The following is a 130872-nucleotide window of genomic DNA, read 5'->3' on the forward strand; positions in this document are numbered from 1 at the left end:
TGGCAAGAGGTAAGAGCTTGACATGTAGTAGACTGGACTGCAAGCAGATGTTGTACTATGGCTGATAGGTGCAGATGGAAATCGTGTGTAATTATTGCGTCGGAGTTTGCTGTTACAATTTTTTTTTTATTCTGGCTTAGATTGCTTTTGGGAAACGTGATTTTCCGGATTTACATGCGCGGAGTAATTTATCGGATTTACTAGTATTATTCTATCAGAAAGCTTTTAAACTATCGAACGAAATGCACTGCAGAACTTGCACCAGTCTAGATATGCATGAATATTACTCATTAAATTCAAATATTGCTCGAAAGTTAATAAAAAATATTCTTTTTCAGCAAATTGATAAAAACGGTAACTCCATTATAGCCATAATACAATTAGAACCCTCCCAACAACAAAATACTCATCGAAAATTCACTTGGTCCTCCTTTCAATCAAGACATAAATAATTGAAGCGTCCCGATGTAAGCGCCTGTGCGCAATCCAAGTGCGACAATCGATGTAAAACAATGGGCAGCCTGACTCCAATCCACAAAACGAGCAGCCGAACGTAAAAACTCAACAGTCTCTCGTCGTTGCCCAGCACACAGTGCTGGATCGTCACGGCCCATTATACATGAAAGCCTTATGTAAAAACATTTACGCGGAAAAAGCGCAATTACACACACACACCCGCTCGAGTCAAATAAGACGTAGTGGCACACGCGGTCTTGCACTTAATTAGCCAATCGAGCCGGAGATGGGTAGCAGCCGATAGACGTATACGCAGAGACACAGACACACGCACATGGCTGACCACCTTGGCCCCGTCAATGGTCACAGAAGAAGAAGAAGAAGAAGAAGCAGCAGCAGCAGCAGCTCATTGCCGAGTCGATTTCGAGTCCTGCTGCGGCGACGATTTAATTATACGCAGCGAGCCGGCCGTCGTTATACGATATAATTAATCAGTCTCGCCTAATTAATTGATCGCTTAATTAATTAGCTGGATTAATCGGAGGCTACAGTCACGCGTCCTTGAAGGATACCCTGCTATGTATACATATGAACGACGTGCGCGGACTCGCATGACTCCTCGTATGTAAGTATGTATCCTGCGCCGTGAGGATGGATATCGAGATGTGAGATCGCGCGCGTGCTGCGCCTGGCGAGATGGATTCGCACGAGTTTGCGGCTGGAATGATCGTAGAAGAGTTACAACTTGTTTCGTAGTCCGCATAGCTCGAGTCTTAGCTTATATAGGGTGTGGTACGAAGCACTCGGTGTCTCGCGATGAGTGTGTATAAATGTAATGGTACGTTGTATAACACTTAGTAGAGTATAATCTTGGTTTTATGGGGGATGCTGAATAAATCATTTTAATGCGAGGTATTAGTTAATGAGTTGAGGTTTGTTGTAAAATCATACGCTGGTCAATAAATATTTTGGTGAGTGTTTATTTTTAATCTTTTGTAAACGTTTTCTGAAATTTAGAAATTTGCGCATCATCATAGTGACGGCACGGCAAACTGGTCACAGAATCAAAAAAACGTTCCTCTTTCTCAGTTTCGAAAAATCGATGCTTCAAAGTCGTCTTCGTGAAGGAAAAAAAAACTTCGCGAGTGCGACGTCGCCCATTACATGGAAACCGTGTCATTATCGTAACAGCGATGCTGTGCACGCGCCGAGAGCGAAAGTCGCGATACACCGACTGACTTGGCATCGCGCGTCCGTACACTGAAAAGAAAGGAAAGTGGAAACAAATGATAGGTGGCAAAGAAGCGAACGAATAGAGAGGCCGAAGAAGGAGGGACGAGTCAAAAGGACGAAATTATAATTGCAGTCTTGGGGGACGAGGACGGAGGACAAGAGAGAGACAGAGATGGCGCGAGGTCGTCGATCGTCCTGCAATAATCTTTATTCTTCGTGAAATCGAGCTTCAGAACTGGCAAATTTTTTTCCTAAATATTGTTTAGAGAATACAAAATTATATTTAAAGGATTTTACTTAAAATAATTATGCCGATTTTTCCTAAAGAATGAAATTGATGATGACCCTGATTACCTACCTAGTAATATACATAATATTTTAAAATCCATGTTGTTATTTTTGTATAACTATTAAGTCAAAGAAGCTATAAAATCATCACGTAGGAAATTAACAAATCCAACCAAAGAGAAAGTCGTGACGTATCGTCTTCGAAAATCCAGGGCAAAGTCCGAACGTCGCCACGAGACAGGACAAAATTATCCATTTGGTCTTCGTGTACCAGCCCCGGGCGCGGCAATCTCTCCTTATTTTCGAACCGCTGTCATCCCTGGTCCCCACCTCTCCCCACACGATCCACCCAAAGCGTTACGCCGTCTGCGGTAAGTTTTGGGTGCCTCTGGGCGCGTGCCATCGAGGGCGACTGCCGTATACTCGGTATTTGTAATCCTAATGGCGAGACAAAGAAAGCGGACGACCGCAAGCGCTGCTGTAATGATGGTCAAGAATTTCGTGGTACCTTTGGGCTAGCTAGTTGCTTTTTTATTGTGTCTTGATGGAGGTAGAAAGGAAGTTAGGTACCGTAGTAGTAGTGCTGTAATGAGAGATTAAGTGAAGACAGTAGGTTTCTGCCTTTATTAATTTTATTTATTATTATCATTGTTTTCTTAGTGCGTTTCGCGCACTCCTTACCATGTCATCAGGTAATTATCCAGACAAATTTTGAATTTTGCCACCTGGTGAGCATTAACAGTTTAAAGTATTTGTGGGTTCTGTTATAGAATTCACGTTTCTAAATTCTTGTACCAGGCGACTAATCATTAATTAAATGTTTCATAACAAAGCCCATCACTTTTCAAGAGATAAATCATTGTGGCAAGATTTTAAAATACCCAGTATAACGTGAAAAACACTATCATAATGTATTTCAGGCGAGATCTTTTCTCCGAGATTTATCTAGATAATTACATAAGCAAACATTAGTAATAACTTCTTCGAATTTATTGGTATTATATTGGTAAAACTCTGCTACCTAACTAACGTACGACAAAAAGAAACTTCTGGAGAAGAAGAATTTAACGCCCATTATTACAGCCGAAACGCCAGTGCAAAGAACGCTAGCCGGAGGCGTGTCGTTTGGCACCGAGTCATTGAGTACAATATAGGTCCAAAGATGAACAGGGACCTTTTTATTGTCTCCTTCAGCATATCGGCAAATGCGCATCGAGTCGCCATGTCCTCGCGTCTGCAGTAACGCGAAAACGTTTTCGCGAACCAACCGTAAAAGATCAATTACGAGACTCACAAGAAATAAAGGAGAAGACACATCTCCTCGCGCGCTCTTGTTCTCGATCCTTCTGCTCTTCTCTCTGGACGACGACGAAAGTGACCGCAAATGATTTTCAGACGCAGTAGGCCTAGGTTTTTACTGCTGCGCATTCATGAAATCTAGTAGTTTGGGTTTGGAGGTCTTTGTCATTTTCCATAGGAAAAATAACTGGGCTTTTAACGTTCAGGGTGTATAAGGACTATAACTGTGATATTATTGTCTGCAGCCCTGAGGCTGAAATCATATATAGAGTTAAATTCTATATACAGCTCAACTAAATGGTAACTTTTGCACAGAGTCTGTAAATAATTTTAATTATACTTTAGCTTTTTACTGCCTGGAATCTAACGTAACTTTACAAAGGTTTTGAAAATAAAATTATCTTCTGTTCCAAATAAGTTCACTCGTTAACTATGTGCATCGGATGGGAAATTCAGGTAGACCTAATGCAGAATTCCAAGGATTATAATGCGAAAAAGTCTTATCGGTAGCACATTAGCCTTTTTACTTTGAACTTTTTTCTCGAGTGTGAAGTAGTTTTCAATGCAGGCGTGGAGGTGCCCACACCATATATGGTGCTGCTTTCAGCTAAAGAGGATAAAAGCAAATTATAGATGATAAAAAAATACCTGCGGCTCCCACGAAAAATTCTATGGAACTTCCAAAGAAGTATTTAAATTCTGTTTATATAAAACCTTCCAACCTTCCAAGTAAAACAATACTTTTAATTTTTGAATAGAAACTATATACTAATTGTTGATTCTTAAGAAAAGTATCTGCTTTTGGTGAAAGATAAATTATGTTTTCACTCTAAAATAATCGATGAAAAAATGCAAAAATAGCTTCGACAACCCTCAAAATCGTAAACCGAGAAAATAATAACACCATAAAAATAAGGGTCCGCGACTTATATAATTGCGTAGAGTGGCGCTTGAATTTAGAGATTTCAGTATCAATAAAGGAATAAAGTTATATTTCGGCGAATATCTTCTTTCCTTCTTCTCGAATGTACACGTCGTTAAGGTTTTATCTTGCGATCTGGCGCTCGCGACTCAACGTTAATTTTCGAAAGACAGGGGAAAACCATCAAAGTCGACGGGAGGCGTACACCGTGGCGGCGACAGCGGCAACGCTCTTGCCGATAAATTATTGGTTAACGAGAAACTGCAGCGGCACGAGGACTACGAGACGAACGCACTTGCGAGTGATCTCCCGTAAAAGTGCTCGACGAATGAAAATCTGAAAAAAAGCTGAAAATGACACTTCGCTTTTTATTTAGCCCAATGGACGCTGAGGCTGATGCTTGCTCGAGTCCGTGGGTGATAATTAGCTATGTTGCAGTAATGAATGTAATCTATGAAAGTTGGGTTTTATTTAATTAACTTGTTTACAGCAGAAAAGTAAGTAATCAAACATTGTATATACAGTAGAATTTTTAAATTCTTAAGTAGATTTATAAAGAGACAGGTCAGATGGCGTATTTTTAGATGCCGGCATTCTGATTAGTTTTATTCGATGATCTCTTACTTTGAAACAGTTACGATATTATACATACACCTTAAAAAATTGAATGTGCTATGAAACAATCTTGAGGAGCAATCTTTTGTTATAGCTTGTAAGTAAAAAATTATACAAATAAATAAAGATTTTTGTAAATTTTTTAATTAATTTCTATTAAATTAAGTATAAATGTTAAAATTTTAATAACTACTTCGCAAAAATAACTGCAGTAAGGCACAATAGGAGCCCTCTTACGACGAGTGCTATATGCAACTCCTTGAATCTTGACATGCAGTTGAAACATAGAATTCTATTTTACCTATAGAAGGTACGATATTCTTGCTAATATGAATATAATTTTATTTTTAAAATATCATTATTATAAATCGAGCTCTATGAAAGAATAATTAATTGATGTTAGTTAAATTTAGAGAATCAAATTATTAAGAAAAGGTACGTTTACCTGTAGCACATGATATGAGACTTGAATTTATCGACGGAAGGTTCAGGTACTAAATACTGTATAGTGTTCAATTTACTTTTAGTTTCCGTACCAACATCGCTGTATTACATAGGAGCACTGTAGTAAAATTTGTCGAGTTATTTTAGGAATTCATATTTCAATATAATGTTATACATCATTTAGGTATGAGCTTCATTTATATAAAAATTTTTTTGCCATTTTATTTATTACTGATATCTATCAGTTTATGTTCATCTTTTATTGTTGTTATTTGCCTATAATGATAGAAATTTATTGATTTTTGAAATTTTTTAAAATTATTTGTAGTTTGAAGAATGCTACAGTTGTATTCGTATATATACGAAAATAATACAGCTTTCTCCAAAAGAAGACAGTGATGATATCCAAGGATTTTTTGCTTTTTGCAGCATAAAACATGAACAAGAGCTTGTAGATTTATGTGGTACGTCAGTGAAGACTTTTCATTTGTTATTGAAAGTGTTAGTGGACAATAAAATAGATGCAACAGAGCTTCAAGACTACAGAAAAAAATCAGTGTTGAAAATAAACTTTTAATATTTCTAATGAAAATGAAAAGTGGACAGAGTTTCTCAGCTTTGAATGTATTGTTTTCTGTGCATCGAAGTACTATTTCAAGAATATTTTATTTTACGTTAACTCTCTTATCACATGTAAAAATGTTGTCTTTTGGCCTGAAAGAGAAGTGACCAGAAGAATGATACCTTATCAAGTAGTATTTAAGCCTGATTACAAAAACTGTCAAATAATTATTGATGCCACTGAGTTTGAAGTCGAGCAACCTTCCACAATTGAACAAATAGTAAACTTTTATTCACATTACAAGAAAGGGTACCGGATAAAAGTTGTCATTGGCTGTTCACCATGTGGTTTAATAATTTTTGTAAGCAAGAGTTATGGTTGTCAAGACACTGATGTCCAAATAACAATTTCATTGGGGACTTACTGGAACCAGGTGACGCAGTGCTAGCAGATAAGGGATTTCCTCAAAACAAAAAAACTTTATTAGATGAAAGTGGTCGAAACATCTTACTTATAATGCCTCCATTTAAGCAAGATGAGCATATCACAGAAGATGAAATTCAACATTCAGTGTAGCTAAAGTCCGAGTGCACATAGAAAGGATAATGTAACGAATTCGTTTATACAAAATAGTGGACAAGCTTTCTACAGAAATGCTTCCATATTGTGATCAAATAATATTTATGTGCTGTGTTTTGATAAATTTACAGCCTCCTATAATTCAAGAAAAGAAGTGATTTTGAAAGTACATCCTAAAAAAAATAATGTATATAATTTTATAAAATTTTGTGCTATAAATAATAAAAACAATCATGTGATATAAAAATTTATTTTATTTTTGCTTCTTATGTTAGTCGTATATTAAATCTCACACATACTTATTTGTGTTTACACAATACATTAACAATAGAGATCAATCTTATAGCTTATAATATTTGGTTTAATGATGCATTTTCATTATCGTTTGCCTTATTTTTATGACTCAAAGCTGGCAAATAGTAATGAAAATAAAAATGCTTGAAATTTGTTCATCCCTCTGTACATTGACTAAACAGCTTCCCTTTTAGTCCAGTCGAATTAGGTGAAAACTCGTAAATATTTTCAAAAATATATTTTAATATATTTTCATTTTTGTGTAGGTAATTTAAGTACCTTCAACATAGCATGAGTTATTTTTCGATCGATCGTCTAGATTTTTATAGACACTGCAAAAACTAAAATAATGCCTAATTTTGCCACTTACATGCAAATTTGACAACTTTCCACCACTTCTTTTCAGTTAGTTTTTGGAAATTATCCTTCTACATACCCTTTCCCGCCATAAAGTGCAGAAACATTGCTATATTTAATTTTGTTACCTTCATAATCTAATTCGACTGGACTATTTGGAGACCATACATACAAATCACATTCTGTTAATCCAGTAACGTACATTAATATTTTGCATTGTGTGTACTGTAACACTGTGTAGTATTGGTGAGAAGCTTTTAATGCAACATCACCTTCATAAAAATATAAGTAAGGAACACTAAATTTTCCAGTACTTTTATATAAAACTGGTTTGCTTTGACCCGTTGACGGACACTTTACTTCAAATATTTTAACAATACAATCATCATGGATAATTAGTCCATCTGGACTAACACATAACCATGGTTGTAAAGGCATGATAAGAACACCGGTTAGCATTACTTTTGCTCCTAATTGCACAATGTACTCATTAATAGCATCTTTTTCATGTTTCAGACCGTATTCAAGGGATGAAATCTTTTTCTTTTTGCTATTAATAAAGTCACTCACCAAGGTTTCACAAGTTTTTTTGATCTTACAAAAGATGTTAAGATGATTTTCTCTGTCTCGAAAGGAAAAACGGAGACTCGGGCTACTTAAAGGCAGCGACTCGACAAGGTGGCAGGCGTCTAAGTGAGCCGTCAGATCCTTACTGAGGAGTCCAATCTAACGGTGGGACGAAACGCCGAGATTTTTATTTTATTTTTGTAAGGCATGCCTGTTCAGAGATCTCAAAGTTTGAGAATGAACAGTGTCATAGCCTATTATTTCAAAATTAATTGTGCTCGTATAGACCGATAGAGTCATTTTAACATCTTTTTTCTTGCAGTTTTTTGTGTTGATTACTTTTTTTATCCCAGTAAATTTTTTTTGCGCATCGCTTCTTTTTCACGTTCTTTTTTTAACTCTTCGCTTTTCATTTTTTGCATCTTATCCAATTTTTTTTCTTTTTTCTCTTTTTTTTACATTTTTATTTTTTTCATAAGCTAATTTTTTTCGCAAAACTTTTTTTTACGTTTCCCTATTAATTCTTCACTACTTATTTTCTGTATCTTTCTCATATCTCGCTGTTTTCGTTTAAGTTTTTCCTCATCCACTTTACAATTTTCGTCATTTTTATACTTATTTATATAATTCAAATTAAGTCTTTCTAAATCTATTGTTACGTACCCTGGTAGAAATCTTCAGCAGTTTATTAGCAGTCACTGCCCAGTTCAGATTGAACTGGCCAGTGCATTCAGCAGTGACTCGCCAGTCGCTGTGCCTATTTCGTCAGATTTTTGACACAGTCCTGGCCAAGGACTGGGGAATCAGACTTGAAAATAGAACTAATAACAATTGTGCGTTTCTTACTATTTTTAGCATAAAACTATGAAAATCGGTGAAAAGGTTATTATAAACAGTCTTTAACTATATTAATCTCAAATATTTCACACTTAATAGAGATTTAATAAATAATACTTATTTTATTTTTTAACAGATTACATCTTGAATATGCAAAGAAGGTGGTGGTTGAGGTTTTCAGGAACTTAACTAACCCAATAATCCAATATGAACGTAAAATACTCACATTTTAAGTAATATAAGTCGCGAGTTGTGCAAGTCTTCGCGGCGAATCGTGAGTTGTGCTAGTTTTCGTTTGAAAATTTGAACTGTGCTAGTCTTCGTACGGAGCGACGATATGGTCGATAAAAAAAATTTTACAAAATTTTCAAAATTTTACAAGGTTTTCAAAGTTTTCAAAATGTCTTATAACTATAATTTACAAAATTTTGACTATATCCGAGCAGCAGGAGGATAAACTTTTCCACCCACTGCTATAAAAAACTCGATTTTCCATTTGTTTTTCATGCACAGAAAAGGGCCTTTTCCATGCACGTATTGTAAAAACACATTTACTAAATCTATTGTTGGAAAAACATTCATTGCCTTAAAAAAATATAAAAATTCTGCTTTAAGACACAGTATTTAAAACAGCGAGTACTTTAAAAACAAATTTTTTATTTATCAAGTTGTTTAAAGCCTGACAATCTACACTATGAAAGTCTTTTCTGAGATAAAATCACTTAGAGCTATTAACTTACTGAAACGTTTCTAGTCTGATAGCTATTTTTATAGGAACCTGTTTTCATAAAATAATAAGCTCAGAAGTCTAAGTGAAAATCTCAACATTTGATAGGATTTTATTATTCATCACAAGCTAAAAAGCTTGCGCTAACTTACTGCACCAAACTTCGTAAACATAGCAAATTTTTAAATTTATTTGTGAATAAATGTACTTAACCTGATGACCTGTTTTAATTTTTATAATTTTTACATAATAACATATCTGTATAATTTAACTTAATATTCAAACATAAGATTAACGCTAAAAATCTAAATTCTACCACTGGTGGACATTCTTTCGCAAGCACCAACGAATCAATAATATTCGCATTTATTAATATAAAGCTAAATGATTTAACGAATAAATTAGACGCATTTTCACCAATTAATATAACTCTTTTTGCTTATCCTTATTTCCGCTGACCGTGTAGACAAAACGCTCGCCGAGACACACAAGCGAAATAGAAAGGGAAGGAGACATTGTACACTTATGCATATAGAAGAAAAGTGCGTGTTCTTTCAGGAAAACAGTAAAGCGGCATCGCCGTTGAAATAAAGAGAGCAAAAGCTAACCTATCGAAAATAACGAGCGCGCTAACGGTAAAACTGCGCGTTGTCAATTTTTTTTATCATGGCCATGACATGTTTTAGTAAAAGGAGACAACGAGTGACATAATAGTGGCTTTTTGAACCGCTTGTTCTCTCATTGCAGCCTGCAATAGTGAAGGAGGACGAAGAGGAGGAAGGTATGCGTGCACGCGCCAGTATGTATATCGAGCAGTGCAGAAGCGGGGCATTTTCAAGTGCAAGTGGTTGAATTACGGTCGCGCTCGCGTATCATGTTCCGGTTTTCCACACGTTGAAACAGAGAAAATCAACTGCTCGAAGTTTCCCTGCTCCACACCGCATGCGTTGGGAGGAGCGCGAGCGCGTTTGGCCTAAGCCAGTAGACAGAAGCTTGTTTCCCCAGTGCTGTGGTTGTTTCTCGATGCGTGCTGCGCTGCCCTCATATATATCTTGAAAGTATTAAGATTTATTTCGTTAGCCCAAAGTTTTCTCTTATTATTTTGCTTTCTGGTCTGACCAATGGGCGCGCTTTTTCGTCCCGGAATGAAGGTCTTAAGCTTTGTAATGGTGAGTGATGTATGGCTTAGGGTCGCCGACGTATGCAGTGTTGCGCTTAACTAAATTCACTTAATTTTATTGTTCTGTTTTTTACAAAAGCTATGAGTAACCGGTGCTTATTGCAAATTTTCTTAAAAATGATATGTCTAATTTACATTTAGACTTTTCCTTACAGGTTGATGCATTTCTATTCTCAATTGTCATAGCTGATGATGGCATTTTTATGAGGTATTGTAATTTTTTTAAATTTATTTCATAGTTTACTAACGCGGTTTTCAAGTTACTAATGTAGTCCATCATCAAGAATTGCAGGACCGAATAATACTACCGATTCTGATCCAGATCTCATTAAGCGTAATTTAATGTTCTTTAAGGGTTCTTTAATAAGTACTTGATGGATCAGTTGCAAATTACTAAAATCATTTTAAATTACTATACAATGGATTTATAAAACTTGAAAATTGGGGCTATACAGCAATAGGAGTTGTAGAATTAACTCCTTAGTAATCTCACTTTAATCTAAAATAAAGTAATTTGAACTGCAGGTAGATAAATAAATCTGAAAACATCAACATTAAAGCAGTTTTAAAATCTTCTTAATGGTCTAACATCCAATGTTGTCTATCACTAAACTTCAATAATGCCATATCGATTCTGTTTTGAATTAATTCACGCGCATCTTTTTGATTTATGTATTAATGTGAACGCAGACATATTTTCATAGAGATTTTTTTTAAATTTAATTGAATACTCTCTCTTACCAATTTAGTATTACTAATACTGTTTAAATTAATTTTTGCATCATATTTTAAAACGTTTTGCATTACTAAAGTTAAACAGTTCTTGTAAACATCAGCTCTAAATTCAAAACCATTGTTGTATGCTTTATATTGCTGTACATTAAGGGTCCATAATTTATAATTGTTACAATAGGCCGAGTAATCAGCCATTCAGAAGCTCCCAACTACTATCAAGCCTTAATGATCGCAACCTGTTTAATCCTCACAGTACAATCAATCCATGGTCATCACGAAGGATAGCCTCTAATGGTCCTAATTACGAGTCTCCACTTTATTTTCAAGACAGCATTGCATCATCCAATAATCAGGCATCTAGGTACACTCGAAAGGTTCATAAACCCATCGGTTTCGACGATAACATGATGATTTTGGAGCCAATGCAAAGACACCGCGAGAATAGCTGGGCAAACTGGATGCCAGATTTTTTTGGTGATGACTCACCTCCTGGACCTGGTCCGCTTATCGGGCCCATGAAATTTCCTGGTATTGGAAAAAAGGTGTTTATCAGGCAGAATGAACCTCTTGACGAAGATACGGATCGCGTAGTAATTCATCTTATCCATAGAAAAGCTCCTCCTCCTTATGATCCTCCGGTTACTCATCAGTCTCATCTGCCTCAACAGTACAATCAGCTGACGTATTATGCAGAGGACCCTGTCTTCAAAAAATACGATAGGTATAAACAAAAAATTCTGTAGAAATTAATCTATTTTTTATCAATACAAATAATGCGAAATATATTAATCTTCGATTATATTAAATGTTGTAAATTACTCAGAATCAATAGTTTGACGCAATATTTTATAATTTTATGTGAAACAGATTGCAAATAAACTTTAAAATATAGTAGTTATTAGTTTAAATAAGAATATTTAACCTAATTAAATTATAATAATGATACGTTTTACTTAAATACAAAGTAAAGAATTATGCATTGCTTTGACATTCACTTGCTAATCAACTTTTTATCTCAAGCAGCTTTCTGATACATGGGAAATCATCCGTATTCCAACAAAATAATCCTTCTAAGATGATCAGTGAAGCAAGCTTCTCAGCAGATGATGAAATATTCGAAGTTCCAAACGATCCGAGATACACCGTCAAGTTTTTAAAACAGTCGGAAACCAATGTAGCTAATGCAATTTGGGTGAGTAAATATAAAAAAAAATATATGAAAAAGTATGTATATTGCTATATAAGAGTGCGCGAAGTAGGTGATTTTAAATTTTAAACATGTTTCAATGTTATTGCACGAGCGAATCGATCCAACAGTTTGGTTATCATCCTATCAGAGGTCTTGTTAGTTAATTAAAAACTATACATTGGAACTACATCGATTTTATTATCTATTTTTAGACCTTTTTAATATCATTATTTTAGATGAACATGGAAGTAAAAGTAAAAGTTTAAAAAATGTATCGTTTCTGATATTTATATGCTATTTCAAAGTAAGATATAAGATTTTTCGCTCATTTTTAATGATTCATGATATTTTTGAGTTAAATTGTTTTTTTTTTAATTTATACATGAATCAGACTTTTTTTTCTTTTGTATTCCAATAGGAAAATCACAGATGATTCTTGTTTTGATCAATCACCACAATTTATATAAATTATTTCTATTGCAGTTCTGAATGATTTATTTCAACGTTATTTTCGTCTGTTGCATCTATGTTGATTTAGATAGGCTTTCGTATAATTAAGACACAAACAAAACAAAATGAAATTTAACTTTAATCTATTTTTACAGAGTAGACCCTTAGATCATCGTGGCAAGTACTATGGGCACAAGCTTAACCCTGCCGAATCAAAGGGTCCTGCCACTTTTCCATATACAAATAACACATCTTCCACAAGCAACAACCGATCCAACCTTCGACAGTCGAAAGCTCCGAGCAACGTTTTGGAGCAACAGTATGAAACGCTCCGCAGATACGGCTACCAGAATAACATGCGCGTAGTAAGTGAAAGTCATTCGTGGGGCCTCTTCAACCCAATTCAACTATCCAACCGCAGGCCACAGGATGAAATGCCGCATTTCGAGCAACCGCTCAATCATCTGGATAAAATTACATTATTGAATAAGGCCGAACTTAACAGAAAACGTGGTAGTGGTTTTGGTTCGTTTTTTGATGGTTCGCCGATCAGAACAACAAGGAATCATTACTCTGCTACGAAACATCTTATGAGATCGCTAGCGTCACCACCGCCCATACTTCGACAAAATGTTCCGGTGGTCGTCAGCGGCGGCTTACAGGTTATTCCGGCACCAAACCTGCAACGAGGCTCGGTCAGTGGCGATAACCTAAAAGATACCAAATCGAGCAGGAACTCCACGGGCGAAGAGGTGATGCACAATATTATGTCGATGACGGCAAGCCAGATCTGGAAGAACGTCAGTGAGAAAGCCACTGAGACCAAGGAGAAAAGGATGGCGACGTCTAAATCCAAAGGTGTCCTGGTAATCGAGAGGAGAATCGACGACGAGCCGACTGTCGAGGAGGAAACCAAAGAGGAGCAAGTACCAACGGAAAGTATGCCATTCACCAGCAGTACTGCCACGCCTATTATGGCCAATAAAACCGATAAGGTCGAGGCCAAGATAAAGGAGGCCGTTCGAGAAATGATGGGCTTGTTTAGCCTGTGGTAGCACAAGGTGGTCAGCATACAGTTGCTTAGAGAGTTAGAGGAGAAGCAGAAACACAAGAAGACGAAAAGGAGTAAAAAGAGCGAAACTGATTTGAATAACCGATAACAGTATAAGCTTAAATATAAGTGCGGAGGCGAGCGAGAGTTAACTTACTCGATAAGGACCGCTATGCACAAGTGAAAGTTGTTTTTGATGTACAATTTTCAGAGTTTAATGTAATTACACGTTTGTTTTATACAGAAATCCGAGTATTTTTTATACGCACTTGCTGCAAGCTGTTATTATATTCGTTATGAGTGATACGATCGTAGCGATTGTGCAGACCTAAGTAGATGTAAAGATGTACAAACAAAATTATATGCATGAATATAACGTAACTAAGAATGTATGTATACCATATTTTAATATATTTGTTGTTGTGAAACTTTAATAATAAATAAGTAAAAGGACTGATTCCTAAATACAGTACCATATTAAAAGATATAAATATTGAAGTTGTCTTATCTCATTTCTTTCTGCAGTATTTCCTTAAGGGGGGCTCAAAAAAAAAAAAGATTTATGACTAAAAATTACAAATCTGAAGTAAATTATTTGTAAATGTTTTTATAAATATTTGGTAATATTACCTCTTCATTTATTACACCCGTTGTGGCACTCAGTGTAAAGTTTTGGAAATTTTCGCACTTTTCGTAGGATTCGTAGAAATATTCAAAATGCATCCTACGCAATGCATTTCCATTTCATGATTCCAAGAAATTACGGTGAATTCTTTGTTATTTTAACAGCAAATCATAGTGATTACATTTTTATTATAGCCCATATGATATTAATGGCAAATCCAGGTACATCAAAATTTATTGTAATTTAACTAACTTTATTATTAATTTTATGCATTAAAATGACATATTTATTTATAAAAATAAAAAAAAATTATTTTAAAATCTAATGACTATAATTCTTTCACATCGGCTTGAAGATTACACTCAAATTTTCTGGAGTCATAAGATGCAAATGTGTTGCGCAGGATACCTTAGCAATATAGCTAAATTATAATAAAAAATTCTGCTTCATCTGCATTATCCAACTAAATATTAGATAAATTCGGCTGAAAATTTACATAAAATCATATTTTTTAATACATAATGAGGTCAAAATCTTAGCTGACTAGATCTAAAGGGGGAAAAAAATGAAAACACCAGAACCCCACCTTAATGAGAACAGCTAAGAGCAGAAAATTGACTTCCACCTCTAGTTCATCATCAGCATCTTCTACAAAGAATACTTCTAGTGACTAAAATAAGATGTAATGATTACATCTACAAGCTTCAAAAAAGCCTTAAAGGCTTATGATCTCGGTTTAAAAACATTTTTATAACAACGATTTTTATGTAATAATTAATTACGTTCTACTTTGAGACTGATAAATATTTTTTTATGCAATCATTAATAGCGTTTGCTATTCTAAGAAACGTATTTTATAACGTTTAAAAAATGAAGTTTATTTAATAAGTGATATTAGATTAATCACATTTCGTTTATGTTGTTTAAACATTTTCATTGTATAATAAAAAAAAAACAATGATCAATAAAGAATTTATTACAATCTATATAAGGTATTCTACTTTTCTGTAATTCCAAATGAAATATAATATAATATTATGACCAAAAAATCATAATTAAAAGTTGTTGCGCTAAACATATGATAAAATCATGTGTTAAAATCATATATTAAAAACATATGTTAAAAAAATATACTAAAAACACATCTTTTACTTTTTTTGATCTATACTGGGAACAAAATATTATTAAATATTATTAAATAAAAATGCTATTTAAATCAATTATACAATGTATTCTATATTTCAAATTATAAAGAAATAACATAATTTTATAATTAAAAAAAATATCATAATTCAAAGTTATTGCGCTACACGATTTTATTATATGATTTTATAATATGATTTTATCACATGTTAGGATGAAACACAAAAACATATGTTAAAATCATATGTTAAAAACATATACTAAAAACACATGTTTTTTTTTCAACTGGGTGGCCACCTGACCGCAGCGCCAATCGGACGTTGCGGCAACGCTGTCCGGCTGCTCTTCCGACAGTCCCTTAATATTTTTTGAAGATATATTGAATTTTTAATCTTCCAGATTCAGTTCTCTCTTCGCGGTTTCTATCCGCAGCTGCAACAATGGGCCTGTTGCAAATCTTCTTTGCGAAATCGTATGCTGTACAAGATTCTTGCTTTTTTGACTAAAGCTTCCTTTATCACTAGCAAATGAGCTGTTGGATATTTTACCTTATTTGAAATTAAAAGTTATAATGTCTACTCTCGTTATGTTGAAAATAAACACGAGATTAATATGCTCGGCAAATAAACGATACTTTTTGAGTTCTCATTAATTAGTAATTATCATTGACAGCTATGAGTTAGCATGCTTGCATTGTTTGAATCATTATTTACTATTATAGCTGTCAACAATAATCAAGCATGATACATAGCCCCGAGCAACATCTTCTTATATTTTCATTTGCTGTTTATTTGCTCATTTATTTACAATTTTCTCTTTATATGTTATCACTGTTAACTCATACATGCATATCGTGATATACCTAATATAAAGAATATATATTTAATAATAAATATATAATAGTACATTATGCATCATGGGAGTAAAGTCGTTGATTATTCCTGCGGGTGAGAGTTTACTGCCCAAGCAAAGCCAGGGCAGTAAATTACCCGAGGAAATAATCGACTTTACTCTCGTGCTGCATATAGTGCTTTATTCACGACTGAACTGTGTAGCCACTTTATTTCTTGAAAAGTAGGGCCTACAACAGCTAAATTGAATAAATTAATACAATTTTTTTAAATATTCAAAATATTCAAAATTTTTTAATTTTTTATAATTTTTCTACTTTTTAACATTGTTGCAAAAATTTCCATAACTCTCAAATTTTTTTTTAAATTTCCCGCATTTTGCGGAAATAATAAATTTATTTCCCGCATTTTCGGGAAAAAAAATGAGGGAATAAAATGCTGTTTTAGTTCTGCTTTTCAGAGAATGAAGTGGCTATTATATGTCAGACGTGAATAATAGTATATTGTGTACCACGGGCGTGAAGTGTGCTCTTTTAGGCCGAGTGTGGAGTTTGCAGTACGAGTCAAGGCGAGTTAGCCCGAGCCGTAGGCGAGGGCGTTTACGAGCTGCAGACGAATACTGCAGCCACATGAGGCCAAAAAGCCCGCTTAGCCCTTGGTGCACACCATATTTTTTGTAACGCATGTACTGATTTTCGCGTTTTTAGAAGATTTGCCAATGAATTGAGTAGCCGGCGTAATAACATGTTTCGATACATGTGCGCAAAAGTTGATTATACATGAGTGGGAGGTTTGTCGCCCGAGCGAAGCGGGGGTGACAATCTCATAAGTGTAGAATCAACTTTTCGCACGTGTATTGAACGTTATTTTTTTATACAGGGGGCGGAAAATGCGATTGAACGCACGCAGAATGTGCGCAAAAGTGCATTTTATGCAAACTGTATCAAAAAGTCCTTTAATATGTTTTAATGTAAAGTTGCATGAATAAGAAACAAGCAGTAAAAAAATTATTAATATAGATTTACACTCGTATATTATTCTTGCATAATTTAAACGAGCTTCAGTGATATAATCATTGCAGTTGTTTGTTTATTGTAAATGAAAATTCACTACTACAGTTAATAAAATGCCAGTAGAAAGCGCAAGTACACAAAAGGTGAGTTCTTGCGCTTCATGTTTATCAAGGCTTTCCATTTCACTTGAATTGCCTACCACTGAATTTCACTCTTAATTACTGAATCGAACGCATATTTGCTTGTAATTATTTTTTTTTTACGAAAACATATATATTTTATCTGGTCTCAATTTCTTGTATTTAATATATAATCCATAATTTCTTTTAACTTTGTAATTCTAGTTTTTAAACATTCTTATTCTTAACTAGAGTAATAATAAAACTTTTAAACTTTAAGTTATAGTCTACGTTTCATTTTTAAACTATCACGTGTAGTATATATTAAATGTTAATAGTAGAAATTCGGCTTTGATAATAAAAAAATGTATTTACTATATTGTATGTATCACAATAAAATTTATTATTTATATTATTAGAACTTTGATGATTTTAAAGTTACTCCAAAAACGAATGAATACTCCATCAAACGTCATAAAAATATCTTCGGATGAGTAATTATTGGGACCGGAATAATTTTCTAATTTCGCAGACAATGTTTTTGTGAGCCTGCCATCAGTCCTTGACTTTGAGCGGAAAATGTTCATGATCACCAGCGTAAAAACATAAAGTTACATTCGCTGGGAGAAATAGTCGGTCGAAGAACGGAGTTTCTTGTACGGCTCTGCGAACTCCGACGGTATATAAGCAAGCTGCAACTGATGCACTAGGCTCAGTTTTATAACTCTTATTGTTGCTGCGTTCACTGTAGAAAGTCGATCGACTTCTCTTCGCTGAGATGGATCTGAAATCTCTGGTAAGAGATCGGAGAATACAAATACATCTTGCTTGGTATGCAGTTATGATCTACTGTTAATATAAACTGTTGTTTTGTTGTAGTGCGCTTTAACATTATTGATGATGTTAATTTTGTGTCGGAGAGAAGTTAATGCTGGGTAAGTAATAACCATTTACTATTGCTTTTTTTAATAGCTCAATTTAGCTTGCGCTCGATTTTCTTGAGAATAGAAGTTCAGAATTCCAACTATGTTTAGACTGGGTATTTGTTTCTCAACCCATCAAACTGATTCATTAACGGCTTCAAAATATTCGGTCATTACTTTTTTTTAAAGAGAGATTTCTTTAAACTTATAGATTAATATTACAGGCTATATTATCGTTATGGAACAATGAAGTTTTATATTGTCATATTCACATCTTCATAATTTTTTTTTTATTCATAAAACTATCTGATTCGACAAAACATTTTCACGTTACTTAAAAGCAATGTCTTACTTAATTAATTACAGTGAAAAGAGAGAATAATAACTAGGATTGCTCGTTTTTAATGTAAACTTAACATTCTAGGTCAAAAAAGGTAATAATTCACGTTCCTTATCACGTAAAGAATATTAAGCACACGCATACGATCTACAAAATAATCAAGCATGAACATAAAAAGGACCATGAAGATTGGAAGAAAGAACCTGAGGAGCACTATGGTGGATTTTACTGAAAATAAAATAAGTCTTACTTACGAGGCACAAAATAAGTTGATAAGAAAAAAATGATCCTCAAACTAGTGTAGTATTCCAAAGATACAACGTGATTGATCAATGTACAAATTTATATTTAATTAGTCGTGTAATTTCTACACTTATTTATCCAAATGATTACTTTTGTAAGTGTTATATAATTTTTATAATACAGATTTGTTTGCTAAGTTTATTATATTTCTCTATTCTGAAAAAATATCCACTTTGAATTTTTCTGTTATAATTTAGCAGTCGGATCTGAGGCAAGTAAAAATTAAATATTTAGTCTTATAATTATTCAAAAGATTGTCAGAAAATGAATAAAATATACTATATTAACTTAGCGTTAATTAGTCAATTTATTGTATTGAAATTACTTTCAAGATATAGTTTTGATATTTTGTACGCAAACTAATAAAAATAAGTCATGGTGAATAACAAAACATAATCTTTTAGAGATATAACTTTTGATATTCTTTTATTTATCAAAAGATGAAAGGAAAAAATGGCGTACGTACACTTTGGGTCACTGATTTGATTAAAACTGCAGATAATAAGTTTTTGGCCATAATAGAGCTCATGCTTTAGCGTTTTGTCCAATATACTCTACTATTCTTTAAGATATTGACCTAATAACAAACATTAAGCTCTACATATACAAATAAAACGCTGAAACACAATCTTCATTTTTAGACAAACAACTCATTTTTCATAGTCTTAGCCAAATCCATAAACCAAAGGATTTTGTCTTTCCTTGTTAGTTATTAGGATTGTAGCAGATGTTTAGGCACCTTCGCCGCATACTTTATAAGACTTATGTGATTCATTTAAGAAACCCAAATTTTAATAATTTGTCAGATACATTATTATAGGTATGCGAATAAAGCACAGTTATAAACTTGCTGAAAACATAGCTTGAGTACTTTGTAGCGATATTATACTATTATTATCAATTCGCAAATGAAGAGATGAATCTATATGAAGAAACTCACGATAGAAATGGGTTACTTCATCTTCGTTGAGATCATTCTCAACATTGTAAGCAAGTATGCTGTTGTCCAAATCTATTTCTTATTCTAAAAACATATTTTAAACATACTATGTTAATCATATGTTATGAATTATAAATGTATATTTTCTCATCATAATCGTAAAATGTGGGTTTTTCCCTCAATTGAAACTCCTCTTCATCTCGACCATTATTACTTTCTTTCATTCATAATATGGCCTTCTTTTAAACTCGAAGCAAAATTTTTGAAATTTTTGAAATTTTTGAAGTTATTAAAATTTTTGAAATTTTTGAAATTATTAAAATTTTTGAAATTTTTGAAATTTTTGAGATGTTCTAAAAAATACAAATTTATTTTACTTTGAAAAGTCCTTGAATTTCCCATTCCTTTCATATGCATGATAAGTGGCCTATTCGTGCACTTATCATAAAAAGTACGGTGTGCAACAAGGGGGGAGTGGCTTTTTCAGACTCGGATGATGTTTTGAACACTCTCTAGAAAAAGCCAATTCCCCCCCCCCCCCCCCGCCTAGTTGCACAATATACTATTTCTTAAGGGGCAGTCGGAGGAGCAGCCTAACGGTGCCGTCGCAACGTCCAAGTGGCGCTGCGGTCAGGTGGCAAAATCCCAATTGAACAACAAATACAACAAAACCGCGTACTTAAGAAAAAAATCGCTCTTTACCGCCCTTCCTTTTATCCTAAAGTAATAGTAACTCGTGCAAAACATGGCATTAAGTACATATTTTCGACGTAGTATTACATGTATAGGACTCTATTATAGGGCCCCCCTCCCACTCGCTTCGCTCGTGCTGCAAATGTCGGGGGCAGACATCTCAAGTTAGTTTCTTGACTGGACGATAGAGGCACAAGGAGCAAAAATAAACGTGGCCGCGGAATTAGTGTTGGAAGTGTGAACGTCATGACGACCATAAAATTATGACATGACATCATAAATTTGTGACGTGACGTCTCCTTTGGCACGTGCTTTTAAAAAATCGCAAATTTATACAGTTTACTAACGTCTATTTCGTTTTTTGTTTATTTATATTCTGCTGTAATTTAATTTAGCTGTATACTAAAATATGTCTATACACACAGTATCTTATACTATAAGATTTTTTTATAATATAATTAAAATTACATTTGTACATCAAAAAATGAGATTATACTAAGGATTTTTTTTTTAATTTTCAGTAACAATTAACGATGTCTCTCAAAAAACTAGTTTTACAGTACTTTAAAAAATTATCACAAGATGCAAGTATCACTTGATGTTTATGAATGTCAATCTTGTGGGAAACACTATACTTATCACACCACAAGAATGGGTAACCATTTAATTGAATGCTCCAATATACCAGCTGATCTTAAATAATCCATAAAATTCACATTAGGTAAAAGGAAAAAAAGAAAAATATACTCTGATGATGAAGAAAACAGTGAAAATGATAGTGATGATAATAGAATGACAAACAGTGCTCTAAAGTTTTTGAAGAATCAATAAAGAAAGTGCACGATAAACTAAAAAAATTTAACTAAGCAAAGATGCTCAGTATAATTTACAAAATCTATTAACTAAAGCTATATATTGTTCTGGCTCCCCGTTATCTTTAACAGAAAATCAGTATTGGCGAAAATCAGTAACTGTTTTTTGCTTTGTGTCCATCATTTACACTTCCAACACGAAATCAACTTTCTTGTGAACTGTTATATAATGCTTATCGGAGTGTTGAACAGTATGTAAATAAAAAAGTAAACAATGCACTTTGTTTGGCACTGCAGTGTGATTCATTGACTAATGTGAAAAATGAAGGTGTTATCAACATCTTATTCAATACCTCAGAGGTAGTGTTTTATATGACGATAGAAACATTATCTAATTCTAAAGATACTGATTACTTAGCTAGACAAATAGGTAAAGTAATAGATTAAGTAGGTAAGAACAAAGTTCTAGATGTCTGTACCGATAATGCTTCCAATTTCAAAACAGCTCCAGATAAGTGTTGGCAAAAAATCTATTCTATTGAAAATTGCTATTGCAATTTTAAACTTGCCATCCTCATCAGCTTCAACCGAAAGATCATTCAGCCAATATGGATGGATGCATTCATCAAAGAGAAATAGATTGATTACGAAAAGATCAGGTAAAATTACATATATTTCATATAATTTAAAACTACTTGAAACTAAGGGTGTAAGAAAAAATAGAAAAAGGAATAATTCAATAACAATGGAAGATTTTAACTCAAGCGAAGAGGACTGTGATAATTCTGTTGATGAACAAAATGAAAGTATTATGGAAAGTGTTCCAATATAAGGTGATGATGATTTTGAAAATGTATGCATTAATCAAGATATGTTAAATCAAATAATTTGCCAAGGGACGAATGAAGAAAATGGAGAATCGCATGAGGGTACTGACGAAATCTCAAATAATAGTTAAGATCAAGCATGTCAAGAAATTGATCAGAGCAATGTAAATATAATCTTTACAATATGTACATCGATGAAAATGGAGACAAAATATTATATCCGATTTCAGGCATTGAACTAGTGGAGGAATCGGACAATATTCTTAACATTGTTCCTGATAAAACCTAAATAATGTATTTGAAGAGACTGAGTGGTATATAATTTAAAACTTGGAGTTAAACAATCTGATTGCAATTAGAACCAAAGCATTAAGTTTATATTGAAAGAGAGAATACTTGTCTATTTTATATTTAGATATAAGTAGACATACTGGAAAATATTTGTAAAAGGATGTAAACAATAAAAAGATGTGAAAGCTTTACTTTTGTTAATTAAATTTATTAAGAAATTTATTAGATTAAAATGAAAAATTATTATTATTATTTTTTTTTTTTACATGGCATTTGGAACTCGAAAGTTCATCGCCTCATCTACGCAAGCCTTCCACGCTGCCCTATCTTGTGTCAACCCCACCCAAGATGCACCTCTCCGATCGACACCCACCCGTCCTATTTCTACTAGATCCGCTTTTACGTTGTCCTCCCATCTACGTCTAGGTCTACCTAGAGGTCGCGTTACCATCGGCCTGCCCTTCATGACACGCGCTGCCGTACGGTCGTCTCCCATTCTCGCTACGTGCCCTGCCCATCCCAATCTGCGCGATTTTATTATTCTGTTAATATTTGGTGACCCGTACAGATTGTGTAGCTCATCATTGTGTAGTCTCCTCCATTCCCCGGTTTCCTCATCTTTCTGCGGCCCGTATATTTTTCGCAAGACTTTATTTTCAAATACCCTAAAACGGTTGTCCGCCTGCTTAGTGAGGGCCCACGTTTCGCACCCGTACAGAACCACCGGCAGTATTATTGTCCTGTATATTCTTATTTTAACGTTTTTAGACAACAGCCTCGACTTAAGTAAATTACTCACGGCGTAGAAGCAAGCATTACCCGAATGGAGTCTCTTATTTATTTCGACATTAATCTCGTTTCTATCATTTATGGTCGTACCCAGATACCTGAATTCGCTAACCTTTTCAAAAGTAAAATTCCCAACTCTGAGATCTTCCTCCCCTCTGCAGATCCCTAGCTTATCCACAATCATGTACTTTGTTTTTGATTCACTCACTTCTAACCCTGTATACTCCACCGCTTTTATGAGGATTTCCGCGTTTCTTGCTACCGTTTCCCTACAATCCCCCAGTATATCCAAATCATCTGCGTAGCCTAGTATCTGCGTTGTTCCATTAAGCGTTGCGCCCAGCTGGCTAACCTGCATTTTTCTAACGGCATACTCTAACGTTAAGTTGAACAGCACCGTAGAGAGCCCATCCCCTTGTTTTAAACCATCGCGTATCATGAAGGTTTCTGATAGATTACCGCCTACTCAGACCTTTCCCGTGCTTCCGTTCAGACATATTTGAATTAATCTCACGAGTTTTTTCGGTACACCGAGACGTACTAGAATTTGATACATTTTGCTTCGCTTAATAGAGTCGTACGCTTTTTTAAAATCTATAAATAGTTGGTGTATGGTTTCGTAAAATTCCCACTTTTTCTCTAACAACTGTCTTATGGTAAACATTTGATCGCTCGTCGATCTGTTGCGACGAAATCCGCACTTATAATCTCCTACTATATCTTCCGTAAATGGAATGAGTCTAGCTTGTATTACGTTTGACAGAACTTTGTAGCACGTTGCTAAAAGTGAAATACCCCTATAGTTATTGCAGTCTGTCTTATCCCCCTTTTTAAAAATCGGTATAATGATAGATTCCTTCCAATTTTCGGGTATTGTTTCATTTTTCCAGATGGCACATACTAGTTTATAGATTTTGAAAGTGAGCTCGACGCCCCCATATTTGAGTAACTCAGCTGGTATAGAGTCATTTCCCGCGGCTTTATTGTTTTTTAGTTTTTTAATCGCGGCCTCTACTTCTTGGTAGCTCGGTTCCTCCACGTGGGGTTCAGCAGTGTGAATTTCGTCCCCTAATTCTTCGCTATTTTCGTGCACGTTTAATAATTTATCGAAATACTTTTTCCACAGCGACAGTAATTCGTTGTCATTTGTTACGAGGTCCCCGTTTTCGTCCTTCATCAATTGCGCTCTACTCCTAAAAGCCTTTCTGATGGTGTTAATCCCTCTGTACATTTCGCGGGGGTTATTTTCCTTACTGTTAGTTTCTATTCTCCTAATAATATTCTTTTGATACTCCCGCTTCTTATTTCTGTAGATCGCGCTCGTCTGTTTCCTTACGTTAGAATACTTTTTTACGGTCCTATCGCTTCTATTTTGTAAGCTATCTAATTTAGCCTTTTTGCGCCTTTCAAACCAGAGTTCGCACTCTTCGTCAAACCATGGTTTGCTCTTTGGCTTTTTCTTTTTACCCAGTACTTTGTTCGCGGCCTCTTTTACCGTTTTTTCGATGTCCCCCCATAAGTTATTCGGTTCGTCATTCCCCTCCGGCGATGTGTTTGCTTCTTCAAGTGCCTGAAACCTGTTATTAATTTCTATCTGGTACCTAATTCGCTAGCTCTTAATTTGGCTACTACTAGGAATTGGTCCGAGTCGCTATCTGCCCCTCTGTAAGCCCTTACGTCAAGAACATTAGTATGACGTCTTTTTTCAATGAGGAAATGATCAATTTGGTTCTGTGTGGCCCCGTCCGGTGATGTCCACGTTGCCTTGTGTATGTTCTTGTGCTTAAAACACGTAGTTTTGATTATAAGATCTTTTGTCGCCGCGAAATTTATGACCCTAATACCGTTATCATTGCTGGCTTCGTGCAGGCTTTCCTTACCTATAGTAGGCCTAAACATTTCCTCCCTACCTATTTTAGCATTGAAATCGCCTAATACTATTCTTGTGTCGTAAGACGCGAACTGGTCGATTACCTGCTCTAAAGTTTCGTAATAGAGATCCTTAGCTTCTTCTTCTTTGTCCTCCGTAGGACAGTGTACATTAATAAATACATATCTATACCATTCCCCTTCGATAATGATATAGGAGAGCCTATCATTGACGGATTTGAAACTTTTAACCGAATGTATGATGCTTTTGCTTACGAGAAATCCGGTGCCTAGACATCCCCCACTCCCGGCCCCATACAGGTACGTGAAGTTACCCGATGCTAGTACTCCGCCATCTGGCCACCGCGATTCCTGTATTGCTACCAAATCTAGATTGTACCTATCAGCTTCCTTTACGAGTTCTTTAAACGCACCTGCTCTGTATAGAATGCGAACATTCCAAGTTCCGACCCTTAAGTCCCTTTTGGTTCGGATTTGATTTTTTTGAGCCATGATAGTATGTTAACTGTTACAATGCCGCTACCCTAAGCGGGTCTTGGGCGTTGTCGTCCAGATCGGACGGGTGGGTGCCTATCACCACTACACAGCGCGTCCTTAGGTTGCGGATAGAGGAACAGCCACTGAGAAAGAGGTTAGCTAGTGGATAAGCTAGGCATCTGCAGAGGGGAGGAAGATCTCAGAGTTGGGAATTTTACTTTTGAAAAGGTTAGCGAATTCAGGTATCTGGGTACGACCATAAATGATAGAAACGAAATTAATGTCGAAATAAATAAGAGACTCCATTCGGGTAATGCTTGCTTCTACGCCGTGAGTAATTTACTTAAGTCGAGGCTGTTGTCAAACAACGTTAAAATAAGAATATACAGGACAATAATACTGCCGGTGGTTCTGTACGGGTGCGAAACGTGGGCTCTTACTAAGCAGGCGGTCAACCGTTTTAGGGTATTTGAAAATAAAGTCTTGCGAAAAATATACGGGCCGAAGAAAGATGAGGAAACTGGGGAATGGAGAAGACTACACAATGATGAGTTACACAATCTGTACTCGTCACCAAATATTAACAGAATAATAAAATCACCCAGATTGAGATGGGCAGGGCACGTAGCGAGAATGGGAGACGACCGTACGGCAGCGCGTGTCATGAAGGGCAGGCCGATGGTAACGGGACCTCTAGGTAGACCTAAACGTAGATAGAAGTTTGAATAAATTATCACACTCGGAGAGCGTGGGGTAAATGGGTTTAAGCGTTTTGGTTTTAGATTTATTTTCCGCTTAGCTTGCCTTCTTTCAATGTGCGAGGTGAAGTTTGAAAATTATCACACTCGAGGAGCGTGGGGTAATTAGGTTTAAGCGTTTTGAGTTTAGATTTATGCCCCGCTCAGCAGGCCTTCTTCCGATATGCGAGGTGTTTAAGCGTTTTGGGTTTTGATTTATTTCTCGTTTTGCTCGACTTCTTTCTATGTGCGAGGTGAAGTTTGAATAAATTATCAAACTCGGGAAGCGTGGGGGAATTGGGTTCACACATTTAGGTTTAAGATTAATCCCCCGGACAGCTCGCCTTCTATCAAAGTACAGGCGTGTTTTTAATATAAATTATTGTACTCGGGGCGCGTGGGGGAATTCGGTTCACACATTTAGGTTTTAGATTTATTCCCCGCTCCGCAGGCCTTCTTTCGATGTGCGTGGTATAGTTTAAATAAATTATCACACTCGAAGAGCGTGGGGTAATTAGTTTTAAGAGTTTTGGGTTTAGATTTATTTTCCGCTTAGCTTGCCTTCTTTCGATGTGCGAGGTGAAGTTTGAATAAATTATCACACTCGGCAAGCGTGGGGGAATTGGGTTTAAGCGTTTTGGGTTTTGATTTATTTCTCGCTTTGCTTGTCTTAATTCGACCTGCCGACTTGTTTTTAAAATAAATTATTGTATTTGGGGAGCGTGGGGTAATTAGTTTCACATTCAGGTTTTGATTTATTTTCCGCTTAGCTCGACTTCTTTCGATGTGCGAGGTGTAATTTGAATAAATTATCACACTCGGAGAGCGATTCAAAATATATCGCAGATGGGAGGACAACTTAAAAGCGGATCTAGTCGAAATATGACGGATGGGTGTCGATCGGAGGGGTGCATCTTGGGTGGGATTGACACAAGACAGGGCACCGTGGAAGGCTTGCGTAGATGAGGCGATGAACTTTCGAGTTCCAAATGCCATTAAAAAAAAAAAATTCATAGTTTCCAGCCCATTACAAACACGCGAATTACAAAGAAGTCACTCCCTGGTAGAAATTCGAATATTTAAAATTACACAATTAACAGTCAATTAGAGTTATACAAGCACGACATACGAAGATATTCGTAATTTTCTTATTTTTTCACTTTTTTGACCCGACTTATTTTGCGTAGTACTTTCGTAGCCATCAACTAGCTATCACCTGTGCTTTGCTTTAGACAGTGAAATCTATTTTTAAAAGCTTGAAAATTCCTTGTAATACGGTATGACTCTTACTCTTACTATTCTTACTCCAATAAATGCGTAAAAAATGACCGATAAAGCGTTTCATCGCTGATCGAAAAATGGACCTATTTTTCGCCCATCTCTAGTAATACGTGGTATGTTGTAGCTTTAAACTGATATCGATTTCTACCAGGGGATTATTGCAAGTAATTAATATAAATAACGAACAGTATCGGACCGAGATGTAAACCTTAAGGAACTCCCAGAATTTATTTCAATATCAGTCAAAAAAGCTGTGTTCTTTCTTTCAAATATGATTGATCCATTTTAGCAGATTTTTATCTACACTGAAAAAAAACACAGTCATTCCTGCTGTAAAGTCCGGTAGTTTTAACCGTTCTGCCACCGTTACGACTGTTCAGTAAGAACAACGGTGTGCCACTGGTAGTTTTGGCGAGTTGCGACTCGTAAAATTGGTCGCATACGCGGGACACCAGCAAAAACGACCGAACTGATTCTTTAAAACTACTGAACTCTACGGTAATTTTGGCGAGTCTTCGTACAATGACGGATTACTGGTGCGATTCCAGTTAAAATGGCTGAGTTTTTTTCAGTGTAGTCCAATACACTTCACCTTACAAACCAACAATTTATGATTAACTAAATCAAACGCCTTGGAGAAATCTAGATAAATAGAGTCAACAGTACTCACATTCGCCCCTGGGGAGAAAACTTTCGCCTCAGATATTTGCATTTTCGTGCGTGTGTGCGTGTGACACATCTCATACATGTATGTACATATATACCATCGCTCCGTGTGACAATCGAACAAAATTCAGATTTACAACGGAATTCTACTATGAGATACTGGACGACTCTGCTTTTTCAGTCGGACTAAAAAGAACGTTATCGATGCACTGATTATAGAAAGCACGATACACATCAAGAGGCTAATTGGCTTTTTCAGACTCGGATGATGGTTGAGCAATTGTGTCCGTCATGGGCGCCTGCGGTGCCCTCGACTCTCACTCGTGCTCAATCATCATTCTTGCTTGAAAAAGCCAACTTTCGGCCCTAGTTGTGCAATGTACTATTCCAATACGAAATAATTCTACACAGATATTTTCTACACGGACATTGTCTACACCTATTTTTTATTATTTTACTGCACTGCAAAACTCCACACAATCACATAACCTATTGTTGCAACAATGATCTAACAATAGGTTATGTGATTGTGTGAAGTATTGCAGTGTAGTAAAATAATAAAAAATAGATGTAGAAAATATCCGTGTAGAATTTTCCCGTGTAGGAAAAGATGTTTGTGTAGGATTTTTATGTGCACAGTTTGTTCGGTGTCTTATAAAATTGGTATACACAAGCAGGTTAGATAACGTAGATCTCTGTTTTATAAAGTCATATTCTCTTTTATAATTTTTGTCATTAAAAAACAACTTATTCTCTCCGCCATAACGGCATCAAAAAATTTTGAAATACAGCTGTTTATAGATACCTATAATAACACTTCTATCACCGTTTGTAAATATAGGATTAACAAAAGATTTTTTCTAGAATATGGAAAAAGTTGCATTCGTAACTAAATAGTTGAATAATCGTTACAAATGTACAAGTAAATTATTAATAGATCTTTCAACAAGATAAGCACGTATTCTATGAGGGCCTAAATGGTATTTACTCGAAAATGCATAAATTCATTTTTTTAGTATATGAAACTTAGACTCAAAGCGATTTTCTAACTGCAAACACTTTAAAGCAATTTTCTTGCTGCTTAACAGATCGCAGATAACAATGTAACGTGCAATTAACTCTGCAGATATCTATGCACAGATATCTGCACATTTTTTAGAGAAATTCATGTGGCAACTTTTAACTGGTATTTTACTAGAAATATTCACAAAATCCGATGCGATTCTTATGTTATTTTCATGTAACATCATATAAGAATTATGATCAACACTCTAAACCTAAAGTTGAAAATCTGGAAATGAAAAGATTAAAACCTACATTTTAAACTTTATGAATATTAAAAAGTGATTGATATCCTTAAAATGATAGCATTACAATTAAGTATAAATTTGTAGAATTGATTTGTATAAAGATTAAAATCCATTAATTAATTCTCTGTGAGGATACCATTTACTTTTAAATACTTATAAAGTTTTAAATGTAGGTTTTAATCTTTTCACTTCCTGATTTTCAACTTTAGGTTTAGAGCGAAGCGTTAAACAATTTATATAATTTTTATGAGGTAAATGACGGTATTTTAAAGTTTCGGTACAAATTTTAATAAGCAGTTTAAATCTGTTTATTTATATGATACTATTTTGTTTATAAAATAAAGTATTGAAATATAAAAGCAAAAAATTTATTTATATTATAGTTTTATTACTTTTAAAATTTAAACTCATGCTTTTTCAGGGAAATACAAATAACAATCAGTGAAATCCTATTTTTATGTGGATGCTATAATTTCGTGTAAAAGTTTCATGAAGTTAAATACATAATTGATCAATTAAAAGAGTTACAAAATATTTCTTAAGGCATTCATTTCACTTAGAAAGATATCGATTTATTTATGTTTTTTAAACTCACTTTCTTTAAACCTTGACCTACCAACGGTTTTTCTAATCTCTCAATAATAAAGTGTCGTTTCGCAACAAATCATCCGTAAAATCAGCGCCAGGAAAACTTTCCTACGTCTATCAAAGCATTTCTTATTGACACCGACACTGAATTCCGTTGCCTTTTTCGTCGATTTCTTTTATGAAAATTGATGATTCGCCAAACTGTAGCGGAACTAATCAACCATACCGCAACGATGTTAGCAAAAAAGCAATCGGATGGATATCGATAAAAGACGCTGCAGACCGACGAAGTTGTTAGAATAGCTGTGAAAGTGGTGGAGTGTACATGTTGTCTTTGGTGTCTTTGAATTAGATGTATTTTTTTTTAAAGAAAAATATTATTTCAACAATGATAACGTTTTTATCATTCGCGTGCATTTGTTCAACTTACAAAAAATGAATTGGTCTAAAAATGTTTCTAACTGATAAAGCATTTATAATTGCAGAATATTTTTTTTCAATTATAGAAATACTTTAAATAAATTATATTTGGCTATCCATAAAGAATTACATGAAAATAAATATCGAATATGGGTTATTTTCAGAAATTAATTTTACTAACTCTGGCAGTATTTTTAAGTAAAACTTTTGCAACAACAGATATTGACAAGAAAACGTAAGTCATTTCAAAATAAATAAATAACTAAATTTATTAAAATGTAAATAAATGGTTTATAATGGCTCTTTTAAAACAAAAAATATTGAGTGAACTATAATTTTAGAAAATTAATGATTTCATTTTAGCGTACACTTTAAAATCCATGTTCCGGAAATTATCAAGCATCATATTCACACAAAAACGGTATTCATTCATGTGCACGAAATGAAGCCAAAAAAACAGAAGGAGGATAGCCACGTTGAAGACTGGACGTCTTATAACTCATACAATTACAATGATGGTACAGGAGAAGGTCGCGGTGAAGACTACCACAGAAAGAAGAAAGCAAAAATCGTCAATCCATACGACGATTACATGCCAATTCGAGATGATAATTACCAGCCTTACGCTCCTATAAACCCATACGATGATCCGGACAATCAGTTGGTGGACGAACTACCACCACCCAACGACAACCCTTTGGGCTTCTTCGGACCACCCATAGATCCTGAAGAAATCGTCGATCAAAGAGCGCCGCAAATCGACGCCAAGGCGTATCCACCACCTGGACAGTACGCGATCCACGAAGAAATAAACGAGGAACCACCTACCAACGACATCGATTCATACAAGCAGTTTCACGAGGAGGGTTACCACCGCGGTATGAAGACCGAAACCGGTCACATTATTCAGAAGGATCTCAAGGACTTCTACGACAAGGAGCATGACGAGGGCGACTACAACAATTCCGACTATGAAAACAATAGTTACAAAAAATACGCCAATCACGGAAATCATGGTCATCACCACGGAAATTACGACAAAGAGATTGGACACGAGCAGCGCGCGGGGAAAAAGCGAGCAGACAGAAGATTCTTCGTGGCCAGGATGGTCATCAGATAGTGGCAATTCCTTATTATCGTTGCAATGATAAGCGTGAGTTTTTGCGTGTGGTCGCTTGTGCTTTGCACAGAATCCAAAGACGCACTTTAAGAGATAGATCTGTTAGAGAAGTTTGCCAACTTTCTTTAAGTAACTCTTTAAATTTCCATCTCTACTTCAATATAGAACTTTATATTTGCCGAAACAAAACCTTTCAGAAAATTGAAAATGATGGCAGAAAGATTGATAAAATTAGAATCATACTTATATGATATTAGGAATAAGGTTTTAGGTTATGCATTTTATACGTTTATATTTTTTATACAACAATAATAATTTTAAAGCTAAAATAGCGATAAATAAAAAATAATAAAAACACTTTATACTTCTGTATTTTTGTAATATATAAGTTCATTAAGACATTTGTAAAATGTAATAATTGTACAAATATAAACGCAACAATAGTAAAAGAGAACAACGACGCAGTAGTATTAATTCAACAACTTACTTTTAACATTTTTCCGATTTACTAGGCGACTAGGAAAAAAATTTATGGTCCTATAAATGCAAGGCTAGAGACAGTAAATCGGAAGCCCGCGAAAGTGCTTTGGAATGATAGTAAGAACCAGAGCAGGAGTTGCGCGAAATATGTGTCGGATGTATAGGTATTCACTTTCACGAGCAATTTCACTTCAGACGAAAAATCGGTTATCCGGAAACATCGAAAAAATGTAGAATAGAAACTAGCACCATATCATTTTTCATACTCAACAATAAACACTCTAAATTTCTACACTATAAAAGTAACATCCGCAAGAAGTACATAGATTGATGAAATAGAACCTGCTTTCAGTTTTTTTTTTCTAAACGAAAATTTTATCAGGCCACATTTTTTATTTTTAATTATACTACAACATTTTGCTAAACAAAGAAATTAAGAAAAAATATTGAATTCAATGTTATGATTTTTTTGTATTTATTATTTAAAAATTCCTGAATATATCTTATTTTGAAATTGTCTTTAAAGAAAAATACTTTCTTTTGAAGTAATAAAAGCATTTAGCAGCAAACCGAAATTTAGAAGCAGTATAGCAAGTACATTCGTGATTTATAGCATTCTAGAGAAGCTAAAGCATTTTAGAAAATGTTATTCATATAATCACTATTTAAAAAGATTATATAATGTTATAAATTAACAATACTCAATCCTGTCAATAAATTAAAAAAAAATAGCCAAAAACGTTATTATTTAGCCATCGGAGGGTCTTATCATGACACTTTTATAAAATAAGGACTCGATTAACGGGAATCACTCAAACCTTATTTTCTTCTTCCTAATCGTATCCGCGATAGCTTCCATGTTTGTAGTATGCGTATCGATGTCCTGCACCGGCAGCATCGACATCAGCATGCTCTCCAAGATGAGCTCCACCACCGGCAAAATCATGTTGGGCGTAACTGGGAGCCCAGTCGTGTCCATGGCCGAGTTCATTGCCACCGCCAAGATCGTGCTCCTCGTGCTGGTGTTGCTGGTGATGATGCTGCATTTCCTCGTGACCATGACCACCACCATCACCGCCTCCCAGGTGGTGACTGAGATCCATAGGCTTGCCAACTGTGTAGCCAAGCACCTCGTACTTGTCTTCGCCGCCCTTGTCATGGTGGTGTATATGCTTCAAGATCGTATGGTGGATCGTGTGAACCTTGTACGGTACATGAATTATCACGTGATGGTGACTGCTATGAAACAAAATTTGTTAGACGATTTGTACTTTATACCGATCTATACGATTTATCTCATTTCAATGTCAATGAATGATATTGTACTACACAATTATGCGAAACAAATAATACATCTTGAGCATATAAATCGAACTTAAAGAAAATGTTTAAACAAAAGCAAATGTGAGTTTTGCAAATTGAACGAAAATCCCACTACATATACAAATTTTGAAATACTAAAAATATACTTACTGACCAGTTCCATTAGTACAAATGATACTAAATACTGATATGGCTGCGACGATGAGCTTAAAGAATAATTTGGTCTTATGAATTTGAATAGTAAACAATCAAAAATAGTAAAATAATATCTAAAATTTAGTTTCAAAAACAAAGTGTATAAGAATCTTTTTATAAACTTTCCTTTGCATAAAAATAAATTTTAATAAAACAAAAAAAAATATCTGCGAAAATTGATTGGAAACACGAAGATCTAGATGCCGTGACCCTTACCAGGAACCTTGGAATCATCCTTCAGTCAAAATGGAAGTAAATTATAGAAAAGCTACAGTGTGTTTGTCGTACGACTAGCGATCGCGTTCTGCCCGTTCAACGCAACCAAAGCTTTACTTATATACCGAATATATACCGGCGCCCGGAAAATAACAAGCAGTAGGCGTGCAGTGTGTCCAGGGGGATATATAGCGATGTATACGAGGGACGCGTGTATATGTGTGCTATGTGTAAGCACAGGATCGTGAAAGGAAGTGCACCTACCTATGCGTCGCTGCCGCAGCGTCGAGAGTCGGGAAAAAGACAGCCATTCGCGACGCAGGCGTTGATTTTTCTGGCGAGTTCCACCTCTTGCTTTTATTTTACCGATATCACATTTCTTGCTTTAAGCACATCAGATTTATTTTTATACTAAAATATTTGCTTTCGACGAACGCATGATTAAAAGGTCATTGATCCTAAAAAATAATATATTAATTAAAGAACGTCCCTTGCAAAAAAATAATTAATTGCAGTATAGATACATAAAATTTTAATTTTCAACGAAACTTTTTACGTTAGTTTATTTTAATAATGTCAACGATCTTTAAACTAGAACTTTCAAATATTTCATTTACATTCATCAATCGATACGGTAGGTGGGGGAGGTGGGGGATAGAAGGTGCGGCTGTAATAGCATCAAGCACAAGTATAGATATATAAACTCTGCTGAATAACCGACACATAATTAATTAACCGCTAAAAATCTTTATATGATTGGGTAGATATACCGAAGAAAGTGCAGTTGCGTTAATAAAGTAACAAGTCTATAATTTAAATGCTACAGTTTACCATAGTTTGTATACTACAGCTTTTTAACTAAGAAATTGCAGCGAAAAATGAATTCATTTTTGTTTTAATCTTCGGTGCCAAAATGAGTTTTTATAAAGCTAGCTTTTTGTATGTATGCTTTTAAATTCTCTAGGTTCAAGTAAAATTTAAAATACCGAATAGAATAGATTATTTTATGTATAATTATCTCAATACAGCATGCAGATGTTTGCTGTTTTTATCTAATTTATTATAAAAGTGTTTATCCATATCTATATATACCATATTGTACAAATACCAAACAAGAGTAAAAAGCGTGAACTTGTAGAGGTTTAAAAATTCGTAAACAGCATTCGTGCTGCAGTATACAATCAATAAGAGGTGCCTTTCCATTCAATTGTGTATCTGCCTTTTGTCAATGAGAAAGAGTAGCAAGACACGCCCGCGAGCCCAAGATCAAGATCATGGTCGATGGAGTAGGTTAGCATTGTCTGGCATCTCGGATGATTGACCGCAGTGCAGTGGCCTCAGGCTCAAGAAAGTCAAGGGAACCTCGTTACTTCATTAGCGACAATGGAAAGTATACTTAATAATTGAGTGGCTCAATTGCAGGACGAATGAAAGCGACTACCGCCAGCAATATTTCGGCATTTGCAAAAATTATTCTACTTTTATGATCCAGAAAAAGGTTTCTATTTTTTTTAGATCGGTGTAGGTAATTAAGCTCATGCTGCAAGTCATTTTCATAATAATGACATAAAAGTGATTTACATTTTGTTAACATTGAAAAGGTACAGGAAAAGATTATGTTTTATGAAAAACTAAGCACGATTCTTTGAATAATCTAATAATAATAGTTTATTTATCAATAAATTTCTACTCAGTATCCCAGTCACTATTTATCTTATTCTAACGTATAGCATGTATTTTTATTCTAATTTAAGAAAAATATTGATGGCTTTTACTTTACAGTGGATTGTATAACATCGAAAAATCTACTTTTTATATTTTTCTTAACTATATTTTAAAGAAATAAAGATTGTATTTAGTGATGCAAAATTTTGTAAATGAGACATTCATCAATCATATTGCAGTACGTTTGTTGATATTGTTGAAATAATTTTGCCAGATCACATATAATTTAGCATATCTGCTCGCGTGTTTTCACTGCTGTAAGCCCATTGAAGAAAGTCTTTTATCTTTATTTACCTCCTTGCATCTCGTGCGTTATAATAATAGTAGTTGCGTGCAAGAAATTTGTGCTCGAGCTTGGAGAAAGGAACATAATTTTCTGTAGGAGGAACGGCGCACAAATCAAGCCCCTCTATTACTGCGAAAAATCTATCTATTCCTACATTTCTTATGCAGAGTAGGTAAACGTGAGGAAAAAAATGAGAAACATCGACACGCTACTTGACGAGCTACCATAATAATAACGTACGGGCTACAGCGTTAAAAGACTGCATATAAATTTAAAATTTTCTTCGACATTTATATCATTTGTGAGAAGTCAGTAGTTCGAAAGAAGACATTCACAACCCTCTAACGAAAGTGAAGGGAATTTCTCTTCAGCCTATCAAAGCATAAAACTTGTGAACTACTGCGCAGTATTGTTGGAGATCACATAGAAATTTAGACGCTCTGAAATTTATATTGCCTTTAGTACTGTCATTTTCAAGACTTTATATTTTGTTACGATATTTTTATGAATAGAACTTTCGCTAAATGTATGTATCTTTCATAAACAAGTTTATTAGCTTAAGGTAGTTCACCGGAATATTTATTTTCTTAGGATATCGCTCAAACTTTATTTACATGTTCAATTAAGTGTCCTCTACCACGTGGTATTTTTTTTACCCCCCAAGCGACATTATTTTCAGAGATATTGAACCTTGAAATTTTATATTTTAACATGGTAAGCCGAATTTTGAGGACGTTTAGTTGAATTGCAAAGCGAGTTTTCTTAGAATATTTTTGAAAAACTAGCTTAAGGTGTAAAATAGGAATACAAATCATGGAAAAAAAGATGGATAGGGCAAACGAGGCTTTTTTTAAGATAAAATAATTCAAAGTGTTCATCCCATGCTATCAGTATATCTATATAGGTGAGCACTGTTTCTCTCTCTTACAAGTTTTGAGAGTATTTTATACTCTAAACAATGTATATCACCATAATGTTTGATACTATGAATTGTAAGGTTTTGACATTAGATAACACTGTATAATATCTTAAAAAAGGAATTTTTGAATAAAAACCCTAATTGAGCACCACTGCAGCCGGTAAACTACCTTAATAAAAAACCACTGCCAATTCATTGGCACGTAGCTTCCTCCGAATTAATTTATGGTCCCTGTATGTAATATATTGTTCCAATATAAGATGTTTTTATGCATTTTGTTATTGTCTGAGCTATTATATCAGTTTGACATAAATTCAAAGGGAGGGACTTTAACGACGTGCAACGACACCCCTATAAGAGGAAGAAAAATTTTTGAGAAAAATTGGTTTTTACATTTCAGCTCTTTACTTGAGAACCGCTCGACGAAATCGTTTGAAATTTTAGCAGCAGATAGCTTTTTTATGGTAAATTACTAAATGCATTTTGAAGCATTTGACTACATTGTTTTAGAAATATAAGGAATCAAAAAATTTTCAAAAAACATTCAAACCTTGATATCTTAAGAACCATAGGGATTTGAAAGCTGCACAATAAACTTAGCCAAACCACATAAAATATCTACCTTTTCCCAAAATCTCAAGTGCCATAAGGCCTTTTTACGTCCGTAATCGAGGCACAAAAAAAACTTATTTTTTTCAGTTTCCGATTTATTACTGAAAAAATAAGTGTTTAAATCACTTGAAATTTTGATGGGATATAATTTGACACGTGACCCATTAACATGATTTTTTTTGTGAGTTTAGGATGTTTAAATTTAGAGATATGATTTTTTTTTTAAAAATCTCCTTTTTCATTTTATCTGACGAACAGAGCGGTCGATCCCGAGGACCAAACGGGAAAAAGTAGGTAATTTTATCCTCTTTGAGATGCAACTGATTTGAATTGGTTGTATAAACGCGATCATAAAAAAAATGCAAAATAGCGTTTCTCAAAAATTAAAAAATGGCCATAAAACCAAAACTAGTCGGAAAATAAAAAAAAACTGCTTTTCCTGAATTCAGAATCCAAAAATAGATAAACATGTTCGATTTCATTGATATTGACACAGTAGTTTCAGAAATATCACGGTATACATACACACACACAGGCGTGGTGACAATACTCAAAAGGAAGTTTGGAAATCCGCAAAGGAACAAAGCCTAGCTGAGTGGCAAAAACGATGGAACTCCAGTGGAAAGGGGCGATGGACGCATCGCCTCATACCTCGTATTGTTGGCTGGACCAATAGATGACACGGGGAAGTGAATTACTACCTTACGCAGTTTTTGAGTGGACATGTGTGCTTTCGAGTCTACCTACACCGTTCCAAGATAGAGGATAATCCAAATTGCCCAGTATGTTTGGAAGCAAACAAAGATGCGGAGCATGTCTTCTGCAACTGTTCGCGATACGGAATGGAACGAGAATAACTCGAGCGTTACCTTCAGACTAGGGTGACCCCTGAGTCAATGATGACAGCTATGCTAGCGTCGAAAGATGGCTGGTGCGCAGTAAACAACTACGTAAGGACCATTATCAAGAAGGTTAGAAAAGACAAAGAGAATAGAAGGGAAGGACAAGGCGAAACAGCTGAGTAAAACTGTTGCTAGACGAAGGCCACTAGGTAATAGATACAAAACGCTCCTCGGACTGATGCAGAGGAACGTAGGTCACAGAGTTGAGCTCTCACTTCCCTGCCCGATGCAGAGGAACGTAGAAGCAACGAATATAGACTTAGTATAGAAGAACGGTCACGGGTTAAATTGAAGGGTCGAAAACTTGGGGGACAGGTATAGTGCGTTATAGGTCTTTCCTATGCAGTCTTGGGGGACAGCTATAGTGTAGTACAGGCTTTACGTGTATTATTAACTTGCATCGTCCTAAAATTAAATTTAACTAACTTCATTTCCATACTTTTTTTCATATATTCATTTGAAAATGGGACCCCGGCGCCAATACTGACCGTCCTTCTATACCAAGTCTATATTCGTTGGTAAGAGCTAGGGTTGAGTACCTCTAAGTGCTCCTCAGACCGATGCTGAGGAATGTAGGTAACTGAGTTGAGTCTGTCCAGAGAATGGCCGGTTGATGCTGCTCGAAGTAGACGACCGGACGATGCGGCAGGAAGCAGACGGCTGGACTATGGAGAAGGAAGAAGACGGCAGGACTATGCAGAATGAAGAAGACGAGTTTGATCCTGAACCCCTAATCACCTTGGTGGATGGAGGATGAATGGAAATGTCAAACTTCAAAGCAGAAGCCAAAAAAGGCTAGTTAACGGGCCTCACGGAAGTATTGTTGCTCTCTAGTTGAGAACCGCTCGACAAAATCGTTTAAAATTTTAGCAGCAGACAGCTTTTTTATGGTAAATTACCAAATAAAATTTTGAAGCATTTGACTACATTGTTTTAGAGATAAAAGAAATAAAAAAATGTTCAAAAAAAAAAATTGATACCTTGATATCTTAAGAACCATAGGGGTTTAAAAGCTGTGCAATGAACTTAGCCAAAACACATAAAATATCTATTTTTTCCCAAAATATCAAGTGCAATAAGGACTTTTTACGTCCGTAATCGAGACACAAAAAAACTCATTTTTTTTCAGTTTTCGATTTATTACTAAAAATAAGTGTTTAAATCACTCTAAATTTTAATGGGTTATAGTTTGACACGTGACCCATTGACATGATTTTTTTCGTGAGTTTATGATTTTTAGATTTAGAGATATGAATTTTTTTTTTAAATCACCTTTTTCATTTTATCTGCCGAACAAAGCGGTTGATTTCGAGCGGTTGAATTGTTTGTAACAATGGGAAGATTTAAAAAACGCAAAATAGTGTTTTTCAAAAATCAAAAAATGTCCATTTCCTAAAAACATTTGATTTGAACTTCTAACACACCAAAAAGTTTTTTTTAGAAGTTTTGACGAAACTCAAAATTTTACTATTACAAAGCTTTTTCTAGGAGGAAGCAATAAAAAATTTAAATTTAAATAAAAAACAGCATAACATAGAATGTAACGTAATACAAGTGTCGCATAACGTCACATAAGTTGCACAAACGTATAAGTCTCTGCTAATATGAAGTTCCTTTGCATTAGTAGTTTTATTTTCTATTGTGTCCTAGCCTATTAACCTGAAATTTTCTGCGTTGATCTTGCAGAAGCCATAGATTTTCTATCGTTATCTCATACATTCTAATTAATATAAAAAAGGGCTCGATACTTTGTGATGTTTTTTATTTTTAAATGCCTGGAACTAAACGCGAAGCGGCCACGTCGATCGTGACAGAGAGAGAAAGCACTGAGAAAACTAGATATTAAAATTTAATACAAACCTATTAAAAATTACTACACTTGATAATAATGGCAGGTCATACTTGTTTTATAGAAAATTTTAATACAGGAAATTTTACTATATGAAATAGTAGAAAGTCTCTTAATAAATTGAATATTTAATTGATTAGAATTTTACTATATAAAATATTAAAAAATATAACTTTTAAATAATGGCAGCACTGATTTCGTCAGGTTAGGTTAAGTCGTCAACGCTTCTAGCGGCATCGCGAATCGTGCAACTGGGCGGCTGCATTTTGCCCTCGGAGTTTCCCATAAATTATTAATTAAGTATAAAAAGTACGGAGCAGTTTACGATCACATCGAGTTTTTAGTGTAACAATTTCTACAACGTTGCGGAGCCGAGCACCGAGCCGTCTCGAATTTGTGCAGTAGCTGTGTTACGGCGTGAACATCGACTTTACTTACGTAGGTCAGGGATATGCGCCGTACGCGGACACGTGCGCGCCAAAGCAGTTAGTTGATTCTACAGATTTACTCAGTGTAAGTACATTTTAGATATATTAAAAAGTAAAGGAGTATCAAGGTTTTTAATTTTTCACAAATATTTCATGGGGCTATTATTAACTTGCATCGTCCTAAAATTAAATTTAACTAACCTCATTTCCATACTTTTTTTCATATATTCATTTCATATCATACGTAAAAGGTGATTTGATATCCTGTCCCTTATCATTTAACAAATTACTACAGAACAATGGGTAAAAATTAAACCTGTTTTGATTGCTAACTTGGCTTCATGTGGGGTAAAAGCATTAGACGAATCTGTTCTAATAAATATTCTGAAAACTGGAGAATTGAGTACAGGTTAAAAAAAGAATATAATTTAATTGATTTTTAATTATAGCATTATTAATTTTGTTTTTTTTTTTTTAATTTTTCGAAAAGGAAGATTTTGTAATTATACTATGTCATTTAATTAAATCAAAACGAAATAATAAAATGACTAAAGAAGCTGCTGAGAATGGTGATCCACCTCGAAAATTAACATTCCACGAGCGTCGAGAAACGTTTATTTCAAGGTAATTTCGTTTTTACATGAACACACGCACAGACGGTAGGTAGATTGCAGATAATTTGTTGACCTTTCTCGCCGTTACTGTCACATAGAAAGTGCGAAACTACAACAACTGAAAGATGTTGAAATGACTCTAACGGTCTATACAAGCACAATTAATTTTGAAATAATAGGCTATGACACTGTTCATTTTCGAAATTTGAGATCTCTGAACAGGCATGCCTTTCAAAAATAAAATAAAAATCTCGGCGTTTCGTCCCACCGTCAGATTGGACTACTCAGTAAGGATCTGACGGCTTCCTTAGACGCCTGCCGCCTTTAAGGGGGCACACCACCTTTGAAATTAAAATCAAAATTTTTCATTAAAAATGTATATATGCTTATATAAATAACAAATTTTGTTTACTCTTCTTAGACATAATTACCTTTATTCTGATAGTTTTAGACCTTCTATATACCTCTATAATACCTAGTAAGGAGTCCATAATTCACTGACCGTAAGATTCCAAAGGAACGAATGGCCCAAATGAGCTCAAACTCTAGGATATTGTTGAAAAGTACATTAGTAATGGTATGAATGAGGGGGTTTGGTTTAAATTTCATAGAAAAAGATTTATAAGCATATTACTGATTTTTTTATCAATTTTTGATTAATTTTAACATAACTATCATGTAACTTTTTTTCTATGAAATTTAAACCAAATCCCCTCATTCATACCATTACTAATGTACTTTTAAACAATATCCTGGAGTTAGAGCTCATTTGGGCCATTTAGTATTTATACATTTTTAATGAAAAAATTTGATTTCGATTTCAAAGGTGGTGTGCCCCCTTAAGTAGCCCGAGTCTCCGTTTTCCCTTTCGAGAGAGAAAAAGAAGACTTAGCCATCTAGTGGGCACAATTTTCAACCAAGTGTCAAAATACAGCTAATATATATATATATATATATATATATATATATATATATATATATATATATATATATATATATATATACTAGTGGGGCTCCGCCCCCTGCTCGCTTCGCTCGCCAACCCCCTATTGTAGTTTCTGTGTGATTTTATCTTCAAAATTTTATTTTCATGAACTGATAATTATGTTCTGGATGGTTGAAAATGATCGATCTTATTGTATAAGAAAACCTGTTACTGGAAGTAAAAGTATTGTTTAACATTGAACTTCTACTATTAATGGCATTTAAAATAGTTTTAGCTAGTTTTTGAAGTTTTCTGACGCTTGAAATTCATCATTTGAATTTATATATATATATTTTTTAAAATTAATTTTAATTTTTTTTAATGTTCTTAATGTTTAAATCTTTGTGCCGCAAAAGGCATCTATAAAATGATTGACTTTATAAAATTCGAGTTGCGCGCCATTGGGAGACGTGAGGTGATCCTGAAAATTAAATTATTTGCGGGTACTGTGGGAATCGTACCCGCAAATAATTTGATTTATAATATATGAATAAGATGATCGTTTGGAAAATCCCCCAAGGATTTTTATTCGTAAGTATTTTTATTCACATTTTATATTTGCAAACAATTGGTTATTGTTATTAATTAACACAATGTATTATTTTCAGTTATAGTTCCAGTAGACTTTGTAAATATATTGTGCGTTGTAAATATTTGTGTAGAGTAAGAAATTTTTTATGTATAAAAATTAATAAATTAAATAAATAATACTACCTGCTTCATTAATTAATGTATGTAACATGTAATAAAACATTTAAAAAACATTTATAATAAATAGTTTTTTATTTTTTACTTTCTTATCTATCTAAGTGTATATATACATATTCAAATTTTACTCAAAATTATTAATTCATATCATTAACTTTAATTTTTTTTAACTTTATTGATTTTTTAGTTTATATAAAAGTTAATTCATATAGTCTTTGTATAAAGATTGATTCGTACAGTCGTCTTTGTTTAGATACATTTTTAATGTCCTGACCGTTTTTGACGGTCTTGACGTCAAAGGAGAATATAGTGGATTGCGCATGTGCCTGCCGTCAATCAAAATTTACCACTCAAATTTAAATAGTGTAATTTTCGTTTGGAAAAAAATTATAAACATATTTTTTACCATTGAATAATTATTTATAAATTGTTGCTGCTGAGCGAGTTAACGCGAGCCATTCGGATGATATGAAATAATTATTTCGTTATTGTAAAATTGTTTTTTTAATTTATAAATAATTATTTGATAGTAAAAAACTGTATTAATTAATAATAAAAAAATGTATTTATAAACTTTTTTAAACGGCAATTACACTATTTAAATTTGCGCGGCAAGTTTTGGCTTACCGCGCAAGATCGTCAAATACGGTCACGACATTAGCAATTGTAGTTCGGTGTACTTTAAAATTTGTTTTTTTACTGTTCAAAAAAAATCTTGATTGCATTGAGATATTTCGATTGCATTGCATATTGCAAGTTGAAAATTTGCCTGGTATATTTATTTTCGTCAAAGTTTTTTCTTCTGAAATATTGTCACGTGACCGGTCCGGTAAGATGTATTATACGCCAATAGTTACAGCAGTTAATCTCTATTTTACCGACATTTGTCTACTCTTGCTACTCAGTGATACTTTTGTTATTTACGTTTGATCCTGTGATAACATCTTATACTTAATTTGTATATATACATAGTTAAAGATACAGTTTTGTTTTGAAGGTTTTACTTAGGTGTGTATATATACAAAACTATTATTAAGATACAGTTCTGTTCTGGAGAATAAAATCACTGCCATTGTAAGTCTAGCACAGTTTATTACAGTTTTCGATTTTTTTATTTCAATTAATATATATTTTATTATTCATGCTTTTTAGGATTACAAGAGACGTATGTATAATTATGCATTTTTATAATCATACATTTGTAATACTGCTAACCTCAAAGTGTGTTTACATTGGAGAATTGAGTAAGTTTTATTCATTATAACATAATTTTATGTATGTAGTCATATATTCATATAGTCATTGTTTTTTACAGAAAATGGAGTATGAATGTGTGTCGTGCGACAGAATATTTAAAAATAGGAGTTCGTTACTGACGCACTCGCAGATTCACACAAACAAACAAAATTTTGCTTGTGATATTTGCGATAAAAAATTTACTCAAAGAGGGAACTTAAACGTTCACAAGAAATCTCATTTGAATAAAAAAGAGTTCGAATGTGCACTTTGTGATTCTAAGTTCATCACAAAATCACAATTAGAAAATCATCAAAACACCCATACAGGATTGAAGAAATTCGAGTGTGATTTTTGTGGGAAAAAATTTAACAGAAAAAGTGTGTTAGTTGATCACATAAATGTACACATGAATAATGAGTCGTATAAATGTCAAATCTGTTTAAAAGTGTACAGATTTAGACAATATTTAACGACTCACATGCGAGTGCATACCAATGAAAAGAAATATAGTTGTCCTATTTGTTTGAAAGGATTTTCAGACAAAAGTAATTTTAATCGACACACTAAAATACATGTCTAATTTCATATTAAAAAATAAATAAATTTTTTTTCAAATTATATTGTATTGATTTGTATCAGTTTGTATAGCTCCAACCTCTCCTTAATATTTAAATTTTACGCAAAATTATTAATTCATAATATCATTACCTTTAATTATCTAAAAAAATTGAGTAATCGATTGAATTGATTTTTTAGTCAGTTGATTCACATAGTCTTTGTACAAAGATTGCTTCGTATAGTCGTCTTTGCTTGGATTGATGCGGAAAAATGATATAAAGAGATATAATTTATAATTAGATAAAATTTATCTAATTATAAATTAGAAAAAGGGTATAAAATAAACATAAATAAATAAAGAAAAAGGGTAATCAAATAAACAAGAATCTAAAATATATATTTCTACGTAGATTTATTTTTAGTTTTGAAATTTTATTAAACAATTGTGTTGAGACAAACTATAAATTATTTTTTTTTTTTCATGCGTTTTTTTGTGCTTTTTCAATACGTCTATTCGTTTGAAACCTTTTCCACATTCTTCACAAATTTTTGTTTTTTCTTGATGAGTTAATGAATGTCTATTCAAATGTGTTTGTCTTTTAAATACTTTTTGACATACAGAGCAAATTTTACTTCCTATTAATTTATGTTCTTGTACATGTCTATTAAAATGTTTTTTATTTTTTATCACCACATTACAGTCCTTACATTCAAAATATTTATTTTGATGTATTTTTTGATGGTTTATTAAACTTTCTGAATTATTGAATGTTAATTGGCAATAAGTACACCGAACGAAATTTCTACAAAAAATATACATATATATAATCTTAATACATACATACATATAAAAATTTATATATTTAATTACTTACTTATCCATTTTTTTGACGAAAATTTATGCTTCGAAATTTGTAATTTAGGTTACTATTGAACGTTAATTTATTATTTATGAATATTGATTCATTTAGTCAATTATATATATAGCATTATACGTTATTTGTTTTTTATCCAACCTCATTTACACAAAGTTTGAGTAATCTTTTATGAGTTTTGTAAAAGTTTATATTTTTGAAATTTTACTATTTTTATATTTTTAAATAAAAGTTTAGTATAACGTTATAGTGTAAAATTTTAATATTAGCGCCAAAATGTCGAAGAGAAAAAGTGTAACTTTAAATCAAGAAAAAAGTACTGAATCAAGAAAAAAAATAATATACCTTTTACCTCAACAGAATGTTTTAATACAAAATTCAAAATTGGAGATAAATCTGCGTAAGAAACATACTTATACTTTCATTTATGTTAATCTTTTTGGTTTCATTTTAAATCAATTTTTATAACACGACTATACGAATCAATCATATAATGTGACTATATGAATCAATTTCTTAATCAAGCTTCTATTAATATTTGTATACATTGCTATGTACACGAAAATAAAATAAGAAATTATATTATATGTCATATTTTTCTCTATTATCTAATAATTATTATGATCTTTACTTTATTCTTCAGAACTTTGGTTGCTTACATTGAAGAAATTTCTAATACTGAAACTTACATCAATAAATTAAAAAATGTCGAGTTTGAAATTAAAAAATGTATATTGAATAATAATGATGGGACAAAAATACAATGTAATATGTACAATGAAATTATTGGTCTTTTTGCTGCAAAATTAAATTTGAATGAGGTAAATATTTAATTTTGTTTCATATAGAATACAGTGAATAATAATATTTGTTTATATTACAGAAAGTATTAATTCGTAATGCATCAATAGTCGAAGCTAAAAATTACACCAAGGGTAATTTACCTTTTGAAATTAATATCCAAAAGTTTTCCACCATTGACTCTTTAGGAGAATTTCAATGGAGAAATTCGAAAATTGATAACATTGATTTTAATGAAATTCCCCATAAAAATGGTTACGTTAGTAAGTAATTAAACAAATATTTAATATGCATTTTATCAAAATTTGGTATTCATTTCTTTCATAAATTATTTAACATTTCATAACTTATCTAATACATATTTTTTATAGAACTCATTGGATACATATATAATGAATTTGTCGTACGCAATGAAAAAAAAAGTCACGAGTATTTTGGATCAATAACAGATAAAAAACATAAGTTAGATATATTATTAATCACATCTACAGAGGAAAATCTAAATATTGAACTGGGTTACAAAATTGAAGTTACAGGAGATTTACAAAAAAATGGTATATATATATATATATATATATATATATATATATATATATATATTACGTATAAATATTTTAATCATTATATATTAATTTTGGAATAATATGTTTTTAATTTTTGTCATGGTTTTCATTTTTAGGAAATAGTTTTTTATTAAAAGTTAATAACTTAGAACAAATAAAAGTTATTAGCAATACTCCATTGGATCTTGTTGAACTTTTGCAAGGATCAGAAATATTTATCAGTGAGGTATATCATAAAAAACAAAAAATATCATAACATTAAATATGAAATAACATTTTTAAATAATTTTTTTTCTAGAATAGCAATCAAGATGAATCATCAACGGATTAAGAAAAAAACATTTTGTACACATTTGTAAATTTTTTCGTTTAAGTTTTTAATACATCAAGATTTTTCTTTAATAATCTTTTATATATTGTTTAAATTACCTGAAATAAAAAATTATTAAAATTACATAAAAATTTAACATCTAAATATTGACTTTGTATTTTATTATACCATCAAAATTTTATATAAAATTAATTAATTTTTGCATTAATACACAGCAAACTAGGAAAAAATTGATTCATATGGTTCTTCGATAAAAATTGATTCGTATAGTCGTAGTTATAACCTCGCACGACAGCAGTATGTTTTCTTTAAATTTTAACCAAAAACCTAGTTATACTAAAATTTGAACGGATTATTATTATAATGGATAGGAGTATGCGGTGGCATTCCAGATAGACGCTTTACGGGACAAGGAAACCCAAACATTATACAGCAAACTTTAGATATAAATTGATTCATATAGTCCTTCAATAAAAATGTATTCGTATAGTCGTAAGTTTCTTTAATATTATTCTTTATATTCTTAAATTATCTAAAATAAAAAGGTGTTAAAATCGCATAATAATTTAATTTCTAAATATTGACTTTGTATTTTATTATATCATCAAACTTTTCTATAAAAATTAATCAATTATTGACTACATAGAAATAACATTTCTTGGAGATTAACATATCTTTTTCTTTTTTTATATAAACATCTATTTATACGTTTATTGATTTCAAATGAACTTTTTTAGAACAAAAGATTTATTCATATAGTTTACGTATACAGTTACCTGTTTCTTATTTGTTTATTATCAACTAATTTCATTTCGATCAATCCTCATAACAGTTCACAGTCTCACGATAAACCAACCGTTATTCTTTACTTGAATACAAGTTATTAAATATTAATTAAACAGTGCCTAAAAGTTGGATCCTGTGAATAAATTGTGTTCACCAATTGATTTATATTAATCAAAGAAAAAAAAGATTATCCCGCTGCATCGATTTAGTTCATCAAATTATCATACAAACAGTATAAGAAAAGTTGGTGCAGTTTTGATATTGAGAGAATAAAAAGTAAGTAGGAAAGCTTAATTTATACAGGTACTTATGTAAAATACAAAATTTAATATAGAGACAATCATGTTTAAACAGAATCTGTTAAAAGTTTTAGTTAAAAACAATCAATTTATGTAGTCATTACAAACTTATATTGTAGCATCTAATATTTTTACTTTCAATTTTATCAACAAGTCAGCTTTGTTTTATTACAACATTAACTTTTATTCAACTTTATTTTTCATCCAAATATCCAGAATCAATTATAAGTTACCTAATATGTAACAAACTTAAGATTTAAAAAATTGATTCATATAGTCATTCGATAAAAATTGATTCGTATAGTCGTAGTCATAACCCCACATGACAGCACCGTATGTGTTTCCTTTGAATTTTAACCAAAAACCTTGTATTACTAAAATTTTAACAGATTGTTATCATAATGGAGGGGCAAAGTAGCATATCCATATAAAGCGCTTCACGGGACAAGGATACCCAAACATTATACAGCAAACTTTAGAAAAAATTGATTCATATGGTCTTTCGATAAAAATTGATTCGTATAGTCGTATTCACAAGCCCGCACGACAGCAATCATATATGTTTTCTTTAAATTTCAACCAAAAACCTTGTTTTACTAAAATTTATCAAAATTTGAACAGATTGTTATCATAATGGAGATATAGGGGCACAGTGGCATAGCATATAAAGCGCTTTACGGGACAAGGGAACCTAAAAAATTATACAGCAAACTTTAGAAAAAAAAGATTCATGTGGTCATTCGATAAAAATTGATTCGTATAGTCGTAGTCATAACCCCACATGACAGCACCGTATGTGTTTCCTTTGAATTTTAACCAAAAACCTTGTATTACTAAAATTTTAACAGATTGTTATCATAATGGAGGGGCAAAGTAGCATATCCATATAAAGCGCTTCACGGGACAAGGATACCCAAACATTATACAGCAAACTTTAGAAAAAATTGATTCATATGGTCTTTCGATAAAAATTGATTCGTATAGTCGTATTCACAAGCCCGCACGACAGCAATCATATATGTTTTCTTTAAATTTCAACCAAAAACCTTGTTTTACTAAAATTTATCAAAATTTGAACAGATTGTTATCATAATGGAGATATAGGGGCACAGTGGCATAGCATATAAAGCGCTTTACGGGACAAGGGAACCTAAAAAATTATACAGCAAACTTTAGAAAAAAAAGATTCATGTGGTCCTTTGATAAAAATTGATTCGTATAGTCGTAGTTATAACCCCACATGACAGCAATCGTATGTTTCCTTTGAATTTTAACCAAAAACCTAGTTGTACTAAAATTTGAACGGATTCTTATTATAATGGATATATAGGGGTACGCTGGCATTACAGATGCCACCGTACCCCTATATATGCCGCACTTTACGGGAAAAGGGAACCCAAAAAATTATACAGCAAACTTTAGGAAAAAATTGATTCATATAGTCCTTCGATAAAAATTGATTCGTATAGTCGTAGTCATAACCCCACATGACGGTAATCGTATGTTTCCTTTGAATTTTAACCACAATCCTTGTTTTACTAAAATTTGAACAGATTGTTACTATAATGGAGATATAGGAGTACGGTGTCATTCCATATAAAGCGCTTCACGGGACAAGGAAACCCAAACATTATACAGCGAACTTTAGAAAAAATTGATTGATGTGGTCTTTCGATAAAAATTGATATTTAACTTCACTGCAGGTACGTAACTTATTCGATTAATTTAATTATGTATAATACAAAAGTTACAGTAATAGGAGATGGTAATTGCTTATTCAGAACATTTTCTTTTTTCTTATATGGTAATCAATATTATCACATGTTTATTCGGTTCTTGATAGTTGCAAATATAGTAAGTAAATAGAATGATTATTATCATTTTATTTTAGGAAACGATTATTATAGAAACGTAACAAATCATCGCGATTATTTTAATTTAATGTTTCAAAATGGAATCTATGGCACCGCAATCGAAATTAGACGTTTTACAGAAATATTTAATGTTTTTGTAACAATTGTTTTTGATAACAATAATCAGAGTAATGATTTCGGAAATTCAGAAAGTAATTTGAAACTGACATTACTTTTCACAGGAAACGTTGATTCTGGTCATTATGACATATTAAATTATTGTAATCCAAATCTTGATAAAATATTAAAAGAAAATTCAAAACCATTATCAATAACAAAAAAAAGAAAAATTGATGACAATGATGACAGTTTTATTACTCAAAATAAAAAAATTAGAAAAATACCGAATAAAAATGAAATTTCTATAAGAGATGGTAATGGGTTGTTTAGGATTTTTTCAATTTTTGTATACAATAAAGAAAACTTACATAATAATATAAGATTATTAATAATTAAAAAAATTATTAATAATTGGAATCATTATCGTGATTTTGTTTTAGGAAATGATTACTATAACAATGTTATAAGCAGCGATACATACTTTGACTATATGTCACAATTCGGTATTTTAGGTACTATAATTGAAGTCCAAGGTTTCGTCGAATTGTTTGATATACATATTAGTATTACCATTGAAAATTCAAATTACATCATAAATTTTGGAAATACTTTGAGTAATTTAAACTTAACTTTATTGTTTACGGGTAATATTGATTCTGGTCAATACCATCTCATAAATTTTCAAAATCCTAATGTTAAAAAGAAACTAAAAAGTATTTCAGTTTTTTTCTAAAAAAAAAATAAAATACTGAATACATGTAAAGTAAATAACATAAATGATGATAATTTTTTTGTTGAATATTTAAGTTATGATGAAATGACGTATGAATGTAAATATTGTTTTGCTAAATATTGGAAAGAAGAAAAAGTAAAATCAAATTGTTGTCATAATGGGAAAGTGCATTTATGTCCTTTAAGCAAATATGATGATGAGTTAAAAGATGTTTTATTATATGATGATGATTTTAGAAAATTAATAAGATATTATAATAATCTTTTTGGTTTCGCATCTTTTCTGACTAACGAAATAGAACAAAAAGGACAATCTATTTACAATATTAAAATACAAGGCCAAATTTGTCATGTAACTCCCAGTACTTTAAAACCAGATGTTAATAAGGGACCTAAACATAGTCAATTATATATATATGATGATCAAACGGTTGTTGAACAGAGATTAAATGCATATAATAATACAAATTTAATCCAATCTCATATTGAAATTTTGACTAAGATTTTGAAAAAAAATCCTATAGCTAAAAATTATAAACACTTGCATCAAGTAGCTAACATTCAAAATCTTCCAAATTATAAAATGATTTTTTTACGTAAAGACGGACAAATAAAACATGTATATAACAAACCACTAACCGCTGAATGCGGTGCTATTATAGTTTCGGACTCAGGGTTACCAGAAAATTATGATCTTTGCGTATATCCTAAAGAATTACCAGAAAATCATTCACAAGAAACATATTTAAATAAATTATCGCAATTTATTGATCCAATGGTTTTCCCATTACTGTTTCCACTAGGTGATTTAGAATGGAGTACTAATTATTTTCAAAATTATCAGTCAAAGGAAAAAAAACAACTCACCCTTTTGCAATATTATTCTTACAGACTTGCATATCGACCAAACGAGAAAATTTTTAGTCCTTTATTGTATGCGGGAAGATTAACTCAACAATTTTTTATACATTCTTACGTGATGATAGAACATAATCGCTTGAATTATTTGAGAAGTAATCAAAACAAATTAAGGATCGAATGTTATCAAGGCTTATTAGATGCAGTAGTTAATAGTGCTTCAAATATTTCTGATAATTTTGGAACAAAAGAAAAAATTGGAAATCTGTTTATACTACCATCAACATATATTGGAGGTCCTCGATATATGCAACAACATTATCAAGATGCAATGGCTATTATAAGAAAATGTGGTAGACCAGATTTATTCATAACTGTAACATGCAATCCAAAATGGAAAGAATTAAAATTAATTTTAAAACGATTTCCAAAATATACAACTCCAAATGATATACCTCACATCACCGTTAGACTATTTCACACAAAATTACAATCAATAATGGATGATATAACACAAAAAAATATTTTTGGTAAAGTATTAGCTTATGTTTATACAGTTGAGTTTCAAAAAAGAGGTTTACCACATGCACACATTTGAATAACATTACATCCTGATAACAAAATAATCACATCTGAACATATTGATAAATATATATCTGCTGAAATAATTTCAAATAATGACAAACTTAAGAAATTAATTATCAAACATATGCTACACGGACCTCATAATAATAAAAGTCCATGTTTGAACAACAAAAAAAAAGAATGCACAAAAAAATTTCCAAAGCCTTTCGCTCATGTAACTACAATACAAAAAAATGGTTACCCACAATATAAAAGAATAAATAATACTTCTGATAATCATGTTTATAAAACTAAATATAATGAGAAAATTCCAATATATATATATATATCTACCTATATTATATAGACGTTTTGGACATACTCCCCCCCGCAGCCCCCCCGCAGCCCCCCCGCAGCCCCCCCCCGCAGCCCCCCCGCACAGCCCCCCGCAAAATAAGGGAAAATTCTTCCATTTTTCATGTGATTTGAATAATCTGAAAAGCCCCCCCGCAGCCCCCCCGCAGCCCCCCCGCACATTTTAGCAGCTTTTTCTTAAATATAATTTACTACTATAAAGAAAAACAAACCACCGTTAAAATATATCAGGTATAGTACTGCATTAAGATGTTGTATCAGCCTCGGGAAAATTCCACATTCTTCGTAGTAACTCTTCCAAGCCCCCATTACAAGCTCATAGCATAGTAGTATCTAAATTATATATAAGAGTAGAGATAAACCAATAGAGAGATAACTTAATAGTATATTATCTAGTAAATAAATAGTAGTACATTAGTTGTAACATTTAGAAACTTTTTTCAAGTAAAAGTGTCTGTAGGAAGGAGGATGGTATGAGGAGGAGTCTTAGGGGAGGAGGATTGGTATCTAAGACTCCCGTGGTTATATGGCTCATGGCGATGATTCCACGGTTTTTTTTAGATTATTGTATAAAAATTCTAATTGATAAAAATGAATCAATAATAATCATTTTGTTTACAAATGCATGAAGTTTAGAACATAATTCATTTTTGCCAATAACCATAATTTTATATAATTTGATCATGTCATGAAATTATATGAAATTATTGGTAATTTTTATACAATAAAATAAAAAAAAACAAAAAAAAATCAACGCGCCTAAAGTACATTGTATTATGACTAATAAAATGTACTTTTGACAGTACCCCTTGGGTGGTGTGGAAAACTGTCTCTTTATTCTGTCTCTCTAGTTCTGTCTGACTACTCATATTACCTGAAAATTCATCGAGGTCTTTGATCTCGCTTATCTTGTCCATTTTGTTGTTTATTCAATCAGTGAATCATCTATAATGATTATACTTTCTGATGGTTCTTTGAGTTCTTTGAACTCAATTATTCCCTAACTTATTTACACGTTATTAATAATTAACTTTAATCTTATAACTTAAATAAAATTAGAGGTAGATCTTCAATATCTGATTCTCTTGGAACTGATACTTCTTACCTTAACCTAAACCTTAATTCTATTTAATATTATCCAATTTAAATCTATTTAATCATAATATGTTATAAATTTGTATTTAATTGGACTGTTAATGCGGCCTTATTTTACTACGCAATAGCGTTGTGAAAGTATGACGGTCTCAAGCCCGATAACGCAGAGAGCAGTCATGTTATTTGGTGGGGGGGGGCCAGGCGGGGGGGGGGGCGATGGGGGGCGGTGGGGGGTGGTTGGGGTGGTGGTGGGGGGGTATTTTGAGATTTTCGAAAATAACAGAAAAATGAAAGAATTTTACGTGTTTTGGTGGGGGGGCCAAGGTGGAGGTAGTGGGGGGGTGGAGGGGGGGAGTCTTGCCAAAATGACTATATAATATAGGAAGATATATATATATATATTAGCTTAATAATATATATATATATATTGTGAGAGTATCGCTCTTTGAAAATTACAAAAGATGTTAAGATAACTCTATCTGTCTATACGAGCACAATTAATTTTGAAATAATAAGGTAAAATGCCCAGTACCGGGACAAAATTAAAATTCAGACCTATACTGGGACACAGAAAATGTACTATTATAGACAATGTTAGCATCAAAATACAAAGCGGTTTATTATTTTTAACAGCATGACTAATAATATAGTTAAAATTTGTACTAATTTTTAACAAAATTTAATATAAATGAATAATTTGAAATGTTCCCATATATCCCATAAGAGCGTCTAAAATTGTTGTCCCTCTAGTTTCATTTTGAAAATCACTTCCTTACAATAATATTAAATTAAATCATTCTATATACATTAGTAATGGTATTATACAATAGTTTTTGCATTAATAAACAACTATCTTAATAGAATTATTGTAAAAAAAAAAATTATTTAATTTGAAATTAGTTGTATCCTTCCGTTATCGCGGTAATTAGACGAGCGAGACTCCCGCATCCATCTTTTCATATAGGCCGGTGTACATGATCGTAATACCTAAACGCGTGCTGCGCCAAAGTTATTTTTACATTTTACAACTACAAATAATTACAAAAAGGCAATTTAATGAAATTTATATATTCAAGTATAAAAGTGAGATTAAAATTTGTAAGAAGATATCATCTTGAAAGAAGCTTTTCTGAATTATGTAAACTTAACCTCAATTGCTCCAATTTGAGGTTAAAAAATGGGCAATAGAAAGGATTTGAGGGAGAATTCTAAAAAGAAAACAAGAGAGAGATAAAAAAAGGACAAGAAAAGTAGTGCAAAAAGTTCTTCTAAAAAAAAGAACTGAAAAAAATTATAGTTTAGAAGCATTACAAGCTGCTTTCAATGCGATGGGCGAAGGTCAAACTTACCGCCAAGCAGCTGCAAATTTTGGAGTTCCTAAGAGTACACTTTTTTTAAGTCAAAGTCTTTAGTACCACTTGAGTGTAAGAAGGGCCCAAGTACAGTGTTGAGTGCAGAAGATGAGACAGACATTGTATCGTGGATAGTTTTTAGTGTAGATAACGGTCACCCAGTTACCAAATCAAGACTTCTTGATTGCGTACAGAAGTACGCAACAGAAAAGAAAATTCAAACTCCGTTCAAGAAACGTCACCCCAATCTCAGTAACAGGATTGCACAGAATGTAACTAGCACAAGAGCATCCGTCACTGAACAAGATCTTCGAAATTGGTTTACAAGGATAGGACAGTATCTAGAAGAAAAAAATTTATTGAACATTGAGCCGCACAGGTTTTTTAATGCAGATGAATCTGCATTTATGTTCGTCCCCAAGGACAACAAAGTTTTAACTGAAAAAGGAGTTAGAGCTCCTTACAAATTGTATCCAGTAACGAGAAAGCCACCTTAACAGTATTGTTCACCATAGCTGCTTCTGGAGTCATGCCACCTCCTATGATTTTATTCAACTTGAAAACGTCTCCAAAGAAGAGTGTTTTAGATAAGATACCTAAAGGCTGGGGAGTCCGCAACACAGAACGTGGTTGGATGACAGCTGAGAGTTTTTACAGCTATATTACTAATGTTTTCAACAAGTGGCTAAAAGAAAACAATTATATTTTTCCTGTGATTTTGTATGTAGATGGACATAGTTCACACATATCACTACCTCTACTTAAGTTTTGCAAGGACCATCTGATCGAACTGATAATATTGTATCCAAATGCGACACACATTATCCAGCCATTAGATGTTGCTATCTTTCATCCATTAAAAGAGTCGTATAAGAAGGTCTTGCGCCAATGGAGAATAGATAACAACATAATTGATTTCAAAAAACAAATGTTTGCACCGGTCTTAAAAATGGCTTTGGAAGCACGTGATTTTACTCAAGCAGCAATTAATGGTTTTAGAACTTGCGGATTATACCCTTTCTGTGCTAATGCAGTTAACTATAACATTTTAAGTAAAAAAAACAAAAGAAAAGATGTTACAGATAAATCAAATTCAACAAACAATTCAGTTCAAGAAAGTGAACGTACAAATGAAGATTTTTTAAGAATGTTTGAAAGAGATCTCATTTCTTCAGATATATTGGCATCTTTTAAGCAAGCAGAAACAGATGGTGTATGGAATGGTGATGTGGCATACGTCGCATTGTTTCAATATTGGCTAAAATTAAGAACAAGTTGTAATTGTGAGTAATCTTATTACGTAAATAATGTTGCTTCTTTTCACATTCATATTTTTAACAGTTATAATTGTTTGTTTTTAGTACCTGATACAGAAATTACTGCTACAATATCTAATGAATCTTCAGCAACTGATGGATCATCACCAGCTGATCATGAGATGTCAGAAAATATTGCCGTTGATATGATTGAAGATCATATGCTGGATAATGTATGGAACAGTCAAGTCATCGATATCACTACTGAATCAGTTGAAGGACAGATGCCAGATGCTAGTTCGACTGAAAGTACAGTAGCTAATATCTCATCTGAAATAGTCGATGAAGCCATGCAAGACACTTCTGTGCATTTGAACGAAGAAGTAAACTTATCTGTTGAGCCAGTGACTTATTCTGTAATTCCGAACATTGCACAAAACCTTCAAAATGTTTTGCCAGTACCAGCAGGTGAAATTGAATTGCATGACGAGCATGAGAACCGTATACAAGCTACAGTCATAACGAATAACTCCTTTTCAACGGAGAAGCCAAGTAACTCCTTTTTAGTGGACAATCATGATGTTCCGGGGGAAAGAATTGAAGATGAATTGAACAATGAACAAGAAGAATTTGACAGTACCTATGGGACAGAAAATTTTAATGATCAGAATGATTGTACGAATACAGTCATTGATGACAGCACAGCAAATATGGACAATATTGAAGATTTTGTATTGCGTGAACGCAATTCGATAAGTAGACCAAATAATGATGACAGTAACAGCAATATAAGCTGCAATGAGAACTCTAATTCAAGTAAGAATTTATACAAATTTATAATACATGATTCTTAGTTTAAAATCTGATTTCACTACATTTTTTTTCAATTTCTGTTTTAGGTGAAGGTAATAATGAACTGCAGGCAACATCAAAGTTGTAAGAATGTTTCCCTTTGCCTGCATTCACTAAAAGAAAGAGAAAACATTCTCTAAACAATTCTACAACCGTGGCTGTAGTCGATGAACTGCTAAATGTGTTGCAACAAAAAGAAGTTGAAAAGAAGGAAAGGAAGCAACAAATGTTGTTAAATAAAAGAGAAAGAGAAAGAGCAAAGATAATAAGAGAAAGAGAAACTGCAATTGTAAAGCAGTATAATGAAAATAAAAAGAAGAAACTGCTAAAGAAAAAAGAGTTAAAATCACAGATACAGAATTTGAAATATCTGTGAAATCAGAGAATAGTAAGGAGAATGTTGCAGCTTTAAATGATCAGTTGCAAAAATTGAATGTTGAATTATCCCAGTTGGAGAATTCAATAATTAAAGAAGAAGTCTCATTTCTACGAACCAAAGTAAAAATCAAAGAAGAAAAAATTGATATAACTGTATAAAAAAAGTCTAATTTTAGATATTTAGATAGCAACTTATGCGTTTTGATCTCATTTGGATCTCATTACTTTAGGAAAAATAACAATAAAAGCGAATAAAAAATTGAATAATAGAGTTTATTTAATTTAATACCTATTTATTATTAACTGTTCTTATAACTGTTCCTTTATTTATAACTGTTCTTATAAATGTACTTATTATAATCGCGTGATACTTAAAGTATAGTCTAAGTACTAGGTTCATCTTTGTCCATGTATTGCAACATAGTCCAACTTTAGGTTTCTATACTGTCTAACTACTACGCCTCCCGGAAATAGTTGTCCTACTACCCCGGTATAATTGCATGCATTAAAACCGAATTTTTTAATTGAAAAAAGGCTCATATAAAAAAAACTTTTGGTGCGTATTGTTAGGAAATTCTCTAAGCTACACGCTGGTATTAAAGATTTTTTCATAATTTTATTTATATTTACACGATTGACGATTTTCTAAAAAGTCTGTAAAATCTGTCCCGATACTGGGCATTTTACCTTAGGCTATGACACTGTTCATTCTCAAAAGTTGAGATCTCTGAACAGGCATGCCTTTCAAACTCTTGACTCGACAAGGCAACAGGCGTCTAAGGAAGCCGCCAGATCCTTACTGAGAAGTCCAATCTGACGGTGGGACGAAACGCCGAGATTTTTATTTTATTTTGCTCGTATAAACCAATAGAGTCATTTTAACATCTTTTGTAATTTTAAACAAGCGATAGTCTCACAATATATATCTTCCCATATTATATAGATGGCGAAGTTTTTAAATAATAATTTAAGAAAAACAAAAAAATATCAACGTGCCTGAAACACATTGTATATCCATATTATAATGTGCTTCTGACAGTACCTCTTGGGTGGTGTGGAAATCTGTCGTTATTATCTTCTCAATTTAAACTTGAACCCATCGTTATACCATTTTTTCAATAAAGGAAATTTTGTCGATCTTCTTAATTTGATTATAACACATCATTATACCATTATTAAAAAAATGGAACTTTTGAAATCTTTTTGACTAAGTTTTATAATAATCATTTTAATATTAATAAAATTGATTTAAGAGGGGCCAATGGAGGGGCCAGCGGAGGGGGGCGGAGGGGCAAAGAGCTCCAAAAATAACGTAAATTTTTAAACGATTTCACGTGAAAATGCGGAGGGGCTACGGAGGGGGTGCGGAGGGGTGTGGAGGGTCGCGGAGGGGTTATTGACATAAATTTATACATGCATCTATATAATATAGGAAGATATATATATATATATATATATATATAAGGCATTCTACAAGAAGTCGGACACTTTACGGTCGAAAAATCGAGCTCTTGTAATTTTGAGGGCACACTGACCAGACCAAGTTTTCACATGCGCTTGGACATACAATATGTAAAAAACATGGGTGCCACCTCCAAACCTTATGCCAACAAAAAGTTACGGGCCAATTACAAATTACCAAAAAATAGCCTTTATTGCTCCTTGGGTAATTATTTACCTGGCCGCGTAATCGTTATTTTTTCCGGCATTAATGAACATCGAAGCTCGAGATCTCTAATTAAAAAAAAATCGTTGTAAACGACCGTCTCTATCGAAAGTTGCAAGCAATTTAAAATAGGGTAAAAATCGTCGACGCGAGCGAGACATTGGAAACACTGAACTACTATAGTGATAGACCGTTGGAAAAGGTAAGTATCACAGAAGATGTATGCAAAAATTTAACGCAGGACTTTTATGAATGTGCGAATCACACAACGCAAGACCTTCATTCACCTGGGACTCAGTCAACGCAGAAGCCTAATAAAGCTGGAAATTGCACTACGCAGGAGTTAGAGGTACGTGCTATTCAACCAACGCTGCAGCTGAATACATCTATCAACCACACATCGCAGAAGGTTGATGCGTCTATCAGCCGCTCAACGCAGCAGTTTGATGATTTTACTGATGATACATTGCAGAAGCTAAATGCATTGCAAAAGAGTAAGTCGAAAAACGTAGTAGTAACTGATGAAGCGATGGAACGCATGGTTGACAAGGATGCCTTCGATCAAAATAGCGAGAACTGTGATAAGAGAATATGTAATACAGATTTTTCTGTAAAAACCGATAAAAGCAATGGAACTATAATAAGTTGCAAAATAGTGGATTGCGATTATTTATTTACACTCATTGCCAAAAATCAATGTGGATTGAATAGTCAAATTTTCTTTCGTTGTAAAGAATGCAATTATCGTGACTGCATTTTTACCAATCGAACAGGTGAAGGAGTAATGGATAAAGACAACTAGACAACTTCTAGTTTGAAAAATTGAAGTAACCCATGGTAGCGAAATAAATATAACTCGGAGCGAAAAACTTAGATTTGGTTTTTATTTAATGACTTGAGTTGAGAGGGTGAGAGAGACTAGATTTGTCTCGATCTCGGCAGACGGTGGAATGAATAGCCGAATGGCTACCTGTACAGAAGGTACCTGTGTAGGCCCAACTATACTATAGATGATATAGATCGCTACTAGAAGAGCGCGAATATTCAAATTGCAATAAATAGTTAATTGACACTATGTAATACAACAAAAATCTAGTCCTCTTTTCTCATAATCTTTGTTAATCTTTGAGTAGATAGATACTTACTCCGTGCGTTCGGCTCTCTGCAACTGCGATTCGTTTCGTAAACGGCAGTGACGCCTTTCTCACCCTTTTACTATTAGAATTGCACATAATTAATATGTTCTAAAGACATTCGCAGCATAGTATATTATATTGCATTCATTGCTGAAAGGTAACCTTAATATAACCTACTATATCATAACATGTCTTGTATTGTTGTGCTTAAAAAGATGAAAATCGCACATGACCAAAATTTTAAGAAATCATCGCAAATTAATTTTTGATCATAATTATTTTGCTAAAAGAAAATTTTTTGAAGCAAAATATTATGATCATTAGAAAGTTCTCATTAAAATCTTTAAGATACATTACCCAAACATAAGCATCTAAGACATATCAGACAAGAAATCATTGGAGATAATAAAACGCATTGAGGTTATTTAGCAAATTCAAAGTATAATAGGGTCGCGCCGCTCCCGACAGCACAGTGTATAAAAACTTATACTTGCCATCGGGGTGCTACCGCGCCCCTTGATAATTTTTGGTTGTATACAGTATTTATTTTATTTTTAATTATTGTTCTACTTTTATATTTTATAGAGAGTGAAGTAGAAATGTCTGATGGCACTCTAACTGGGACTTCCACAACCGGAGAATCACAAGAACTTGATTTTGAAATACTAGAAGTTCCTGTCGAATCTCCCAATGTCACTGCAACTGAACCTTTCACAGCTGAAGGACCAGAAGAACCCTTTGCATCGGAGAGATCGACAGAAGAAAATGAACAAATGTCACATATCTGAGGTTGATCTGACGGATGAATCAGGAAATCATGTGACAGCTGCTATTATAGCAGTCATTCCTGATGACAGGAGCAACACAGATGGCTTAGCCTCAGTTGATCTAACATCTCTACAAGATCAAACACATTGTTTTCATGCATCAGGTAAGAGTTTATTTATAATATCATTTATGTGGATAATAATATATGTACTTATTGACATTCTCTTTTAGATGGAAGTGAAATTTCAATGGATACGATTGAAAACCGAAATTCAGTTAATGATGAATTAGCTGAAACAGACGACAGTACTATACTCAACAATAGCACTCAAAAAGTTGATTCAATTTGAATTCAACTATTTTCAATACCACTACAGCTAATAGTGTTTATAAAAAGGAGAAAAGAAGCAACTCTAAAAACAGCACTAATATTGCTTTATTTCAAGACCTATTGGACGCTTTACAAAAGAAAGAAGCCGAAAAAGAAGAAAAGAAGCAACAAATATTATTAAATAAAAAAGGAAGAGAAAAAGCCAGGGTTCTGAAAGTGAAAGAATTAAAAAAATAAAACTCGAGATTCAGTCATTGAAAAAATTAATGAAATTGAAAGAGCACAAAGAAAATGAGGCTGAATTCATGGAGCAGCTGAAGAAATTAAGTAGTCAATTAAATGAAATCAAGAATTATAATATTGCTCAAGATATGCAATTGTTACAGACAAAAATGAAAATAAAACAAAAGAAACTGTAAAAGAAGTATTTTGTTTTTAACTTAAAAACATCGAAATTTTGTGATGGAATCCGAAAATTATTACAATTGTGGCATTTTCTTGGGCAAATATCCAAGTACTGGGCATTTACGTCGGGTGCAGAGCTGCGCCGAACCAATCAGAACGCTAGCCGGTGTTGTTGTAAGGGCACTCTAGTCGTACCTTCGCGATTACATAAATAAAAGTGCCCTCAAGAATAAAATTAACAGTATCAATCATGAAGCAGCAACAACAGCTAGTATTTCCAGCGGGACCTGCATCTTCGAAAAGAAAATATATTCTCAATAAAGGAGAAAACATTTATGGAGGTCTTTTTCAGTTCAAGGCAGTACTTCCCAGTTCATAGAGCTTGGGAAATCAATGTTTGGCTTCATTCACAAACTGGTTAGCATATTACAACCTTAATACGCGATTAGGAATCTCGAGACTAAAGTAATCGAACTTTCTCCTGATGTTTCCTTTGATCTTTTCTTGACTTTCTAAGTATTAGCTTGTGAAGCTGGGCTGGAATCTTCTGCGATAGACATTGCAGGATGAGAGATTTGAGTAGCAGGTACCTATTTTTTGCTGTAAGTAATAGCTTGTAAAGCTATTCTAGAAGCTTCTGCGATAGACATTGCAGGAGAAGAGATTTGAGTAGCAGGTACGTATTTTCTGCTGTGAGTAATTGTTTAAAGAACTGGTCTGGGGTCTTCTGCGATGGCCATTGTAGGGGAAGAAATTTGAGTAGCAGGTATGTAATTTCTATTATGAGTGATTGATTTTGAAGGTAGTCTCGAATTTCCTTAATTAGACATTTGGGAATACACTACAGTTGCAAGAATATCTTTTCTATTGCTATTTATTCCTGATAGAGCTGCTTTCGAATATTAATTATTTTTAGAGTACTATTGACATGAATAAGTTGGTGAGATGATTTTAGATGATCGACAATTGTCCTTGGCAAACACCTGTGAAGCACCAAATTGAGTAGCAGGAACATTTCCATCGTTCGAAACATCTTTGGTAGGAGCTGCTTGTTAAGCAGATGTTCCAGTTTGATCAGAATTGGTTTTTGCATCAGGCCGTGATAGAACATGAAATATATGCTCTTCTAGAACATCAATCGGCCAGTCTTCTTCATCCAATGTATCAAAATTTTCTGCCTGTTCAAATGGTGCATTATCAAAAACAATATCATTGTTGTTTTCATCTGCATTAACATTAAAGTATCGGTGTCGCACCATAAAGTCATCATCAGGTTCGACATTGTTGGCATCTACTTGACTACAATGAACAATTTAAGGCCTCAAGTAGCAGCATATTTGTAAAACTTTTCTCTCTATTGGAGAAAGTTTCTTATTACTCATCTGTTTTTTGTGATCTTTAACGTATCAAATACCTCCATCTTGCAGATAAATCTTCAGTTGAAACTATAAAATGCACAAAAAATTTGTAACAACTAATAATGATGACGAATAGTCGTCTATTACTTTTGCTTCCTTCCTAAGGAAGCCTTGTAATAGTAATTTTTGGAGTTTGTGTACATGTAGGAAGTGTGTTTTGATATATTTTTAGTCGAAAAATAATGTTTTTAGAAAATGTCCGTACGATGTCCGCACGTGTGTGTGTGTGTCTGTGTGTGTGTTCGTTCGTTCGTTTGTTCGTATATGCCAGAGTCTCAGCTTCTACTCAGTAGATTTTAACCCACTAAGTCTTATTTTCTTTGTTTTTACTAGTAAATGGTCCGTTTTTACATTTTGTGGACGCGTTTTTTTCTATGGTTTTGAGATTTCGGTTTTTTTAATAAACTTATTGCAAAAGTTAATAAAAGTGAATTGCTTAATATGTGCCTGAAAGAGAATAAAATTACCTATATTTTTACCGCCGAAAATTGATACTATCATTCGTCGTTCTTTTGTTATACTCCATGAAGCGCAATTTTTGAAAATCGTTTTAAGTCAAAAACTAAATGTCGAACCTTTCTAAAAAAAAACATGATTATTGAAGGTTATTAGCATGATTATTGAAAGTCATTCCATGAGGCAGATCCTGAGAAAAACATAAAAAACTGAAAAAACTCGTTCTTCTACGTGACGCGATAACTGGAGTAAAAAGGCAATAATCAAGTTCAAATTTTAGATTTAGTTAGCATTATATAGTACCTTGGTCTCTTTCTTTGGGCTGTTTATGAAACCAGTTAGTTTCAAAGATATTAGGCTTTAAAATTTTGTTTCTTTCACCCTGTATACTCTATATAACTGAAAACTGCATCGCTTAGATCTCACCTTCCATTTGATGGATTTTAATCTATACCTAGGCTCTTTTTTTCTGTTTTTTTACCAATTCGTAAAAAACAAGATTTTCAGTTACCCATGTGCGATTTTTATGGCGATTTTTCGATTACTAGTGATTTTAGACATATTCCGCAAACTATTCTAACCATTATAACTCGGAAACTAAATATTGAACTTTTCTTAAAAAATCATGATTATTGAAGGTTATTATAACTATACAGAATACTTTAATTCCAAGTCCTTTCATGAAGCAGATCCGGAGTCCTTCTGTTTGTTTCTCTTTAGCAATTGGCGCGCGTTATCGTGACAAATGTCAAAAAGTACAAAAACTTTAAAGAATTATATATGAAGTAAAAACAATTCTGATATTAAACCAATACATAATCTTGAAGGAAGCTACGTGCCAAGAATTGGTGGCGGTTTTTTCATCCATATGAAAGTTACCATTTATAAAAACTTTGTAAATTTCTTCAACATTAAAAAAAAATGTGTTTATTGACACTATTGAAAAAACAGCATCAAGAACCATGCATTGGCAATGATTATAATAAAATATTTTAAGAAAAATTATCGCAAGTTCCATTTCAATTTATTTCCAGATTACTTAGTAACTTATGTTATTTCTTGGCTAGTATGAAATAAATAGCCATCACAGAACATTCTAAACCAGTTTTAGAAGCAATCAATCAATCACTCACAAATAAAAATAAGCACCTTCTACTTGAATTTCTTTCTAAATGTCCATTGCAGACTCAGAGTCCAAACCAGCTACAAATCAGTTTATCAGATTAAACTAAAGCTCAAGCAACTTTTTATTATTATTATACCCTGGTAAAAAATTAAGCAGTGCAACTAGCCAGTGGATGCCAAAATTAGTAAGAATATGAGCAAAATCGATTACTTGTTTTGACTTTCATGTATAGACCTAACTGTATAATTATTTTGACGACATAGCCATAGGGTTCAAGGTGAATAACCAAACCAAGACGGTAAAGTAAAAACTGACATGGCAATCTGTTTATAAATAATTTAATAAGTCTCTACGCAAAAGGACAGACATCAAACTTCAATATCATGGATTTAGCATGATTATGAGAGATTTGGTCGTTGATAGTAACTAACTCACATACTGATGAGAGTGAAACATGTGCAAGTCACTTAGCAAACCTCATCATTACTGACTTTGAGCACATAAATGACACTTTTTACAGAGTAATTGCACTTGAACAGCACAGATCACACAAGTCAATCAGTACAGCATGCATGTACATACATACTTTCATATATGAGTGTATGCATGTGTAGGTTTAGGTTGCTACTCTTAACGCGCACCTTAAAAATTATATATATTCTTCAAAAAACATTCTAGATTAATTAATACGGTACACCAAGACTTTTTATCTAATTTAAATGCTAAAAATAATAACAGACGTCCAATTGTTACTATTCTGTTTTTCACTTCACTGGCAAGTTCTTGCGCCGTGAAGTACTTAAAAACCTGTCACAAACAGCACATTACTGGGCAGTCACTGCTTAAGGAACTGGCCACTCCGTTTCGAATTAGAAATAGACTGACTAAAAACTGCGTAACGTTTCTACCAGGGTATCTATTCATTTTTATATCATTTCATAATAATTTTGAATGTACTAAAAACAGTAACTTAAATAACTAAATACTTTTGAACAGTAGCAAATATTAAAAGTAAAAACATTTATTAAGTGACTAAAACTTACATCTGATTCTCCCATTGCCATATATGTACATAGTGGATCTCCCAATACAAAGAAAAAAAAAACCAAGATTTTCTTACATTTTTTCCATGAACTAGATAGCTACAATGAATAATTGTATTATACGGGACGTGAAAATATTATTTAATATAATTATATAGGTGTAACTCGGTTGCCATTGGTTTTCGAATACTTCTTTTTCTCAACAGTGGATCCAAAAGTTTATAGAGATGCTCGAATTGGTTCACAGTGATTCCTACAAACTGGCGGAATACCTCTTGGTTAAGTAATTTAAAATATGTGAATATAGTGTGGTAAGCTTCATACCTCTGTCTAATCTTTCTTGCGAATAGGGCTTCTCTCACCACTTTCTGATTTTCATAGTCTTTTATACTCTTTAATCATTGCTTCAAATGGCATGAACATTAGTAACCACCAATTAGCAAGATTTATTATATTTACGTCCATTTTTCGCTATTAGAAATTAAGATCAGTATAAAAATAAGATTCGATTTGTAATTTTTTTTTTTAATTTAAGGAGAATGATAAATTATAATGACACAACAACTTGCATTTTTCATTTAACAAAGAAATCCAGCATAATTATAATGTAGATACAGGATTCTTCAAAAATGTTTAATGTTTGTGTAAGAAATATACCAATGTCCAGCAAAAATGCATTTGCATATACTGATTTTTATATACTAATTAAGTACAACACCATAATATACATATACACTTAACGGAGGTTCACCAGAGCGTATCTAACATTCTTGTTAACGCAGATGTTGCACGTAGGCTGCGCCTATCTTTTGAAGTCCACTAATTACGTAGCAAAGGCAAGTTCTAGACCGAGAAATAAATGCAGCAAGAGTATACACTTTGTGGAGCATAACGCAGCGCTCGGATAGTATTGAGGTAACGATCAAGCACGATGAGTATGATTCCAAATATGTGCTTATAAAATAAGTGAAATCTTTCAAAGATTTTAACTTCAATGGAAAATTCTTGATTGTGTATGTAAGCGATGGCATTCTGAAGATGTGCAAGTATACACTGATAATAATTTGTAGATCAAATCATAGCTTTTCGAAAAGTGGTTAATTCAATTCTCTCAATATGTTCAAAAAATTGTTTCTGTACATCGATTACACGCTTACTTTTAATTTAATAATCGATAATTGTTACTGTGAGTGTTACTGCTAAACATAAATTTTTATTAATTGCTAATTTACAATACGCACTACGCGTGGTTTTTCAATAAATTTTGCGACATCAGTTGGCAATAGATTTATACAGCTTTGTAATATTACATAATAATAGATGCAATAACAATTGCGATTTATAGTATAAACAACTTTCACAATTTTTAATATTTCTAATGTTTCATACAATTTTAAGAATCTCGAGCAATAAAACGTACACGTTTAGAACACATTGTTACCGTCACTAAATGCACCGAGGGTTATTCTCAACTTTCATGCACGGCTAATAACAAAAGTAACAGCATATGCACCTGAAAATGTTGAACGTGCAATTACGCCGAGCGATAGGCGCGCGCAGAAAGTTCACAACGAAAGTGACGCAGCTGTCTTATTGTCCTCCAAGAAAATGACTTTTTACACTTAATAGCGAGATAGGCAATCGAAGCAAACTATCGAGTGCGGATACGCGCATAGCAATCGCCTCGATAAAATCTGACAGTTCAGCACACCAAAATTCAATTAGCAATGGCATGCGTGCGAGCCTTTCAATCGCCTAGAGAGACAGTTCGCGAGCGGCATTTCTTCAGTAGGCAGAAAAGATCCGCTCGGCGCTTCCTACAACCGCAGCATCTCACGCTATATGGAGCGCATACCGCTCGCGTGAATTTTCAATCCGCCTCGATCCATCGTAATTAGCGTGCCTGCGGGCTATGCGCAGGCAAGAAAGAAAGTGCCGATTAATTGGAGGCTCCTCTCCGAGCGATGTATCACGCAGCCTTGACTAGGTCACGCGTCTGCACATACACTCGGCCATTGTCGCTGATGCACGGAGATCGACAAAGGTGGGAGGTGCAGGACTTCACGCTGCGGTGGCGATCCTCCAATTTTCTTTTCTACGTGCGGCGAACAGCGCCTCGGCCGTTTGTTTTTGCATCCCGCTATTCGTTTTTCCCCACCGTCGTATAAAAGAGCGTATACACGCCAGGCCTCTCGCGCAATGTGTCGGCATCTCTCGCGCTGAATAGACTATTCTCTCGGGCACAGCACACTTATATCCGCATCCGCGTGCAGCGCGCACGTGTGCAGGATACCGCAGCAGTCCGGAGAGCGCAGGCATCGCTCACGGGTCCATCTGACGGCGGAGCTGCACCATTGGATCAGGATGAAGCGATTTGTAAGTGTGGAACTGGATTTTTATGTGTGTGATGATATCGTTGTTTTTGATAGTGCACTAGCGCGCGCGCTCGAACACGGCTGTAATTAGTCCTGGGCGCTTGGAGGATATCGTTTTTTTTTGCTAATGCAGTCGAAGAAAGTAGACGATGAAATTAGCCGTGATGATGGCCTAGTTTTACAGCGTGAATAGCAATTTAGGTGTGCTTTATCGGATAAATGTTCGCGCTTAATTGTCTGAAATATCTCGGCTATTAAAACGCTTGATGGAGTTTTATTAGAACAGGATTTTGATATTCGATGCTGTAATTAATAACTGTGATATTACTGTTCCCTATAAACGATTATTTTTTGTATTTTTTATGTTTTGGTTGTATTCATATTTGAAAAATATTGCATTGAAATAGTAAATGTTAATCGTTAATGTAGTATATAGAAGTAGTTATTTCAACTTCAACTGGGCGAGTGATAAATAATTTAGGCGTTTTATACTTTATAATAAAGTAAATAGATTTTATGTCCATCTAATCGCAAAGTTGGTAACGATTTTAATTGTTTTGTAATCTTTAAACGGCATAGCCTTCATACAATAAAAAGATGCCTAATTTACAGTTTGTTTGAAATGTCTCATTTTTCTTCCCACTCGATAAATATACGTAATATTTGTTTTATAATAACTGTCGCTTAATCACATTCTCATTGTTATCTATTTCTCTTTTCCATTGTCGTTCTTTACTCAGTGACTAGGCTCGTAAACTCTAATAATATTAGTATTCATCCCTGTAATTACATATTATATTTTAGTTATTTATTTTACTGTGTTTTTTTAGGCTGTTTGTGTTGCTGTCCTAGTAACAAACTGCTTGCTCATAGCAAATGCGTAAGTATGCAATCATTGTAAAGTTAAATTATTTTTATAATGATAGATCTCAGAAATGTAGAAAACAATAGATTTTGCCATTCTTTAAAAGTTCTAAAAACTCTTTATTGTCCTTTTCATTTAAAAGGTGATTATTTCCAAAGTGTGTGAACTGCTATTTAACTCTTGAATTTTTTTCATACTGTACAGTTTTATAGTAGATTAAATTTTGAACTTCGAATATAATTAAGTGAATTCAAATCTTTATTAATCATTAATTATGTTTTGGAAATCAATTAGTCAATATGTGTTCAAATTCAATAAGTTGCAAATATATAAGAATAAACAGTCCAAACATCTCAATTCACCATGTACTATATATTGAAGAATGTATACAGTGAAAGGTAGAAAACAAAAACATCGCACCTTTATATTTTTTTATACACTTAAAAATAACTTTTTATTTTACGATCATAGTGTGGAAAATTGTATGCCTAAACGGTTCTTTTCACTGCATGTGTGCACTAGAGCTCTCAATATTTTCCCTACAATAATCCTAGAAAATAAAGTGTAACGCCACTTTCAACTATAAATATGCCGAGGTGAGACGACCAGCAGACTTGAGTAAATGCAATAAAAGTGAATGAAAGCTCCATAACACTTAGAGAAAAATTAACGCTTCGTAGAGTGTAATAGCCTTTCGTATATACCTCTTAAGTATTCCGTAGTATACTTGCGATTTATATTTTGATAAAAAAAGTTTGTCTATAATTTTTAAAAAGAAATTATTTTCAAATTCGGAAGAATAAACTTCACATGCAACTATGATGTGGTGCATCAAAGCTAGCATGCTCTAATTCACAACAAACTCTGAGCGACGAAGAAAATGAAATCTCATAATCTTGCATATTTCAAATGTTACATGATTAAATCTGTACTTTTACGTTCACTCGGCATAATACGGCTCAAATGATAACAAGATCTAAATACAATCCTTGTTTTCGGGTAGTAAAAGTCGGTTATGCTCATGTTAATGGCTCGATGCAAAATTCATGCGGCGTTTGAAGCCTAAACGCTTTCCCCGAAAAGAAATCGCAGCGCAGTAGCTCTCAGAATGATACTCAAGTAAAAAATCGCAATTTCCACAGAGAGAAATTCGTATACGTGGTACCGAGAAGGCAAATACGCCGAAGTCCGACGCTCTCAGTACCATCGAGGCCCAACGTAAGAGCAGCAACACCGTACTTGAAATATCCAACTTTCGGTCCTTATGGACTGGCAAGACCGAGTTTACCTCCTAATAATCAGTTGCCCCACGGAGTCGGGGAATACGAACGTCCTCAGAATGGCATAGACCATGCCGTGACGCCATATGGAAAAGGTGTTGGCTGTGCACCCTATGCGAGAGGATATTTGCCGTACGACAAAAAAGGAGGACTCGTGCCATTCATCAATCAACATAGGTAAGAGTTGTAATTTTAGTATGAATCTAACAATCTTGTTGAGCAACATGTACATATACTACTGCAGATTATAGTATCGTTGTCCTATAAGACTCACAATAACTTGCATTATGTCAGCTCTTTGACCATTTACCAGTCTGATACAGCGTCTGCGAGTCGCATTTAAAATCTGCAGAAAGTGACAAAAAGGTGTTTTTTGATCTAATTTGTAGAGCTATAAATATTAGTAGAGTTCATTAATATTTGAGCTCTACAATTGATTTTTGAACAATGCTATAATTTAAATTGAAACTTTTTCCATATAAAAGTGTACAAATAATCATCATATATTTACAAGTTAATTAAGGGGCCACCACACCAGTTATATAGATATACTAACTGTGTTAAATCGACGCGCTCCTTTGCTTCCAACTTTTAGGAAAACGACTGTACATAGAAGTCTGAAAAAATTACCAGTTATAGTTTTTGATACCGTCTTTGTGCGGAAGCGAGCTGAATAGCAGCCGTCAACGGGATCCTGGAGAAAAAAATACTTTAAAGTACGCTTTCCTTCCGAGCTCCTAACCTCAGCCAAAATAAACAATAAACGATCGATCTGATCTAACTCAAAATATTTGACATATCTGGAAAGTATATCTTAAATATCCTTTTCTCCTGGGAGTCTGTTGATAAATGCTGTCTAGCTCACTTTTATTTATTTATTTATTTATCCAGAGTAAGTACAATAGATTGAATACATCGATTATACAAAAACATTACATAAAAGTAATCCAGCAGAGGAAAATTTCCTGTTCGCCGGTCCGGAATACAAAATGACTTAATAAAACTAAATCTTAAAACTAAAATGTGTAGTTGCTCCGCCGTGTTTGAAATCCAGTAGTACAATCTCCCAGAACAACCCAGCGTTGCAAGTCTTCTTTCAAATCTTCTCTCATTCACCAATATCTCACTAGCATAGATCTTGCTGTCGTGAAACTCTGAGTTGACGCATTTCTGCTCCTTGCAAAAATGATCCTCTCCATGCTATTGAGCCTTGCAGGACATGTAAGACCAACAGTAGAAGTTACTCTATAATGTGGGAACATTTCTTTATGTTGATTTGCAGAGTCACATTTGCACGGCGCTGTGAAAACTATCTCGTCTATAATTACGATGTCTTTATGTGGTGGCTGTCTTTCTAGCTTATCCATCGAGTTTGTGAATATTTGCTTTCCCCTCATTCCTCTGTCGAGATAAAAGGTGCTGCCGCCACCTCTGATAGTAAAGCTTTCGTATTATTGTTCTCAACCATTTTATCAATCTCAGTGAATACTGATTCGATTGGTTTTTTTATCTCCTTAATATGTTTTATACTATCATCTTCTACCTTTTGCTCCTGTTTAACAAAATGTATGTGTTTTGTAATAGAGGGTTTGGGTACGTCACAATTTTCACAGTTTTCTGCCAGCATAAGTTGTTTGTTTTGTTTCTCTGCATTTCCTAGAGTAGACTTGAAAACCTTATCTTCCGTTGTTGTAGTCCTAATAATCTGCTTCTTTTCTGTTTTGAGTTTCCACGTGTTTATAATCTTATTTGCTATCTGCTCGATAGCTCTTTTATTTTCTGAAGTTAGGTTATTCATTTTCTTCCAATTGTAGTTAGATATTCGAGCGATTATGGTGCAGTATACACATGTTATTTGTGCATATGTATGTTCGTATGTTAAGCTTCAATTTATCAAATGGACTTCCAATGTAGGATATGCATATTCAATAATTTTCTTTGTTAGAGGTAGTGAAAATTCCTTATTTTGTATATTTTTGCAGTTAGGTTGTATATGTTGTTCTAGACAACACTTACAGTTAAAAAAGTAATTTATTCTTCGACAATCAATTTTTGTTGTTATGGACGATTAGTTTTATTTTGCATTATAGGCTGTTTTCTTTGATCCACTTTTTAATTTTAACCTTTCTGATGTTGTTGTTTGTTAAATCCTTAAGTTCGTTTGCTAATTTGTTGAAGGTTGTTAAAGCTCTTATATAGCTATTTTTTATGCTTATCTTTCTGCGACGTTTGGGAATTTGTATACTTTTGTGCCTAGTGGTTTTATCTGAATTTAAATAGTTATCCTGTAGTTCTATATAATGGTACATCAGTGATTGATATGTGAAAGTTTGTTCCAAATTAAGTGGTTGATTATCAACTAAGAATTTATTATTATTTACTATTTTGAGTAGTTTGTTCTGTAGACTTTGAAGACATCTAATTATGCTTGTATATGCACCACCCCAGGCTATGATGCCATAAGAGGTGATGCTATGAAACAGTGCATAATATAGCATTTTCAAATTCTCGGTAGACATAATTCTTGAAAGCTTGTAAAACAAAAACGTTAAATATTTAGTTTTGTTATATATATGTAGTTAATATGAATATCCCATTTCATGTTGCTGTCGAAAATAACGCCGAGATATTTAGCGTCATCAACTCGTTTTATTTGTTTACCATGAATATTTATGTTTAGATTTTTTGGGATACTAGTAGCGGTATTACCAAATTCTACGTATACAGTTTTTTCTGTATTAAGTGACAATTTACTTAATGCCAGCCAGTTGGCTATATTGTCAAGGCGGTTATTCATTTTTTCTTTAACCTCTTGCCAATCATTATCTGCAGTTATAACTGCGGTGTCATCAGCAAAAGATAAAATTGTGTTGTTTGGCATTGTAACTAGTAAATCATTGATGTAGATGATAAAGAGTAATGGCCCAAAAATAGTACCTTGAGGTACACCCATGCTTAGAGTTGAATTGAAATCGCTTACTTTGTTATTTACTTTTACCCTTTGTTTTCTGTTGCTTAGGTAATTTTTTATAAGTTCATGACTGATTCCTCTAATTCCATAGTTATATAGCTTGTCAAGGAGAATTTGATGGTCCACCGTATCAAACGCCTTGACAAGATCAAGGAAAGTGATTGCGATAGGACTGCTTTTGTCAAGTTGATTATAAATCTGATTTGTTACTTGGTAGAGGGCATCTTTAGTACTTCTGTTTTTCCTAAAACCAAATTGCTTATCTGAGAACAAGCTACATTCATCAAAGAAATTTAGTATACGTTTATGTAACAATTTTTCGAAAATTTTTGCAATATTAGATATTAGCGAAATTGGTCTGTAATTGTTTAGTAGATATTTTTCTTTAGCTTTGTGTAAAGGAATAATTTCTGCAATTTTTAGAGCTTCTGGCCATATTGCCTTTTCCAAACTCAGATTTATTATGTGAACCAGAGGATCACAAATATACTCGTGTATTGTTTTTAAAGAGTATTGATGCCATCAATTCCACCATTTTTATTTTTCATATTATTAATTATTTCATGTATTTCTTTATAGTTTGTTGGGTGTATAAAAATACTTTTGTTGTTCATGCTTGGCATCTTTATTTTCTCATTCTTTGGCATATTTATTTTGCCTTGTAACTGCTTACCTATGTCGCAAAAGAAGTTGTTCATATGTTCGGCCATCTCATTTGCATCAGTGATTTTTGCGTTGTTATTTATAATATAATTAATGTTATTGCACTTTTTAGGATTCTTACCTATTTTATTATTAATAATTTTCCACAAATTCCTTTGATTGCACATATTCATTTCTATCTGTTTTTTATCAAATTCTTCTTTTGCTTTGTATATAATTCCATTAAGTATTTTGACATAATTATTATATGCTTCTTTTTTTGTTAGATTACTAGGATCACTTTTCCATATTTTATACAGTTCCTCTTTTTTATTGCACGATATCGTTATTGCTTTCGTTATCCAGTCTTTTCTTGGTTTCATTTTATTGTGATTATTCTTTCGCACTTTATATTCAGCATTTTTTGTGCACGTTTCGATTTTTAGAATTAGGTCATTTAATGCCAAATTTGGATCTGATATTAATAAGATGTCTGACCAATTTACCCTTTCTGCAGCTTTCCTTAGCTTGTTGTAATTTATCTTTTTATGTTCTTCATGACTAGAATTGTTTTTAATGCCCTTTAGCGATATCATTATTGGGTAATGATCATTGAAAGGGACAATGAGTTTGAAGGTTTTGTATTTTATCTTGCTTAGCTTAATAAAGAAATTGTCTATGCAAGAGCCCTTATTTATATTAGTAGTCGATGGTCTAGTTATGCTGGTTATTCCCGGGTAATACCCATTCTCTAGAAATACTTGTAAGAATTCCTGGTCTACCACATCTTGATTTAAAATATCGCAATTACAATCTCCTATTATTAAGTTATTTTTATATTTCTTTTTAAGTTTTATAAGGTTTTTGATGTTTAATAAAAATTCTGTTTTGTGCATATCATGCGATCTATAAATTGCTGATAATATTATTTCTTTATTATTTGTTAAAGTAATTGTAGAGTTGATAATCTTGAGATTGTTTATTTGAATAATTTCTGTTGTTTCAATTATGTTTTCACTTATGTATATAGTTACTCCATCTGATTTATTTATTCTACTATCATTGTATTACATTTTATAGCCTTTTATATTAAAAATTTCGTATTTTTCAAGATTCCAAGTTTCAGTACAAACAATAATACACGGTTTTACTTCTAGGCTGTTTAAAAAAACAAGTAGTTTGTTATAATTTGCATTTAAGCTTCTTATATTAATACATAAAATTATTTCTTTATCATTAAACTTCCATGCAAAGATTGTACCGACAATTAGGTCCTGTAATTTTTTGAGAGTCATAAGAGCCCTCGTTTTTCCAGAAGTTGGGAGCAAGTGATCGCGTAAATTAACAGTAGTAGTATATCTATATAACTGGTGTGGTGGCCCCTACATTGATGAGATGAAAATGACGAGATTTGGTATAGATAAGTTAGATGCTGCAAAATAATATGATCATTTTTACGGTCTCATAACATTTTATACATTGTCGCATATATGTATCCTTAATCCGTAGCAGTCTCATAATTAGACTTTAAAAACAAATTATCATAATTGATTAGCTATGTTTTTGCAGCCTCTAACTTATCTGGACTAAATCTCGTCATTTTCATCTCATCAATGTAAATACATAATAACTTAAATACATACTTAAATCGATCATATTTTACCTTTAAAATCGTCTGTAAAAATATAAATTCATATGTACAAATATACAGCCGAGTAAAAACAACTTGGATCCTAGAAGTTGAACTTTTTTTAGTACACATCTACCAGACTAATTTCTTTTGGTTTCTTGAACTGTCCACACAATACTCAAAGATATCTTTTATAGCACAGTGTGGCTAAAATCCGCTGTTAAGTCACGCCTATCTGTGACTAAAGTAGTCCTTTTTTTGCACCGTGTTTATCACACTCGCTACGCGACGTATTTATGTACCAAAAATAAATATTGACAAAGCAATTCAATTTACATAATATTCTACTTTTTTAAAGGTATAAAACCTTGCAAAAAATGCAATAAATCATCCGTGCAACTACTCCTCCATACTCAAAATCACTTTTTTTTTAATAAAAAAAAAATGAATTCTATATTGCGTATAATTTGAACACCCACGCAAGTGCACATTTTACGCACGTGCTGCGAACGATATCTTTAGATTCAGAGAGCGTAAAATTGCAATTTTACTTGTTAATTGAAGTAGTATGATAAAATGAGCTCAGAAAAGAGAAAACTGCCGACGATTTGAATTCCTGCTCACTGTGCGCCGGGACGAAAGCATCGCATTCCATCCTGGTGCTCAAAAAGGAATGTAGTGCTTTCGGCTCGTGGTTACGTATACAGTCAACGGGAGAGAAAATGGCATGTCCATAGCACGTGTTAATTTATACATGCTATGGGTTTGCCAATTTTTTTCCATTTTCACGATTTCTGCCAAAAGAATAGCATGCATGTATGATATTAGGCCGATCACGCACTTGTATATAGCAATATACTATAGTTGCGCATTTAAAGATGCTAAAATAATAATATTCTGCACACATTAATGAAAAGCTATGTAGAGATGGTACTATCATTTTTTAGGCTCAATCTTGGTATATGGAAGTGCCACATATCAATAGAATAAAATAACAGTTAATTTTCGTATGCAAAGAATGGATAAGTAATATCTCGCGCAATTTTCGACAAATCGAGTTAAAATTTCATAGCTCTTTTTTCTAGAAATGCAATAGTATATTTCGATACAAGTGCGCAAAAGTCAACTTTTCGCACGTGTATCGAACGTTATTTTTTGATACAGGGGCGAAAAATGTACTTGAACGCACACGGAGTATGCGTAAAAGTGCATTTTACACACACTGTATCGAAAAATCTTATTATTTCCATCTTGAAGTGGTATCGAGTATTATTAAATTGTTCATTAGATCTACTTTTAGTTTTTTTTTAGACAGTTTTTACGTTTGTGAACGTAATGATAATATAATAGATTTTCTTCTATAGATAGGCTTACTAAGGCCTTTCCATATCGTATAACTAATTTATGTACTGTAAAATCAGCATCCGTAGAATGATCGGTTTTATAATATTTAAGACATGAAGAGTATAGTTTGTTGTAATATTTATTAGTAAAATTTTAAAACATTAGTTTTAAAATACTGCATGGGCATACAAAAACATTTTGCTTGTCAGTTAATCTCCTTCTGACCTTATTCTCATATTCACTTCATTTCATCAGCACCGTGTTTACAAACTGTTTTTATGCTACTTTCTCCTTTTTTATATTCTTATAAAGTGCGTTTCAATACTTTTAGTATTCGCCAGTATGAAGAGCTACTAGAATCTAGAAAATAGATTCTGCTAAGTGAAATAACATGATATTTGATGTCATAATTCTTGATGAATTGCAAACTATATCAAAGTAACAATCTGGAAAAATAAAATTTTTAATACATGCAACTTTGCTATAGTAGATTCTACACAGTTCTTCACTAAAATTATACTTTTGTAAATATTTAAAAACAGAAAAATTGTTATTCGAGTTAAGGGCTACTAAACTAGGTTTTTTTTGTTACTTTTTTTTTCTTTTTTTTTTACATGGCATTTGGAACTCGAAAATTCATCGCCTCATCTACGCAAGCCTTCCACGCTGCCCTATCTTGTGTCAACCCCACCCAAGATGCACCTCGCCGATCGACACCCACCCGTCCTATTTCTACTAGATCCGCTTTTACGTTGTCCTCCCATCTACGTCTAGGTCTACCTAGAGGTCGCGTTACCATCGGCCTGCCCTTCATGACACGCGCTGCCGTACGGTCGACTCCCATTCTCGCTACGTGCCCTGCCCATCCCAATCTGCGCGATTTTATTATTCTGTTAATATTTGGTGACGCGTACAGATTGTGTAACTCATCATTGTGTAGTCTCCTCCATTCCCCGGTTTCCTCATCTTTCTGCGGCCCGTATATTTTTCGCAAGACTTTATTTTCAAATAGCCTAAAACGGTTGTCCGCCTGCTTAGTGAGAGCCCACGTTTCGCACCCGTACAGAACCACCGGCAGTATTATTGTCCTGTATATTCTTATTTTAACGTTTTTAGACAACAGCCTCGACTTAAGTAAATTACTCACGGCGTAGAAGCAAGCATTACCCGAATGGAGTCTCTTATTTATTTCGACATTAATCTCGTTTCTATCATTTATGGTCGTACCCAGATACCTGAATTCGCTAACCTTTTCAAAAGTAAAATTCCCAACTCTAAGATCTTCCTCCCCTCTGCAGATGCCTAGCATATCCACAATCATGTACTTTGTTTTTGACTCACTCACTTCTAACCCTGTATACTCCACCGCTTTTATGAGGATTTCCGCGTTTCTTGCTACCGTTTCCCTACAATCCCCCAGTATATCCAAATCATCTGCGTAGCCTAGTATCTGCGTTGTTCCATTAAGCGTTGCGCCCAGCTGGCTAACCTGCATTTTTCTAACGGCATACTCTAACGTTAAGTTGAACAGCACCGTAGAGAGCCCATCCCCTTGTTTTAAACCATCGCGTATCATGAAGGGTTCTGATACATTACCGCCTACTCGGACCTTTCCCGTGCTTCCGTTCAGACATATTTGAATTAATCTCACGAGTTTTTTCGGTACACCGAGAAGTACTAGAATTTGATACATTTTGCTTCGCTTAATAGAGTCGTACGCTTTTTTAAAATCTATAAATAGTTGGTGTATGGTTTCACAAAATTCCCACTTTTTCTCTAACAACTGTCTTATGGTAAACATTTGATCGCTCGTCGATCTGTTGCGCCGAAATCCGCACTGATAATCTCCTACTATATCTTCCGCGAATTGAGTGAGTCTAGCTTGTATTACGTTTGACAGAACTTTGTAGCACGTTGCTAAAAGTGAAATACCCCTATAGTTATTGCAGTCTGTCTTATCCCCCTTTTTAAAAATCGGTATAATGATAGATTCTTTCCAATTTTCGGGTATTGTTTCATTTTTCCAGATGGCACATACTAGTTTATAGATTTTGAAAGTGAGCTCGACGCCCCCATATTTGAGTAATTCAGCTGGTATAGAGTTATTTCCCGCGGCTTTGTTGTTTTTTAGTTTTTTAATCGCGGCCTCTACTTCTTGGTAGCTCGGTTCCTCCACGTGGGGTTCAGCAGTGTGAATTTCGTCCCCTTATTCTTCGCTATTTTCGTGCACGTTTAATAATTTATCGAAATAATTTTTCCACAGCGACAGTAATTCGTTGTCATTTGTTACGAGGTCCCCGTTTTCATCCTTCATCAATTGCGCTCTACTCCTAAAACCCTTTCTGATGGCGTTAATCCCTCTGTACATTTCGCGGGGGTTATTTTCCTTACTGTTAGTTTCTATTCTCCTAATAAGATTCTTTTGATACTCCCGCTTCTTATTTCTGTAGATCGCGCTCGTCTGTTTCCTTACGTTAGAATACTCTTCTACGGTCCTATCGCTTCTATTTTATAAGCTATCTAATTTAGCCTTTTTGCGCCTTTCAAACCAGAGTTCGCACTCTTCGTCAAACCATGGTTTGCTCTTTGGCTTTTTCTTTTTACCCAGTACTTTGTTCGCGGCCTCTTTTACCGTTTTTTCGATGTCCCCCCATAAGCTATTCGGTTCGTCATTCCCCTCCGGCGATGTGTTTGCTTCTTCAAGTGCCTGAAACCTGTTATTAATTTCTATCTGGTACCTAATTCGCTCTGTTCTATCTCGTAGTTTCTCAATATCGAAGCTATCTACCTTGTTTGCTCGCTTACTATTTTGATTCGCTACTAGTCTAGCTCTTAAGTTGGCTACTACTAGGAAGTGGTCCGAGTCGCTATCTGCCCCTCTGTAAGCCCTTATGTCAAGAACATTAGTATGACGTCTTTTTTCAATGAGGAAATGATCAATTTGGTTCTGTGTGGCCCCGTCCGGTGATGTCCACGTTGCCTTGTGTATGTTCTTGTGCTTAAAACACGTAGTTTTGATTATAAGATCTTTTGCCGCCGCGAAATTTATGACCCTAATACCGTTATCATTGCTGGCTTCGTGCAGGCTTTCCTTACCTATAGTAGGCCTAAACATTTCCTCCCTACCTATTTTAGCATTGAAAGCGCCTAATACTATTCTTGTGTCGTAAGACGCGAACTGGTCGATTACCTGCTCTAAACTTTCGTAATAGAGATCCTTAGCTTCTTCTTCTTTGTCCTCCGTAGGACAGTGTACATTAATAAATACATATCTATACCATTCACCTTCGATAATGATGTACGAGAGCCTATCATTGACGGATTTGAAACTTTTAACCGAATGTATGATGCTTTTGCTTACGAGAAATCCGGTGCCTAGAGATCCCCCACTACCGGCCCCATACAGGTACGTGAAGTTACCCGATGCTAGTACTCCGCCATCTGGCCACCGCGATTCCTGTATTGCTACCAAATCTAGATTGTACCTATCAGCTTCCTTTACGAGTTCTTTAAACGCACCTGCTCTGTATAGACTGCGAACATTCCAAGTTCCGACCCTTAAGTCCCTTTTCGTTCGGATTTGATTTTTTTGAGCCATGATGTTATGTTAAACCCGCGCGCTTCGGATCCTGTTCCACCGTTCTAGAGGTGATAACCCCCATACCTCTCTAGAACTAAGTATGAGGCTTTCCGACTTTGACGAGGACAGTGTCAATTCGTCGTCAGACACACTACGGTTTCATTCTCGCATCGTAACGCCCCCCTGCAAGGCAGCGCGCCTTCGCTGGCATCGTTACCGCGTAAGACCAGGTGACGAATCATTCTACACATCCCCTTTCGGGGCAGTTGTCATCGCTCCCGCATCCTCCTCGGCAGCAGGATTTTTGCCCATTTTTGTAATGTGTGATAAAAGAGATAGATTGAGAGATAAGAGATAATGTGAAGTGTTTTTGTTGTTGTGGTGCTTGCGTAGTGTTTCTAGATGAATGCGTTCGACAGTGTGGGCTCATCACACCCACGCCTGTTCCTATCGGCTGTCCGCGGCTGCTTATTCAATTTATTCGCAGCTAACCTCTTTCTCAGAGGCTGTTCCTCTATCCGCAACCTAAGGACGCGCTGTGTAGTGGAGATAGGCACCCACCTGTCCGATCTGGACGACAACGCCCAAGACCCGCTTAGGGTAGCGGCATTGTAACAGTTTTTTTTTTTTGTTACACTATTCGAAAAAAGAAAATCGCTTGCAAATCATCATATGTTATCGAAGAGCAGTGCAATTATTTTTATTTTCTAAATAGAATTTAAGAAAGGAAAAATAGGCCTTGTTTAACTGCACACACAATTAATGTCTTGGAGAGAAAACAATAATGTTAGATTGATAGAGCCAATAAAGTACAAACTATAAATTTTAATATGAGTTAAAATTTTTTTTGAAAAATTGTAATTTTAATCAAAATCATGAAAGATTTATGTTTCTCCATCAATTTACGTTATGAGTCCACATTTAATAATAAATCTTCATCATAGCATCATTATAAATAGAACATCTCATTTTTACTGATTATAATAGATATCCAGTGGAATCCACAAGGCCCTGTTTTCCTCCGGGCCCCGTCTATGGCCCAACGTCGGTATCTAATGGATACTACCACCGACTGGTCAGCAACGATCCCTACGTAACCGACAAGAACTTACCCGTCAGACCGCAGTCATCAGATCAGCCGATTCAAACAGCATACACCGGTAACCATCAGCGCCCGCTAACTGGTGCTGAGGATCAAACAATTTCACAGAAACAGGTCGCCCAACCAGCAGCATCGTCTAACTACCCCAAAATGGGTACCATACTCGTGACTCCTAGCAGCGTTGGCTATCAACAACAGGAGGCGACGCGAACTGGTGATTTGGCAAAGGAAAGCAGCAACGCGGTTTCGAAGGTACCTTCTAGATCGGCAATCGGTGCCGGTAAAGGTGGAATCGTACTACGGGATACTATTCTACTCGGCGACTATGAGAAGAAGTTTGCTGAATTCACTAAGAGCTGGCCCAAACTCTCAGCATTTTCCGGAGTATTTGGTGATGCAAGCTCTTTCTTTCGAGGTAAGCCTTTATATTTTTATTTATTTTATTTTTGTTTTTTGTTCGATTGGTGACTAAAAACGGATTTAAAATGGAATATACAAATATTAACAATTAAAATAATTACTTTTGCTACAAAACGTTTTTCGTCTTTCTTTTTTTACTCATGAAATAATTGTTATTTTATTAATCTTTATTAATCTGTCAAAAAAGTTCTAATATTCCCATAAATGTGAATTGATAAAACCTGTTGTTTTTTTTTCTGTAATAAAATGTATCATTGCTGTTACAGGATCATCACTAAATCCGTCGATATCGTCCGGCTTGGCAAGAAGTTCAGATAACATAGATACATCAAATTTAATCGGCAGACAAGGTTATGCTGTCAAGGAAGAAATCGATGAACCACCTTTCGATTTTAGATCGAATCCACTCATTGCATCTCCATTACATGTATATCCGACACCCGCAGCTTCTGCGTTTTTTAAACATCTAGTTTAACTTTTATAAATATAGTGTATTAGATTAGATTTAAACAGATTGCGGCATGAAAATATTGAGCATTGATTTCAATATTTTTATAAAATAGCAATCGCATGTAAATAATTTTTTACCTGGAATAGTGATAGAATCCCTTGATTTCAAATCATAATATTATTTAATAAAATTAACAAAATAATAATTTATTGCAAAGAATTGCCTTAAGCATCTTCGAATACTACGATATCGAAAACACATTTTACATTGTACATGCGTAATTTTGAATAGTCGATATAATCTATTATCGCGATCGACTCATCCATTAAACGTATGACTTCAGAAATTATATGAGTGGAACTAAGCTTTCAAACTTCTATAGGTTCATAAAACTATTTCATTAAAAAAATAACTTTCTCACATCGTGATAATCAAAAGATGAAAAATCGAAAATAATAAATTTTGCGAATGTCTTGCATTGCATTAGAGCTTTTATTTATTTATACTCCATTTATGTATAAAATTGTAACATACTTAGTAATACACAAAATTGTTACCTTCATCCATCTTCGTTTATAAACGGACGAACATCATTTTTTTATTCTAAAAATTTCAATTTGTACAATTATTATATCATTATTTAGCATATAATTTCATGTTTGATTATTAATCATAACACGCAGATTTTTTCCATAATTATAAAAAGTGAATCTGCATTGTAGCGAGACTATCTGTAGAGTAAATCGCGGAAGTCGTGAGTTCGGTTTAACGATTGTTTCGAAATTCTTCTCCCGTCTGGCCGGAATAATGTTCTTCCCATATGCGTTGATTCAGATCATTGATCTTCATGAAATAGGGAATTGAAGTGCGATGATCGAAAGCCATATAGCCGAGCCTCCAGAGCCTCGAGAATGAAAGTGCCTGAATACCATTCACTTTCTCGTGTCGAGAGATATTACGAATGCGTAAATTATCATAGCTGAACTTTTATTTGTACATTTTTTTCCCGAAATTTATCGAATACATTAGCATGATTCAAAGTACAATCCATATAAAACCTCTTGATAATTAAAAATAAAAATATTTTTCTAATATGGGAGTCAGATCTGTGACGAATTATGATTTTTTCGCACTAAAATGCATACAATACGAACATTGATAAACATTTTTTATGGAAAGCAATAATACATTTTTCGTTTACTACTACGCGTCAAAATGCTATACAAAGTGTAAGTGCGTGTTTTACTTACACGTTGTTAGACTTATAACTTACAACTTTCGTCTGACTTCATAGTTTACGAGAATGTTCAGCTTTTGTTACGACGGAAACTCCGCTCTTGTAAACTTAATTGGAATTAATGGAAAAGTTTAGAAAGGCGAAAGCTTTAGTTTCGTGTATAAAAATGGGAAACGATAGTTATCTAGATGCTTTACAAGTTTTAATATTAAAAAAAAAAGATTCGAAACATTAGAAAAAAAAGTATTTTTGTAAAAAAACAAAGCTGACTGTAATTATATTGCACTGTATACAAATTTCTTATCAACGCATCAAAATGTTTTATCAAAAATGTTCTGAAATTATAAAACTTTGAACGCGGTGGTAAAGCTAACTTCAAAAATTCAAATTATATGTTCAAGTATGACATCAATAGATCCACTTTGCGAATTATAATAAGAGAGATTCTCGAACAGTAGAAGCGTTTTCGAGAAAGCTCAGCAACTCGTTAATCACCTCCTTAAAATCGATAAACAGCGCTTAATGTCTCAAGAATGGGTAACACACAAAGCCCGCGCAGCCGCGCATCGTCTAAAAAGCCTTGTCAAACCTCTTCGCCTTCCGAGGAAGAGCGATCTCCCGATAACTTTCCTGGCGTCGAGAGTCGACTCTCGAAACACAATTGCGAACAAGCATCTTTGAGAGCGCCTCGCACATATGCGAGACACACAGGTGACAAACATCCGCTCTCCCTCCGTGCAAGAAACGCAGCTAACGTAAACAAACCTGCGTCATTGCACTTGCAGTCTCGATCGTCTTTCAGTACCTATTGCATCCAATCTCTTCTCTACCGTCGTGGGCAATTTGTCGTCTGGATGTCTGCAGCGACTCTCTCGTCTATACCGCGTGCACGTATACGGCCGAGTGCGAGATCAATAGCCCCGTAAAGGCGCGCGAGGCACTCTTACCTCTTACGCGTTCAGGAAAGAGAGGAGAAAAAACAACACACGGGCCGAATGCCACGGTCACCCGGTTCTTCGCTCTTCTCGCATCCCTCGCTCGCGCTCACTTTCACTCGAAAGTCCCGGCAACGCGCGGCGAAAGTTGCACCGACGCCTGCTGCAACGAGTCAGGATCGCTTGCGCCGATTATGCCGGAAATAAAAGAGCGAGTAAGGACCTCCTGAAGCTGAGGCTCTCGCTCGATTCTCGTGCTTTGTAGGTATATGTACGCTTGTAACATCGCGGCGGTTCTAGTGTGCTGTGCTGCTTGCGTCCGAGGCAGCTGCTCCCATTTTGAGCCTTACGGGTTTGCAGGAATGTGGATTTTCTTAATTCGCGCGAGAATTCACGCACTTTCATATGCAGAGACTTTTATTGTACGAGGTGATTTATGAGTTGGAGTCATTTTTTAGGGTCAGTGTACTCGTTACAACGCTGTTAGATTAATATCTTCCTGGTGTGCGCATCATTATATAGCATCTAAGTTATAGTATGATCGCCTAAGTGCGGGAACACCTTTTAACTTTCGTTCTTCCTCCATGTAGACAGCGAACAGTCAATATTAATTTTAATGATATCGAAATTTCAGAATAGCTTTTGCTGGTAAATAAAAAGTTAAATTTTACACTCATCGATTTCTACTACACAACACATCCCGTCAGTAGATATGGTCGAGTTTATAGCTAATGTCAATTGCTTTTTCGACTTCTGGATGTATTGTATTTGCATGTGTTTCGTTAAAAGCAGCAAAGCTATACAAATCGAAATTCAGTTTAGGCTAAACTTACAACAGTTTTGAACTAAAACGTTCAGAGGCATGCGTAAATTTTTGATTTTTAAATGTCGAGAATCCTACGTTAGTAGAGATCATGCGCGAAAACTAACAGCCAAACGGATGACAAAAATTATAATTGTCATGCATTACTTAGAGTGCGAAAACTTTAAAAATAACAATAACAAATTATCTACAAAACAATCTTTAAATCTTACATATGCACATGAGTTTGCGAGCATAAACAATGTAGTGCAATCAGTATCCTCATAAAAAAAGTTATAAAACTTACGCGTAGCTTTTACATCGAAAACACCACGTAAAGCCTATGTGTTTAAAGAAAGTGAAATTGTTGATTCGTTCGGTTTAGTATCTAAGAAGATCTTGCAAATGAAAAATTTTGCATTACCCTCTCATAGTTTCGTGTAGTGTTTATTTATACTATACGCAAATACTAATATATCGATTCCAAAACATCTATAAAACAATTATATTGACAAGCAGTCCATACATTCAATTGGAAAGTAATGTACAGGATAAGATAAGTAAATTTATCTCACATTCCCAACAAAATGAAATAAACTTTTCCAAGCGAGAGAAACCACGGCGAACGTACTGTGCCGAGCAGTATATAAAAATCTGGCTTTTCTCCCGAAAACCATTTGTATGACTTGAAAAATCTTACGACAAGTTAAAAAGCCATAAAGAAGCCTCACTGATTTCGAATAGAGCATCTTATGAAAAGGAAATCCGAAAGTTAATTTTACCACGAAGCACATTTTACTCTCGCTTTCTTGGCTCATATTGTTTCTCACGAAAAGAATATGCGTATACCCACACGTGTATAAAAATTTCCATTCGACTGCCTATATGGACAACGACTAACTAATGTCTTCCTTCGCCTCGAACGAATCTACATCTCGAGATATGTCTTACTTTAATCCGCGCCTATAATCAGAGAAATGCAGGTAACACACTTTACTGTGGAAGGCAGCGCGTTAAAAGCCTTCCAGTGTTTTGCCTCGTCTCCGTATACGAGCGATAAATCACAATTAATCACAGAGCTATTCCGCTGAAGCGTCCGATTTCTAATGCACATCGTTATCGCATTTTTGTCTGCGAGCGTATACACATACGCACGTGGAGAGAAGAAATCAGTTTAAACGCCACGCGCACGAATATCCGGGCACCGCAGGTTTCCAGCTTGATTGAGTAACGATTCAGTTTGTTTCTGTCCTCTAGTGATTAAAGGAGCCGATCTCTGGCAATAGTTTCAAGGTTAAATGTTGACCTTGCATAAAAGTTTTATTTAATTTTGGAAGAAATGGAGTTCTGATGCAGTATTCATGCAATTGCGCGCATAATTTATGTACTTGTATCTGTTAAAAAAAACGAATAGGTATATTTGTTAAACCCTTATTAGATATTATTCATACTCGAATGCTCAATCACGAAGGTCCGAAAAACTTGATCAATTTTGAAAGTTCACCTTCACTAGTCTTGTTGTTTTCCATATAATATGTAAAATTCACTTCGTCCTTTTCTTCAAGAAAATGATCATACCTGCGCATACATGCATGTGCGCGACCGCCCATTATGGCTTTTGACACTTTCACCACTTTACGTTTAACGACGCAAAAGTAAAAATTTCAGAGATTTTTTTAATTTTAAATTTCAAGCGCAACCACACTGAGTTTATGTCGTCTCGTAAAAGCAAATATCTATTTCCAACAATAGATGCAAAGTATTGCTCAGAAACATTGCATAATTCATCGTCGGGCAGAACCGAAACAACGACTCGAGCATTTTAAAGAAGACCTTTAAATCAAATGAATGAGTGTCTACGCCGATGCGATAGAGTCTTTAATAGTCCGCGTCCCATTATCGCACCGAAATCAAAACACTTCCGATTTCATAAGAAGCTTGGCCGTGCCGGTAAACACAGTGTACGAAGAAGTTAACGCGTGTTGATAAAATCGAGCAGATCTGATCTAGACGTGCGCAAGCAGCAGAGCGTGAAATAAAGCAGTGTAAGGAAGCGACAATTAGTTCAGATACAGACGATAATAATCGCGGTGATCGACTCCGCGAGCAAAAGGTCGCCGGCAGCAGTGCACTCGGCCGGCGTGAAAGGGAAAGGATGTCGCAAGAAGAAAGCCAAAGTCCGATGCTCCCGCGAGGAAAGAGGCAGCTACCGTCATCCGATATAACGACGTACGGCCATGTGTGTGTATGCGTGAATTGGCTACGGTATAGCAATAAATATGTACATACGTGTACGGACTCAGGTTGCGCGGCTTGGTATAAGTCACACGCGCGCGCTCGGGAGAAATTCGCCCCGAGGTATATAATACGTCCTATAGCGATCATATAACCATAGTCCTGTTTGTATAATATCCTTTCCTTCGTGCAGTGATGCTACGATTTCACAACGACGTGTGGTGGCGTTCGCCAGGATAACGACTGCGTAATTCGCGCTCTGCTTTGAACCTTTTTTTATTGCATTGTTGGGAGAGACTCGATCGTCGGCTCAAGAATACTGATGCCTCCGGGTGCGGAAGAGCTACTCTGGACGATGAATTCTTTTAACGTTCATAGGATAACGAATCAGCAGGCGATGGATATAGGAAGGGAATATTGTTCATGCAGAGCGAAGAGCCTCAACGAGATTAACTCGAGGATTTCCGAGATTTCACTTTCTCAAAAATTACAAGGCTTCGGGTATGAGGCTTGCATTAAGTGGATTGTTGGATAACGCGAGCATGCAAATTCAGGTGTATGTTATTTATTGAATCAGGATTTTCCTATTTTATGGTGGAATCTGAAATTAAAGATTTAAAACAAAATAAATTATCGCGTTATCCGGCTTTCCAAAACGAAATTAGCAAAAAATCAACGCCAATTAGAAAAAAAAACTACATGATGCCGGATAGAACCATCCGTATACAACTTTCGTATAGATTGTTTGCATGAATTTCCCATACGATTCGCGGTGTAATAGCAGTTCTCACGTGAAGAATAAAAATTTGATTTTCATAGTCTGTTACCGAATCATATGGGTCGCTGATTTCGCCCAACCAAAGATTCGTAGGTTTCTCTTTTCCACGTATTTTTATGATTCCTGAAAGCGCATGGAAACATCACATGCTGGAATAGAGCACTGTGGAATCAAAGCTCAATTTAGAGAGATTTATATGCAGCCAAGCTACAATTGAGTTTGATCTCTCGATACGTGTGAAAATAGTACACAATATATATGATGATTTATATTCTTATAACAAAAATACTTTTCCATCAGTATCTAACAGAGCTCAATAGCTAAGCTTAGCTCTTTCAGTTTTAAAATACTTATCATATTGCTAACAAACTTTTCTTGCGCTCATCTAACATGCTAACGAAATTTCTTTTTGTCTTCAGAGCTAAAGCTCTTTTATTACGGATCTAATTATTAGTAGACTGTCGAGCGCTGGGTTTCCCAATCCATATACGAACATACCTTCACTATAGACTTTCCGGCTAAAATACTTTTGCAATGCGTCTCCACCTGTATTACGCTACAGATAGTAGTCTTCGCAGGTAACCGTAATATAATTAACCTTACATAATTGACAAACAACAAAGAAGCATGATGTCTCTGTTTGCATTTCGAGTTTTGAAAATAATATCCGAAATTTTTAATTTCTAATTTCATTGAAAAAATTCCTCACCCCAATTGAGTCTGCTGACAGTTATGTCCAACAATATGGGCGTTCCTTAAAAGCTGTACTTCGTGCCTGCAAATTTTTTCACTAACTTGTAAATGTAAAAATCATTGTTAATTGTGCAATATCAAATTAAAGCGAATCTGAACATGGAGAAGCTTGAGCCTTTTTTATTTCTCTAGCCTAGTTTAATAAGAAAAGCTGCTTTAAATGATGTGCCGGAAATAAATACGTAATTAGAAAATTGCTCTACTTTTATTCCATGTCTTAACGTGAATAAGGAGGTTGACATAATAAAACGATAGGCCAAGTCCAGAGAAATTTGAAATTGAAAAAAATTGTTTGTATTCCTTGTTGAGATGCACTACTATATACAACAGCTAAACATGTTACATTTTTTTAAGAGTTAACTTTTTCCAATAATTATTTAGACACCTATATAATTATATAAACATACTGCATATGTATTTACTTTGATGCATGCTTATGATCATGATCCGAGCATTATGTTCTATCGGCAAGCATAGGAATCATAAAAACACAACTTGACACTTAGAGAGCGATAAAAATACATCGTGTAATAAGCTCATACTTTCTCGATGCATGCGCGGATATACTTCCTCTTTCCGTGCCAGTACATATTACACTCAACTTTTATTATGATTTATAAAGTTGCTACTTGGCTGTATATCGTCACTATATATTATAATGAAATTCGAAAAAGTCTATTTCTGTGAATTTAAATATAGCGCGAGGTATATACCTGCTAGGAGCAGTCGGTCCCAAAAATAAATATTGGCCGTTTTGGAAGAAACTAGTTCAGCTTCTGACGTTTTCATTAAAGAGTCCGATGAAAGTCCCACCGAGAAAAATATTCCGCTTATAGCTTGTGTGTATATGTTTAATCGATCGAAACCTGCAGTGGCTACATAAAGAAACGAGTGGCGATCGCTGACTGGACCTGAATTGGGGAGAGAGTTGAAAAAGAGAAGAAAAGCAGACGAGAGTGAAAGGGCAAAGGCACGAAATCTCACGATTCGGAATCCGGCGAACTCAAAGTATATTCACATATCCCTCTCTTTTCACCTCCTTCTATCTCTCTTTCTCACTTTCTATTTCAATCTATCCGGCTGCAACTCATCTCGCTCGAGTTATCCTCGGCTCGATCGCATTGGCCGAGACTGATCTATAAATTTTCGATCGAATGTCGATTATATTCCATGCCTTGAAGTGTATTATATAATAGCACTCCTATTTTTTGCTTAGGAAGCGATCTACGCAATTTGATATAATTTCAATAGCTCGGTAAAAAATAAACAAATTATTACGGTTGAGATTGTCATGCATCTAGATATTTATTTTCTATAAATAAATAAATCTCGTGCAAAAAATTTTGAGTGAATTCAAGAAGTAAATTATTTCACGTGTTTTTACGTTTATAAGTATTGTTGTGGCTGTCATTGTAAAAAAATATAGGTCATTTAAAGATCAGATCATTGCGTTTTGCGTAATAAAAGGTCGTAAGAAGAATGAGTAGTGGGATATGAAAATGTTTGAGGTTTCCACAGTAAAACGCACAAACTGTTCTACTTTCCTAGTCAACAGCATTTCACGGCGACGAGGCAATATAAAAGCAATAACAGCAGTAGCGATAACTCGTGATTCGATTGCGTTCATAAAAAGTATAATATCCCCTGCAGCAGTAGTAGCAGACAACCAATTCAGCCGAGTGTCTACTGCTACCACTTGTTACCCGTCGCGCCTCTAACGAACGAGCTATTCGACGACTGGTGTAAAATCCGAGCGTGACTAGCATTATAAAGCCCGCGTGCGTGTCGTCGCACAGCGAATTAAATGATCCCGCCGCGGATGAATAGCTTAATTGTCTCGAATTCTGCGAAAATCAGCGGCTGATTTATCACGAGCGTACGCTCACACGACTTCTCTCCTTATTCCCTTTCGCTTTCACGCGCGCGACGTAAACAAAAGTCGATTGTCGCGGCTTCTGCCGGCGTGTAAGGTCTAGTGCGTACATGGGAAAAGCTGCGCGCGAGAGTGTTTAGCGGATTTTTCGAGCCGTTAATTTTTCCGGACTACCTCCGACTTGTAACAACGAGTCTTTCGTTGCCTATCTCATCTTTTCTCTGCCTATTTTTCATGCTTTTAGGTTTTTTTTTCAACGCAGAACTGCGCGGGCATCCTTTGTCGAGCGCTTTTCTCGAATCGCTTTGTAGATGAATAGTAGGCGTTATGTGTCTTTAAGGGAAAATATAAAAACTTTCACCGTGATGACCTTCGAAACATTATGGTCCTTCCAATTACTCGCTGTTTCGAGTTTGAGGTGAAGAAAAAACGAAATTGGCACGATTTTCACGATTGAGAAATAAGGCAGAAGTGAATTAAGTTTTCTTCGAAAACAAAGCAAAGTTTTCATTCAAAATCAGATTGTGCCACTTAAGCAAATAAACCCTGCAATTATAATTAAAATAGAGCTCTAAACCAATCAATTCCAGCGCTTATAATAGGACAAAAAGCCCTCGAGACTTTCTCAGACTTTTTAATGTTTTTCACAAAGCAAGGTGTAATTTTCGCATGGATTCATTCCTATAAAAGAAGAACAATGTTTGCTCATTACGCGCGCTTAAAGGATATCATTAGGGTATCATTTAATGACTGCGACGGCTCCATATTACAAGAAACTGCTTCTCCTTATGGAAACGACGGTGGACGGTCACGTGGCGAGTGAGTATATCTATTTTTACTCGAGCGACAATAAAGCCATGCATATCAAAAGAATTCTCAGTCTTATATCTTATCAAGAAAAGTGTGAAAGTCATCATTCGTATAATTTCTTTGCGTTGGCATAATTAGTCGGTAAACAAGCATCTCTGCATGCACCGCGATCTATTTGAATTACAAACGCTAAGGTATCTAATTGCTTTTAATTGCTTTGAAAGGTTGATGCATGCAGAATTCGTAAAACATGCACTTGGATATTTGTATGACAAACGAGTGTTACGCGACTTTGAATATACTATATACTGCATTTTTAATGCACGATATTTAAACTAAATCCACGCGATACTATTTTGCAAGATCCGTGAGATTGCGAATGTAGTAATAAAACTGTCGAAATCAGCGGAGGTCCTAAAATCAAAACGTGCAATTTTCGCACAATCTGCAAAAAAACGGCTAAAAAACACTCCCACTCCCAACACAGTGTGTGTTACACAATCGATTTCTTTTTTACACTATATCCGCGGTTGGGCTAGAAAGGCGTACAAAGGATCGACGACACGCCATAATAAAAGTCGCTAGAAATGCTTGTTTCCGGCAATGCGACACATCATCGGAGATAGAGAGAAAAAAGTGTCTGTTTAAGCTGCTCCGTCGCGATCGGCAACAACACGTGCGCTTGCCTATCTCTTTATAGGCTTGTCACCTCGAGCGATCTCTATGGCCCAGTGATAAAAGCCACTTCCACTGCGGTGAATTTCACTGCAATAAGCGGCCCTTTGCTTTTTTCGACGGAGGTGACGCTATACAGGGAACCGGTTCACACGGAGGCGTAAACACGCCGCTGGAAATTAATATTCATTTTTCCGTTTTCCCTATACATAGTTGATTTACTATACAGCTGACTTTCGAGCCCTTTATGATTGACAGTTCGGGAACTCGATTTATATTCATGAAAATCTCTCGCGGATCGATTTACACGGATATACTTTTATAGTATGTTAATCTTGATATACTATATAATATTGGACAAGTTGATTATGTTTTAGCTTCTCTCTTTTATGGATATGCTGGTCGATCGTGCGCTTATTGTGAAAATTTGTAGTGTGCCAAACCACTCTTTAGCAAAAATGTTTCATTTACCGAAATGGTCTCACAGAAACTCCTAATATCTTGCGGAAGTTACGTGTACGTGATTCTAAAAGGTATATCAGAAAGAAAATTAAAGTCAGGGTGACGGAAAAGGCTTTAATTTGCAATTTGCAACTGATAGAGTTAATAAAATAAGCGAAGTCTAAATATAGACTCTAATTGTTTTTGAAACTACTAATGTATTTTTATTCTTTTTTTGAGATTCCAGAAAAGGTTTCTTTTTCATTGACTCTTACTTTTCATGCACGAATTTTTGACCTTCGGAAGACACGCGATGTCGCATATGATTAACTATGGTGCATAAATAGAATTATATACAGCAGCTACCTATATACTTTTTACGCATAATATTTGGAGAGTCGAAGTCAGCGACCACGGTATACGCAATTAAGAGTGTATTTTTGGAAAACGGTGTCAATCTGATCTTAAATTTTAAGGATCCTAACCAGGTTGGCAAAAATCTGCATCCTATTAACACAGAAATTTATAATACAAATCACGCAACAAATGTTTGGAAATTATTTGACAACCCAAAGTCGACTCATGAATCATTGTCACAACGTCGACGCAAAACTCAAAGCGAACCGACGGCGAAGGCGCCTCTGCAATCGAAAGAGACAAAAACTTTTACTGCGCGCACCCATAGCCATAACCGTAATATCACACTGAACTGCATAATCTCGCAAGAAGCGGTCGTTGCAATTGTAAAAACAGCATTACAGAGAGACACAAGCAATAACGCCTACCTGGGAAACACACAACTCTCGCGTGTGCGCAGATGCTCGTCTCCTCACGGCTCACTCTCTGGGTCACGGTCGTGCTCGTGCGGCTTCCTCGTCGAGCGGAGTGTGCTCTCCCCCACCATCAGGTGGTCCGTGCAGCAACGCACTCTCGCTCTCGTTCACGACGTCTTTCTCTCTCTCTTTCTCCGTTTCACGCGTACGGCAGGCCGGATGGCCGCCCCCGTTCACGCTCCTCTTCTCGGCGTGGGTATAAAATCGCGCAGGCCCCCACATATATATGACAGTGTATGCCAAAGCCCCGTGGCCAAAGCATCCCAGCAGCCGAGCACGGAACAAGTGAGGACCAAGTTTTTCCTTCGAGACAGACGCCGAGGAGTGAGACGCCATGGCAGCTCGCCTCGCTGTAAGGATCTGTTCTTCTTTTGTTTTCTAATCGCGCGCGCTTTTTCTTTCTCCGATTCGCGACGCTGATTTTGTGCTAGTAATCGTATTGTTCGGAAGATGTTTTGTGATTTCCAGTGAAAAGTTATTAATTTATTTTCGTCTATTTTAAAGACAAGTTATTAATTTATAATTTTGTTTAATTTAAGCTAATGTAGCTAGTAACATGTTCTGTGAAAAACTATTCAGTTAATTAAATAGTTATTTTATGAAAAAGAAAATTTGTATTTCATTTCGTATCAGTGCTCTAAAATCTCATCATTTTGAGAGCTCCTTTGTGCGATTTAAACTACAGTCAATTCAAATTTTTAATATAAGCGTGCCAAATTTTATAGTCGTGGTAAAACAATTCAGATCTGTAAAACTAGGGTTTCAATTGGTAATTTTTTCAATAGCTCCTAGCAAAAATCCATGAAGAAATCAAATTTTTTTAAAAACGATCTTACATGCACATCAGGATATGCAGTGATTGCGAGTTTCTATCCGTAAATATTAATCAAGCTTTTAATCTCAAACACTAATCCTTATATACACGCGTAAAACAGTGAAAAGTTTCCATCGAAATGCTAATGTGGCATCATTGACCAAAATTAGTTCACACAAAACTTTCCTCAAAATTGATGCAAAGCGACCGGACAGCATTCGATATTAACATAAAGGAAACCAGCGGTCATATTACTTTCGCTCATGATATATTAAGGAATTGATTTCTCTTTTTCACAGATAACGAGTTTCGTATTTGTCGCGGCCTGGGCATTGGCTTCCGCCACCTTTGGAAAGGAACAGTAAGTGTCTTTCTTCTGCTCACAATTGTTGTTATCCAACTGACTTTGACACCAATATGGTCATGACATGTATTGGTAACAGCTAGTCAAATACCAGTCAAATATTTCTGTATGGTAATGACATTAGGAATCGATAACAACATGTTGTTCGATGAAAGAAATACCATAGATTAATTAATTCGTTTTCTAAACTTTCTTCTGATGTATGCATTACTGTAGAGATATATGGCTATAAGAAGACCATTAAATGCGCGTATACGACAAGCTTTACACTCTAACGTATGGATCCTTTTTTATATCCGTATACGTATATGCTGCACATGCATATTTAGGTTTTCTTAAATAGAATTGATGTATATTAAAATGCAAATAGGCAAATGGTTATTCAAATGTTCTAAATTGCAATACATTAGCAAAGCTATAAAGATCCCGAGCCATTACATTGCTGTATTACTCGGTCATAATATTCAGTCTTCGCATTATAAATTACAAAATTAATGGCCGTAGATAAGATAAACTACGCTAAATGCATATCGATATGTCTTTTAGTGAGTTAGAAATATTTGATACTCGTGAATAAATGCGCATAAATTTGATTGGAAATTTCACTTGTTTCAGTGTCCATATAAGAATCCACCTGCCTCAGGAGCACCACCACGAGAAAGAAGTCCACCATGATCACGGACCTTCCCACGGTGGAGGCGGCGGTGGTATCGAATTCGCTGGATACGGAGGCGGTGGCGGCGGCGGTGGCCACGACTTCGGCGGTAGCTTCGGCGGTGGTCACGGAGACGTCGGCGGATACAGCGGCGGCGGTGGATACGGCGGTGGCGGCGGCCATGACTTTGGCGGCAGCATTGGAGGTCAGTAGAACTTTGACTTGTTCGATTAATAAGGTGGATCCAATAGTCCATTAAAGAAACATTATTGATCGGAAATTTAATCGTGTGTAGGTGGACACGATGACTTCAGCAGCGGCGGTGGTCACGGAGGTGGTCATGGCAGCAGCGGTGGTTTCGTAGCTTCGTCGAGCTTCGGCGGTGGATACGGAGGTGGTCACAGTGATCACGGATCAAGCTTCGGCGGTAGCTTCAGCGGCGGTCATGGAGGTTACAGCTCCAGCGGCGGTCATGGAGGTTATAGCTCCGGCGGTGGCCATGGAGGTTACAGCTCCGGCGGTGGTCATGGAGGATACAGCTCCGGAGGATCCAGCTTTGGTGGTGGCCATGATGATCACGGATCTAGCGGATTCGGAAACAGCATCTCTTCTGGATACAGCAGCGGGTACGAAATGATTTTTGGAACTGATCTTTTAAGCAATGATCAGGTGAAAGAAACAGAAAAATCTAACAAGTGCATTCTTGATTGCTTTAGCGGACACGGCGGCGGCTACAGCTCCGGTGGTAGTCACGGAGGTGGTCTGGGTAGCTACAGCTCCGGTGGTGGTCACGGAGGTGGTCTGGGCAGCTACAGCTCCGGTGGTAGTCACGGAGGTGGTCTGAGCAGTTACAGCTCCGGCGGTCACGGCGGTGGTCTGGGCAGCTACAGCTCTGGCGGACACGACTCCTACTCGTCCGGTGGTCACGGCTCTTCTTTCGGCGGTGGTGACTCCTACTCGTCGGGTGGACACGGCTCCTTCGGCGGCGGCGACTCCTACTCGTCCGGTGGTCACGGAGGTCACGGCGGCGGCGACTCCTACTCGTCCGGTGGTCACGGAGGTCACGGCGGCGGCGACTCCTACTCGTCCGGTGGTCACGGAGGTCACGGCGGTGGTGACTACTCGAGCTCGTTCGCCTCCGCCTCGGCTTCGGCCTCAGCCTTCAGCGGCGGCCACGGCGGCGACTCCTACTCGTCGGGAGGACACGGATCCTTTGGTGGCAGCAGCGGTGGCGGCGGTGACCACAGCGGCTTCACTGGCTATCACTATAAGAAGAAGTAATTTATTCAAACGAGCGAGAGAGAGAGTTTTTGTATTTAACCGAAAGAACGATGGAGTTTGCTAGCCGGGCTCCGCGGAACGAGTTCTGGCAAAGAGCGACTGTGTGGCGTATTTTTTTTATACCGATGGCGATTATCGTACGGCTGACACCCTTACTATGCTTACTAAAACACAATACCATTTTTTTATACTTTGACGGCTAGTTGCATTGTGTGCTTTTCTGCGAGTCGAATGCCAAATATTATTAGATCTTATGCTATCATCTCAGACTGTGACGAACACTCGTAAAATGCCTCTCCATGTGTAAACCGAACTGCCTATCTGTTGTGTTTGCAGACCTGTACTATATGCGATAATTTTGTTGTTTTGTAAATATTGTCATGTTTTTTATAGCGTTTTTATGTTAATAAAGTATTTTTTTACCTTTGTAATTTAAAACTTGTATCTTTTGCATGATTGATCCCCGAGTTGGCAGTAGAAAATAATTTAACAAATTTGTATAGTGATTCTGTTGAATAATAGAACAGAATTGTAATTAAACAGTCGTTACTGCGACAAATCGATAGTTTGAAAAGCCGCCGCTTTCACACCGGGAACATCGTAAACATAAGCGTTTCATAAGCCATCAATTATGAGCACTGATGATACATTGAGAGAGTCAAAAAATGTTCAAGCCGGCATTCAAAAAGAGAAATTCCAACAACGCAACGGAGGTAACTGCAGTATCAGCAGCATCAGCTTGTAGACCGATCAGGAAGTACCGCAAGTTCTGCATTCAACAGTCGGAGCGTGAATTTTAAATTGCTCTAATAAAGAATAGTCTTGTATAATCAATGGCCGATGTACGTATAAAATCTACGAAGAAAGAAGTTGCGGAAAAAAGCGCCGGCGCGCTGCTGTGCGCGCAAAAATCGCATAATGAGCCCTGCGAGCACGAGAGAAAGAGGAGGGGATCCCGAAATGGAAAGCACGATGGAGTGGAAAGTGAAAGGGATGAATCGCTGACGGGAGAATAAAACGCAAGATTTCACTTTATAGCATTAAGCAGATTACGGTAATGTCAAAACTGCGACCTTTGCCGTGAGACGCGCGAACGCTCGGCTACTTTATTACTTCCGACATTTTAACGCCGATTGCCGTGATTAAAGCGCATTTGCAGTACGCGTGTCTGTACGGCATCTCGCTTTTAGCTCTAACACATTTCTTTAACATTATTAGCGCGTGTTCCTGCGCGTAGCGCGGGTTTGCGTTTATTGGATGGCTTGTTTTCCCCGTACAACTAGTTTAATAATATGAAAGAATCCTACCTATAGTACCTATAGTATCCTACCTATACATTTAGAATATAGTTTTTAACAATCAACAGAAAAATATTGATAAAAACTAACACATATTTACCCAATCGCAACTTTTAAGTGTTTGAATCATCATAAATACAATAAATCGTGAAAAAGGTCTATGGCTAGTGATACTTAAACAAATAGACAGCATACGAAAAATTCCATCCGCACTGGTAAAAAGTTATAAGCAATTGAAAAATCTTGTTATAAATTTGAAATCAGAGAATTTTATATATTTTAAACAAATGTAATGTTAAAAATTTGGTATTCAAAACTCTGTAATAGTACATCAACATCATCATCAACATATTATTAATTTATTTATTGAATATTTTCACTACAAAATATAGTTTTTTTATGAGTTAACTGTATGCTTATTTCCATTGGGTGTCAATCTTATTACTTTATTACTTTAGTTAAGCGGTTACGTTGAATGACATTGCACGTATATTATGATCCTTTCACTGAAAACAAAAACACCCGCAACTAAACGAGTAACCTTGTTACCTATATTATTTCATAACGCTTAAATATTGAAAAGTGTTAGTCATGCAACTATTATACAAATATGCTGATTTGAGTAATAAGCATAATATCCATTGCGCTTACAAAAAATCGCGTAGAAATGCGCTTATAATTTTCTTACAAACAAGCAGAAATACTAAGCATTTTAATATATCTATACTATTAAAAGTTTCCAACCTATTTCTTCAACATTTTCATAAAATAGAGCAACAAAGGGGGAGATGGACTATTTTTGTAGCGGGGGTAAGATGGCTACGGCGTCCATCAAAACTCAAATTTTTGTCAAACACGCTTGAAATACAAGCATTTTGTCATTGATTTTTTTAAATGAATAAAACCAGGTTAATTGTATAAACACACACTTTTAAAAAGTACAGATTACAAGGTTTCAATAAAAAATATCACAGATGCAGAATACAATTCGTAGGATCCACCTATTTTAACAGAAATAAATCAAAGAAACGGCAATAACACACACCACTTATTAGAGTGTAGCTTCAGTCCAAAATCTTTAAAAATGTTATTACAAAAATTATGCTGATTGTATAATTTTCCATATGATGATTTGAATTGGTTTCATATGTTATTATTGATAAAATAGAAATATTGCATGAATCATCTTTTCAGTCATGTATAAAGCTTGTAAAAATCGAAAAATCTTCAATATTGATAAATTATATTTTATGCGTATACAACTCGGGCAGTTTGCATAGGCTGTCGTGAAAAGCACGCAGTGACTCCACGTCCCATATGATTTATGCACTTGCTACCAAGAAGATACGTAGTGCCGCCGCTTTTTCGCGACTCTTTACGATCGGCAAAGAAGCTTTACAGTGGTTCGATGAAAAATGTCGACATCGGTGAAGTATGTGTATAAGCATCCACAATACATCCGGAGGTGCTCAAACTAATTGAAGCGAGGAGAGAGTGAAACATTGAGTGGGGTTTTGTGATGGGGAAAATCTTGAGTGCTGCACGCGGCGGCAAAATGAGCGATACGCTACGCCGCTCACGATTATGTTTACGTTTATAAGGCTTCGTCGCGGCAAGTGTCTTTTTAGTTCCTTACCTAGCCTGACAGCTAGTGCAGCATTGGTTGCAGAGATTTTAGCCGTTCTAGCGCTAGTAATCCCTGGTGGCATCTATCAACATGCAACTGAGAATCGCATTTGTGAGTGATAGTTTTATTATGCCTTTATTTCATGTAAACAAACGCAACAGTTTCTTTGTCTTTTAAGTCTGCGTTTTTTAATGACGAATCGCTTGAATCCATGGGTACGGTTCTACAGGAAATATCGCAATAAACTCAACTCAAAAATAAAAAGAAACTCTGCAGGGGTCACTCCTACCGGTCCACCTTTCTGCAGTTTGTTACGATATTTTAAATCCTTAAGTTATACCTATAGGTAACAAGTTATCTACGTTTAAAAGCACTAATATTTTGTTTAATGATTAGCTATACATAGTTGCTCATCATCAAAAACGTCGAAAAGTGCAGCCTTAATAGCTTCGTAATTAAAGTATAAGAAATTTTTATAAAGGATATTTAAGAGGATGTGGGAGCTGAAAACACTGTTTTTCTGTTCCATATAACTTTTTGAATAAAGCTTGCAATAAAAAACCATGACCAGAGCGCCATAGTGTTGAGTTTAGTGAATCATTCTACCGAAAAAAAAATACCAATCGGACTTTTGGTTTTTGTAAAAGTTGTGAAATACAAGCGGGTGTTTACACGTGTTCATGCGATTACAGCGCCAACCTGAAACACCAATTTTACTTATTAACTTTTTTTAATTTGAAACTTCATCAATATAATGAGCAGAGCGCCATAGGTTTGAGATAAGTGAATCATTCTACCGATAGAAAATGTCAATACGGCTTTTAGTTTTTTTGGCATTTGAAATAATAAATACCCCGTGGCGAATTTGCGAAGCTATAGCTCCCACCTCCCCTTAAAAAGGAAGAACCATTATTTAATTTTGAAAAACAAATACTGTAGGTGTGTTTCTCATACCATTTTTTATTAATTTTGAATTAAGTTATTGCATATTTATCTGTAGAAATACTCATCATAGTATATAATATGCATACATAATATAAAATACATGTATATATACTTACATCAAGTCAAAATTTTAGATTTCGTTTTACGCCTTATTGATGTTGACATCAGTAGTAAATTGTACGCCTATACCCGGTGGCAAATCACAGTAAGTTCATACTTAAAATTAATCTGTGATAAACTTTTTTCATAAATTAATTAGACTTCTAATATTATTATCTGCATTAAATTTTAATTTCAGCACACACATTCGTATTCACGTACCTCATCATATACATAAGCATACTCACACAATCGTCAAGAAGATATATATTCCAGTAAAGGAACATAAAAAAGAAACTCACAAACTCATAGAAGATGCTTGGTAATGTAAACGAAGAATTGCAAATAGGAACAGTCATATCAATTAGAATTATCAAAAATTGTAGTTATCACAGTTTTACGATTAAGAAATGTCCGCGAATTTACGCATAGATTTTTACATAGTCTTAACTTTATGTATAAATGTTCATTTGAATGAATAAATATGCTTGGCGTATGATTTTCTTCTATTTTACTTTTTGAATACACATGCAAAAATAACACCTAAAACTTAATTTTCACCCCGATTACAAAAAAAAAACATGAAAGCCTTAATAATATATATCGTCGCTCCTAACGAACAGTAGTACATGTCAGATTTGCCACGAAGACTAGTACATTTCATTTTTGCCGCGAAGACTAGTACATTTCAGATCTTTCCACATGAAAATATCCAACTGTTTTGAAGAAAAACAAAATATTTATTTTGGTTAAAACTAATGAAATTGTAATATTTTTAAAGTTACCAAATAATTTTTCAAAAATTTCGAAATTTAAATTTTAATCCAATTTTAAATTGATTAGAATTAACAAGAGTCAATATATTTTAACACGGAAAACAACAATTGAAGTCGATGGTTGATACCAAACATTAGTTTCTATTAATTTTTCTAGTCCTTTTTGTATGGAATTTCATCGATTCCTATCGATTCCTGTCGATCATATTGATTCAAATCAAGTTCTTTTGCAAAAAATGGGATTCAGATATAGCTTAGAATTCAATTAATAATTTAACCGATCTCTATTGACTATTTGGCAGGGCCCTGGTAGAAACGGTATCCAAGTTATTTGGAAGTTCTGAGGTTGTCAATCTCAGAAATTGATAGTTTTCATTGTCAGTTTTTGTTACAAGATGTAACGCTTTTTATCCTAGTTTTTTGGCAGTTTTTGGATTGAGTATTCTTAACTATTTTTTTCCGAAGGTAGTTGGTGAAATAATACGACACAGGTACACGTGGTTAATGGCGATTCGAGGTTAGAATTGGAAAATCATTACTAGCAGGCTTGTATTCGAGTTTTTTTAATGAAAATATATAGAATAATAATTTGCATGCGAAAAATCATCCGAAAAATTTCGAGCGACCGGGGACTCGAACCCGAGCCCTGCACAAGGATAGCCGCTCGCCTTAGCCAACCGAGCTAAGTAAACGTTGTCATTTGACTAACTATCTTGGGCATTAGTTTTCAAAAACAGCTCGATCTAAGAACTGCCAAAGAACTAGGATAAAAAGCGTGACATCTTGTAACAAGAACTGACAAAGAAAACTACCAAGTTCTTAGCTTTATCACCATTTTAAATCGGCCAATTTTTACCAGGGGATAGAGCAGTAATAACTTCATCAACTTTGTACATTGCATTATGACTAGGTAACATACAATTTGTACGTACAGGACAAAATTCCTAACTGTTTATACTGCTAGAATCAAAAAGAAAATTATAAGTTTTTAAGTCTCTAAAATGGTCTAGAGAAATAATATTCCTTTGTATAAAATTGTCAAAATGGGCTGCAACAAAAGAGTTCCTGCTAAATATATGTTAACAAACACCAAGGGTACACACGGACATAGTATATACGTGTTCGCATTGTCTTGGAAGCATCGCTTTTATTACCGCTACCATATTATACACTCTGCTCGATACCAGCGCTGGCCACAAAACGAAAAAGATGATGTACACATTTACATTTCCGCGGTTTTTCGCGAGCACACATGTTGGTCATCAATTTTTTGTAGACGATACCCTGGTAGAAAATTGGCTGGAAGATCTGGCCGCGAAACTATCTTTTGGGCAGTTCCGAAAACATTTTCTGCGCAGAAATTTTCGAAGAATTTGCGCAGATTTTGGCAGATTTGGCCATAATCTGGCCGGGGAGTTAATTCTAAAAAGAGCCCCTAACCTTAAATTATAAAAGTGTACATCCTACAATAAATAAGAACTTCGTGAATATTGATGGAAATGAGTCCAGTTTTGTTATTCAGGGGTTTTTGGGGTCGCTGAACACGAATATCGCGGCAGAAATACTCTCAGAAGTACCTGGCGCCCAGGGTAGACAGTATTAATATCGTCACCTGGAGTTTTGTTACAATTTGTAACATAATTAGTCGAAGCTTGATACTCGGGGGGTTTTCGAGGTCGCAGAACACGAATATCGTAACGACAACACTCTCCGAGGTACTTGGTGCCCGAGGTGGCCAGTATCAACGTCGTCTCCTAGAGTTTCACGGAAAATTAACAACATATTTTGTCGAGACTCTTTACTCGGGGGTTTTCGAGGTCGCAGAATACGAATATCGAAATGGCAACGCTTCCTGAGGTACCTGGTGAACAGGGTAGGCAGTATCAACGTCGTCTCCTGGGGTTTCATGGAAAATTAATAACACATTTCGCCGAGACTCGCTGATTGGGAGTTTTCGAGATCGCTGAACACGAATGTAGCGACGACAACGCTCCCCTAGGTACCTGGTGCCCAGGGTGAGCAGTATTAACGTCATCTCCTGGAATTTTGTGGAAATTTGATAGTAATTGAGTTAAATACGTTACTCAGGGATTTCTCGGGAGACGGAACATGGATATGGTGTTCTACTTAAAATAATTCTAGGAGACGACTTTGATACTGTCTGATGTTGACACGTCGCTACATTCGTGTTCAGCGACCTCGAAAACCCCCAATCAGCGAGTCTCAACAAAATATATTATTAATTATCCGTAAAACTCTAGGAGACGACGTTGATACTGGCCACCCCGGGCACCAGGTACCTCGGGGAGCGTTGCCGTCACGATATTCGTGTTCTGCAACCTTAAAAACCCCCGAGTAACGAGTTTCGACTAATTATGTTTTAAATTTTATCGAAACTCCAGGAGAAAACTCGTTTTAATTTATGTATAATTTCAAAATGCTTACTATTATTTTGTTCGCCACCAGATTCTGGCCGAGTACCGTCGCCACTGGGAGTAGATTTTGCCCAGATTCTCCAAGATATTCTGGCCACCCAGCATAAAATTCGCCAGATTCTGTGCAGATATGGGGCAAATTTTCTACCAGGGTAGCATTTAAAAAAAAATGAATCCACCTGATAGTTGAGTAACAAAACTACGCTTGTATCAAAGTATATGTTATAGTTGGCATTATACATATTATAGCTTTCAATATTATATATTACTACAATAGAATCTTCACTCGACTAAATCGATCAACATAAAGTGATGGTTGCTAAATTTCCAGAAACAGATAGAAACTTATCGAGGCTAATAGCAGGGTTTGAACTTTCTCGAACTAAAGGCCGAAAATGACCAAAGTTGGTAAATAAAGTTTCATAATTAACATAGGTATTTTGATCACTTCCAGTGAACTTCTTGTAATTCAAGTTGTAAATATACACTTAATACTTAATCATATACATTTGCGTTCTTCATGGAACGATTTATCCTAAGATTATAGATATGTACAGGGTATTTCAGCGGCAGCTGATTGAGTATAATGTAAATGTACTATAAGTCAAAATGGATTTGTTTGATAGCAAGTATTTTGTAATCGCTCCACTTTTTAGATGGCTTAAAAAACCTTGTTGATGCACGTGATGTACAAGATTTTTATGATAAGTATTGATGTAGTATCTGTTAAAATGGATTTATTTGATGGGCAATACTTTAAACTTAACAAGATTTTTTTGACAATTTGCGGATTATGGCCTTATCAATCAAAATTAAGAAGAAGAATCACTTTTGCGATGTTGGCAAGCAGCACACTACTGTTTATTTTTACACTTGTAAGTGTAAGATAGTATTTTGTGACTACAGCTTGCATTTTTTCTTATATTACTTTTAGCAACTAATTACGTACGCTTACTTTTTAAAAGGTAGCCGGCATTCTATCACAGTCGAAGTTTGACTTCGTGAATACTGAAGAGACATTTATTTTCATATTTTACTGTTCTGCTGGTCTTCTTAAGTGCACGATTCTTTATAATCAGCAAAATAAGGTACGTAAATTAACTTGTTCAATTAATTTAATGAATTCACATTGGTTGACCGTTTATCTATAACTTTTTTGAATCTAGATAAAGAAATTATATGAACGCATAGCGACTGATTGGAAACAATTGACCGATACCTCAGAACGTGACATATTACGATCATTTTTATTGGAAGGCCGAAAGTTAAACTTTATTATCATGAGTATCATGAATTATACTATTCTTTTGAGTATACTTTACGATACGATCATTCCATTAGTTTATTGATAAATTTTACTATTTTCAGTTTCTTGTTCTTCTGCTTTCATAATATATTCGTGCGTCGATTTACTTCCTCGAATACTCAAAGAGAAATCAGAATATCATCGACCACATAGCTTTCCTTACTACTTCAGACCTATGGTAATAAATGAAAAATTGTACGATTTACAAGTTGCCGTGCATATAACCGTTATCGTATTTTACGCTGGCTTTGCGTATATGTCTGCCATCGCAACGTATATATCTAGCGTCAAACATGTTTGTGCTCTATATGAAATCGCCAGGTAATTTAATATTACTTGCTAAATCCGACTTTATTAGTTGTTTCAAATATCACCTCATGATTCTAGATACCGATTACAAAATGCAGTTTCATACGATAAAAGCAATAATTCACTGCTGGAATTAGTAGAAGACACATCGATAGTTCCTAAGTTAGTCAAAGTTATCGATATGCATGCACAAGCTCTCAGGTTGAAAATATCCACAGTAAATTTAACAATTTTCATATTAATCGAATCAGAATAATTTTGTGAATATTAAACAATTTTTTCTAAATTTTGCAGAGGCATACAGATAATCGAGAAAGTTTTCAGTGCTGACTTTTTCGTCCTGGAAGCTTCTTCTTTAACTGCTTTGGCAACTGACGTATACGAAGTAAACGAGTAATTAATAAAACTATGTTTATTATTATTTACGCACGCTGAGAAAATTTACCGTAAAAATTATTGCAAAGTTGGGAAAGTAATTCATTACTATTTTCATTATACTTATGATTTGAGTGCAACAATTATGTAACGTACTTTTTAACGAATGCGGGCAATTATATCTAATAATTTATTTTATAATAAATTAAAGTACCAACAAAGGCTGCCATAAATTTATAAGAACATTATCGGCGTGCAGTATATTCTCAGTGTATTTTATTTAGTCGACCATAAATAACGCATTTTTTATATTTATTAAAATAATTTTACATTTTGTATTTTCTAGTTAAAATATTGCAGAGCGAATGTTCGTACATTTATACGAGCTAAGCTATTAACGCCGATTGTTATAATCTATTTATTTTTTGTAAATTGTTCTGGAGAGCAAGTTATACAAGCATGCAACGATATGCGTATAACAGCGTAAGTATACAAACAGACATATGAATACGAATTTTCCATGGTTTGAATTGTGAAACAATTCTAAAAAATATCACTGTTGTTTATTAGATATTATATCGATTGGTATAGAACATCTTCGAGGGCACGAGTTTTCGTGCTCATGATCATGCGACGCACTTTAAATCCCAAGTATTTGACAGCAGGAACTATAGTAATGATTATATCAATAGAAAACTTTGCAGCGGTAAATATATGATAATATTAGTTATTTATCGAAAATGCTCAAATTGTACACATATTTTCAAGATAATAACGACTGCTTGGTCAATCGGGACGATACTACTGACTACGTAAAGGCACACTAGAAATGAAGATGCAAACGTTATTGCGGATAATAATTGGCTCTGCTAAACATTATCTTTGTAATAATAAAGAAATAATAAACAAATTCAAAGATCTTTAAATTTTTACTATAATAGTAATTTGTATTGTAATTTTAATATGATTATTGCTTCCTTTCAAAATTAGTATAGTTCAACAAGGACAGTCGATTTACTCTCAATTTCTTAGTCTTATTTTCTTTGTTCTTACTGGAACATAATGGGAAAAAATCCAGTTCTTACATTTTGTAGACGCGCCTATTTAAGTGATTTATTCATTTTAAGATTTCAGTTTTTTCTAATAAAGTTATTGAAGAAATTGATAAAATTAATTGCTCCATATGAAAGAGATGAAATTACCTATCTTTTTACCGCAGAGAATTCATATTATTGTACGTCGTTCTTTTATTGTAGACCTTAAGTGTTCACAAACATAAAATAGTCTAAAAAGGACCGTACATTTACTCTTAAATCACTTACTGAAATGAACTACTTAATATATGGGGAATTCTATCGGAAAAATGCCATTTTCTGGTTGGAGAAACCGAAAAAAAAAACAAATTTTGGGGCACGCAACCGCAGCTTTTTTTTCTTATTGTACATGTTTAAAAAGTGAAAAGTGAAAAAGTGCCTTGTGACACTGTTTTATAGGCCCTTCAAATTCGTCAAAAAATAGCCATTGTTCAGCGGCATATACCTAATGCATTAGGGCACAAACATAAAATGTATTACAGTAGGATGAAAGAACGGGAATAGAGCTTCAATTAAAAAAAATGCGTTAAAAATGCTTGATTTGGTCAAAAGTTACGCACAATTGAAAATGCGGAAAAATTATGAAAAAAGATACAAATTTCTTGACTTCGAAAAATCCTGCAATTTTCATGATTTTTCCGCATTTTCGATTTTTCGTAACTTGAACAAATAATATTTTGAACAAATCAAGCATTTTTAACGCATTTTTTTTAATAATTGAAGCTCTTTTCCCGTTCTCTCTAAAACGGGTTAGAGCACGAACGCGAGGAATTCGTGACCCGAGGTTACTAAATCAGGAGACAAGTACATACGAAGAACGATGACGAACTCTGATCCACCCGGTAATATCTGTTGAGTGGACAAAAGCTTTCCCTATGCTCTGAAGTGGAAGACCCACCAGAGGAGAGCTGCTCGCGTGTTGAAGGAGGTGACTAGGGTCTATCCACTACGCACGCCCCAAACGCTTAGGTAAACCACGCAGCTATTAGATTGATGCGTGAGGTGCTGCCGTCTCACCATGAATCTACGACCAGATGAGCCACCTAAGAACAGGGTACTACCATCCTGCACCGATGACACAACTGATGGGGGATGGGAGAGGACGTTCTAATAAAGGGTCAAAATTATTTATATTTTGCAGTTATTCATTTATTCTTTTAATAAATATTTGTGAGCGATGCTGTATCTCAGCCTACAGGAAATGGAGTGGACTTCACACATACTCTTCGAGAGCCTGGGGCTCATAGACTACTAGGTATGGTGGAGACCAGAGCAAGCAGCGAGTACTACCATTCGCACGTTACTCAGTTGAGAGCCAGATCATTAATGCTCGCTGCTGGCTCCGGGACTCCTTATATACCCGAGTTGCTCCCTCTCTCCTGTGTTTGTGGGAATTCTCCCCTCCTCCTGCGGAGTAAGGGTAAGCCGCCATGTGGTGGAGGAGAACTCGCCGCCTGCGCGCGGCCAGAATGTCGTTGGCTTTCGAGTCTGACGGTTGTACTCTCAGCAACTCAAACTAATAAAGTCACTCTTACAGAAGTCCGGTTGCATCATTTTCCTCTCCGAGCTCTCCTGGAGGTAGTGGGGCTCCACATAAGGTCCAGCTGGACCACGTTATCCCACATGTTACATGCGCGTACGCCATCTACCCGCGCATAGGTAGACTATTTACATTTGGCTACTAGCGCCACTCGGTCGGTAACTTACCTACGCCAGGCAAGTTATCTGTTGCTGTTCTCTTATCCCCGCGCTGGGCCTGCCGTCACATCTCATTCTACCGTAATACATTTTCTGTTTGTGCCCTTATGCATTAGGTACATGCCGCTGAACAATGGCTATTTTTCGTCGAATTTAAAGGGCCTAGAAAACAGTGTCACAAGGCACTTTTTCACTTTTCACTTTTTAAACATATACAATAAGAAAAAAAAAGTTGCAGTCGCGTGCCACAACATTTGTTTTTTTCGGTTTCTCCAACCAGAAAATGGCATTTTTCCGTACAATTCCCCATACACATAAGGCTCAGTGCAAATGAATCTGTATTGCTGAAAATTATTCACATTGTATTCGATATCACGATCATAATGGCAAACACTTTATAGAATTATGTATGAAATTAATTTAGCTTGATTCGGAAACGTACGCATATATATATCCCTTGGTGTTTACAGCGCCCGTATAACAGGCTAGCCAATGCGAGTGCAGGGCTGTGCGTCGTTGGCTCGGTAGTAGAGCGCACGCCTATAGAGATCTCAGAGACATGAGGACGAATTCTCCTAGTAGCTCTACTTTTGTGCGATTCTAGTTCCCGCAAACCCCGTTATAATATCAGGTTCGAGGTAAACATTTAAACATTAATAGTTTAAATACCATAATCTCATAAAACCATGAGTATTCTTAAAACATACTGACCTTAAGTTAGCAAGTTATAAAATTTAACAAAAATAATAATGTTCAATCATACAGGATATACAGAGTGAGTTAGCTTAGGTGATCAAAAGATCTATCATTTCCTCGAATTCGAACATATTTAAAGCCTCCCGTAATCATACGACATAATAAACACATTTATTTAAAAAACGATTTTTAGCTCAAAAACTAGTCGCCTAAATGGCTTAAAACATTTACAATAAGTATATATTGTTGTTATTTAATGTCATGAATTTATCGAAACGGTTGAACATTCAGTATGAAAAATATGATGTTTTTTTTTAAATCACCTTTTTTATCATAAAAATTGAACGAAACAGTCAAACTAAAATATCTTAAAAAAATAATAGGCAATTTCGTAGTAATCACCTAAGTAGATAGAGGATAGATGGAAATGTCAACGATAAAAATATTAAATAATATCTAACGATAATACCTGTGGAGATCCAGTGCCAAAGAAAAGACAAACACAAACACGCACACGCAGAGGCGCCTACACATATGTGCAAATCCAGAAAAACCGGACACTTTTGGGTGACGGAGTGAACGAAATTGAAATTTGAGGGCACACCTCCCAGACCAAATTTTTGGGTTCTTTCAGCCACCTAGAACCCGAAAAACCTTGGGTTCACGCGATTACGACTACAGGAAAACACCAGATTCAAGGTCTCCGCTATTTTAGGACGTTGAAAGTAATTGCACGGAAATAGCTCATTTGCTTTTAAAAAAGGGAGCTCTAGTCAAAAAAGCAAGAACTCGATCTTCTACAGTATACGACTTGGCCAAAAAGAATTGCAACAAGCCGTTATTGCAGCTGCTGATAGAAACCGGCAAAAAGGAACTCAACCTAGAAGATTACAAATCCAGTAAATCCTCGGAAAACATCAAGTTTGAGAAAAATAATGATTCGCTGCTGGTTCGTGTGCTCAAGAAGAACACGATTGAAATAGCAAAAACATACCACCTGCAAAAAAATGCTCCGATACTGAATGCAATTTAAATGATTTCCCACACCCTAGATAAATTTGTAAAACGCCTTATTTATATATTAAGTATTTTTCTATAGTAAGTAATTTAATAGATCATTGACTGTTCTTGTTGAACTATACTTAATAAGTTGATTATATATAATGCGTAATTCTATATTAACTTATCTTAACAAAAAAACTAGCTTCATGTCAAGATAATCAAACTTGTAAAAAAACTATATTAGGACACATTTATTTCAATAAAAGAATATTTGTCAAAACAACGATATTTTGCTGAAACCCTTTTCTTCTTGTTTGTGCTACTTTTCTTATAGTAATAACTAGTCGCGCAAAGCTTTTGAACTCAACATATTATGATTAATCTTTTCTTTCCGTCAACAAAAATCAATTGCTGACAATCTTCTGGCTCGGCGACAAAAATAATATATTGTGTACCAAGGGCGTAAAGTTGGCTTTTTTAGGCGTTTACAAGCCGCAGACCAGTACTGCATCCACACGAGGCCAAAAAGTCCACTTAGCCCTTAGTACGTATCATATTTTTTGTAACGCATGGACTGATTTCCGCGTTAACCCACGCACACGCACACATACACACACGCGCACACACGCACTTATCTAAGAGCGGTCGTAAAAATTGAAAAAAAAAACGTCGTACAGTAGTAGCGTTAGGCATTTGCAACCCAGTTAATACCAAGAAATGTTATACCCTTAAGCATAAAACTAATTAATTCATTATCAACAATGAATTATGCGATTTTGTTTGTTTGCAAAAACGGTTACTTTTATAGTCTACTCAGGTATATAAACCGTTGTCCATTAGGACGCCGGGGAACGGGAAAGTGGGCGGGGCGACGATCCTTTACACTGACCAGGGGGTACAAACTGCTACTTGTCGCCGCCAGAAGATCATTTCTGAGTGAACCTCGAAGAGCTCATTCGAAACTAGCCGTTATTTATAACGATAAGCAAGCTAAATACTTAGTAAGCTTAGTCTAAGCGATTAGAAACCATATCAGAGCCAGCTCCCTAACTTTGAACATCTATCATTTGTCATTTTTTGCAGCTTGTACCAACTAATTTTCAATTAATCATGCCTTCTTCTCATTTGTTGCAGAACTCCGAAGCCACCAGTACCGACGCCATTGTAACCTCACTGAATCAGCTGAACCTGGGCCACAAAAAGTCAAAGGAAGTATCTTTACACGATGCCGTCAAAGGAAGCGATTTTAAGACTGTCGAGACGCTACTTCAACAAAAAGCCAAAGTAAATAAGCTCTCTGAAGACAACTTGACACCTCTTCATATAGCAGTGCAAAATAAGTCGTACAGGATGGTCCAGCTTTTATTAAAATATAAAGCCATTGTCAATCCAAGCAGGAAAACACCAGATTCAAAGTCGCCTCTATTTTTGGCCGTTGAAAGTAATTGCACAGAAATAGCTCATTTGCTTTTAAAAAAGGGAGCTCTACTCAAAAAAGCAAGAACTCGATCTTCTACAGTATACGACTTGGCTAAAAAGAATTGCAACAAGCCGTTATTGCAGCTGCTGATAGAAACCGGCAAAAAGGAACTCAACCTAGAAGATTACAAATCCAGTAAATCCTTGGAAAACGTCAAGTTTGAGAAAAAGAATGATTCGCTGCTGGTTCGTGTGCTCAAGAAGAACACGATTGAAATAGCAAAAACATACCACCTGCATAAAAATGCTCCGATACTGAATGCAATTTAAATGATTTCCCACGCCCTAGATAAATTTGTAAAACGCCTTATTTATATATTAAGTATTTTTCTATAGTAAGTAATTTAATAGATCATTGACTGTTCTTGTTGAACTATACTTAATAAGTTAATATAGAATTACGAATTATATATAATCAACAAAAAAACTAGCTTCATGTCAAGATAATCAAACTTGTAAAAAAACTATATTAGGACACATTTATTTCAATAAAAGAATATTTGTCAAAACAACGATATTTTGCTGAAACCCTTTTCTTCTTGTTTGTGCTACGTTTCTTATAGTAATAACTAGTCGCGCAAAGCTTTTGAACTCAACATATTATGATTAATCTTTTCTTTCCGTCAACAAAAATCAATTGCTGACAATCTTCTGGCTCGGCGACAAAAATAATATATTGTGTACCAAGGGCGTAAAGTTGGCTTTTTTAGGTGTTTACAAGCCGCAGACCAGTACTGCATCCACACGAGGCCAAAAAGTCCACTTACTCCTTAGTACGAATCATATTTTTTGTAACGCATGGACTGATTTCCGCGTTACCCACGCACACGCACCCATACACAAACGCGCTCTCACGCACGTACAGACACACGCACTTATCTCAGAGCGGTCGTAAAAATTGAAAAAAAGCGTCGTACAGTAGCAGCGTTAGGCATTTGCAACCCAGTCAATACCAAGAAATGTTATACCCTTAAGCATAAAACTAATTAATTCATTATCAACAATGAATAATGCGCTCTTGTTTGTTTGCAAAAACGCTTACTTTTATAGACTACTCAGGTATATAAACCGTTGTCCTTTAGGAGGCCGGGTAGGGGAAAGTGGGCGGGGCGACGATCCTTTACACTGACCAGGGAGTACAAACTGCTACTTGTCGCCGCCAGAAGATCATTTCTGAGTGAACCTCTGCAGAGTGAACCTCGAAGAGCTCATTCGAAACTAGTCGTTATTTATAACGATAAGCAAGCTAAATACTTAGTAAGCTTAGTCTAAGCGATTAGAAACCATATCAGAGCCAGCTCCCTAACTTTGAACATCTATCATTTGTCATTTTTTGCAGCTTGTACCAACTAATTTTCAATTAATCATGCCTTCTTCTCATTTGTTGCAGAACTCCGAAGCCACCAGTACCGACGCCATTGTAACCTCACTGAATCAGCTAAACCTGGGCCACAAAAAGTCAAAGGAAGTATCTTTACACGATGCCGTAAAAGGAAGCGATTTTAAGACCGTAGAGACGCTACTTCAACAAAAAGCCAAAGTAAATAAGCTCTCTGAAGACAACTTGACACCTCTTCATATAGCAGTGCAAAATAAGTCGTACAGGATGGTCCAGCTTTTATTAAAATATAAAGCCATTGTCAATCCAAGCAGGAAAACACCAGATTCAAAGTCACCTCTATTTTTGGCCGTTGAAAGTAATTACACGGAAATAGCTCATTTGCTTTCAATAAAGGGAGCTCTAGTCAAAAAAGGAAGAACTCGATCTTCTACAGTATACGACTTGGCCAAAAAGAATTGCAACAAGCCGTTATTGCAGCTGCTGATAGAAACCGGCAAAAAGGAACTCAACCTAGAAGATTACAAATCCAGTAAATCCTTGGAAAACGTCAAGTTTGAGAAAAAGAATGATTCGCTGCTGGTTCGTGTGCTCAAGAAGAACACGATTGAAATAGCAAAAACATACCACCTGCAAAAAAATGCTCCGATACTGAATGCAATTTAAATGATTTCCCACGCCCTAGATAAATTTGTAAAACGCCTTATTTATATATTAAGTATTTTTCTATAGTAAGTAATTTAATAGATCATTGACTGTTCTTGTTGAACTATACTTAATAAGTTAATATAGAATTACGAATTATATATAATCAACAAAAAAACTAGCTTCATGTCAAGATAATCAAACCTGTAAAAAAAACTATATTAGGTCACATTTATTTCAATAAAAGAATATTTGTCAAAACAACGATATTTTGCTTAAACCCTTTTATTCTTGTTTGTTCTACTTTTCTTATAGTAATAACTAGTCGCGCAAAGCTTCTGAACTCAACATATTATGATTAATCTATTCTTTCCGTCAACAAAAATCAATTGCTGACAATCTTCTGGCTCGGCGACAAAAATAATATATTGTGTACCAAGGGCGTAAAGTTGGCTTTTTTGGGCGTTTACAAGCCGCAGACCAGTACTGCATCCACACGAGGCCAAAAAGTCCACTTAGCCCTTAGTACGTATCATATTTTTTGTAACGCATGGACTGATTTCCGCGTTAACCCACGCACACGAACTCATACACACACGCGCTCTCACGCACTTAGGATTTTCTAGTGTCTTAAACACAAAGGAGTTAAGGTCTATAATCCTTGACGGTGGTGTGACTTGGCTTCCCTGTCTTAGGCAAAAAGGAACTCAACCTAGAAGATTACAAATCCAGTAAATCCTTGGAAAACGTCAAGTTTGAGAAAAAGAATGATTCGCTGCTGGTTCGTGTGCTCAAGAAGAACACGATTGAAATAGCAAAAACATACCACCTGCAAAAAAATGCTCCGATACTGAATGCAATTTAAATGATTTCCCACGCCCTAGATAAATTTGTAAAACGCCTTATTTATATATTAAGTATTTTTCTATAGTAAGTAATTTAATAGATCATTGACTGTTATTGTTGAACTATACTTAATAAGTTAATATAGAATTACGAATTATATATAATCAACAAAAAACTAGCTTCATGTCAAGATAATCAAACCTGTAAAAAAAACTATATTAGGTCACATTTATTTCAATAAAAGAATATTTGTCAAAACAACGATATTTTGCTTAAACCCTTTTATTCTTGTTTGTTCTACTTTTCTTATAGTAATAACTAGTCGCGCAAAGCTTCTGAACTCAACATATTATGATTAATCTTTTCTTTCCGTCAACAAAAATCAATTGCTGACAATCTTCTGGCTCGGCGACAAAAATAATATATTGTGTACCAAGGGTGTAAAGTTGGCTTTTTTAGGCGTTTACAAGCCGCAGACCAGTACTGCATCCACACGAGGCCAAAAAGTCCACTTAGCCCTTAGTACGTATCATATTTTTTGTAACGCATGGACTGATTTCCGCGTTACCCACGCACACGCACCCTTACACACACGCGCTCTCACGCACGTACAGACACACGCACTTATCTCAGAGCGGTCGTAAAAATTGAAAAAAAGCGTCGTACAGTAGCAGCGTTAGGCATTTGCAACCCAGTCAATACCAAGAAATGTTATACCCTTAAGCATAAAACTAATTAATTCATTATCAACAATGAATAATGCGCTCTTGTTTGTTTGCAAAAACGCTTACTTTTATAGACTACTCAGGTATATAAACCGTTGTCCTTTAGGAGGCCGGGTAGGGGAAAGTGGGCGGGGCGACGATCCTTTACACTGACCAGGGAGTACAAACTGCTACTTGTCGCCGCCAGAAGATCATTTCTGAGTGAACCTCTGCAGGGTGAACCTCGAAGAGCTCATTCGAAACTAGTCGTTATTTATAACGATAAGCAAGCTAAATACTTAGTAAGCTTAGTCTAAGCGATTAGAAACCATATCAGAGCCAGCTTCCTAACTTTGAACATCTATCATTTGTCATTTTTTGCAGCTTGTACCAACTAATTTTCAATTAATCATGCCTTCTTCTCATTTGTTGCAGAACTCCGAAGCCACCAGTACCGACGCCATTGTAACCTCACTGAATCAGCTAAACCTGGGCCACAAAAAGTCAAAGGAAGTATCTTTACACGATGCCGTAAAAGGAAGCGATTTTAAGACCGTAGAGACGCTACTTCAACAAAAAGCCAAAGTAAATAAGCTCTCTGAAGACAACTTGACACCTCTTCATATAGCAGTGCAAAATAAGTCGTACAGGATGGTCCAGCTTTTATTAAAATATAAAGCCATTGTCAATCCAAGCAGGAAAACACCAGATTCAAAGTCACCTCTATTTTTGGCCGTTGAAAGTAATTACACGGAAATAGCTCATTTGCTTTTAATAAAGGGAGCTCTAGTCAAAAAAGGAAGAACTCGATCTTCTACAGTATACGACTTGGCCAAAAAGAATTGCAACAAGCCGTTATTGCAGCTGCTGATAGAAACCGGCAAAAAGGAACTCAACCTAGAAGATTACAAATCCAGTAAATCCTTGGAAAACGTCAAGTTTGAGAAAAAGAATGATTCGCTGCTGGTTCGTGTGCTCAAGAAGAACACGATTGAAATAGCAAAAACATACCACCTGCAAAAAAATGCTCCGATACTGAATGCAATTTAAATGATTTCCCACGCCCTAGATAAATTTGTAAAACGCCTTATTTATATATTAAGTATTTTTCTATAGTAAGTAATTTAATAGATCATTGACTGTTCTTGTTGAACTATACTTAATAAGTTAATATAGAATTACGAATTATATATAATCAACAAAAAAACTAGCTTCATGTCAAGATAATCAAACCTGTAAAAAAAACTATATTAGGTCACATTTATTTCAATAAAAGAATATTTGTCAAAACAACGATATTTTGCTTAAACCCTTTTATTCTTGTTTGTTCTACTTTTCTTATAGTAATAACTAGTCGCGCAAAGCTTCTGAACTCAACATATTATGATTAATCTATTCTTTCCGTCAACAAAAATCAATTGCTGACAATCTTCTGGCTCGGCGACAAAAATAATATATTGTGTACCAAGGGCGTAAAGTTGGCTTTTTTGGGCGTTTACAAGCCGCAGACCAGTACTGCATCCACACGAGGCCAAAAAGTCCACTTAGCCCTTAGTACGTATCATATTTTTTGTAACGCATGGACTGATTTCCGCGTTAACCCACGCACACGAACTCATACACACACGCGCTCTCACGCACTTAGGATTTTCTAGTGTCTTAAACACAAAGGAGTTAAGGTCTATAATCCTTGACGGTGGTGTGACTTGGCTTCCCTGTCTTAGGCAAAAAGGAACTCAACCTAGAAGATTACAAATCCAGTAAATCCTTGGAAAACGTCAAGTTTGAGAAAAAGAATGATTCGCTGCTGGTTCGTGTGCTCAAGAAGAACACGATTGAAATAGCAAAAACATACCACCTGCAAAAAAATGCTCCGATACTGAATGCAATTTAAATGATTTCCCACGCCCTAGATAAATTTGTAAAACGCCTTATTTATATATTAAGTATTTTTCTATAGTAAGTAATTTAATAGATCATTGACTGTTATTGTTGAACTATACTTAATAAGTTAATATAGAATTACGAATTATATATAATCAACAAAAAACTAGCTTCATGTCAAGATAATCAAACCTGTAAAAAAAACTATATTAGGTCACATTTATTTCAATAAAAGAATATTTGTCAAAACAACGATATTTTGCTTAAACCCTTTTATTCTTGTTTGTTCTACTTTTCTTATAGTAATAACTAGTCGCGCAAAGCTTCTGAACTCAACATATTATGATTAATCTATTCTTTCCGTCAACAAAAATCAATTGCTGACAATCTTCTGGCTCGGCGACAAAAATAATATATTGTGTACCAAGGGCGTAAAGTTGGCTTTTTTAGGTGTTTACAAGCCGCAGACCAATACTGCATCCACACGAGGCCAAAAAGTCCACTTACTCCTTAGTACGAATCATATTTTTTGTAACGCATGGACTGATTTCCGCGTTACCCACGCACACGCACCCATACACACACGCGCTCTCACGCACGTACAGACACACGCACTTATCTCAGAGCGGTCGTAAAAATTGAAAAAAAGCGTCGTACAGTAGCAGCGTTAGGCATTTGCAACCCAGTCAATACCAAGAAATGTTATACCCTTAAGCATAAAACTAATTAATTCATTATCAACAATGAATAATGCGCTCTTGTTTGTTTGCAAAAACGCTTACTTTTATAGACTACTCAGGTATATAAACCGTTGTCCTTTAGGAGGCCGGGTAGGGGAAAGTGGGCGGGGCGACGATCCTTTACACTGACCAGGGAGTACAAACTGCTACTTGTCGCCGCCAGAAGATCATTTCTGAGTGAACCTCTGCAGGGTGAACCTCGAAGAGCTCATTCGAAACTAGTCGTTATTTATAACGATAAGCAAGCTAAATACTTAGTAAGCTTAGTCTAAGCGATTAGAAACCATATCAGAGCCAGCTTCCTAACTTTGAACATCTATCATTTGTCATTTTTTGCAGCTTGTACCAACTAATTTTCAATTAATCATGCCTTCTTCTCATTTGTTGCAGAACTCCGAAGCCACCAGTACCGACGCCATTGTAACCTCACTGAATCAGCTAAACCTGGGCCACAAAAAGTCAAAGGAAGTATCTTTACACGATGCCGTAAAAGGAAGCGATTTCAAGACCGTAGAGACGCTACTTCAACAAAAAGCCAAAGTAAATAAGCTCTCTGAAGACAACTTGACACCTCTTCATATAGCAGTGCAAAATAAGTCGTACAGGATGGTCCAGCTTTTATTAAAATATAAAGCCATTGTCAATCCAAGCAGGAAAACACCAGATTCAAAGTCACCTCTATTTTTGGCCGTTGAAAGTAATTACACGGAAGTAGCTCATTTGCTTTTAAAAAAGGGAGCTCTAGTCAAAAAAGCAAGAACTCGATCTTCTACAGTATACGACTTGGCCAAAAAGAATTGCAACAAGCCGTTATTGCAGCTGCTGATAGAAACCGGCAAAAAGGAACTCAACCTAGAAGATTACAAATCCAGTAAATCCTTGGAAAACGTCAAGTTTGAGAAAAAGAATGATTCGCTGCTGGTTCGTGTGCTCAAGAAGAACACGATTGAAATAGCAAAAACATACCACCTGCAAAAAAATGCTCCGATACTGAATGCAATTTAAATGATTTCCCACGCCCTAGATAAATTTGTAAAACGCCTTATTTATATATTAAGTATTTTTCTATAGTAAGTAATTTAATAGATCATTGACTGTTCTTGTTGAACTATACTTAATAAGTTAATATAGAATTACGAATTATATATAATCAACAAAAAACTAGCTTCATGTCAAGATAATCAAACCTGTAAAAAAAACTATATTAGGTCACATTTATTTCAATAAAAGAATATTTGTCAAAACAACGATATTTTGCTTAAACCCTTTTATTCTTGTTTGTTCTACTTTTCTTATAGTAATAACTAGTCGCGCAAAGCTTTTGAACTCAACATATTATGATTAATCTTTTCTTTCCGTCAACAAAAATCAATTGCTGACAATCTTCTGGCTCGGCGACAAAAATAATATATTGTGTACCAAGGGTGTAAAGTTGGCTTTTTTAGGCGTTTACAAGCCGCAGACCAGTACTGCATCCACACGAGGCCAAAAAGTCCACTTAGCCCTTAGTACGTATCATATTTTTTGTAACGCATGGACTGATTTCCGCGTTACCCACGCACACGCACCCTTACACACACGCGCTCTCACGCACGTACAGACACACGCACTTATCTCAGAGCGGTCGTAAAAATTGAAAAAAAGCGTCGTACAGTAGCAGCGTTAGGCATTTGCAACCCAGTTAATACCAAGAAATGTTATACCCTTAAGCATAAAACTAATTAATTCATTATCAACAATGAATAATGCGCTCTTGTTTGTTTGCAAAAACGCTTACTTTTATAGACTACTCAGGTATATAAACCGTTGTCCTTTAGGAGGCCGGGTAGGGGAAAGTGGGCGGGGCGACGAACCTTTACACTGACCAGGGAGTACAAACTGCTACTTGTCGCCGCCAGAAGATCATTTCTGAGTGAACCTCTGCAGAGTGAACCTCGAAGAGCTCATTCGAAACTAGTCGTTATTTATAACGATAAGCAAGCTAAATACTTAGTAAGCTTAGTCTAAGCGATTAGAAACCATATCAGAGCCAGCTTCCTAACTTTGAACATCTATCATTTGTCATTTTTTGCAGCTTGTACCAACTAATTTTCAATTAATCATGCCTTCTTCTCATTTGTTGCAGAACTCCGAAGCCACCAGTACCGACGCCATTGTAACCTCACTGAATCAGCTAAACCTGGGCGACAAAAAGTCAAAGGAAGTATCTTTACACGATGCCGTAAAAGGAAGCGATTTTAAGACTGTAGAGACGCTACTTCAACAAAAAGCCAAAGTAAATAAGCTCTCTGAAGACAACTTGACACCTCTTCATATAGCAGTGCAAAATAAGTCGTACAGGATGGTCCAGCTTTTATTAAAATATAAAGCCATTGTCAATCCAAGCAGGAAAACACCAGATTCAAAGTCACCTCTATTTTTGGCCGTTGAAAGTAATTACACGGAAATAGCTCATTTGCTTTTAAAAAAGGGAGCTCTAGTCAAAAAAGCAAGAACTCGATCTTCTACAGTATACGACTTGGCCAAAAAGAATTGCAACAAGCCGTTATTGCAGCTGCTGATAGAAACCGGCAAAAAGGAACTCAACCTAGAAGATTACAAATCCAGTAAATCCTTGGAAAACGTCAAGTTTGAGAAAAATAATGATTCGCTGCTGGTTCGTGTGCTCAAGAAGAACACGATTGAAATAGCAAAAACATACCACCTGCAAAAAAATGCTCCGATACTGAATGCAATTTAAATGATTTCCCACGCCCTAGACAAATTTGAAAAACGCCTTATTTATATATTAAGTATTTTTCTATAGTATGTAATTTAATAGATCTTTGACTGTTCTTGTTGAACTATACTTAATAAGTTAATATAGAATTACGAATTATATATAATCAACAAAAAAACTAGCTTCATGTCAAGATAATCAAACCTGTAAAAAAAACTATATTAGGTCACATTTATTTCAATAAAAGAATATTTGTCAAAACAACGATATTTTGCTTAAACCCTTTTATTCTTGTTTGTTCTACTTTTCTTATAGTAATAACTAGTCGCGCAAAGCTTCTGAACTCAACATATTATCATTAATCTATTCTTTCCGTCAACAAAAATCAATTGCTGACAATCTTCTGGCTCGGCGACAAAAATAATATATTGTGTACCAAGGGCGTAAAGTTGGCTTTTTTAGGCGTTTACAAGCCGCAGACCAGTACTGCATCCACACGAGGCCAAAAAGTCCACTTAGCCCTTAGTACGTATCATATTTTTTGTAACGCATGGACTGATTTCCGCGTTAACCCACGCACACGCACACATACACACACGCGCTCTCACGCACTTAGGATTTTCTAGTGTCTTAAACACAAAGGAGTTAAGGTCTATAATCCTTGACGGTGGTGTGACTTGGCTTCCCTGTCTTAGGCAAAAAGGAACTCAACCTAGAAGATTACAAATCCAGTAAATCCTTGGAAAACGTCAAGTTTGAGAAAAAGAATGATTCGCTGCTGGTTCGTGTGCTCAAGAAGAACACGATTGAAATAGCAAAAACATACCACCTGCAAAAAAATGCTCCGATACTGAATGCAATTTAAATGATTTCCCACGCCCTAGATAAATTTGTAAAACGCCTTATTTATATATTAAGTATTTTTCTATAGTAAGTAATTTAATAGATCATTGACTGTTATTGTTGAACTATACTTAATAAGTTAATATAGAATTACGAATTATATATAATCAACAAAAAACTAGCTTCATGTCAAGATAATCAAACCTGTAAAAAAAACTATATTAGGTCACATTTATTTCAATAAAAGAATATTTGTCAAAACAACGATATTTTGCTTAAACCCTTTTATTCTTGTTTGTTCTACTTTTCTTATAGTAATAACTAGTCGCGCAAAGCTTCTGAACTCAACATATTATGATTAATCTATTCTTTCCGTCAACAAAAATCAATTGCTGACAATCTTCTGGCTCGGCGACAAAAATAATATATTGTGTACCAAGGGCGTAAAGTTGGCTTTTTTAGGTGTTTACAAGCCGCAGACCAATACTGCATCCACACGAGGCCAAAAAGTCCACTTACTCCTTAGTACGAATCATATTTTTTGTAACGCATGGACTGATTTCCGCGTTACCCACGCACACGCACCCATACACACACGCGCTCTCACGCACGTACAGACACACGCACTTATCTCAGAGCGGTCGTAAAAATTGAAAAAAAGCGTCGTACAGTAGCAGCGTTAGGCATTTGCAACCCAGTCAATACCAAGAAATGTTATACCCTTAAGCATAAAACTAATTAATTCATTATCAACAATGAATAATGCGCTCTTGTTTGTTTGCAAAAACGCTTACTTTTATAGACTACTCAGGTATATAAACCGTTGTCCTTTAGGAGGCCGGGTAGGGGAAAGTGGGCGGGGCGACGATCCTTTACACTGACCAGGGAGTACAAACTGCTACTTGTCGCCGCCAGAAGATCATTTCTGAGTGAACCTCTGCAGGGTGAACCTCGAAGAGCTCATTCGAAACTAGTCGTTATTTATAACGATAAGCAAGCTAAATACTTAGTAAGCTTAGTCTAAGCGATTAGAAACCATATCAGAGCCAGCTTCCTAACTTTGAACATCTATCATTTGTCATTTTTTGCAGCTTGTACCAACTAATTTTCAATTAATCATGCCTTCTTCTCATTTGTTGCAGAACTCCGAAGCCACCAGTACCGACGCCATTGTAACCTCACTGAATCAGCTAAACCTGGGCCACAAAAAGTCAAAGGAAGTATCTTTACACGATGCCGTAAAAGGAAGCGATTTCAAGACCGTAGAGACGCTACTTCAACAAAAAGCCAAAGTAAATAAGCTCTCTGAAGACAACTTGACACCTCTTCATATAGCAGTGCAAAATAAGTCGTACAGGATGGTCCAGCTTTTATTAAAATATAAAGCCATTGTCAATCCAAGCAGGAAAACACCAGATTCAAAGTCACCTCTATTTTTGGCCGTTGAAAGTAATTACACGGAAGTAGCTCATTTGCTTTTAAAAAAGGGAGCTCTAGTCAAAAAAGCAAGAACTCGATCTTCTACAGTATACGACTTGGCCAAAAAGAATTGCAACAAGCCGTTATTGCAGCTGCTGATAGAAACCGGCAAAAAGGAACTCAACCTAGAAGATTACAAATCCAGTAAATCCTTGGAAAACGTCAAGTTTGAGAAAAAGAATGATTCGCTGCTGGTTCGTGTGCTCAAGAAGAACACGATTGAAATAGCAAAAACATACCACCTGCAAAAAAATGCTCCGATACTGAATGCAATTTAAATGATTTCCCACGCCCTAGATAAATTTGTAAAACGCCTTATTTATATATTAAGTATTTTTCTATAGTAAGTAATTTAATAGATCATTGACTGTTCTTGTTGAACTATACTTAATAAGTTAATATAGAATTACGAATTATATATAATCAACAAAAAACTAGCTTCATGTCAAGATAATCAAACCTGTAAAAAAAACTATATTAGGTCACATTTATTTCAATAAAAGAATATTTGTCAAAACAACGATATTTTGCTTAAACCCTTTTATTCTTGTTTGTTCTACTTTTCTTATAGTAATAACTAGTCGCGCAAAGCTTTTGAACTCAACATATTATGATTAATCTTTTCTTTCCGTCAACAAAAATCAATTGCTGACAATCTTCTGGCTCGGCGACAAAAATAATATATTGTGTACCAAGGGTGTAAAGTTGGCTTTTTTAGGCGTTTACAAGCCGCAGACCAGTACTGCATCCACACGAGGCCAAAAAGTCCACTTAGCCCTTAGTACGTATCATATTTTTTGTAACGCATGGACTGATTTCCGCGTTACCCACGCACACGCACCCTTACACACACGCGCTCTCACGCACGTACAGACACACGCACTTATCTCAGAGCGGTCGTAAAAATTGAAAAAAAGCGTCGTACAGTAGCAGCGTTAGGCATTTGCAACCCAGTTAATACCAAGAAATGTTATACCCTTAAGCATAAAACTAATTAATTCATTATCAACAATGAATAATGCGCTCTTGTTTGTTTGCAAAAACGCTTACTTTTATAGACTACTCAGGTATATAAACCGTTGTCCTTTAGGAGGCCGGGTAGGGGAAAGTGGGCGGGGCGACGAACCTTTACACTGACCAGGGAGTACAAACTGCTACTTGTCGCCGCCAGAAGATCATTTCTGAGTGAACCTCTGCAGAGTGAACCTCGAAGAGCTCATTCGAAACTAGTCGTTATTTATAACGATAAGCAAGCTAAATACTTAGTAAGCTTAGTCTAAGCGATTAGAAACCATATCAGAGCCAGCTTCCTAACTTTGAACATCTATCATTTGTCATTTTTTGCAGCTTGTACCAACTAATTTTCAATTAATCATGCCTTCTTCTCATTTGTTGCAGAACTCCGAAGCCACCAGTACCGACGCCATTGTAACCTCACTGAATCAGCTAAACCTGGGCGACAAAAAGTCAAAGGAAGTATCTTTACACGATGCCGTAAAAGGAAGCGATTTTAAGACTGTAGAGACGCTACTTCAACAAAAAGCCAAAGTAAATAAGCTCTCTGAAGACAACTTGACACCTCTTCATATAGCAGTGCAAAATAAGTCGTACAGGATGGTCCAGCTTTTATTAAAATATAAAGCCATTGTCAATCCAAGCAGGAAAACACCAGATTCAAAGTCACCTCTATTTTTGGCCGTTGAAAGTAATTACACGGAAATAGCTCATTTGCTTTTAAAAAAGGGAGCTCTAGTCAAAAAAGCAAGAACTCGATCTTCTACAGTATACGACTTGGCCAAAAAGAATTGCAACAAGCCGTTATTGCAGCTGCTGATAGAAACCGGCAAAAAGGAACTCAACCTAGAAGATTACAAATCCAGTAAATCCTTGGAAAACGTCAAGTTTGAGAAAAATAATGATTCGCTGCTGGTTCGTGTGCTCAAGAAGAACACGATTGAAATAGCAAAAACATACCACCTGCAAAAAAATGCTCCGATACTGAATGCAATTTAAATGATTTCCCACGCCCTAGACAAATTTGAAAAACGCCTTATTTATATATTAAGTATTTTTCTATAGTATGTAATTTAATAGATCATTGACTGTTCTTGTTGAACTATACTTAATAAGTTAATATAGAATTACGAATTATATATAATCAACAAAAAAACTAGCTTCATGTCAAGATAATCAAACCTGTAAAAAAAACTATATTAGGTCACATTTATTTCAATAAAAGAATATTTGTCAAAACAACGATATTTTGCTTAAACCCTTTTATTCTTGTTTGTTCTACTTTTCTTATAGTAATAACTAGTCGCGCAAAGCTTCTGAACTCAACATATTATCATTAATCTATTCTTTCCGTCAACAAAAATCAATTGCTGACAATCTTCTGGCTCGGCGACAAAAATAATATATTGTGTACCAAGGGCGTAAAGTTGGCTTTTTTAGGCGTTTACAAGCCGCAGACCAGTACTGCATCCACACGAGGCCAAAAAGTCCACTTAGCCCTTAGTACGTATCATATTTTTTGTAACGCATGGACTGATTTCCGCGTTAACCCACGCACACGCACACATACACACACGCGCTCTCACGCACTTAGGATTTTCTAGTGTCTTAAACACAAAGGAGTTAAGGTCTATAATCCTTGACGGTGGTGTGACTTGGCTTCCCTGTCTTAGGCAAAAAGGAACTCAACCTAGAAGATTACAAATCCAGTAAATCCTTGGAAAACGTCAAGTTTGAGAAAAAGAATGATTCGCTGCTGGTTCGTGTGCTCAAGAAGAACACGATTGAAATAGCAAAAACATACCACCTGCAAACAGGCTCTCACGCACGTACAGACACACGCGCTTATCTCAGAGCGGTCGTAAAAATTGAAAAAAAGCGTCGTACAGTAGCAGCGTTAGGCATTTGCAACCCAGTTAATACCAAGAAATGTTATACCCTTAAGCATAAAACTAATTAATTCATTATCAACAATGAATTATGCGCTCTTGTTTGCAAAAACGCTTACTTTTATAGGCTACTCAGGTATATAAACCGTTGTCCTTTAGGAGGCCGGGTAGGGGAAAGTGGGCGGGGCGACGATCCTTTACACTGACCAGGGAGTACAAACTGCTACTTGTCGCCGCCAGAAGATCATTTCTGTGTGAACCTCTGCAAGGTGAACCTCGAATAGCTCATTCGAAACTAGCCGTTATTTATAACGATAAGCTGAAGGCTACCGTGGGGCACCGCCTAGTCAGCTGGAGGTGAAGCGCCCCACCGCGAAACCGGAGGGGAAGAGTGTCAATGGCAACACTGCCTATAATACTCTGACCCGATGGATTACTGGGCAGCTAGCACCAGTAAAAACCTGAATAGTGACCTCGCTGTGGCCTTAACGGCTGGGGACTCTTTGCAGAACCCAACAGAGGTCGTAGCGGGTGGAAGCTCTGGGGAACCCGGAGCTGTCTCAGGGTGGGCAGGTCAGCATGCGGGTGGGTCTGCAACAACCGCCGGCAGGGGCGAATACGCGCACTGCTGGTGTCTCCGACCCGGATCTTGCCGGGGGGGGGGGCTCACAGGACCCTCAGGCGGATCTAGTAACCGACTGGCCCGAAAACGGGAGAGGGAGGCGGGGTCTCCTGGAGCAAGGGATGCTACGTGTCCCAGCTCTGGGTCTGTCCCCTCCTCTCTCCCTAAGAACCTGACGGCCGGGTCAGCAGGCGGGGACGGGAGAGCTCCAGGCGTTAAGCGGCGCAAGTACGCCGACTCGACTCCGCCGGCGAATCTGACCGCCAGAAAACGACCCAACGTGGAACCTGAAACCATGGCTGCCCGGATGGTGCACCCCCTCACGAGGGCGATCGTGTGCGATGGATATTCTGACGAGGAGCTGACGCATCAGCAGTTGGCACTCGTCAGCGAGGTGGTCGAGAGAGAGATCGATAAGATCCCCAATGGACCGTGGCCCGAGTTCAATTACTCCTTCGTGAAAATGGGGTCCATCGTCGTGGTAGCCAGCAATACCTTTACTGGCTGGAGGAGATAATCTCCGGCTAAGACCTTGGGAGGGCGCCAAGCTCCTCATGGTTAGGATGTCGGAGCTCAAGAAGCCTCGAAGGGCCACTCTCCGCGTGCCTGGAAAGTCACAGGAGTCACAGGCATCCGGACCTGTTGATTAGTAGGTGGAGGGTGCAGAGTACCGAAAGCAGGGAGGTGCCAGACTGTGGGATCTTTCTGGTGCTCAGCATACCCGAAACCTCGGTAAGGCTGCTCCAGCAGCGCAATTTTCAACTGTACTGGGGCCTGGGCCGGATTACCGTCAGGGTTGATGAGGGTCCCCGGGGGCAGCTCGAACAGAGCAACACTGTCCCGTCCTAATCACCATGGCTGTCGACGAGATAGTGTTTACACAAATAAACTTGCATCATAGCAAAGGCGCCTCGGCCGCACTGATCAGGCGCATGGCTAAGATGCACACAAGCATATGCCTAAGACAAGAACCTTGGCTAGTCGCGGGGAGGATCAGGGGTCTGGGGGGTGCTGGTCGGATCTATAGAGACCCCACGTGCAGCGTTCCCAGGGCGTGCATACTTGTTAAAGGTTTTGATGCTCTGTTGCTGCCGGCTCGGTGCAGCAGGGACCTCACGGTAATAAAGATTAAACTCCCTGTAGGGGGGAGCTCTGAGACGAAGGTTGTGGTGGCCTCTGGCTACTTCCCATACGACTCTCAGAAAGAGCCCCAACCAAGGGAGGTACAAGATCTTGTTGAACACTGCAGACAGCGAAGCATTCCTCTTATACTGGGATGCGACGCTAATGCTCATCACACAGTTTGGGGCAGTTCGGATACTAACGGCAGGGGCGACGCACTGCTGCAGTATCTGGTAACGACGAGTCTGTGTATTATGAACAGGGGCAGAGAACCTACCTTCTACAATTCGGTTAGAAGTGAGGTGATTGACCTAACTCTGTGTACAGTTGGAATGGAGGGGTGGGTGGGCAGCTGGCGGGTATCTAACGAACCTTCACTGTCCGACCACAGATACATCCAATTCGAATGGAAGGAAAGATGCTCAGAAACAAGGGCCTTTAGGAATCCCAGGAAAACAGACTGGGCGTTCTTTAGGGAAAGAATTCCTTAGGAACGGGCTTCAATCCTTCAAACCAAGCTTTGGAATAACGGATGAGCTTGATCACTGGGCATTTGAGCTAGGTGAGATAGTAAACATCTCTTTCCAGAGAAGCTGTCCCTGGACCATCCCAAAGGGAACATGGGGTACCCCATGGTGGAACCGGGAGCTAGAGGATCTGCGACGTGAAACGGGGAGGACCTTTAACAGGGCCAAGAATACTCGCAATAGTGTCGATTGGCGGATTCACAGAGAAGCCCAGAAGCTATATAAAAACCGCATCAACGCGGTGAGAATCAAGGGATGGATGGACTACTGCGAGGATATCGAGAGATATCCTGACGCGGCCAGACTCCTCCGGATACTCGCGAAAAATTCTGAGGTATGGCTTGAAGCAATCAGACTGCCTACAGGAGAATACACAACTTCGGAAGAGGAGTGTTTAAAACTACTTCTGGAAGCCAACTTCCCGGGCTTTCGGCTCTCCGATGAGATGGGGGATGAGAGCTCGGGTAGGAATAGGCAGCAGAGGGCGGCATGAGATCTGGCGGCGAAGGTCGTCACACCGGAAAAGGTCAAGTGGGCCATAAGGAACTTTCAACCCTTCAAGGCGCCGGGCATCGACGGAATCTACCCGGCATTCCTTCAAGAGGGGCTGGAGGAACTGGTTAGTCCCTTAGTAAAGCTCTTCAGAGCAAGTGTAGCTTTGGCTCATGTACCTGAAATATGGAAAATGGCCAAGGTTGTGTTTATTCCTAAGACAGGGAAGCCAAGTCACACCACCGTCAAGGATTATAGACCTTAACTCCTTTGTGTTTAAGACACTAGAAAATCCTAACCGTGCTTCCTCTTCACCCTAACCAGCATGCGTACAGGGCGGGATTCTCTTACAGAGACTGCCTTACACTCGGCGGTTTGGCGCATTGAGGAGCAGCTGGAAAGGGGGGAGGTAATGGTGGGAGTATTTCTAGACATAGAGGGAGCGTTTAACTGCACCTCTATCGAAGAAGTTGTCAAAGAGGCAGGACTACATCGGATGCCTGGACCATTAATAAAATGGCTTCAGGGCATGCTTACACGCAGGACTGTGATCTCGAATCTCGGAACCGTAACGGTCTCCGGCAAGGTCAGTAAGGGATGCGCGCAGGGCAGGGTGGTGTCGCCCACCATTTGGTGCCTGGTGGCAAATGGGCTACTGGAAGCGCTGAATGGGTGGGGCTGCTATGCTCAAGCCTACGCGGACGATTTCCTGATACTGATAAAAGGAAGTGAAATTGGCGCAGCCATGGACGCCATGCAGCGTGCATTAAGGAAAGTGGAGAGATGGTGCTTCTCGATGGGACTTTCGGTTAATCCGGATAAAGTCGAAATGGTGATCTTCTCCCGCAAGTACAAGTTAGATGCCTACAGAGCGCCCAAACTCTCTGGAGTCGCCCTACAGGTAAAGGACTCAGCTAAGTACCTCGGCATTGTTCTGGATAAAAAGTTGGAGAAGAGATAAAAACTGGGAGAAGCATCTCACGGCCCAGTGCGATAAATTCCTAGTGGCTCTCTGGACATGTCGCAGGGCATTTGGCAGTACATGGGGACTAAGTCCCCGGATTATACTGTGGCTATACAGGGCCGTCCTGGTACCTCGTCTGGCCTACGCCGCGTTGGTCTGGTGGCCAAGGGTGGATCTGGCGGGTACTAGGGCAGCGCTAGAGAAACTCAGGGGACAGGCGCTAAGGGGGGGCGACAGGGCCCTATAGAACCACGTCTACCAAGGCACTTGGAATCCTTGTGAAGGTGGAACCACTCCATCTTACTATCATTGGGATGGCTGCTAAGGCAGCGCACAG

General features: G+C 35.6%; 8 protein-coding genes and 1 long non-coding RNA gene across 11 annotated transcripts; 8 read left to right on the forward strand and 1 right to left on the reverse strand.

Annotated features, from left to right (window-relative positions):
• Positions 1–12124: 12124 nt before the first annotated feature.
• Positions 12125–14231, forward strand: LOC116416121. Its single transcript, XM_031922972.2, has 2 exons — positions 12125–12287; positions 12890–14231. The coding sequence occupies exons 1-2, from the start codon at positions 12171–12173 to the stop codon at positions 13787–13789; spliced, it is 1017 nt and encodes a 338-aa protein (XP_031778832.1). The 5' UTR covers positions 12125–12170; the 3' UTR covers positions 13790–14231.
• A 5818-nt stretch (positions 14232–20049) lies between these two features.
• On the forward strand, positions 20050–31943 carry LOC116416357. The gene is made up of 3 exons (XM_031924413.1): positions 20050–20088; positions 30988–31058; positions 31187–31943. Exons 1-3 carry the CDS (start codon positions 20050–20052, stop codon positions 31941–31943), a joined length of 867 nt encoding a protein of 288 aa, XP_031780273.1.
• Positions 31944–32296: 353 nt separating this feature from the next.
• LOC100678329 (histidine-rich glycoprotein-like) lies at positions 32297–34175 on the reverse strand. Its single transcript, XM_003427743.3, has 3 exons — positions 34158–34175; positions 33897–33952; positions 32297–33662 (listed from the first exon to the last, which is right to left on the reverse strand). Exons 1-3 carry the CDS (start codon positions 34173–34175, stop codon positions 33257–33259), a joined length of 480 nt encoding a protein of 159 aa, XP_003427791.1. The 3' UTR covers positions 32297–33256.
• A 9804-nt stretch (positions 34176–43979) lies between these two features.
• Positions 43980–45041, forward strand: LOC116416123. The gene is made up of 3 exons (XR_004226646.2): positions 43980–44259; positions 44338–44429; positions 44501–45041. It is a non-coding gene; the product is annotated as an uncharacterized LOC116416123 (long non-coding RNA).
• A 1398-nt stretch (positions 45042–46439) lies between these two features.
• LOC103315349 lies at positions 46440–47698 on the forward strand. 2 transcript variants are annotated; one of them, XR_004344479.1, is made up of 5 exons: positions 46440–46678; positions 46741–46921; positions 47082–47212; positions 47338–47447; positions 47520–47696. XR_004344479.1 is itself a non-coding variant. In XM_031923001.2 (5 exons), exons 1-5 carry the CDS (start codon positions 46478–46480, stop codon positions 47550–47552), a joined length of 708 nt encoding a protein of 235 aa, XP_031778861.2. In that variant the 5' UTR covers positions 46452–46477; the 3' UTR covers positions 47553–47698. The 2 variants fall into 2 exon arrangements, 1 of the variants encoding a protein (XP_031778861.2); XM_031923001.2 differs by having other exon boundaries at positions 46452–46678; positions 47030–47212; positions 47520–47698.
• A 624-nt stretch (positions 47699–48322) lies between these two features.
• LOC103316691 lies at positions 48323–62397 on the forward strand. Its single transcript, XM_031923010.2, has 3 exons — positions 48323–48614; positions 61460–61805; positions 61874–62397. The coding sequence occupies exons 2-3, from the start codon at positions 61565–61567 to the stop codon at positions 61990–61992; spliced, it is 360 nt and encodes a 119-aa protein (XP_031778870.1). The 5' UTR covers positions 48323–48614; positions 61460–61564; the 3' UTR covers positions 61993–62397.
• Positions 62398–67696: 5299 nt separating this feature from the next.
• LOC100679098 lies at positions 67697–83564 on the forward strand. The gene is made up of 5 exons (XM_031922965.1): positions 67697–68797; positions 69627–69676; positions 70804–71118; positions 82096–82625; positions 82897–83564. Exons 1-5 carry the CDS (start codon positions 68786–68788, stop codon positions 83103–83105), a joined length of 1116 nt encoding a protein of 371 aa, XP_031778825.1. The 5' UTR covers positions 67697–68785; the 3' UTR covers positions 83106–83564.
• A 10681-nt stretch (positions 83565–94245) lies between these two features.
• LOC100117618 (glycine-rich cell wall structural protein) lies at positions 94246–113104 on the forward strand. 2 transcript variants are annotated; one of them, XM_008214703.4, is made up of 7 exons: positions 94246–94805; positions 95567–95628; positions 96247–96491; positions 96582–96912; positions 97003–97346; positions 97389–97563; positions 112362–113104. In XM_008214703.4, the coding sequence occupies exons 1-7, from the start codon at positions 94788–94790 to the stop codon at positions 112393–112395; spliced, it is 1209 nt and encodes a 402-aa protein (XP_008212925.2). In that variant the 5' UTR covers positions 94246–94787; the 3' UTR covers positions 112396–113104. The 2 variants fall into 2 exon arrangements, with proteins under 2 accessions (XP_008212925.2, XP_001601801.3); XM_001601751.6 differs by having other exon boundaries at positions 94249–94805; positions 97003–97563; positions 112362–113101.
• Or177 (odorant receptor 177) lies at positions 105479–107553 on the forward strand. Its single transcript, NM_001190630.1, has 9 exons — positions 105479–105622; positions 105713–105835; positions 105914–106031; positions 106116–106374; positions 106441–106563; positions 106657–106747; positions 107084–107220; positions 107308–107443; positions 107506–107553. Exons 1-9 carry the CDS (start codon positions 105479–105481, stop codon positions 107551–107553), a joined length of 1179 nt encoding a protein of 392 aa, NP_001177559.1.
• Positions 113105–130872: the final 17768 nt, after the last annotated feature.

This window comes from Nasonia vitripennis, chromosome 1, assembly GCF_009193385.2.
Source record: "Nasonia vitripennis strain AsymCx chromosome 1, Nvit_psr_1.1, whole genome shotgun sequence".
In the NCBI taxonomy this organism is placed as follows: Eukaryota; Metazoa; Arthropoda; class Insecta; order Hymenoptera; family Pteromalidae; genus Nasonia; species Nasonia vitripennis.

Bases quoted from the DNA above. Each gene is read 5' to 3' on its own strand.
- LOC100117618 (XM_001601751.6), top strand. The intron at 95,629-96,246 runs GTAAGTGTCTTT...CACTTGTTTCAG, and splicing joins GCCACCTTTGGAAAGGAACA to TGTCCATATAAGAATCCACC. The intron at 97,564-112,361 runs GTAATTTATTCA...CATTTGTTGCAG, and splicing joins GGCTATCACTATAAGAAGAA to AACTCCGAAGCCACCAGTAC.
- LOC100679098 (XM_031922965.1), top strand. The intron at 69,677-70,803 runs GTAAGTATGCAA...CAATTTCCACAG, and splicing joins TGCTTGCTCATAGCAAATGC to AGAGAAATTCGTATACGTGG. The intron at 82,626-82,896 runs GTAAGCCTTTAT...TTGCTGTTACAG, and splicing joins TGCAAGCTCTTTCTTTCGAG to GATCATCACTAAATCCGTCG.
- LOC116416121 (XM_031922972.2), top strand. From the start codon at position 12,171: ATGATCAGTGAAGCAAGCTTCTCAGCAGATGATGAAATATTCGAAGTT. The intron at 12,288-12,889 runs GTGAGTAAATAT...CTATTTTTACAG, and splicing joins ATGTAGCTAATGCAATTTGG to AGTAGACCCTTAGATCATCG.
- LOC100678329 (XM_003427743.3), bottom strand. The intron at 33,663-33,896 runs GTAAGTATATTT...TTTGTTTCATAG, and splicing joins TGTACTAATGGAACTGGTCA to CAGTCACCATCACGTGATAA.
- LOC116416357 (XM_031924413.1), top strand. From the start codon at position 20,050: ATGGGTTACTTCATCTTCGTTGAGATCATTCTCAACATT. The intron at 20,089-30,987 runs GTAAGCAAGTAT...GGTTATTTTCAG, and splicing joins TTGAGATCATTCTCAACATT to AAATTAATTTTACTAACTCT. The intron at 31,059-31,186 runs GTAAGTCATTTC...ATTTCATTTTAG, and splicing joins ACAGATATTGACAAGAAAAC to CGTACACTTTAAAATCCATG.
- LOC103315349 (XM_031923001.2), top strand. From the start codon at position 46,478: ATGATCTTTACTTTATTCTTCAGAACTTTGGTTGCTTACATTGAAGAA. The intron at 46,922-47,029 runs GTAAGTAATTAA...TATTTTTTATAG, and splicing joins CCATAAAAATGGTTACGTTA to AACTCATTGGATACATATAT. The intron at 47,213-47,337 runs GTATATATATAT...TTTCATTTTTAG, and splicing joins AGGAGATTTACAAAAAAATG to GAAATAGTTTTTTATTAAAA.
- Or177 (NM_001190630.1), top strand. From the start codon at position 105,479: ATGGATTTATTTGATGGGCAATACTTTAAACTTAACAAGATTTTTTTG. The intron at 105,623-105,712 runs GTAAGTGTAAGA...ACTTTTTAAAAG, and splicing joins TACTGTTTATTTTTACACTT to GTAGCCGGCATTCTATCACA. The intron at 107,221-107,307 runs GTAAGTATACAA...GTTGTTTATTAG, and splicing joins AACGATATGCGTATAACAGC to ATATTATATCGATTGGTATA.
- LOC103316691 (XM_031923010.2), top strand. From the start codon at position 61,565: ATGTCACTGCAACTGAACCTTTCACAGCTGAAGGACCAGAAGAACCCT. The intron at 61,806-61,873 runs GTAAGAGTTTAT...ATTCTCTTTTAG, and splicing joins ACATTGTTTTCATGCATCAG to ATGGAAGTGAAATTTCAATG.